General features: G+C 40.4%; 11 protein-coding genes and 2 long non-coding RNA genes across 16 annotated transcripts; 5 read left to right on the top strand and 8 right to left on the bottom strand.

The window, feature by feature from the left end:
• Positions 1-17,847: 17,847 nt before the first annotated feature.
• LOC119540810 (heparan sulfate 2-O-sulfotransferase 1-like) lies at positions 17,848-19,198 on the bottom strand. Its single transcript, XM_037844741.1, has 2 exons — positions 19,161-19,198; positions 17,848-18,473 (listed from the first exon to the last, which is right to left on the bottom strand). The coding sequence occupies exons 1-2, from the start codon at positions 19,196-19,198 to the stop codon at positions 17,852-17,854; spliced, it is 660 nt and encodes a 219-aa protein (XP_037700669.1). The 3' UTR covers positions 17,848-17,851.
• Positions 19,199-28,294: 9,096 nt separating this feature from the next.
• On the top strand, positions 28,295-28,921 carry LOC119540186. The gene is made up of 2 exons (XR_005218050.1): positions 28,295-28,594; positions 28,682-28,921. It is a non-coding gene; the product is annotated as an uncharacterized LOC119540186 (long non-coding RNA).
• An 8,489-nt stretch (positions 28,922-37,410) lies between these two features.
• Positions 37,411-38,425, bottom strand: H1-1 (H1.1 linker histone, cluster member). The gene has a single exon (XM_037843934.1). The coding sequence runs from the start codon at positions 38,384-38,386 to the stop codon at positions 37,751-37,753; it is 636 nt and encodes a 211-aa protein (XP_037699862.1). The 5' UTR covers positions 38,387-38,425; the 3' UTR covers positions 37,411-37,750.
• A 2,801-nt stretch (positions 38,426-41,226) lies between these two features.
• On the top strand, positions 41,227-42,099 carry LOC119540029 (histone H3.1). The gene has a single exon (XM_037843995.1). It carries the CDS (start codon positions 41,237-41,239, stop codon positions 41,645-41,647), a length of 411 nt encoding a protein of 136 aa, XP_037699923.1. The 5' UTR covers positions 41,227-41,236; the 3' UTR covers positions 41,648-42,099.
• Positions 42,100-42,981: 882 nt separating this feature from the next.
• Positions 42,982-126,166, top strand: LOC119539111. The gene is made up of 4 exons (XM_037842260.1): positions 42,982-43,294; positions 63,984-64,018; positions 65,027-65,358; positions 124,659-126,166. The coding sequence occupies exons 1-4, from the start codon at positions 43,012-43,014 to the stop codon at positions 124,981-124,983; spliced, it is 975 nt and encodes a 324-aa protein (XP_037698188.1). The 5' UTR covers positions 42,982-43,011; the 3' UTR covers positions 124,984-126,166.
• Positions 46,722-49,584, bottom strand: LOC119539105 (histone H4). Its single transcript, XM_037842254.1, has one exon. It carries the CDS (start codon positions 49,537-49,539, stop codon positions 49,228-49,230), a length of 312 nt encoding a protein of 103 aa, XP_037698182.1. The 5' UTR covers positions 49,540-49,584; the 3' UTR covers positions 46,722-49,227.
• LOC119539086 (histone H3.1) lies at positions 52,348-52,810 on the bottom strand. Its single transcript, XM_037842236.1, has one exon. The coding sequence runs from the start codon at positions 52,779-52,781 to the stop codon at positions 52,371-52,373; it is 411 nt and encodes a 136-aa protein (XP_037698164.1). The 5' UTR covers positions 52,782-52,810; the 3' UTR covers positions 52,348-52,370.
• LOC119539094 (histone H2A type 1-D) lies at positions 53,343-54,079 on the bottom strand. Its single transcript, XM_037842243.1, has one exon. The coding sequence runs from the start codon at positions 54,004-54,006 to the stop codon at positions 53,614-53,616; it is 393 nt and encodes a 130-aa protein (XP_037698171.1). The 5' UTR covers positions 54,007-54,079; the 3' UTR covers positions 53,343-53,613.
• LOC119539084 (histone H2B type 1-B) lies at positions 60,500-66,001 on the bottom strand. Of its 3 annotated transcripts, XR_005217785.1 has the most exons (3): positions 62,951-65,997; positions 61,796-61,938; positions 60,500-61,219 (listed from the first exon to the last, which is right to left on the bottom strand). XR_005217785.1 is itself a non-coding variant. In XM_037842233.1 (2 exons), the coding sequence occupies exons 1-2, from the start codon at positions 63,325-63,327 to the stop codon at positions 61,174-61,176; spliced, it is 423 nt and encodes a 140-aa protein (XP_037698161.1). In that variant the 5' UTR covers positions 63,328-66,001; the 3' UTR covers positions 60,500-61,173. The 3 variants fall into 3 exon arrangements, 2 of the variants coding, with proteins under 2 accessions (XP_037698161.1, XP_037698162.1); XM_037842233.1 differs by lacking the exon at positions 61,796-61,938 and having other exon boundaries at positions 62,951-66,001; XM_037842234.1 differs by lacking the exon at positions 60,500-61,219 and having other exon boundaries at positions 61,445-61,938.
• H1-2 (H1.2 linker histone, cluster member) lies at positions 70,697-71,423 on the bottom strand. The gene has a single exon (XM_037842229.1). The coding sequence runs from the start codon at positions 71,387-71,389 to the stop codon at positions 70,748-70,750; it is 642 nt and encodes a 213-aa protein (XP_037698157.1). The 5' UTR covers positions 71,390-71,423; the 3' UTR covers positions 70,697-70,747.
• Positions 93,586-96,872, top strand: LOC119539116. The gene is made up of 3 exons (XR_005217792.1): positions 93,586-93,656; positions 94,480-94,555; positions 96,748-96,872. It is a non-coding gene; the product is annotated as an uncharacterized LOC119539116 (long non-coding RNA).
• On the top strand, positions 105,363-121,846 carry HFE (homeostatic iron regulator). Of its 2 annotated transcripts, none has more exons than XM_037842212.1 (7): positions 105,363-105,490; positions 108,579-108,842; positions 109,050-109,325; positions 116,923-117,198; positions 117,346-117,459; positions 118,453-118,507; positions 119,736-121,846. In XM_037842212.1, exons 1-7 carry the CDS (start codon positions 105,415-105,417, stop codon positions 119,767-119,769), a joined length of 1,095 nt encoding a protein of 364 aa, XP_037698140.1. In that variant the 5' UTR covers positions 105,363-105,414; the 3' UTR covers positions 119,770-121,846. The 2 variants fall into 2 exon arrangements, with proteins under 2 accessions (XP_037698140.1, XP_037698139.1); XM_037842211.1 differs by having other exon boundaries at positions 119,008-121,846.
• A 3,657-nt stretch (positions 126,167-129,823) lies between the features above and the next one.
• H1-6 (H1.6 linker histone, cluster member) lies at positions 129,824-130,462 on the bottom strand. Its single transcript, XM_037842230.1, has one exon. It carries the CDS (start codon positions 130,460-130,462, stop codon positions 129,824-129,826), a length of 639 nt encoding a protein of 212 aa, XP_037698158.1.
• Positions 130,463-143,043: the final 12,581 nt, after the last annotated feature.

The raw sequence follows: 143,043 nt of genomic DNA, 5'->3' as shown, positions 1-143,043 counted from the left end.
TTTCAACACTCCCCATGTGCACATTTCTTTCCTTGATGTCCCATCTGATACTCTCAGAGGTCCCTGTTTGTCCTCACAGCTTCTATAATCACTATGCCATCCAAAGAGCCTTGTCAACCCTATCTTGGATTGCTGGGGCTGGTTCCTTAAATGGTCCATATGACTTGGAGAACTGACATGGCTCATGTTAGATGGTGGAGGTACAACATTTTCCTGCTCCCTACCTCCCCGTATTTGCCTTCTTTCTCCCCATAGTGCAAGCATCTGTGCTCATGTTTCAGAAAAGGGGGCAAGGAAAGGGACGGATCACTGTTGACAGACCTCATAGCACAGTGACACGAAGGACTAGCTGGCCGATAAAAGGAGACAGAACTTTATAATTAAGCAATGGAACTGGGAGCGTAGAATTCTAACACCCAGTTTTTCCTTCTGATCCCTTCCCTTCTTCCCTGTCCAGATGACCTCTTAGCCTTGAGGCTCTTGGATGTCTCCATAAACTCTTGTTCCAAAGTCATTTTTATTTATTCCAACAATGTCCACATATCTTCTCTTTTTTCAGCTTAGAAACCTCCTAAGAATTTTCTAGGCTGAGTTCTGGTCACTTTATCTTTCACGATGTATTCCTTTTCTTTTCACTTATGCTCTCATTATCCCCCACCCCGTCCCCCCACCACAACCCCGTATAGTTTCTCGGTAAAGTGAGTGGTCCCAACAATGAGAAGCCCTGTTGTAGACAGGATCAGGGCCAAAGCCACCTCTGAGAGAGAGAATTCCAGAAGAACAGAGCTGAAATTGAATCAGTCCAAGTCACAATTGGTGAACTACTCACATGACTGAATGGGGACAGAACAGATTACCATTTCTTTTCCACAAAACAGACAAAATGTTCTTATATATAAATGTGATCCAGCTAGCTGCCTGCTCAAAACCTTTCAATAATTTTTCTTGCCAGTCTTTGTTTTCTCCTTGATTTTACTGAACAAATATTTATTGAACACCTAAGTGACAAGACTTCTTCTAGGCCCTGGAGCACACCCAAGAGAAACAAGGTCCCACTCATGAATTTTCTATGGTTAACAGGACTTATAAAGCCCTAGGTGGTCTGGATCTATATCCACCCATCCAGCCTCGTCCCATTCCTCTCTCCAGTCAGCTGTTTCCCTACAGTGTCATGGAACCTCTCTCAATTATGAATCTGCCCCTTTCCCTCCCTCTCAGGGCATTTGCACATGCTGCTTCCTCTATCTGCAATTGTCTTCCTCCCATTCTTCCTTTGGCTAATTCTGTCTGATCCTTTGGCCAGCCCTCAGCTTACACATTACTTCCTCAAAAAGGCACTTCTTTACTCCTTAAACTAAAATAGGATGTCTAGGATGATCCCTCACACATCCTTGCTTGTCCTTCTAAGGACCTAGTGCCAGATTTTTGTTGTCATTTTACTGTACATCCCCTCCCCTAGACCCTGAGCTCTATGAAAGGGGAGATTATGTTTATTTTGTTCATCACTTTACCCACGTGACCAGCCCAGTATCAGGCACACAGCAGTCACTCAAAGGCTACCGGATAAAGTTGACCGAATGAAGAACAGCAAAATAACAGGACAGATTCGTGTCCCAGGTATACACAGTGGGGAAAATAAAACAAAGGCAAACCACCAGGCCCCTGAGTCAGACTGGACTCACTCTGAATTCTAATGCTGCTACTTATGAGCCACATGACTGTAGATAAGAAACTTAATCTGTTTTAGACTGTTTCCCTTTCTGTAAATTGAGTGTATGCCTGGGAAATAGCATACACTCAAAAGTATGATTATTCTGATAGTGCTGATTAGAAGTAAGCCTCCCATTCTACTCCTCAAAGAGCAATTAGAGAGGAGGAAGAAAAGGAGACCCCGCTGTGGAGAGGTCATGATTTCCTGCTTCTAGAGAACCTCTCTTTTTGGATGGTGGTTCTATATGTAACCGTAGGTTACTTTGCTCTGTGTGTGAAACAGATATCCTTTCTCCTCCAATTAGCATAAAAGAGAAAGGGCATCGGGTTGAGTTAAAGGCCATTGTGTCAACCGAGTGGATTTACATTTCCTCCTTGGCATACATGCATACATTAAACAGATACTGATGTAATACCTACTATGTGCCAAGTTGAGGCACAAGGCTGGAAAAGACACGGGCTTTGTCCTCAAAGAGATTCCAACTATTGGGGAAAACAGCACATTTAAATATGTGACTATGACACAGGGAGAATAATACCATAGGGACAAAGGAGGACACTGATCCAGACTGCAGTGGTCAGGTAAGGGTGAGGAGATGATGCCTAGATCTAATAGGATGAACAGGAAGGAGGTCACCAGTTCAAGAGTCTGGTGAAGATGTTCCAGACCCAGAGAATAGCAAGCTCTAAGGCAAGAACTGAGGAGAGAGAGAACACAGTGCTTCTAAGGAACCTTCAGAAGTTAGGTTTCCTAGATCCTACAGTCAAAGGAAAGCACAGGGAGGATCCTGAAGGACTTTACTTTTCCCTAAATGCTAATGCAAGCTACTAACTAAGTTTAATTGGGAGAATCACATGATGCAATTTATATTTAACAAATTCCCCAAAGTAGTGTGAAGCGCGAATTGGAAAGGAAAAGATTAGAGTCCCGGATATCAGTCAGGAGGCTAATACAGCCTCCAGTATTCCAGAGAGGAAAAGATGAGTATTTGAACTAAGGCTGAGGCAAAGAAACTGGAATGAAAGGGATGTTCTAGAAGACATTAGCAAGATAGAATCCATAGTATGTTGTGGCTTATTGGGTAAGAAGGAAAAGTCAGAGAGGGTGTACAACTTAAGAATTTAGGAACACACAATCTGGAGCCAGACTCCATGGGTTCAAATCCTACCTCCACCATTTACAAGCTTTATGTTCTTGAGGAAGTTACTGAATCCCTCAGTTTCCACCCTAGTAACACACTTAGAAGAGTGCCCAGATCTTAGTGAGCATTCCATATACATCTGCTTATATAAGTTGGATTAGTGGGTAGTATCATATTACTTGCCAGACACTGTACTAAGTATTTTCCATATATTAACTCCTATAATCCTCACAATCCCATGAATTAAAACAAATGGCCTACTGACTCGCCCAAGTTTATAAAGCTGGGAAACTACATCTCATAGAGGTTTGAGGCCAGGCAATCTTTCTCCAGAGTCTGTGCCATTATGTTCTGTGGTCCACACAGAACCCAGAAAGTAGACCTGTAGGGCTCTGGATGACTGACAGCTGAGGAAATTAAGAGTGAAGTGACTGAAAGAGAGCACTGAAGTTGAGATGAAAGAGACAAGTGTGTGGTAACATACTCGACTTTGGGAGAATTATAAAAATAAGCAGTATGCACTGAGGTTGGAGCTCCTTTTAACCAAAGAAGATAAAGAAAGAGAAGAGAGGAGAGCTGAAGGCAGAACCTCAGATGTCAAAAATAGACTGGGAGAAGAGGAAAGTGAAAGCAGATGAAGGGAATTGAGTAGATGTCAGAAAGGTGGGAGGAGCACCCAAGGAGAAGTTTGTCAGGGATGTCAAACGAAGGAGGGGTTGCCTGAAGGGACAGTCAACAATGTTGACTGCTATTCAGGTGCAAAGTAAGACTTTGTGTAAAAAACCTTTCATTCAACTCATGTCCCCTCATCATTGGTCTGTGTATGGCCTCTTTTCATTCATACATTTATTCAAGATTGGCTCTGTATTGAGGCACTCCTTCAATGCTTAGCCAGGTCATTTACAACGTAGTCCTCACTTCCTGCTTGTACTGACCCTACAGGTGAAAATTCTGGGCCTTCTTTTTTCTGAGCATGTGTCTTGCCCTGGGCATGTGTGTGGCTTTCTAACTTCTTGGTATAGGCAGGAGCTTTTAATTCCCCGATTCCCCAAGGACTCTCTCTCCCAGCTTTTCCTCCCAGGTCTTTCGTATCGTAAACCTCAATGGTAATTTTTCGTCTCAAGTGGAAGCAGGTTGTTATTTGCTCTCATAGCTGCTTTCTTTCCGTGAAGAGAGTTTTTGGTTAGGCAAAAGAAAGGCAAGGACCTTGTGTCAATCCTTCAGGCAGCCTCCAGACAGGTCAAAACAGACAAATACAATTCTTTGAGAACAAGGTCTGCTCTGCTCCTTCCAGAACCAGCGGCTAGGGTCCCACACTGGGAATGTGAATTGCCTTCTCCACAAAGGCTGCTGAGCCAGGAAGGTGGGTAGGACAAGGGCAAATAAAAATGCCATAAAGCTCTCCTGTTTTTAAGTTTCCTCTTCCTTGCTTTGGTATTCACTTGTTTCCTCTAAAATTCTGACTAATTTTCAGAGTTCTGACAAAGTTGATTCTGACAGTTCCTGCTTATTTTTTTGGGTGTTTCTGTGGAGGGATGGGCCACTGAACTACCTACTTGGCTATTTTCACTGACATTCCCAGATGCTATGGTCACACATTTGAAAATAAATGTGCTACATTTATGAACTGAACTACCTACTTGGCTATTTTCACTGACATTTGTCTAAGTTCACAAACTTTTGGATCAATTCAGTATTATTAACAATGAATTCAAAAGGGTATTACATAAATTGAAAAGCAACTCTAAATTTATGAATGTCAAAAGCATGCTCCAAAATTCTCTTTTAGGGTTACAGCTAGTCTACATGATACTGCTGACTCAATTAAAATGTTCTGCATATTGATTCATGTTAGAAAAATATGTACAATTATTATTGATTCGTATTCTTAAAAAATTTCAGTTTCAACATAAACTCTCATGCTTCTATAGCTAGATAACAAATAAGCTTTTCCTTTCTTTGGAATTTCAAATTTAGCTTGTTCATATGCAGTGTGATATCGGTGAGAGAATGTAAATCACACTGCCATATTTTATCTTTGATTGTTGAATATTTAGCAAGCATTCCTTTTGTTTCAAGAAGATATTTGATTTAATAATAATAAATTTTAGTAAAATTCCACATTTTAACCAATGAAATTTGCAAAATATACAAATCATTAAATTCATTGTCACCAATGATACATAGCATTTGTACATAAATATGAATAATTTTAACAACTGTACAAATGATATATTTCATAGAGTCTCCTTAAGAAAATTTACTTTTTGTTGGACATTTAATTTTTATTTTAGGCAATGAATTCTTATCTTTTGGACTGCTGAGAGAAAACTTCCTATCAAATTCACTAAGTATTTACTGAAAATGTCTCTTAATATTGTCCATTTAATCTTATTAAAACTTTTTTTCCACACAACAAACAGCTTTGTAGTTTTGTTCTACAGCAGCATATTACAACTGCCATTCATGATGACATTTGTAACATACTTTCTTCCAGTGTCTTTTTTTAATTTACTGCTCTGGTTGTGGTACTGGCTTTGCATCCCCACTCAATTCTGCATTGTAGTATGCTTTCATTTAAAATTTTTAAAATTTGTCCAAATGTATTTTTTAATTGTAAAAATAATTTAATAATAAATTAACAATTAAATGTAATTATCAATTAAACATTAAAATTATAATATTTATTAAATAATAGTGATTAAACAGATAAGATAGAATTTAACAATGGATTATGAATACTGAATCTCTATATAATTTTCTTTTTCTTAGTTGCTAGGATATTAGAATAGCTAGAAGGAAAGAACTGAAATGGTGGAAAAATAACCCATAGCATTCTTTGAAATTTGCTCTATAGCTACTTGTTAAATTGTAATTTGAAAGGTATCACCTTTTGAGTATATGATATATTTCACAATAAGAAAATAACTGAAACTATGGTGTGGTAACATAACATTTTTGGAAATTTCTTATATAACTACTTGCTAATTTTTTTTTTTTTTTTGCATATATGTTATATTTCACAATAAGGAAATCACTGAAACTGTGGAACTGTAACCCATAACATTTTTGAAATTTGCTAACTATTTGTTAAATTGCACTTGGAAAGTCATCACTTCTATGTATATGTTATATTCCACAATAAAAATATGATTTTAAAAAATGTAATAATTAAATTTAATGATCAAATAAACATTAAATCATAATATTTATAAAATTATATTAAAGAATTAATCAGTGTTTCTTTTTAATTTCTAACTGCAATTCACACAGTTTTATCACTGTAACTCTTACTATCTGTATAAAATATTCAAAAATAACATTTTAATGTTATATCAATGTATGGGGAAATAATCATTTGAATTGAATCAATACACTGAAACTCACCAATAACTTCATTAGCATCTAGGAGTATAGTTCTCAGAACTTGTCCTCGAGTCATCCCATGACTTCAGGGTGTCTTGCCCCAGGTAGAAGCAGGGAAGTGGAGCCAGGTATCTTTCCCTTCCCACAAGCCTGATACGCCAACTCAAAGCAACACTGACCTCCAATAGTATAGGAAACTTGGTGCCAGGACATGCTATGTACCTGGAGCCCAGATCAGTGAGAGGCTCATTCCCATCAAATCACCTGCTGAATGTACTATGGTGCTGCTACCCCGAGGTGGGAAGACCAGCTGCCACGACTCACCCTGTGAAGGCACGGAGCCCACCCCTTGACCTTGCTTGCGCCCATGCTCCTCATTGTCACGGCACCATCAAAAACAAATGGCAGTAGCAGTCACTGGGGAGGCTGGGGAGGCCTGTGCCTGCCAGGAGTGGGGGACCCGTGGTGGCCGAGTATCCTTCAGAGGGGCGGTGGGAGGGGCAGCAGGAGGGGACTCCACAAGAGCCTAGGCTCCAAGAGTCTCGTGCAGCTCCACCATTCCATGAGTTTACTTACAAAACACAGGTTCAAAGATACAATTAAGAATCTCTAGATAGCGACCACAGTGCCTACACATTGCATTGTAAGTAGATTAACCCATCTACCAGAATCTGCTAGGGTCATGTATAAGCCTTACATGACTGTTGGAGACATCTGAATTTACAAAAGGACTCCTATACACTAAAGTCCTGTATATTTAGTATAGGTATAAAAAACGTGAAAAAGTGACTTGATCACCTTTTAATTTTAATAAAGTTTTGATTTGTTTTATAAACAACCTTGTGCAGCATTTATTCAATCTTTGTTTATCTCCAGCAATACCTGGAGCCATGGACGTGACCCTTGAACAGGCTCTGAGAAAGACACTCTTGGAATATCCACACAGTTACTGATTGTTATTCTGTACATCCACGGCATTGAAGCCTGCTGTACCAGACTTCAGCACTGCTTAATATAACAAGAACCAAGATTTATTATATATATCTGGTATCTGTTTGGGGGTCATAAATTTCAGTTACCATAGCTAGACAGGTAACAGAAATGCACCTAAATGACCAGATCCCTTTGAGAACTTGGGGCTCTGAGACATGAGTGGCCTTTCTGGGCAGAAACATGTCTCATGTGTTCCTGTGGTTCCCAAATGGAGGGAAAGCCTGACTTCTCTGGACTTCACTGGATAGGAATATCTTTTTCCCGTTGATTACATGTTGTATCCTTAGCTCTATTAAACTTTAGCTCTGACTATACCTTGTTATTGAGAACTGTGAGTTGTTCTAGAAAATCATCAAACTTAAAGGTAGTCATGGGATCCCTGAATAGCATAAATACTAATACATTAGTGAAATAAAGAGAGCCATGAGCTGCAAGCTATTTTTTCATAGTTTCTGGGGAAATGGTTGGGAGTGCAGAAGGTTGTTGCTTAGTGAGTTCTTAGTTAACTGAGTCCAGATCTAGAACCCAGATTTTCTGACTCCCAACCTCCTTGGTCAAGAAATCAAAGAAACAATTTTTAAAAAATAACATCAGATAATGAAACAGAAAGCCCTGCAAAAAAGAAGTTATGCATGTTCCTAAATATCTGCAAAGAATCTTAGTTAGAAAAGGCTTAGGGAAAATGTACTGAAAATATATATCCTATTTACCACAGCAATGAAGTGTAGAATTTTTATCAATGCACTAAAAATTCTAGGAAGCTGTTAGAATGGAAATAGATGGTCTCATAAGACATAAAGCACTGCCTGAAAAAACAGAAAATGAAGATCTGTGTAGATGTCGTTCCTCACCCTAGTATTTTATGAATTCAGAACAATTCTGATGAAATACTAAGGAAGTTTTTCTGAAACTTCAAAAGATTATAAATTTTGAATGAAAGACTTGATGCACATTATGTACAGCTTTTTAAAGGAAAAAGTAAGGAAATATACCTAAGTGGAATGCTAAACTTTTTAACTTTTTAAACTGCATGGTGATTAAAATAGGAATAAAAAAAATAGATAAAAAGAAACAAATAGTAAGTCTGGAGAAATATCCATACACATGAGACTTTAGTGTATTTATATTGGTATTTCAAATCTAGATAAAATATTTGACTCACTGACAAATGGTATGAAAATGAGCAATCTGTTTGCAGAATAATAGTTATATAGCTCTGTGCCACACACCTTATATGAAATTTATTTGGACTACCAAAAAGTAAACAAAAAGGATCAATTTTAAAACAACTAGAGAAAATTTTCAGAAATGGATTTGAAAGCTGAAGGAAGGTTAAGTCCCTCCTCAACAGAACACACACCCTGAGAGTCAATGATAACAAGAGTCAAGGTTGGAAACTCATCCTTGAGAAATAAAAAAAACCACGGTCTAGAGAGGGAAATGACTAAAATGACTAAACTCAAATGAGGAGGGCCAAGGTCCTACTACCACCTTTGCCACTTTGGTTTGTCCTCTAAACAAGGAGGATACTTCTGTCTCAGGGTGCGTAAGGGTCTGCTGCAGAAATTACCAAACGAGGGTGGCGTAGGAAGTCTCTTGCGTATGCCTACGAAAGTATTATTTATGAGGATAATATTTATGAGGACTCTATTACTTCAGAAAAGTATTCTCTCTATTTTAGAGACTTACTAAAGAATAGTATTCATTGCTGTGTGGGACTCGGCCCAGGTCAGCGGGTCTTCATCCTTGCGGCACATTGTGGTTAGCTGGGAATATACTGACGCCCTGCCGGCTCCAAATTAGAAAGACAGGTGGTCGCTGGGTTCCAAGTGGACGGCTGATACCCCGCTCTGGAGTGAGACTAAAGGAGCTTCTTCATCGGGGGTGTCACCAGTTCCACTCCACACCCCAGGAATGACTTCGGCACACAACCCCCACCCATCCCACCCCACCCCACCCCCCAACAGCGTATTCCCGCTCCTTCTCACCTGGGGTCCTAGAGGCATTAAAAGTCCCGCCGCTACTCCTGCCTTCGATTCCGTGCCGTGCCTCTCCCATCTCGGCAGAACCAGAGGTGAGAGAACCGAGTCCAGGCCTTGGTCACTCGGGTCCCCGCGCCCGGAATTGAGGGCGGGCTCCGAGGAAATCGAGACACTGCAGGGTCTGCGACCGGGCGGGAGCGCTGTTCCATGACGCTCCAAGGGAATTTAAGTTACACACCCTTTCCCTGCTATTGTCACTGCCACGATATTTCAGTCAACGGGTTAAAGTTACGAAAGGACACGGCCATGAGTTTATGTCTTACAAAGACATTTCTCATGTCTGTTTTGTTCGTTCATAAGACGAAGGCGGCTGCTCCAAGGGGCACAACAATCCGCAAGGTCGCGGAAGCCCACCGACATCGCAAGAATCTCGCGCAAAGGATTCCGGAGCCGGGGAAGGGGAGGAGACAGCCAAAGGCACGACTACTCCGCTCAGACACAACACACACGCCTCAGGACCCCCAGCTGGGCAGCTGCCGATTCCGGGGAGACGTAGCTCACGCCGCAGGAGCCCCTCCCACTCGCTGGCTCCGCCCACGGCCTCCGGGCACCAGCGACTTTCGCTGCTTCCAATTGAAGGGCGCGCACACCCGATTGTGGCTCGTGTGCTGGCGCGTCTGATTGGCCACCTCTCTTCCCGTAAACCCGCCTTCCAGCGTCCTTTCTTCTAATTGGTCACTCCTCAACAAACCTGAGGGTCCAAGGGTCTGAGGATTGAAGGCTACACCCTGAGGAATCTCCGGCTGACTTCTGCTGATCCTTCCTTCGTTTCCTTCCAAGGAATAGAAATCTGGGGCAGTAGGTGCTCCTGGCGAAATCGCCGAGTGATGGAGATGGAGACTTGGATTTGATTCCGCCAGAGAGAAAGGAATGAAGTGGGTTAAGAGACCGCGGCGGGGGTGGAGGGGAGGGCGGGGCCGTAAGCCCTGCAGAGCGGGGAGTGTGAGGCCGCTGCGCTCGGCCCCAATTCCTGGCCTTGTAGTTGTCGTCTCCGGAGTTACTGAGCTTCCCAGCCAAAGACGTCAAATGGAAAAGTGCAAAAAATAATGTAATGGAAACCTGCATGCTCAACCCCAGATCTTTAAAGGTTAACGTTTGACTTTGTTTGCTTAAGGTTTTATTTAAAGAGATGAAGGGTGACAAGGTTAAGCGAAGGAAGAACTTGTCCCTTAAATCTTGCAGAGGCAAGACAACCACGCTTCTAAAGATGGGTTGTATTTTCCCGGTGACTGTTTTTATTGAAATATTTGTAAAGTATTTTACAAAATGTGAGATGCAGCATGACATTACTTAAGTGAATTTTTAAGGGCAGGCCAAACGGTATCAAGTACTGTTTGCTACACTAACCCTTTGTACCTAGCCTTTTGTCGCGTGCTTTTCTTTATGTAGATGCTTGTAGTTGAGTCCATTCCATTGAGAGAATAAATCATAATGTATTCATATGTTCCATTATTGATGAACATTTAGGTTGTGTACTAACACAATATGGATTTTGAAGGAGAGCTGGCAGGTCCTCTACCACCAGTAGAGATCTCATGCTGTTTCTGATTTCTGTGCTTGTGTTTTTATGACCCTTCCCTGTGGCTGTGTGTCTAAATTACTAGTTTCTTCTAATTGCACAATTTTCCTCTGTGGTGTGTGTACCGCACCCCATCCCCGTTGTACCTTTTCATTCTCCCAGTGAAGGACTCCCAGATTCCAACAACCACTAAGTGCTGCCAGTTACTCTTCCGAGTGGCTTCTGCAGCAGCACATGAGAGTTTTTATGTCCCACAGCTTCGCTAATCCTTGCCTTTTTCTAGCTTTCTAATTTGTGATATCTTGTTGTTTTGTCTATTTTCTTTTAACTGAGTTATAAGTCTCTTTATGCAATTGCTAGCATTTTCAGTTTCCTCATTTGTATAGTGCCAGATCATATCCTTTGTCCGTTTTTCTATTGAGGCTATTTCCTTATTGATTTTTCAGATAATGTAGTCAAAATATTCATCATCTATTCGTTCTCCATATTTTAAATATCTTCTCACAAAGATATTAACTTTGTTGTAGCTTCCTTAATTGAGCAGAAAACCTTATTTTTAATGTAATCAAAATCATAATTTTTGCCCTAAGCTTGTGCTTATAAGGTTTAGTTCAAGAACTTCCCAACCCCTAGAATACAGGATGATCTCCTTTATTTTCTTTTACAAACTTTAGAGTTTTACCTTACGGTTTTAGATCTTTACTTCCATTTGGATTCCACCTTTCTATGTGATGGTAAGTCATGTTCCAGTTTAATTTTTTTCACTCAGTGACACCATCTGGCACCAGTTTTCTTGTCACCATTTACAAACTATCTGTTCTTCTCCCGTGACATGTCTTGCCTCCTTTTCATGTAGTATCCCCATATCTACTTGAATCTGTCTTGGAGCTCTCTGTTATTTTCCAGTGTTCTTTTTGTTCTTTTTCAGTGACACTCATTTTATTACTGTGACATTGTCATTTGGGAGGGGTATTTCCTGTCTTATCCTATATATTAAAAACAATTTTTTTTATTAGAGAAGTTGTAGGTTTCCAGAAAAATCATGCAGAAAATACAGATTTCCCATATACAGCTCCCCAGCCACAGTTTTCTCTGTTAACATTTTGCATTAGTTGCAATTGATGAAAGAATATTATTATATATTATTATATAATAATTACCTCTTATATAATATATATAATATTATATAATAATATGTTTATAATTATACTGTTCTAATAGTCCATAATTTATGTTAGAGTTCACTGTGTCATACAGTCTTGTGGGGTTTAAAAATTTTTTTTATTCTAAACATGTATGACCTAAACTTTCCCTTTAAAATAACATTCAAATATATAATTCAGTGGTGTTAATTACATTCACAGTGTTATGCTACCATCACCACCGTTGATTACCAAGACTTTTTCATCACTCCAAACAGAAATTCTGTATGAAGTAACCATTAATTGCCCATTCCCTTCCCCACTCCTACCCCTAGTAAAGTGTATTCTAGTTTGACTGTGAATTTGCTTATTCTAATTATTTCATACAAATTAGATAATACAATGTCTGTCCTTTTGTGTCTGGCCTGTTTCATGCAGCATCATGTCTTCAGGGTTCATCCATGTTGTCACTTGTATCAGAACTTTATTCCTTTTTATGGCTGAATAATATCGCATTGTATATATAGACCACGTTTTGTTTTATCTATTCATCTGTTGTTTATGGACATGGGTTGCTTCCATCTTTTGGAAATTATGCATAGTGCCACTAGGAACATTGGTGTGTTTATCTTATATTTTGAAGTTGATTTAATAGTCTGTGGGCTTTTCTGTGTATATTTTAGAATGTTTTTATTCTCAAAAACAATTTCACTGTGATTTTACTCAGGATTGCACCAAATACAGATTTTTCTCTCATTTTTATAATTTCAGCCCCCACCTTTTTTTTTCTTTTGGTCATTTTTGCCAGAGATCTATTTTACCAGTTTTGAAAGAACTGACTTTTGTGTTAATCTCTTCTATTTGTTATTGTTGTCATCACACTTATTTCTACTTTACTCATTATTTCTTTCCTCCTTCTTTTGCTCATTTTTCACATTTGAGAGTTGAATAATCAACTCATTTACTGTTCACTTTTCATGTTTCCTGATATTTAGAGCAAAAATTTCCTTCCAGATACCTTTTCAGCTGAATCACACAAATTTTGACTTTCTTCATTCCAAGATTTTTTTTTATTTTAATATGGTGAATTACATTGATAGTTATTCTATTAAGTCATCCTGACTCATTTTATATCTTGCATGATGGGATAATATGTTTGTATATAGGTGTGTTTTTATACATATATATAAGTTTTACATATACTTATTTTATAACCTTAATTGTTTGGTTTTTTAATTGGTTTTTTTTTTTTTTTTTTTTTTTCCCCTTCCCACTGGGTGTTTATTTTATAGCTTTTGCATCAGGTAATCAACTGAAACACTTCAACAGAAAGCTGGCAGAATGTTAAGGAAAAGAAGTGATTATCTCTCCAACAGATGTGACAAAATGGTTTCAAGTTGGAACAGTATTGCATAAATGAATCAACTGGGGGGAGGGAGGGGAGAAAGTAGAGAGAGAAACCAGAGACAGAGAAATGAGTGAGCATCTTCCAACGTAGACTGTGAAGACAAAAGGCACTATTTAGCTGTGTATTTATAAAATAAAAGTCAAAATACACAATTCACGTTTCTCAAAATTACATTTGACACTACTTTTAACATGTTCACATACCTGACTCTCAACAGAGAAGCCATGAAAGCTGCCTAAAAATCACATAGACATCACCAGTGTGTCTAAATCATAGGCTTGCCATTAATGTGTTTTAAAGGCATCTATACATTTTATAAATAGTACTACAAAGGTCACAAAGCTGTATGAATTTAAATTATAGAATAAAATCAGACTAACTGATCACCCATTTCAATCTCTAAAATTCCCACCCCAGGAAATCAGAAAGTGAGCTCCACTTTGGAGCTCAATTGGCAGTGCATCTGAAACACAGTTGCTTTTTCCCTCTGAAGGCTGGCTGAGCAGTGGTTTCGTTGGCATCATCTATCAATTTTGCGTAGAGCAAACAGATGTGAAAATTTAACAGCAATAGCCCTGCTTCCTCTCAAAGTAAATAGCACTAATTTATGAAGAGGCAAACTTTCAAATCATAAAGAAGCACCTGGGCCTCTTAAAGATGAACTTCATAAAAGGTCACACTGGGTGCTTCTCATAATAAAGGATTCTAGGACCATCTAAGTGTGTTTGAGAATGACCATGGGAAAACCCAGTTAAATGATTTACACAGATGTTCTCTTTGTAGAATTTGAATATAAATCAAAATACCAGCTATGCATTTGGGAACAAGTCTTTAGTAAAATTCTCTAGTGCTTTTAGAATTTTTATTTCATTTTATTAAAAAAAGAGAGAGCCTCATTTACAAACTATTTTCTTTCTTACTATACAATGAGCAAATCATCTGCAATATCAAAATACTGTTTGTAAATCACTGATGGCACTAACAATTTTGAGACTTTCCAGTAGGACATATGTTGAGAAAGATAACAGATTACAAATCATAGGCATTAACTGAATTTTCAGAATAGAAAATTCAAGTTTTATAATGTCAGTAAGTTTAAGTTTTCTGTTTTTTCAAGTTTAAATCCAATCACCAGGAATTCAGGAGCACCCAATATGATCAAAGTTGCACAAATGTTTATGGAAGATAGAAAGTAATCCCCGTGCAATATTTTAGGTGTTGCTATCAGATATATTTAAATGATATTTTACAGATTAAAGCTGGGTAAAATCAAAATATATCCTCCCCATTACATTTTAAAACAGTCACAATAATTTATCAACAGTTGCCATTTCATAGCAATTAGAAAACAGGAGATGATACAAGTTGAACGAAAAGGTACTTTTTCCTCTTTTAGGAAATAAATATATAGATAGATATAGTTATATGCACACATACACACATAACATTATCTTTTAAAATTCAAGGTGGTTAATTTACCTTTGTATTATAAAAAAAAAATCTCCCTATGATCAAAATACTGAAAAAAGCACAAGGCTGAAAAAAGAAAACCACATTTGCCACTTTAAAAAAATACATTATTGTCTTAGTGGTTCTATCTATTTAATTGATTATAAAGTTAGGCATTATAAGGACTCTGCACTTGACTCCCAGAACTGTATTAGACCAGATGGAATTAAATCCACCCCTTCCTCAGCCTCTAGGGACATTTCTAACCTACCCTAAAAGATGACAGAATAAATGCCCCTATTCTGAACTGGTAAACTGAGAAAGAAAACATGTCCAGCTGGAAGCAATCTAAGTCATAAAAGTTTATGAATTTTTGGAAGAGACTGCATGAATCAGAGGGCTATTCTTTGGATGTAAGTTAGGAGCTTCTAGAAGTGCATAAACTCTTTCAGGCCACAGAAGTAAGATCAAAAATGATTTCTCCACAAATAATGATTTCTCTAGTGCAGATGTTGGTAAACTACAGCCCATAGGCAAGAGCTGATATGTCACCTGTTTCTATAGATAAAGTTTTACTGGAACTCAGTCACATACAAACTGTTTATGGCTGCCTTTGCACTATAATGGCAGAGGTGAGTAGTTGTGACACAGACCATGTAAACCGCAAAGCCTAAGATATTTACTCTTTGGCTCTTGACACAAAAAGTTTACTGACCTCTATCTAGTGTGCTAAATGCTACCCTAGTTACTGAAAAGAGTTAACGCACCTCTAGAAGATTTTAGCTTGTATTCCAACAATAACCTGAACACTGGAAGTCATTAGCAGATAAATGTCACAAACCCCCAACTTGGTGTTTTCTCCTTTTGGGCAAGGAAATAATTTGTATATATGTTCAACAAATACCTGTAAAAGTTAACTAATATATTTAAAAAGAAGAAAAAAAAAAAAAAAAGAAAGAAAGAAGAAATCTAAGTAAGAAAAGTATTCCTGGATGTGTTCTCTTAATATTTTCATATTACTGGGAAGAAAGGGTGCTAAAATGATTCTTTTTATCATCTTCCTTTAATTTTTCTTCAAATCTGTTCGTTAAAGTTTTCTGATAAGTAGTGCTCCCCACCCAAACACCTCTCCAGTTAATAACCTTTAAAGATACCTGTCTAAAATGTATACATAGTTTGGTGAACCCCTGTTCTGGAATACTTATTTAAACTAAACATATTAAAAGCTATTCTTTTAGAAAATCTGTTTCTAAAATTCTTTACCTCTGTCACTCCGAGAAGGGGAAAAAGAATGCATAGGGAAATTAAACTCCACAAAATATACCTTAGAAACCATAAGTATAAAACAGTTACCATTTCTGACTGGTAATGTAAAATAAAAACAGAAAAATCTTTCAAATTTGGAGACAAAAGTTTCTCCTGCCCTTAGTCAGCTAAGGAAGTCTATTTCAAACAGGGAACCTTCTGAACTCAAACAGCAGCTCATGAATTTTAAGAGTTCACAGGTGTTTCATATTTCAAAAGCTGTTGAAACACAGAAGATAAAACGCTAAGATATTTATCAAATATGAATTGACTTTTTTTCAACCAGCTTGTAAGTGGATTTTACCTTTCTTGTGTTAAAAAATGAATGGTATGAAACTATGTTAAGGATGTTTCTACAATAATACCTTACATTTATATAGCGCTTTACTGTTTTCAAAGTGCTTTCACAGGCCATCTCATTTAATCCCCACAACATCCCTGTGAGGTAGGTACAGCAGGTATTATTATCCTCATTTGAAGATGAGGAAATGGAGGCAAGGAGAGGTTAAATGACTTGCCCAAGGTCACAAAGCTGATAAGTGGAAGAGCCAGGACCAGAAATCAAGTATTCTGACTCTGTCCATACTCTTTTCACCATAAATACTGCTCCAATTTTGAATAATGTACTGTGTATCAAAATTGAAAGATTACTGAAATTCATTTCAGTGACGTCTTGACAGTAAGGTTAAATGAAAAATACAAGAATAGTAGGTCTGATGGTTTTACTTGACATAATAAAATTGGTGCAAAACCATTTTTGTTTAATTACTTATAACGTTTTGGTCCAAATACATAAAATATGCAATATTTACAGCATTTTCCTTTTTTGTAAATGCAATGCTTTAAAACACATTATAAAGCACCTTAGTAAAAATAGTCTACAGGTAAAAGTACAGAAGAAGTAGGAAAACCCTACCCATACCACAGCTCACTAATGGAGTCAAATAGAGTCACCGATATTTCAGTTTACAGCTATTACAAATAATCCACAGAGAAACAAATCTAAACTTACTTTTTTTTTATATCAGTGTATGGAAGTCTTAAGTAAAATTTCAGATAATGTCAACATTCTTTGAAGTGTCTTCCCAATCTTGACACTGGGGAGGCAGGAATGAGAAATACTGCTCTGACTCTATTTTTTTTTCACAGTATTAGTAATGGTTAAAATTTTTTTTTAACACTAATCAGCATTTTAAAAGAATTAAAACAACCTACATAATATGGGCAAATTCAGCTACAGCAGAAACATTTCTTAGCAAACATGATAAACATTCCAACAAATTTCATTGGACCTGATTCACAGAAACAAGCACACACTGTCGACCAGCTATTAACACTATTCAGTAGAGGCGTGTAACCCAAACCTCCAGGTGAAGGTGGAAATAGCAAATGGATTCATCTTCATTCATGTTTAGTTGGAAAAAAGCTTTGTCAAAAACAGGGTATCAGAACCTTTTCTGAAATTGTATTTAGCCTTTTGATTAGACCTGCTATGTGTGTATTTTAGGTGAAGTGTAGGTTTTTTTCAGGCAGGAAGTTGTAACTCCCACCAAAATCTAACCAGAAAAATGAAAAACAAAACCCCGACTTAAACTTCTTAGAACACTGACATACCAGCCAGTAACTACTTCCTTGATGTTATTTTCCTGTTTTCTAAATCAGTATAATACAAATTGTCTTATACACCTATCAGCAATCCAACTTGTGGAGTTGAGAACTAAGGTGAAGAGAGGGTCAAAACATTAGTTCAAGAATCTAACAGCTACATCTTGTACTTAGTTTGATTTAGGGTAAATCTTTTCGTAGAAAAAGTTTTGTGCTAGGATGTAGAGGTCTCCATCTTTTTCTCGAACAGCATGGGCTCTGATGAATTGGAACTGCTCTAGTGCAAATTCATAGAACTCATTCTCCATTTTCCAAATGTCAGACTGCTGCAGTTTTGCAATGGTCTGTTTAGTGGGGAGTTTCTTCTCTGTGGTTTTCCTAAGATGAGATTTCTTTCCTGTACGATAGAGTTCGGTAGCACCCCTGAAGAACCGGGGCAAAGCTGCCTCCAATAACATGATAAAATCTTCCAGCTCTTCAGTAACTCCCACCAGAAAGTATTCATTAATGAGGTTATACTTGGCTTGATCCATAGCCCACCTGCTTCCCACATTCCAGCATTCCGAGCTGTGGCCACAGAAGAACGGGATTTGAAGCCAGAGCTTCTCTGGAGCACAGTCCGAGCCGCCCTCAGCTACACATTCATCAAATGTCTTTTTATCTCCTTGTTTTCGCCTCCTCAACCCTGGTCTATAATCATCTCCAAATCTCAGAAAGTAATAGTAAGAAACTAGCCTCTCAATAGGATCCCTGATGACATTAATGTAAATTGGCTTCTTCTTCACACCAAATCTTCACTGGAGGATGGCAAATGGTGTCCGGAAAACCTCTGTTAGCTGGGAAGGCACGTGGCTGGAGTCTGCTCCAAAGTTCTGGTTTCAAAATGGCTTTCTCCCAGGACATTCCTCTCTAGCAAGCTTGCTCTTCTTCAAAACGTCACTCACAGCTGCACTGCCTTAATTGGTTTTTCTAGGTGGCGAATTACCTCTTACACTTCATTCAGAAATTGTTCCCCACCACCTTAGTTCTAAGAGGGAGATATTCTCCTTTCCTCCCAAATCACTACTTCAGGGTATAGCTATAGTAAGTTTCAGTCTACCTAGATAAACACAAAGAACAAATACAAATGATTTTAAGAACATAGTAAGTATTGTACACATACAAAACAGTCAGTAAATACTATTATTTATTTTATCTTTAAAAGTGGTTAGTTGTAAATTATATCACTGTGCCTTAAGAATCTGGGAGCAAGTTATGGAGATGAGGAAAACCCCTAAAGGAGGCACTTCATGAATTAGTGGGAATGGATCTCTCGTTCTTGGGGAAAAAAACAAGAACTTATCAATCAAGTCTTGGCTGTTTTGGATCAACTATTTCAGGGATTGTAGTTTGACTTCCTGGGATGTTTTCTTTAGATAATGGCCAGCTTGTTGGACTGATGATTGCTGGTGGTGGGCTAGACTTTGCTGGTCTGGTTACTGCTGATAGTACGTAAGAATTTCCTGATCATCGTCCATTTGTATATTCAGCCCCTCACAACACCATTTTATCATTTGATGTGCATTATGAGTTTGATAGAATTTTCAGCTAGGTATATTAATTAAAATGAGTTGGTATTCTTTAACTGCTACTTAGTTATCTTTCATCCATTATATGATGTGGCAACCCATGGCCGGAGCAAAACAGTCCTGCAGATCTTTGATGCACAGCAGTCTGTGTGACCTAGGCAGCTGAATGTTTAACCTATTGTCTTTCTAAGCCAGTAAAGAGAAAAAGGGTAAATTGACCTTAAAATGTAACTTTATGCAAGCAGGCAGGAAGTGAGAGACTCTTAGTCTTACAAAAAGAGCAAAATGTAATTGTTTAAGTGCTATTCTAGTCCTTCCTGCACCACTCCCCAGGTCAAAGTAACCTGTTCCTGCATCTATGCTCCCCCCACTCATAGGAGGGCCTTTGTTTTAAACCTTTATAAAAGGCTTTCTGCTGCTTTTGCATTGTTGGTCGGCTTTCTTGTGAGTGTGATTCTTACCTGGCCTGAGAGAGCTGTCATAATCTCTCCAGGACTTTTCACCCTGTAAGTAAGCCCTGAATAAAAGTTTATGTATCAGAAAATGCTTGTTGTCTTCTTTGTCCTCTGGACTGGCATGGGCCTCTTAGGCTGAGACATGTGAATAAAACTAATATTTTGTGGATTTATTTCCCTGCTGATGAACATTTAGTTGTATATTTTTTGCTCTTGCAAACAATGCTGCAGGGAAAGTTCTAGTAAATATCTCTGTGCAAATGTACAAGAGTTTTTCTGGGGGTGTACACCTAGAAGGGGTACACACTGCCAGTTGGAATCCAGACTTCTAAATTGCTGTCCAGAGTGCCTTTCCAGCTCATTAGTGTGGACAAGTCCTATACTAATTAGTATAGGCAAGTTCTCTTTTTCCACGTTACTGCCAGTTTGAAGGGTGTGAATTGGTATCTTTCTGTTGCTTTAATTTGTGTTTCCTTGATCTTTTGCAAGTTATTGGCCATTTGTAATTTCCTCTACTGTCAATTGCCTGTTGGTGTATCATTTACCTAATATTCTCAAGGGTTGTTTTTCTTTTACTGATTAGTTTATGAGGACTTTATATATTTCAGATTCTAATTCTCAGTCAGTGATCTGTGAACAAATAGTTTCTATAAGTGTATTGAATAGTCTCTCAACTGTGATTAGAATAATTTTTGTTAAACAAGAAATTTTAATTTTGGTGTGTTTAAATTCAACCATACATTACTTAATGTTTTTTGTTTTGGTATCTTATTTAAGAAATTCTGCTCTTTCCTGAAATCATAAATACTTTTTTTTTTCTAAAATTTATTAATTTTTTCTTTTTTCATCTGTCTTTATTAAACTTGGAATTTATTTTCTGTGTCTCATGTGGGGTAGAGCTATAATTTTCTTTTTATTCCATATAAAACCCAGATTCTCAGCATCAGTTATTGAAGAGCCCATCCTTTCTCTGTCAATATTTAATGCTATTTCTATTCTGTTGTATAGTACTGTTTCTGGGCTTTCTCTTTTATTGGACTGATTTTCTCATCTATTTTTAAATCAAGGCTATCTCTGCAGAGGGCATAAAACAATCCTGCCAATCAAAGCCTGTCCTTACCAAAATAGAAGAGAACATAATTTATGACTTAATAAGCATTAACAGATTTACATGTGTGTAAGATAGCATGAAAGTGACTACAAAGTCTGCAACAGAATTTACACAAATTTATTCATTAAAGTAGAAGAAAGAACAATTAAAACTTTTTTCTCCTTGAGAGAGAAATATGTGTACCTTATAAGTGTCTCGTATATACTTCCTGATAGAGTTAATTTCAGAGATATATGTATACAGTTCTAAGGGTCAGCATGCTTGTGACCTTGCATTGTGAAGTCAAAAGATAAGGACTCTTAATGGGCCTTTTATGTTTTCAAGAAGGTACCCTAAGAAGCAAAGGGTGGGGAGGCAGCTGCCTCTTGCCTCAAAGAAAATGTTATCGCTTTATTCTTCAACTTCTGATTACTCTTGCTTAGTAATATGTCTTGAAATCTGGTAGAGAACATATCCTCCTTTTTCATGCCACCTCCCAGATATTGGAATCCTCCTCCCCTCTCCTCATGTCTGTTTTGCTACCATGTCAGCCATTACCCTCACCAAAGAACCTTTTCGTGGAGAAAGTCCAGGCCATTGGTAGAAATTCCACAAGCCTGGAATCAGATTCATTTATTGTTAGGCTCTGCTGAAATACAGGAGACAAGGCAACTTAACAACTGGGAGGGTTTTGTTTGTTTTAATAACCAGAAGACAGAGGAAGACAGAGAAACGTAAAAAGTAAGCTTACTGCTTTTCAACTGATAATGAATCAGAGCTGTCAGTATTTCAGATTAGTCATTGTATTGTGACTTATGTGATAACCCAAACACTGTTTCACAAATCTGAAAATCAGTTTAAGTCTAAGGGATCATTAATGTGTTGTAGTTGGTAATGAGAGCAAAAAAAAAAAAAAAAAAAATACATTATAGCGTAACATATGAAGGGTACTTATTTTCTTTGAATGTCAGGAATTTAGAGAACATTCAATAAAGTATAATAGAGAAATGCATTTGCGTGCTTTTAAATATTTAACCTAACAAATCTAGCCAATGCAGAAATCTGATTAAGTGCTAGTTCTACTAAAATATAAACTTGCATTTCTGGGGGGAAAAAAAAGGGAGGTTGTCTCAGATGTTTTGTTTTTACACTTGCTTACAATCAGTAAAAATTTAAACAAGCTCGAGAGTAGTATTTTATTTCTACTCAGTTAGCCTTTAAAGTTATAAAGTGATGGTAAGTGTATTAATCTTCTAAATCAAATAGAGTTTATTGCTTTATAAATTAAGAAATTCTGATAAAATCAGTACAATAACATGATGAAAACATCATAAATGCCTATTACCTTGGAACACATTTTAAGGAATCAATTCTAAAGCCGCAAATACCTGCTTTCAAAAATATATTTTATCTCATGGAGTAATATTTGGGCAAGGAATTATCTTTTTCTTCACTTATCTTCCTATTGTTTGATTTGTTTACAAGAAACATGTATTGCTTTTGTTAAAGATATCTAATAAATAAAAATATAAAATATTAGTTGTAACATTAATTATAGCTGTCAAAGTAATCTGCAGTTCTTTCTAACAAAACAGATGAGTGGCTTTGTAAATTTAATCATGCCAACGAGTTTGAATAATTATTTAGTATTTAAATGATTGTTATGAATATACAGAAACCTGTGAAATGTTTAGTTAAGTAAAAAAAGCAAAATATGATACTGGTTACATACTATGACAAAGTATGAAAAGTAAATAATCATTTTGTTCTTAATAATTTAAGAAATATTTTGGAAGGATAACCTTTTCCCTGAACACGTAGGAAGAGCAGACATGATGATATTTAAAGGCCACCAACTTGAGCCTTTCCTGAATCTGTGCTCAGCCTGTTATCAACCAGAGGCCTCCCTCTGCTGGGCAGATCTGGGAACACACTGAAAAATCCCCACTCCAGGTGAACACTTTCCCTCTTGGAAGATACGCACCCTGATTTTGCCTATCAAAAAATCGCCTGTAATCTAGAAGTACTACTTATGGTTTCTAGAAAGACTCCTTTTAGCTGAAAATCTCATCCTGAATATTAGCTTTTAGAAGTGTCTGCATCAAAAGGTCCTACTTAAGGTCCATTCCCAAAGGAATGGGTTAAGAACATGTTTTTCTGTGGTACATACAGCTCCAAACCACCACACTGAGACAGTCAGCAGATTGTCACAGACTAATGGCCAGGAAGTGCCGAGCAGATACTGGAACCTAGATCTTTCTACCCTCAAGGCCTGGACAATTTCTGTCCCCCTGCAGCCTTTCAGCTGGCCAGTGGAATATACTTCAGGCCTCTGAAACCCTATTATCAGTAGCTGACCTCTGGGGGTTTGATTTCCTAAGTTGGCCTCCCACCTGGAGGATACCCAGACCAGCCAGGGTGAAGAGCAGTGTGAAGCCAGTTATTTTTCCAGGGCCCAAAACTAAATAGACTTTCTAGGTCAAATCCCTTTGGGGGAAGATGAAACATTGTTTCTTTAACCATGAATAAGCAGAATAATGATGTGTAAGGCAGAGGATCAAATCTAGGAGTGTAGAGGTTTGGGTCTGTTTGAACATCAGTGGGTTGCCACCAGCCACCCCACCCCCCCTTATGTAGCCCTTCTTCAGACTCATCTTCAACTCCTGAGCTACTTCACTCGGCTCCTACTTGGGCCCTTCATCCCTAGGTGTCTCTGTGATATTTACTAAAGAGCCTTGGCATTGCCTTACTATGCAGAAATGTAGAGGAGAGCCTCGGAGCTCTAAAATTTTGGACTTCCTTGTGATGTTGAATGTTTGAATTCTGGTCAGTGTGTCTGTAGCTGTGCAATGTAAAGGCGGTGACATTTCACTTTACTCTCACTTAAGGAACTCTTCAGGTCCCATCTCTGCCCTTAAGAGTGTCCTCTTCTCACAGTGCACTGACACCACCTTCTCTCCTTGAGAGGAATATAGAGGGACCTTGGGTGAGGCAACAACAAGGACACAAGAAAAAGTAATTAATTCATTATTTGACTTATCGTTATTGAGCACCTACTATAGGTACTGTGCTAGGTGCCGGGGGTACAGAAATCAACCAGACAAGACACAAATCCCTGCCCGCATATAGTAAACGTTCTAGTGGAGGCTGAGAGATTCTTAAGTAAATACACATACTTATATCGTATGTCAGATGGTTATAAGTGCTAGAGAGAAAAATTGAGCAGGGGAAAGTCAGGGAGTGCCTGAGGTGGGGCCTTGACACTTTTAAATAGGGTGATTAGAGATAGTCTGGCTGATAAGATGACATTTGAGTTATACCTGCCTGATCTCTGGGAAAGACCATTCAGGTAGAGAGAATAAAAAGTACAGAGGAGTGTGCTTACAGGGAGCTCAGGGAACTGCCAAGAAGCCAGTTATTGCTGGGTGAAGTGAGCAAGGGAGAGTGTCTTAGGCATAGTCAGAAGAGTAATGGGACCTGGGGGATGGTGAAGACACAAGGATCAGTATGTTTTAAACCGCTGGTTGTGACATATAGTGGTCATGAAATCAATTTAATGGGATGCTTCCAGCATTTTCTTTATGCTAGAATAGGAAGAATAGAAAATACCAGCACGTAAATTACAGTAAAGGAAAGCACTGTTTAATGAAGTATTTGTTTTGTTTTTTTTGTGTGTTTTGCTGTGATAACTATTTCTCACTCTGGGTTTTATCGTGAGTGAGAAGGGACGTGGTTGGCAGGATCTGAGAAGTGACCTGAAGGATACCCTGGCTGTTGCATTGGGAACAGACTGAAGGGGACTGAACAGACTGAAGAAGTAGTAGCAGTAAGAAGACCAGTTTGAAGGCTAGTGCCAAGGGTCCAGGTGAGAATTAAGGAGATAGAGTGGCCATCTGATACAATGGGAAAGGCTGTGAGAGAGCAGACTGGAGGGAGATCAAGCATTTGATATAGGACATGCTGGGTTTGGGATGCCGCCTCAACATCCAAATGATGCTGTTGGAGTTGGCAGTTGAGTGTAGGAGTCCAGACTGAAGACGTATATATATGGGAGTCATCAAAGCACATGGCATTTAAAGCCATGTGACAGGAGGAGCTAAGCATCCAGAGTGCTTAGATGAAGAGATTAAGGACCAGGCCTAAGGTGCTCTAAACTTTGGAAGTCAGGGAGAAGAGAAGGTACCTGTTTTAGTTTCCTTGTCTGCTCAAGCAAAAACTGTGTATGGGTCAGCTTAAACAGTGGAAATTTAATGGCTCATGGTTTTGAGGTTAGGGAAAAAGCCCAAAGCAAGGCATCATCAAGGCTATGCTTTCTTCCATGGTGGTCTGGGGCTGGCTTCCAGCGATCTGTGGTTCTGGTCCTCTGTCACATAACACTGAACATGGTAACCTCTCCTGGCCTCTCCCTTCTCTTCCAGATTCCATCGATGTTCAGCTTCTGGCTGCCCCTTCTGTGGCTTTCTTTCCGTTTGTATTTCATTCCATTATAAAGGACTCTGGTAATAGGATTGAGACTTACCCTGATTTAGGTGGGTCACACCTTAACTGACATAACCTGATCAAAAAGTCATCCTTACAATGGGTTCACACCCACAGGAATGGATTAAGTTTAAGCATATGCTTTTCTGAGGTACAGACAGCTCCAACTCACCAGCAGTACCTGGGAAGCAGCTGTGAGGGGGATGGAGCCAGGAGAGTGTAGTCTTGGAAGCCAAGTGAGGAAACTGGAGAAAGAAGTGTTCAGTTGTATCAAATCCTGCAGAAAGGGCCAGGAAGATGATGACTGTGAACTGATCCTGTATGTATTATCGTGGAGATCATTGGTGACCTTGCTATGAGAAGTTTCTGTGGCATAGTGGAGGTGACTGCCTGGTTGGAGAATGAAGGCTTAAAGTTTGGAGGCTTGAGTGTGGAAATGTGAGAGGCACAAAAGCAGGGAACAGTTTTGCATCTCAAAAAGAGAGCAATGGAGAGGCCAAGAATAACCCAGGAACATCTTCAACAAAACTACAAGACAAGTATTCCCATAAATCCCAGAATTCAAGCAGGTGGGACCAAATCACCAACAAGCAGTGACAGCAAGGTGGGAACAGCTGCCCTTTGGGAGCCGAAGGGAAGACTAAGGCAACCTCGAATGATATGGCTGTATTGTTAAATTAAAGAAAAAAGAAAGACAAAGTGCAGAAGAGTGGTTGAGTATGCTACAATTTTTTTGTTTAAGAAAGGAGGAGGAGATAGAACATAAACATTTAAAAGTATTTTCAAAAAAAAATAATAGAGTAACAAAAAAAAAGCCTAACTAAAATGGTTATCTACAGAGCAGCTTTTCTCAACCTTGGCACGATTGACATTTGGGACCTGATAATTCTTTGTTCTGAGGGCTGTCCTATACATTGTAGGATGTAAATAACAGCATCCCTGGCTTCTACCCACTAGATGACAGCAACATACCCCCTTGCATGCTCCACCCCCAAATATAATGATAACCAAAAATGTTTCTAGACACCGCTAAATATCTCCTGGTTGAGAGTCACTAATATAGAGGGGGAACGCAGGGAGGAGGGGATGGGACTGTAAGCTCAACCTATGAACGTGACTTGCTTTATAGTTTATACTTTAGATCTATGTAAATTTTTACATAAAACACTCCCAAACATTATATAGTATTTTCCTTATAGTCTTTTTTTACCTGCAGAGTGCTCCATTATAGAGCTGAACCCTAGTTCACTCATTCAGGCTTCTACTGATTATATTTTGGTTGTTTTCCTATATTTTACTTTTATAAATAGAGCTGCAGTGAAACAGCCTGATGTACACTTCAGTTAGCATTTCTGCCAGTGTATCTTTAGAATCAATTCCTAGCTAGATGTGGGAATTCTGGTTTCAAGGCTAACTGGATATGCCATTTGATTAGATGTTACCAAATTCCCCTCCATGGCAACAGTACCAGCAATGTTGAGAGAGTGCCTGTTTCCCCACAGCCTCGCTCACACGGCAAATTGTCAGACCTTGTGATTTTTGCCAGTTTGAGGCTCCAGAAATGGTATCTCAGCACAGTTTTAGTCTGCATTTCTCTTATTATGAGTAAGACTGAGATCATGTTTATATTTTCTGTGAACTGTGTTTTCATTTCTTTTACCCATTTTTTTTCTGTAGGTTTTTTTTTTGTCTTTTCTGAGTATTTAGAAACTCTTCATGTATTTGTGAGATTAGCCCTTTATCTGTGATATGAGTTGCATTTTTTCCCTCAGTTTGTCTTTTCCTTTCATGCTCCTAGATTTTGAGTCAGTTAGGAAAATTTTCCCCACTCTCCATATATAAAGTAATTTACCCATATTTTCTTCTAGTAGTTACATAGTTTCATTTGTAACCCTTAGGCCTGAGTCATTTTAGACTTTATCCTGGTATATATTTTAAGGAATTGATACAGTTTTAGTTTTTCTTATAGCTATTATAAGGTTTCTCTTAACTGGTTTGATTTGCTGCCTTAATCTTATACTAAATTTTACATACCCTTGGTGCCATTTCTGGATTTTCTGTGCTGATTTGTCAGTCTGTCTTTTCATTTACCAGTACCATACAGTTTTAATTATTTTATTTTCATTCAGTTTTCATTCCACTGCATGGAATATATGATGTAAATTGGTACAACCATATTATGATCTAGCAATTTCACTCCTAAGTATAGAAACAACAGATGTGTGAGAACCCATGTACCAAAATACACACTCAAGAAGGTTCACAGCATTGTTTGCCATAGTCCCAAAAGGGAAACAACTGAAATTCCATCAACAGTGGAACAGATAGCTAAATTGTGGTGTATTCATACACACAATACTATACAGCAACAAAAACGAGTGAATCACAGTTGTACATGGCAACACAGATCAATCTGTCAAAACTAATGTTGAGTGAAAGTTACCAGGCACAAAAGACTACATACTATTTGATTTTGATTTTATATAAGTTTTGAAGATGGGAAAGCTACATTACTGTGTTAGAAATCAGGATGGTAGTTACATTTAGGGAAGATGGAGGGGTTAGTGATTGGAAGCAAGCATGAGGAAGCTCTGGGAGGTCTGGCTTATGTTCTATTTCTTGATTATTGTTGTATTTCTTGACTTGAATGTTCACTTTGTGATCATTCATTGAACTTTACATTTCTGTTTTGTGAATTTATGTTATGTTATTCGTCCCAATTAAAGAATATATTGGAATCTTGTACTAAGGAAAAGTTTTCAACAAAAAGGGTTTTAAGCATCCAGAATATTTTAAAATCTCCAATTTGCTACAGGTGGGTTTATGGGTTGCTTAACTACTACTCCATTTTTAAAAATTTGTCAGTATTGAAATAATGAATATATATTAGCTGCACAACTAAGGATCATGTAGCATAACACAGATTTATAAATAAAAGTTTTACAGATAAAAGGTCAGTCCACCAAAATTTTATGGGAGCTGCTGCTGCCACTGACTTAATCCTGTCTAATGGTGCCCTTTCTCCCCATTGTGGGACATGTGATAGTGATACGATAGGATATGATATGAAGTGATATGGGTCACTTCCAACATGTCTATGGGCCTCGCTTTAGGGAAGCGGCACATCACTGGGCTCTAAATGAGCAGGGTCTAGGCTTGCACACTTGGACCTTGCACTTTCTCTGAAGAGCCAATAAGTAAGTACGTGATACTTTGAAAATCATAGAATTATGGTAGAGAGTGGCTGTTTACCAGACTCATTTCCTTTTCTTCCTAGGCATGGAGTGAGACTACCTTACCCACCTGTCTTGCAGTGAATAGGTAAGAAATCGGCAGTGCTTCCAGATCTGGCCCATAAAAACTTTTTCTAGTCAGTCCTTCATTCTCTTTCCCCTTCTGCCGGTGCAGTGCAGACTAGCATGGTGGCCTTGGAAGCCACATGCTGAAAATGTGAAGCCGCAAGATGGAAGGAGCCTGGATCTGGAAAACCCAATCAACTAAAAACACTGTCTTGGACATTGTGTAAATCCAAATACAAAAACTTCTATTTTGTTCTATTCATTATATATATTCTGTTACAGCAACTATTATTACCTTCAATTTCTAGGGAATTAATAAATCAGAACCAATTCTTTGCTTAAAAAAGGAGAACATCTAATTACTTTGTTATCTTCTGGTTCCTTTCAGAACTCTGATATTGGAGCTTTACTGAAATTATTTACAGTTTTTGGTGTCTTGTTTTTACTCGTGATCCTAAGAATCGTATCTTCTGTGTGCCTCTTGAATTTGACGTAATTCATTAATCCAAAAAATATTTAATTGAGCATTTGTCATGATGCCACTTTCTGGATAGCAGGAATTCAGCTGCAAACAAGATCAAGTCCTTGTTCTTAGGGAACTGACTTTCTGTAGGGGAGGAGAGTCAAATCAAGTGAACGGACAGCTATTTAATATATCAGGTGTTAAGTATGTCAAGCAGTCAAGAAGGCCCTAAGCAGCAGGGACTACTGCAGCTGCCAGGCTGGCTTGCCACACTTCCACAGATTTGGCTCACAAGGAGACAATGAGTTCAGATGGATTTAGACAGTTTATTACTTACACGTTCAGCACAGGTGTGGCATCAACTCTCTGCATCCATAGTCCCACAGGATGATACTGAACTACAGGGGCCAGAGGATAGATATGATAGTTAAGTTGCTCTATCATGGATGAACCAACTCCAGACTACAGCCAAGCACACTTATAGCCTGCGTCCCAACCTTCAAGGGGATGAGACAGAAATTCCCATGCCTCACTGGAACCAGGGAGGTGGGTGAGAAACTGCCTTATGGCAGCCTCCCACATGATTAGGTGGATAAGAAATGGCCTCGTGAAAACTCCCCACAAGACTGTTTAGCTTGCCATGTTCTTGGGAGGATCTTAGGGTGTTCTGCCAAGACTTGGATCAGACTGTGGTTGAGCCCTGCCTACGTGGCACTGCTGTGGAGACATGCACAATTGCCAGGGTGCTATGGCAGAGCTGTTTCCCCACAAATGTTTTGAAAAAATATATAAAGTAGAATAAGAGGAGAGTGGTGAGCAGGTGCTTCTTAGAGGAATTCAGGGAAGGCCTCTCGAGGTGACAGTTGAGCAGAGGCCTGAAGGGAGAGGAGAAGCCTTGTCAAGATATGGAGAAAGAGCATCCCAGGCAGAGAATAAACACAAAGACCCTAAGGCCTAAAGTATTTTGCCTGCTCTAGGAAGGTCAAGGGGCAAGGCTGGTACTTTTCTCTTTGCATTCTCAAGCAGTGACTGCAAGAGATTGCAGATCAGCCCCTCAACTTTCTTTGGGGGAGTATGTAATTGGGAATTTGGATGGAAAGGGAAGCAGAGCAGCCCTCTCCAGAGCTTAGAGGAGAAAATGACAAATAGGTTCAAAGACAGCATCCACTGATTTCTTAGACCATAAACACTTCCAATTCCAAGTTCTTCTCACTCTTTTGCATTGATCATGGCTCAGCATAGACTTGAGGCAACAAACACACTGCCCTTCAGATGTTGCTACCCTTTAAATAGCTGATGGGGTGGGGTTGGGTATGAGTTCAGATAGAGCAGGACTGAGTCTCTACAGAATTTTCTCTGTCAGGAAAAAAAAGTTGCAAACTAAACAAGGCTAAGGCCATAAGAGTTTCCCTCCTTGAGAGCATTCCCTGCACTAGAGCTGCCATAGCATCCAACTGAAATTATTTAAGTGGATTCCTTTTATCTTTTTGACCTTTCATGTCAGTGTAAGGGTGAGAACCGAGACATGGGCAAGGGAAACAGAGGGAAGGAGCTGTCCAGAATCTTATTACTCCTGCCTTTAGAGGCTCTCCCTGTCTACCGCATCTCCCATCATCAATGGTAAAACCAAGAGGAAATTTCAGATAACTGCAAAATGGCAGTCTGAAGAATTGTCATATGATCTGGTCTGCAGTACCACAAGTGATCCAGTCAGGCTGAGGAATCCATGCAGACATCTGTGGTGAGCCATAGGAGCATCTGAGATCTGGACTCTGGTCCCTGCTCCATCACTGTCCAGCAGGGAGGTTTTGGCCAAGTTACTACATTTCTTTGGGACTTCCCTTTCCTCATTTACAGGACAGTTGCAAAAATGATATAAAATCCATACAGTGAACTCCAACATACCCCACACCCAGATACCCAGATCCACCAAATTTTAACATTTTGCCATCTTTGTCATATCATTCTATTTTTTAAAAAGTTTTATTCACACACTATACAGTCCATCCTAAGTGTACAATCAATGGCTGGTGGTATAATCACATAGTTATGCATTCACCATTACAGTCAATATGAGAACATTTTCATTTCTTCTGAAGAAATAAATCCCATATCTATTATATTGCCCTATTATTGACATTTAGCTTAGCTATAGTGCCTTTGTTACAATTAATGAAGGAATATTACAATGTTACTGTTAACTATAGACCATAGTTTATATTTATTGTATTTTTTCCCATATAATACCCTATTATTAACATGGAAGCAGGTTTTTATAATTGTACTATTAATTATAGGCATAGTTTAAGTTAGGGTTTACTGTGTTGTGCAGTTCTATGGATTTTTAAAATTTGTATTCTAGTAATATATATTCAACCCAAAATTTCCCCCTTTTAACCACATCAAATATATAATTCAGTGCTATTAATTACTGTGAATGTGAAGGCGAAGGAGCTGCCATCACCATCTGTTACCAAAACTTTTTTATTGTCCCAAATAGAAACTTTGTACATTTTAAGCCTTAACTCCTTATTCCCTACCCCTACCTGTCCCCTGGTAACCTATATTCTAAATTCTGACTGTTTGCTTTTTCTGATTATTTCATATCAGTGAGATCATACAGTATGTGTCCTTTTGTACTCAACATGATGTCTTCATGGTTCATCCTTGTTGTCAAATGTATCAGAATTTGATTTTTTACAGCTGAATAATATTCCATTGTGTGTACATGCCACATTTTGTTTATCCACTCATCAGTTGACGAACACTTGGTTTGCTTCCATCTTTTGGCAATTGTGAATAATGCCACTATGAGTGTGCAAATATTTAAGATTGCATTATTGTAAGTTTACCAAATTCTGTAATTTGCTGTGTTACTTTTTACCCTTTTATACAGAAATCCCCCATTTGAAAATCTTTTCTGAAAATGACATATATATATATATACACACACACACACACACACACACACACACACACACATATATATCCAAATAAAACAGCAATAGGTCACTAGTTAAGTAAACTATGGTGCATACACAGTGGAATACTATGGGTAATTGATAGGCCACTGTTTTACTAAGCAGCTATTTATAGTCGATACTTCTATTTTAATCCAGTTTAATCCATTCTGTTTTTATATGCAGAATAATTATTTTTTTCTCATTTAGTTACATGTGTACATTTTCAAAGATTTGAAAAATATAGTATGGTATGAAGAAAAGAAAAAAAAATGACATGTAATCTGTCCTCCATTCTCTGAATAGTTCCCTTTTTTATTTTGGCCACAGAAGAGTCAATAAAACTTGAAGCACTGAGGATGAAAAATTTTATTGAATGATTTGCTCAGCAAAATCTATTATTTGTAGGCTACAGCTTTTAAGGAGGCCCTACAGCTCTTCAGTCGCTCCTAGAAGTCAGAGAACCTCCAGTGCTTTTCTGTGCCTCTCCCTCTTTCCTTTCAAAAAGCCTCCACAGGAACAATCAAAACAAATAGTAAAGAACAGAATTTCTGTGTCACCACTGTCACCTACGTGTCTTAAGGAAATCTCTGAGACAATCAGGGAGATTGATTTCAAGTCTCTCTGTTTTTCTGTATAGATGTTAGATCTGATATAATTCTGTGGTCAGAACCTCTAGGGGTTGAAGAAACCAGAGCATCTGATTTGGTTTTCTGACTTTTTTACTGTAATCCCCATTAAGAAATGCATTCTTCCTCATGACCCAGCACAGTTCATACACATGCCTGTTAAAAGAAAAAATTTTCATGCAATTTAGGATCTTGCAGTTTTACTGAGCGATTCATAAATCAGGCAGCATCCCATTCAGAAGTAGAAGGGAGCTCCACCAACGGTGTGGAGGAGAGGAGCTTATACAGGGCAAATGCAGAAATAAGTGAGGAAATGTTCTGATTGGCTGGCATTAAGTTTCCATTTTACATAGGAGGGGGTCTTGGAAAGTGGAGAACAGATATACATTGATTAGTATGGTATGCTTGTCTGTTCTGATAAGCTATCTCTACCAAACTGAACTTGGTTTATCACCAGGTGTTACTTATCTGTTACCCTGTAGAGTGCATTCCATTTCCTCAAAAAAGCCCCTGATGTTACCGGGCCAAGGCAGTGGATTCTTTGCCTGATGCGCTGAAATGACCATTTCCTGTGACACTGATGTTTCAGAGAGAAAGGGTTTTATTGCTAGGTGCAAAGCAGGAGAACAGATGGCCTATTGGTTCAAAATCTGTCTCTCTAAATTGCAGTAATTTTGATAGTTTTATAGTATGAAAATATGGGCAGGTTTTAGGATAATGAGCACAATGGCCCCAGATGATGTAATTAGAGGTGATTTAATTATTGAGCACGCGCAGATTGATTACATGCTTAGTCACAGAAAGTATGCAAGATAATGGCAGCCTTAATATAATGATGGGTATGATTTTCAGTATTATAATGAGGTATAGGTGACTTGTAGGTTAAAGTCTAAACTGCGCCTGTCAGGTGGGCCCATTTTACTTAGATCCAGCTTGGTTATCAAGAGAACTTTGGACTTGGGGTGGGTTAGTTCTGGGCTGACCTATGACCCTTCATCAATAAACATTAGGGGCTGTCTTTAGTAATCCTAAGACTTACAGTTGAAAAACTGGATAAATGGGTACAAAAGAAGGTTAGTCACAAGGTTTTTACAATTACAAGGGCACAAGATAAAGGCTATACAATCATTATCAGAGATCTAGACAGCTGGATTACAGTTCAGATTTCAGGTATTTCCCGCTCTTATTCTAATATACCAGAAAGTAAAAAGGAATATCTGTATAACAATTCAGTAATCATAATCGGCCCTTAAATCCTAACTTCTTAGTACATTGATGGTCAGTTTTTTTGGTCTTCTGGAAAAATCCTGGAAAGGGACCGTCCCAGTAATGCCCAATGCAGGTGGCCATTTTATTTTACTTAACAGGCTCAGGCTTAAAAACATAAGTGGCTGAAACATGAGTTCCAGGAAGCCATATTTATTTTTACAATATGGCACACACTAATATGTTCTATTCCTAACAGACCATCACCTACAGTTTAAAAAACACTGCTCTAATCCAGCCTTTTTACTTTAAAGTAAGCAAATGTTAGCAGAGATTTGTCCATGGGAAATGGTCAGAGCCAGGTCTCCTGACCCTTGAATTAATGCCTTAGAACTCAATTCTTTCTCATCTCTCTAACATCTTCTCTACCTCAATGACCCCTTGGTGACCTCAACAAACCTCATGGCATGGCTTTAAATACCATTTATATACCAATGACTCCCAGGTTTATAAATTCACCTCAGTTCAACTCTGTCTCATCAAAGCTACTCTGCTGACACCCCAAAGATGCTAAACTGTATGTCCCATTCTCAGGCTTCTACTCTGATCTACCAGCAGAATTCTACTCAGTCGATCACGCCCTCCTCCACTTGGTCATCTCAGACTCTGCAAACTTAACATTTTGTAAACCTTCCCACACTTGGTTTCCAAACACCTGTTCCTCTCTTATAGTTGGCATCTTAGGAAAACTCTCATCCTTCTGCTTCTGTCAGCTACACTGAGTTTGAGGGCTTTACATCTAAAACAGCACTGAAATGAAAGTAGAAAAACTATATGATCATATCATGCATGAGGAAAGTCTAGCAGCCATTCAATTAAAAAAAAAAGTAAAATAGGAATAGAAGGAAACCATTTAAATATAATAGAGATACCAAAAATTAATAATAAATATTGTCCTGAAGGACAAAACACTTAATACCAGGAACTAAAGAGGTCGTTATTATTCAACTCTGTAGGTCGTTATTACTCAACTCTGTAGGTTGTTATTATTCAACTCTTGGAGGTTTTGTAAGTGCAATGCAAAATGAAAATGAGATGTTTGGTATTCACACTGAGGAAAACAAACAAAAAAAGGGATAGAATTATTTATTTTGCTAATGACTAGGAAAACCCAAGGAGTTCTTTAAAGAGTAAAGGAAACTAGAATTAATTACAGAAATTGTTTCTTCCCTCTTAGCAATAAGATCTAAAAAGAAATGAGAAAAATATTCCATTCATAGTAGAAAAAAGTATATAAATTAATTAGGAGTAGAATACAAAGGACATATGAAGAAATCATAAAAACATAAAACAGGATCTGAACAAAAGGAAAATATACATTTTATTTGGATAGAAAGAAAATATCTCATAGCTCATGAAAATAAACAAAATAAATAAATGAAATACAATTACAAATTCGAACCAAATAGGGGCCTTTAGAATATTGGCTACAGTGATTCAAAAGTTTGTGTGGAAGTATAGATGTCTAAGAATAGCCAAGAAATTTTATAAAACTGTAAGTAGGAACTTGCTTATGCTGACATCAGAGCCATAGTGATCAAATGAATATGGTATTGACAAAGAACAAAGAGATCAGTAGAAAAAAATAAGAATACTGAAATGGATCCCACTGTAAGAGACTTTAATAAATAATAAAAATAGTACATTTCAGTTCAGTGGGGAAATGGATAGTTTTTTTTTTTTAATAAATGATATTACAACAACAGGTCCTCCATCTGGGAGAATGTAAATTTAGAATTTTTGATTTCATTAAAAAAAAATCTAGATGAGTTAAAGACAAAAACTTTTTTAAAAATTAGAAAAAATCTAGGAGACTGTGTAAATAATGTAGGGGTGCAGGGACAGCTTCTTAACCAAGAATGAAAATCAAGAAACTATAAAAGAAAAGATACATTTGTGATTAAGACATTTTAGTATTAAAAATATATTGTATATATGTGATTGAAATCTAATATACTAAAAATACACAAGAACAGACAATACACCAAGAAATTCCAAAACAGAAACTATCTGCAACATACGTGGCAAATATAAAGTTAATACTAACATAAAAAGTATACAAAGTGATTAAAAAAAAGAAACTGCATAATAAAAATGAGATATAGACAAGCAATTCCCTAAAGGGCATATTCAGATGGCCTATAAAAAAGGATGCTCTAGTGGCCATAGTAATGCAAGTCAGTGAAAATGAGATTATTTTGCTCCCTTAAGTCTGGCATAAATTAAGGAGATCACACCTAGCTGGTTGGAGTGTAGTAGGAGGAGGTATCTTACCCATGGCTGGTGGAAGTGTGAGTTGTTTTCAAGATACGACAACATCTAAAATTTAAAATATATTCTCACCTAACAGTCCTAGTCCTGGGACCATGGTCAGCAACGGTACCTGGAAATAATGTGAATGTCTATCAATAAGGAAAGGAAGAATACTCCTTTTGAAAGACATTGGAAGACAAAAAGATACCCGTTAACTTGGAAGGATTTCAGAAAGTTTCTGTTGAAAGAGAAAAGCAAAATGCAGAAGTGTGTATATCACCACTTGTCTTTGTGGGTGAGGGGGGAATGCTAATCGAGAAACAAAAATTGTATCTGTGTGTAGGTAAGTGTACTTAAAAGACCAAGTTCAAAGAAAAACATGGACGGCTACGCACCGGGTTGTTTACGTGGGTTGGGGGTGTAGTGCTGTGAAAATAGGAGGGCCTAGAGGCAGCCAAACCCAAGGGGAAAAAACAAAAAGCGCTTGAGAAATAAAGCAACTAGGAAATATGTATGTGTATTTGTAAAAATTTAGTTCCACAACTAATTGAGCTGTCTTAAGCAAAAGTAACCTGGGTTATAATATATTTTCTGATGGGGGTGGGGGGAGAGGTCATTAAGATGTTAACACCAGAATTAAAATTGCAAAAGCTTTAAAGAGGCAGTTCTGCCAAAGGGTTTCCAATACTTCTCAATGTGGGGTGATACCACCAAGGGTTGAAAACCCTGCAGATGAAATACGATCCGGTTGGACAGAGTGGGATTTTCAAATATCCAATCAAGACAGTTCTGTTTCTAAAAGCATTCAAGAGAACCCGGCTTTTCGCCTTCAGCTCTAAAACTCCATTGCAGCCAAGCTCCTCTGTCCCGATTCTGGCCTACACCAAGCACTCCAAACTGAAATCCAACCACCACAAGGCGCTGCACAAGTAAGTCCAACCTGCACTTCCAGAGCACCAACCATGCCGGCACTGCAGGAGGCGTGTGCAAGGCCTATCTGCTGGGCTCTTCAAGGACACCAACCTGTGCGCCATTCACTCCAGGTCAGTCATTCCCACAGACAGCTCATCCACATTAGTTAAGCCATGTGTTTTGCTGATTAGCCCAAAAGCCTTTTTTCCAGGATCATTGGTTTTGAAAGTTCCCACCTTGACCAAGAGCCAGGAAAGGGAAGGTTTGGATTAGCTAGACCTGCAATAAGTGTGCAACCCACGCTTCTGGTCCAGGGGGCTCTATCATAAGGTACTGATTAGGCTTGGGCTTGGAGTTTTTGTATTTCTAAATTACGTCAGGTGATTCTTATGTACAAACAGCACTACAACCTCTAGAGCTACTAGGTTAACAGTTCCCCGATTTTGCTGCACACCTGGAACCACCTTAGAAATGCCAATTTGGTCTAAATTGGTAGGACTGAATGAATTGACACAGAAACAGGCACGAGTGGAACTGGGAAGTAGAGCTTGGCTTGAGACCTCACTGTGCTTGCCTAGCAGCTAAGCCTCCAGTCTAACACCAACTGGAAACCTATGTAAAGCCCCTTTTTTGAAGTGTGTAGGTGGCTCTTAGAAGAGCCGTTGGTTTAGTTGAAGAATCTTCCAACCAGAACACTACTTTTTCTTGGGTGCAGTCTTCTTAGGTTTGGCAGTCTTGGGCTTTGTCACCTTGGTCTTGGCGGCCTTGGGTTTCACAGCCTTAGGTTTAGCAGGGCTCTTTGTTACTTTCCTGGCTTTCACTTTAGGTTTCTTGGGACTCTTAGAGGGTTTTCTTGTCGCCGCAGGCTTCTTAGCCTTTTTTGGAGTCTTGACTTTTTTGGCAACAGCCCCCGTGGCCTTTCTGGGTTTTTTAGAACCTGCTGCCTTCGGCTTTGCCACTACCTTCGTGGTGCTGGGCTTAGCTTCCGCAGAGGCCTCCTTCTTACTGAGTTTGAAAGAGCCAGAAGCACCGGTACCTTTAGTCTGCACCAGAGTGCCCTTGCTCACCAGGCTCTTAATGCCCAACTTGACGCGGCTATTGTTCTTCTCCACATCGTAGCCGGCGGCCGCCAGGGCCTTCTTGAGCGCGGCCAAAGACACACCACTGCGTTCCTTGGAAGAAGAAACTGCCTGCACGATCAGTTCCGAAACTGAGGGACCCGCGGGCTTCTTGGCAGCGGCGGCCTTCACAGGCTTTTTCGCTTTCTTACCAGCTGGCGCCTTTTCCAGGGCCGTGGATGTAGCTGGAGCAGATAGCACAGTCTCGGACATTCTTGCAACAAAATCGAGGAAAGGAAAATTTTGAATCTGACTCAGCAGAAGGACGCTAAAAGCCCGGACGCTGAGTATTTATAGGTCGAGGTAGCGCGGTGATTGGTGCAAGCAGGTGCCCGCCCCCTGCAACTCTAGCGCCCTCTGCGCCATCTCCCGCCACGCGGGGTCTCAGCAGCAGGCAACCCCCGGCAGTTCCGGCTGTGTCCTCGGCGCGCGCAGGCGCATCCAGACACAGTCCCAGTCACTGCCACGTTGAGACAGGGTAGGTGGGGCAGGGTTGGTTGTCTGCTGCCCACTAACATCAGATGTTTCCTCCTTCTCAAGCAAATATTTATATTTTCGGCTTGGTTGGACTTGGAAATAGAGGCAGGCAATCGGAATTGCAGCCCCATAAGAATACAAGGAGTTTCACCTCGAACTCCTAGAGGAAGTGGTGGGGAACTCGTTTCTAACTTGTAAGAAATGTAAAAGATAGTGTCTTCAGGATCTGTTCGAGTTGGTGGGGGAGGGAGAGAGGAAGGCAAGGGGCGTAGGCCTTGTCTGCATGTTTCAGAAACAGTTCTCATCATCGACCTTACCTATTTCAGCAATGTTGAGTGAGGTCTGGCGAAGACCTTTCATGTATTTTGGCCAAAGAAATCAATCCTAGAAAGCACCAGAATTTATTAACATCACAATGAACACAAACTGCACGTGTGGAAAACTTAGAGAGAAAGCAGTTCCTGTAATTGCAAGTTCTTTCCGCAGTCTAATGTACCTAATTTTCGATGCTCTTGTCAGTGACTTCCATCCTTACAACACACTCCAAAGAGACCCTAACGTTTACATCCGTGTGTTCAGTGTCAACACTATGCTATCACCAAACAATCGGTTGTAGGATCGTTTCATTATCGAACAGTTATTGAGCGCTCAATGTCAGGCATACGAGGCGTTAAGTAAGCGTTAGGTGGACAAAATTTCCCTAACAGGCATTGTGCCCTAGGTTTATCCCGCCGTAGTGAAACAGTGAGAAGCAGAGCCTTGGGGTAACATTTTAGGGCAAATGCTTTTTAACTTGTGATTTTAAAGAATAATTACAAGGATCAAGGTGCTAAAACCATTTCACTTTGGGTACCACAAACTATACTGCGGAATAAAATGCCATTAAACTAGCCTCGGCTTCCACAATCCAGTTCCGGATAAACGCCCAGAGCCTTCAAGAACGACGCTGTGACATCATTCCTGCGCGCAGTAGCTGCTCTCAAACAAGTCCGCAGGTTGGCCTGCGTAAATGGGAATTTTTCCCACTTTCCTCAAATTTAAAGGCAATTTGTCGCCGACGTCAAGAGCTCTGGAAGAGGTAGTGCCAAGTGCTCTCACGTAGTGGTCCTAGAAAAGTCTCCTCCAGGTTCTTCTTCCTCTTTCCTACCCCCAATTTTCTTAGGAACATATATTCCTTAAATGCACTACTAAGAATGCGTTAAAGTACAAGTGGAAACGAAGGTACACTTAGTTTGAATGTTAATTCATTGTGAAGTACCCGCATACAACCCTCCTCCACGATTAAAAAATTTCGTAGAACACTTAAAAAAAAAAAACCTTTCACAGTATAATAAACGAGGCATTTAATCAAACGTACCTTTTAAAAACAGATACTCCTAATTAAGCTGAGGAGTGGATAAGTATTTCTGTTGTCTGTGTTTCCGTTGGATTAAAATGTGGCCTCAAATGCTTCACGCAAATAAAGGATGCTATATCTGCATTTTTATTGGGTACTGTGTAAAATGGTCTCTAGACCAATGAAAAAGCAGAATACCTGTTGCCTCCTCTTATCTTAAAGGTTCCAGTCGGCGGTGTTTTTCTTAAACCATTACCGTATTTAAAAGGTTCGATAAATTCTGTGCTATACCGACGTTCCCTCTATTAGCTGAGTTCATTTTCGTGAGTTCTTTTCACTGATTACTATGCAAAGGCAATTACTTTTGAAGCATTGAGGACGGCAAAGCAGTTTGGCCCCGGACTGTGGAGATCCTGCGTCTGATGTACGACGGCGTTGTGTGCTGTTGCCCGGTACTGAGAAGTAAAAAACAAAGGGAAAATACGGCCGATAATTTCTCGCACTCCCTTTCACTTTCTGATAGTAATGAAAAGGCTAACACACTTTCAAGCCGTCCATTCTTGCCCGAAAATTTTGTCCTTCAACTGATTTTTCTAGTTCTGTTAGATGACGTTACGGCCATTTTGCAACTGGCTAGATGCTCTTCAGGTTTATGAGAATAATAGTTGAACTCTTTAAGTGTAAAATTAGAAAAGGATAAACTTGTCAGGTGACAGGAAATGTGAGCGCTGCTGTAGTTTGCTATATTTGTGCTTGTAGCTTTTAAGAGAAGCTGAGCTCAGCCAATATAAGCATCACAAATTCAATTTTTATAAAATGTTGAGACACTTCAACGTCGGGTAGAAGATGAGCAGGGAAATGTTGAGTACCTTTCAGGGGTGGGGTGGGGGCAATATTTCCTCAAAGTTTTTTTTTCCAAGAACTAAAAGATTATAGAATTGGAGTAGTACTAAATAATTGGAACTAACATCTTCAGTTTTATGAAAAGATAACTATCAAACGTTCAATTGATTGGTGAAAATCAGATGAGGGAGAACAACGGAACAAAAGGAAAACAATCTGACAATGCTCTGGTAGAATATAGTAGCCAATGAAACTGCACCATTTCTGGAGAGGACGTGTTAAAGATAGACCAATCAGAGAATTGCCCATGATATTCAAAATTTATCTCATCCAATGACTGCAATTCAGGTTCTATAAATAGTAGACGATCCGGCATCTTAGCATTTCTTTGTAAGTAGTTTTGTGACATGGCTCGTACTAAGCAGACAGCTCGCAAGTCGACTGGCGGCAAGGCGCCGCGCAAACAGCTGGCCACTAAGGCGGCCCGCAAGAGCGCGCCGGCTACGGGTGGCGTGAAGAAACCGCATCGTTACCGGCCAGGCACTGTGGCGCTGCGTGAGATCCGCCGTTACCAAAAATCAACGGAGCTGCTCATCCGCAAGCTCCCGTTCCAGCGGCTGGTGCGCGAAATCGCGCAGGACTTCAAGACCGACCTGCGCTTCCAGAGTTCTGCGGTGATGGCGCTGCAAGAGGCGTGCGAGGCCTACCTGGTGGGGCTTTTCGAGGACACCAACTTGTGCGCCATCCACGCCAAGCGCGTCACCATCATGCCCAAGGACATCCAGTTGGCGCGCCGCATCCGCGGAGAGCGGGCTTAATTACACTACCAGTTTTACACTACTACCCAAAGGCTCTTTTCAGAGCCACCCACGTTTTCAAACAAAATAGCTGTAGAAAGCACTTAAAGTGCCCTTGAAACTGGAGAGAAAATGTTGGGTATAGACGTGTGTCTACGAATGTTGTTCAAATCAGTCCTTAACAAGTGTTACATGGTTTTTTTCTTTACGCTAGCGATTTAGCCATTAGAGGATTAAGGGAGATGAAAACCATTTGAAGGGCATTAAGTATGGTCTCGAACAACATTTGTGAAAAACGAACAGGAATAACAGGCTTTATAAGGACTTCGGAGTAAAACTGCAGTAGAATATTTGAAGACCTCCAAGTAGTTCTTTATCTTTGTATTTTTATGATTAACATTTTCTTTGGTGCGGGACACTGATTACGTGCCTTAACTCGGCGGGCCTGGGCTGGGGGACCGGATCCACCCCTGGGGAGGGTAGTGGGTACGGGTGAGTGCGCCCTCTACAGCCCCCCGGGCCTGGGAAAGTGAGGCCGGAGGCAGGCCCCATTTCCTCACCCAAAATATACCAAATGTTAGGAGAGGCTTGCCGGAGGGAACCGCCTTTTCCCCACCCCCTTATCTTGCCCGGACACTCCCCGTTGCCAGCGCAACTCCCATCACCACCGGTGCGCATACATTGTTGCCGGACACCGTTACGGGAGCAACTCTCGCCCCTTTTCAATCAACCTCCGCGCCCTCTCAGAACCAATCCAAGCCTTTAACCCCTACAGCTACCCCGCCCTCTAAACCGCCCGATATAAACTTGTACTCTCCCCTAATAAAGCTCTCTCTCTCTTGGTTTTCATCATCCCTAAAAGAAATCGTGTCCCGCCTGTTCCTTTCTCGCCGCCCTCCATACTTGCACGCCTCCCGCCGGGGACCTGGCCAAGTCCCCCGCCTCGCCCTCGCCTCCGGGAAAGAGCCCCCGCCGCCGGTACCCTCGGAGCAATCCTGGGAGCCTAGGATTTAGCAACCGGCCGCCACCCTCCCCCAGACGAATCAACTGCGACCGCACTTTGGAGTATTTTTTTTTCTAGTGAAACGGTACCTTGGGAATTGGAACGTGTTTTACTTGGATTTCTAAACCCCACTTAGAAAAATATAGCCCTGTTAAGAGCAAAAACCAGTGGACGAGCTGGGTCTGCTCCGCTTCTGCGAGGTCCCAGGGGACTGGAGGCGGGTTTAAGGGAGGGGACTGTTAGCGTCATATGTCCCGCCTGCGCGCTTTCCATTCTCTATGTCATTGGGGAGGAGAGGGGGCGGAGAAGGAGGAGAGTTGTTATATAAGGAGCGCCTAATTTTTCTTTTCTCATTCACTGTTGCTTTTTTTCTGGGCAAGTCATGTCTGGACGCGGCAAGGGCGGGAAAGGTTTGGGCAAAGGAGGTGCCAAGCGCCACCGCAAGGTTCTGCGCGACAATATCCAAGGCATCACCAAGCCCGCCATCCGGCGTCTGGCCCGGCGCGGCGGCGTGAAGCGCATCTCGGGCCTCATTTACGAGGAGACCCGCGGGGTGCTGAAGGTTTTCCTGGAGAATGTGATTCGCGACGCTGTCACCTACACCGAGCACGCCAAGCGCAAGACGGTCACCGCCATGGACGTGGTTTACGCGCTTAAGCGCCAGGGCCGCACCCTCTACGGCTTCGGTGGTTAAGTATACCCATTTTGTCTCCAATACCGTGCATTTCCCAACCAAAGGCCCTTTTAAGGGCCGTCCAACCGCTCAAAGAAGAGCTGTCATAAGATCTCTTTAGACGCTTAATTTTGCAGGTTAATGGTGTAAAGACGATTAACAGTACTGTAGTATTCCTTATAAATCGCGAGTGTGTCAAATGAGTGGTAAAATCGGGCATATTTACACATCCAGACCTTCAGGCTGAGTCCCTTCCCCTAGCAATTTCTCTTGACCTCAACTCACTGGTTAAGAAAATATGAAAATAAAGATGAGTGGAAAAGAACCAAGTATTGGTTTCCAGGGGACAAAAGGAACACTTTGTCCAATCAGTGAGCGCCTTCCTGACCTATCGTCCAATCAGAACTGATGAGCTAATGTTGCGATTCCCTGGCTGGCACCGGGGGTGGGGAGATGGGGGAGTGGGGGGATGTGAAATCCGGATGAGAAAATGCCAAGAACCGATTTAGAAAAATTTTAAAGCTTGTCTTTTCATGGTTTATGAAATAGATTCAGAGATCTAAATGGTCCCGAATCATGTCCCGAGAAAAGCACTGAAATTCTCATCATTAATAACATAATTCGTCTCTAGATTAAAAAAAAATCTCCAAAATGGTGGGCAGAGGAGAAAAATGTATGCAGACTGCTAAAATACCGAGGGTATTGGGTTCAGGGCAAACTAAAACCTGGTTTAGGAAGAAAAGAGGCGTCCTTTTCAGTGCCAACACAGCCTTCCTTCACAACCACTAGAGAATGCCATGTCCCTTCTTTTCCTTTCCAGTTCACTCTTCCTAGGCCGCTGCAGCTGAACTGCCCTGCTGCTCTACTCCAGCTGAGGCCCAATAATACACTTGCCAAATGCAGTGAACACTGCCCTTTTCTTGACAAATGCAGTGGACACTGACCTTTTCTTAAAGGTGTTTTAGGCACCTTTAAGCATTCTTCCCTTTGACTCTCCCTTAATTTATCATGACACCACCACTGATTTTCTTTTCCTTACTACTCTCTCTTGCTATCACTGTTTTTGTTATCCCACAGGTTTCTGGCCTTGCCCCTCACTCCATACATTACCTCTGTAGAGATCTCACCCTCATCCATGGCTTCCATTTTTTTCCCACTTCCCAATGGTGTCATTATCTGTTTGTCAGAGCACCCGAATCAAACTCATCTCTCTCAACCACCCACCACTTGACTTAATCTCAGCCTAAAACTGGTTCTCAAATACAGCTTCACCCCACAAGTCCAATCAGTCTTCATGTCCCACACATTCTGCTTTCTAAATCCCTCTTGCATCTGCTATCTCTTTCTCCATTTCCATTGCTACTACCAGGTTTCACTTGCACAGTGAATCCTCAAAAAACAAAACAAAGCAAAACATAACAAAAACAGTGAGGTGCAGGTATTATCCTTGACTAACAAATGGAAAGGCAAGTTCAAAGACTTGCCCAAGACCACACAGTTGATAATTATGGTGAGCATTGTCTTTGTTAACATATTGCCTTGGTTTAAGTATTAAATGTGTCCCTTTCATTATAAATAAAGTTTTCTTTTATCAGTAATAGACCTCCCCCCCTTTCACTTTCAAAACAGGGTTCTCATTTGGAGGATAAATAATATGGTCCCCCTATGGATGAGTGGCAGGGTCAGTACAGAATCAGCTGTCCCTGATCCCAAACCACTACCAATACTGCCTATCATTTCTCCCATTAGCTACTGGAAGATTCATAACTCGTTGCTTCATCGCCAGACTGGTGTCTTCCAATTCATTGTCTGCATTATTGACAGAATGATCCTCCTAACAAGAAATCTATTGCCAAGTTCAAAATCCTTCAGTAATTTCCCATTCCTCTCCTCCCAAATCCACTTCATCTCCTGCTCCCAGTAACACAGGTATAGTTAAGAAAATTAATTCAGACTCTCAAATAGTTCGTTCTTTCTCAGATCTCTATGCTTCCTCAGAGGCAGTCCTTTCTGCTGTTAATCACCCTCCTGAACTTGTCTTCAACTTTCAATTGTAATTATGGATAGCTGTTCCAGGATACTTGTTCCTAACCTGCTAAGGTTACTGTTATTCTTTGCATCTTGATTAAACCTCTATATGTGCTTTTATCAACTTCATAACTGTTGGTTTTTTGGGGTCTGTATTCTTTACTAGGTATAGTTACTTGAGAGATAGAATAAGTATGGTTTATTTCTGGCTACCTAAACTTGCCCTAGCATAAAGTAGGTGCTCTTGAAGCTTTTGTATTCAATTAATGAAGGCATCATCTCATGAAATTCTCATATCAACCTTGTGAAGAGGACTATTTCATCCCCAAAGATCACTCAGTATAATTTGAATCTACATACATCTGGACCTCATGCCTGTGTTGGGCTTTTCATCAGGTGCAGAAGGCAAGGAGGTGAACAGTTGATTGAGAGGAGAAGAAATTAGGGTGATAGAAATGTTCTAAAATTAGATGGTCCTGATGATTGTACAATTAGATGAATGTACTAAAATTCACTGAATTGTACAGTTAAAATGAGTGAATTTTATCATGTGTAAATTATTTCTCAATAATAATAATTTTTATATATATATATATATATATATATATATATATATATATACACACACACACAGAGAGAGAGAGAGAGAGAGAGAGAGACCTCCAGGGTAGGAGAAGAGGTCGTCAGGGTGAGCCCCATTGTCTGGGAACTGCCTGCTGTGCTAAACTCAGCGCTTTGGGCTTCATCCAGTCAGATGTTGTAGCCACAGAGGATTTTTAAACAAGGATATCCCCTGGGTCAATTATGTGTTCCAGTAGTACTGAGTTTCAGAACTCAGAGCAAGAAGAATGTGGACTGATTTGAGGCTGGCTAATAGGGAGACATTTTACTCTTATTTGAAGAGATAGTCACAAATGCCTCCTTCGTGGGGTTCTTTCCTTTCTGGTGTCCATTTTATAGAGGGAGGGCTGATTTCTGCCTCAGGATGTGAGCTTCAGCCAGTGTCTCTTCTAGCTTTTTGGGTCCTGTTTTCCACCTGATAACTGTCTTCCAAGATATTTCAGGAAAATGACAAAATTGCCTAGCTTGGCTTAGTTTAAACTGACAATGGGAAGTATTCAGAGCTGAATCATGGATGGTTTCAGGAAGAAAGAGTAAGAGTAGTGAAAACATCTTCCTTGGTTGGCAGGGTAATTTTATGTCCTCCTTAGTGGTGTTCCTTAAACAGATATTTGTTGCTGTCATGCCAAGTACTGTTGAGGTATATCAGTGAACAAAACAGAACTCCCTGCCCTCATGACCAGCTTCAAGGTAGAATGGTGTATGGATACAGATTACATGGTAGGTGTAGCATCTGTTAACAATAGCCATGGTTATGGTTCTGTCCTGTCTTGTTAGCTCATAGCCTTGTTGATGGCATCATAATCATCTTAGTGACCAGCCACTACCCCAGGTAGAAATCTCTAAGCCCTCCTCAGTCCTTAAATCCACCCAGTTCCTTGTCAGAACAAGGATAATATTGCCTAACTGGTACAAAACACTTCAAAGAAGAAGAGTAAGTATAAAGCCTCTAGGCTGCAACATGCTTGGCCCATTCCGGAAACGGCAAGGAGATGGTAAAGAGGAAGAATGTGGCAGAGAATGAGGTCAGAAGGTGGCAAGTGGTCTAATCCAGCAGAGCTCATAGGTAGGGAAACCAATTCATCCTGATTTACCTGGGACCTCCCAAGATTTAGCACTGAAAGTCCCACATCCTGGGAAACTCCTCAAATCCAAGCAAACTAGAACAGTTAATCACCCGACTTGTAGGCTGTGATAAGATGTTGATTTTTATAATGAAGGAGATAGAAAGCCACTGGAGTGTTTTGAGCAGAGGGTGCACATGACACCTTTTAAAAATGTCACTCTTGTTGCTAGGTGGAGAACCACAATGGGGGTCAAGAATGGCAAAAGGGAGACTAGTTAGGTCATTATGGTTATTCCGGCAAAAGGTGATGGTGGCTTGCACTAAAATAACAGCAAAGGAGGTAGTGAAAGATGGTCTAATTGATGTGAAGATAAAGATGACTGGATTGGATGAAAGCTGTGAGAGAGAGGTCAAAGAGATTCCAAGTTTCCTGAAAGGAGGCACAGGGAGAATGGTCTTCCATTTACTGAAATGGGAAACACTGGGGAAAGAGCAGGTTTGGTGTGTAAGTGTCAAGTTATCTATTTGGGATGAATTAAGTTTGAGATTCCCATTAGATATTCATGCAGAGATGTCAAATATGAAGTTGGACATACAAGTTTGGAGATTGGGAGAGAGGTCAGGGAAATGATTTATATAGCAAGCAATTTATTTTTTCTTAGACGACATGTTTACTTGTAAATCTTGAAGTGGATGGAGGAAAACTGATGGAATTTAGAGAGATAGTTAGGGTCATCCTCCAAAAAACAGCCAGTGGGTAGGAAAAACAGCTGGAGGCCTATGCTATCATAGGCCTTGGTATTGATATGAGCTAGCCTGCAATTTATAGCTAAGCCATGGTGTTCTTTGGTAGATTTTAAACTATTTCACAGAACACCAATATGAGACAAGGCTATTCTGTGACTGCAATGGATCAAGATAAATATAAGACTACTCCATAATCATGTTTCATCACAGTCAAAAACTTGAACATCATTCACACCAAAAACATGAGCAAACATCCTTCTATATACACTTGTGCCGTTTTGCCAATCACATCTTTAGTCTCACTTCATTTTTCTAGGAAGATAAAAAAAATATGAAGATAATTGCAAGGGCCCCAAGTAGCCAAAACAACATTGAAAAAGAACAAAGTTGGAGGACTCACAAGTCCCGATTTCAAATTATACTACAAAGCTACAATAATAAAAATGGTGTGGTACTGGCATAAATACAGACAGACCAATGGAACAGAACTGAAAGTCCAGAAATAGAGTCACACATTTATGGCAAATTAATTTTCAACAAGGATGCTATGTATATGCAATACTCTCTTCAACAAATGGTACCAGGAAAAGTGGATATCCATACGCAAAAGAATGAAGTTAGACTCCTACCTCACAGCATACACAAAAATTGACTTAAAGTGGATCAAGTTACTAAATATAAAAGCTAAAATTATAAAACTCTTAGAAGATAAAATAAAGGGACAACTCTTCATGACTGACCTGGGATTTGGCAATGGATTCTTACATATGACACCAAAAACACAGGCAACGAAAGAAACAATAGATAAATGACTCAAAATTAAAAACGTTTGTGCAGTAGAGATTACAAAGAAATTGAAAAACAAACAGAATGGGAGAAAATAGTTGCAAATATTGGATAAGAGCTTAAAATTCAGAATGCATAAAGACCTTTTATGACGCAATAAGAAAAAGAAAAAGCCCAATTAAAAAATGGGTAAAGAACTTTACACTAGACTTTTCTTTAGCCATTAAGGAAATACAAAATCAAGACTATAATGAGATAACCGTTTCGCACCCACAAGGATGGCTATTATTTAAAAAAAGTGTTGGAGAGGATGTGGGGAATGTGGAACCCTCACGCATTGTTGATAGGGATGGAATATGATCCAGCCACTGTAGAAAGCAATATGGCTATTCCTCAGAAAGTTAACCTCCGTAAACTCGGGAACTTAGTTGGTAGGAGACCGAAAGCAGGCTGCAATTGATAAGCGAGGTGCCGCGCAGCTCACTGGCCTCGCGCGACAAAGACCCACAGCTTTCGGTTTGGAGTGACAAAAAGCCTTTGGTCCTTTTTGTACGTTGACCTGATAGAAATTGGTCAAAATGCACCTAAGACAAACAAATGAGCTCAGCTCTTCCTGTGAAGGAATGGGCGGCCCTGAAAAGGGCCTTTGGGAAAAATCTTACGATTTGGAAGTCATTTTAGCCGCCGAAACCATAGAGAGTGCGGCCTTGCCGCTTCAGCGCATATACCACGTCCATGGCGGTGACGGTCTTGCGCTTGGCGTGCTCGGTATAGGTAACCGCGTCGCGAATAACGTTTTCGAGAAAAACCTTCAGCACCCCACGGGTCTCTTCGTAGATAAGACCGGAGATCCGCTTTACGCCGCCGCGCCGAGCCAGACGTCGAATAGCTGGCTTGGTAATTCCTTGGATGTTGTCACGTAGCACCTTGCGATGCCGCTTGGCACCACCTTTACCAAGGCCCTTCCCGCCTTTGCCGCGTCCAGACATGGTGACACTATGAAGTCAACCAAGTCACTGACGAAAATGCATCTAACGCCGAAACAGGAGTAATTATAAGCCGGAGTCGGACCTCATTGAAAACTGAAAGCGCAGGCGGGAAGCGAGGCGCAGCGGCCACTGTCCTCTCTTCAGCGCCCTCTCTGGACAGTGAGTGACGCAAGGATTATAGGAGATAACATAGTTAATAATTTCTCAATTTTTTGCTACCCTTCACTGCACTGGTATTTGATTCTCAGCCATATCTTAGGCTGAGCATTTTAATAGGGGTTTATGTTTTAATGACAAAGCACTATTCTTTCTTTGAATGAGAGAAATGACTATTAGCTGTGTGATTTTGGATAAACCATTGTAATTTGCCTTCGTTTTCTTTATCTGTAACGCCTGGACAACGACTTTTTGAGGATTTACATTAGCTGAGGTAAGCAAAGCTTTAAAAAAGACTGGCGCGAAAAAGTCCTACATAAATTGTTTTTGGCTGTTTTTATTGCTTAAAGAATGTTCGGGATTGAAAGAATATTGCTCTAGGCTCTTATTTTCGGGCTTTTACAACAAATACGTATATATTAGCGAGGACTTTTTTTTAATCACAGCATTTAGTAAAGTACAATATTCTGCGTTTTGTTTTTCATAGTGATTTGTTACCCCCTCCCCACAAGGTCCTTTGACTATCGTAGCCTTGGGACTTTCCTGTGGCTAAGCCTGTAGAGTGCAATTCAAACCCTCATACTGATCTCTCACTGTTGCGTTAATCTCCTCAAACCCCGCCTTAATCAGTAAATCACTGTGGGAAAACTGAAAGGGATCCTACTAAAGATTTAGGGTCATCTAAAAAAATGTACCCAAAACTTGACTTTCACCACCTCTCCTCCTAAAGTCTTGGTCTTTTGCCCGCAAGTGTCTAAAAACAAAACTGGTTCTTTTCTCTAGAGGCATTAGCCATTAACACCGGTGTGTGGAATATCATCATTCTCATTGCTTGGGGAAGGAAAAACCATCTTATTTAACCTTAGGTCCTTGAGACAGCAACATTTAATAGGTGTAATGTGTTCATTAAACACCTCCCCCCCTTTTTTTTGTCTCCAGCCCCAACTTAATCACTCCCCTAATTTTAAGTAATAGATGCTTATCGAAAAGATATTAAAATGCTAGCACTCCTCTCCGATCCAAAATACTCAGTACATTTTTTCATCAAGAAATTCCCCATTGTGAATTTGTTCCATTTTTAAAAATTTTTAAATATTTGCAAGTTTCATTTCTAAATTGAGCAGAATTTATGCAACTAATTCCAAGAGAGGAAATTCAGAGACTAAAGTTGGATTTGTATTGAAAAAGTTTTTTAAAATCCAAGAATAAAAGGAAAAATGGTACACAGCACAGGAAAATTAATAGCATTTATGTAATCCTATGTGTCCAAAAACCTACTTACATTATCTCAACAATTTGAGATTGTGTTACTCACATTTTTGTGTTGATGGAGAGAATTTGTCTAAGAGCAAACAGTACATAGTAGAGCTGGGATTTGAACTCAGACACCCTAGTATCCAAATGCTATTCTATGCTGTCAACTTCCAGAGTCCTCCCAAGAGAGATTAAAAGGGTCATGAATTCAAAGATGGTGCTAAACTTTTTTTTTTTTTTTTTTTTTTTGGATACTGGGAGGATAGTCTATTAGAAGGACGCAAGTTAGTAATTGATGCAGAAATTCATATTCTGTGACTGCCCTAGGGACTTGCCAGGCTGGACCATTCCCCTCTGTCCATGTATCTTACCTTCAGACAGTAATGGCCATTTTTCCTGGTAGCTTGATGCTGTCCTGTCATTCCCTTTACCTAAAACACTTTTCCTACAGAGATAGAAAATATTGAGGGTGTGGTGGTGGGTGTGGGACGAAGTCAAGCAACATACACCAGAGCCCTGACAACTATAATGAGAAATACAAAAAATACTTGCACTTCAGATAGGGTCAGTGGTTGAGAGACAAAATAACTATAAACCAAGAAGACTGGTGCCTTGCCAGAGCCTTTCCATAGAAGTCTCTGCCAGGCAGAACTGTTTTCTCCAGACAGTATGTAAAAATTAAATATCCAAAAAAAAAAAAATGTCCATTTTTATGATTCCCAAAACAAGCATTTTGTAAAGTTGTTTTTATTAAAACCCTGGGATGCAAAGAAAACGAAGTAAACTTACTCCCTTTGTATGTGTATTTAAGTTGACAATACAGATAATTCTTAGCATGGTGCACCCATCTCGCATAAGGAGAAAAAAGAATATCCAGTGCAGGTAATAACGTGGAAGAGTGAAGCAAGACCTTGGAAATTAGTGAGTCATGCTCTCACTCTGAAATTGTTCTAAAGTTGAGTAGTTGCAAACTATGGTGTAAAAGCTATACAATAAAGGCCGATGCTTAGGTAAAATGTGAAAATATAAGTTAAATGTAAATGCTTTTTCCCCTTTGTTACCAAAATCCGGTACAAAAATAAGATCCAGACGCTTGGAAGGCCTTCCTTCCAAATGTGTACACAGCCAAGAAAACTGTAAACCTAACGTATTGAAACGCTACAGTAAAAGCACCTGTGCATGTATGCGCTGTAGTATTACGTGTAATTGCTGATCGTGCTTCTTTTCGCTAATCAGAAAGCGAGTGCAAAATTAAAGGTAGAGAACCTTTAGAGGTTTCAAACCATCCCAAAGAATTGCTCTTGGATTGCAACCGTGCCTTGTTACAGCTGCTTCTCCTGAAATAATTGGGTGGCTCTGAAAAGAGCCTTTGGGTTTAGATATAAGCAAAAAAAAAAAAAAAGCCAACAGCCGATACAAACTTAAGCTCTTTCCCCGCGGATACGGCGAGCGAGCTGGATGTCCTTGGGCATGATGGTGACGCGCTTGGCATGGATAGCACACAAGTTGGTGTCCTCAAAGAGCCCCACCAAGTAGGCCTCGCACGCCTCCTGTAGGGCCATCACCGCGGAACTCTGGAAGCGCAGGTCAGTTTTGAAGTCCTGCGCGATCTCGCGCACTAGCCGCTGGAACGGCAGCTTGCGGATCAGCAGCTCGGTGGACTTCTGGTAACGACGAATCTCGCGCAGCGCCACGGTGCCGGGCCGGTAGCGATGGGGCTTCTTCACTCCACCAGTGGCCGGCGCGCTCTTGCGGGCCGCTTTAGTGGCGAGCTGCTTGCGTGGCGCCTTGCCACCGGTAGACTTGCGAGCTGTCTGCTTGGTCCGAGCCATGGTAAAAGAACCGGCGAGGATCTTCAGATACAACTGATGCTAGACAGAGCCACCCTTCTTTTATAGAGCCAGGCGACCAACCATTGGACCCCAGAAGATTCAAAAGTACCCGCGCCCTCCCAGGATTGGTCCATTTAGGTGCCCGACTGCCCGGATTAAGAGCTGCTCTCAGATTGGTGAAGGAATGCGTCGCTCGGCCTTTCCCGGTGGCTACTCTGACGTCATCTTATTTACCCTTTAGCTTCTATACTATAGGCACAAATCTTTTCTCGAAAGCTTTCGCCATCTTAAAATGAAAAGCAACGCAACCTACAAAGCAACACAGAAACCCCAAATCCTGGTTAAGAAGAAAAACTTTTAAAACAATCTTTCCATTGGAGGCGTTTGAAGTTTGCCGCATTGAATTTTAAATGACTATTATTTTCTCGGCTGTGGTGCTACTAGTATTGACTTTGGAAAATACAGACTAAATGAGTTAAGGGAGGGGTGTCCAAGTATCTCCCAGTTTACTATTCATTGCTCCAGCAAATGCAGGATATTAATTCCCTACCGCGCCCCCCCCCCCCCCGTTAATGCTTAATCTTTTTTACAGCATCTCTTGTGACTCTTCCTCAGATTTTTAGGGACTCCAGATTTAAGGGAAATGGTTGGTTAGAGGTGAAACCCGTTTTACTTTATTACCATATGGCTTGTACATGGGAAGTTCACTTCCAAGCATGACAGCTCTATTAACGGAAAACTGTGGGTGGCTCTGAAAAGAGCCTTTTTAAAATCCTTAGAATTCCCTTGGTCATTAAGCGAGAACGAGTCGGCGTAAAACCGAATAAACGCCTCATTTTCCCTTGGCCTTGTGGTGGCTCTCGGTCTTCTTGGGCAGCAGCACGGCCTGGATGTTGGGCAGAACGCCACCCTGCGCGATAGTGACCTTGCCTAGCAGCTTGTTGAGCTCCTCATCATTGCGGATGGCCAGCTGGAGGTGGCGGGGAATGATGCGGGTCTTCTTGTTGTCGCGGGCAGCGTTACCTGCCAGCTCCAGGATCTCGGCGGTCAGGTACTCCAGCACCGCCGCCAGGTACACCGGGGCACCGGCCCCCACACGCTCCGAATAGTTGCCCTTGCGAAGAAGGCGGTGCACGCGACCTACCGGGAACTGAAGACCCGCCCTGGAAGACCGGGTCTTGGCCTTGGCACGAGCTTTGCCTCCCTGTTTCCCGCGCCCTGACATACTTTACCAAAAACCAGTTATGTGTACAGACAAAAGAAGAAAAAAGACAGATTAAGACCTGAGGCTAGAGAAATATTTATACTATTTGAAGGTAGGCTGTGTGTAGTTTTGCTATTGGCTACCATGAACTATCCAATGGGAAATCAGAACCTGCATTCTTTATTTACATATATCTTCATTCAGATTTGATCCAATCACCAACGCGAGCTGATGAGCTTGCCCTTGGATGCTACTGATATTTGAATGAATTAGGTTGTTTCAAAATACCCTTCTCCAACGCAGTCAGGATGCGCGCGCGCACGTGTGTGTTTTTTGGGGGAGGAGGGATTGAACACATTTTTCTGACTTTTTATTATTAATCCCTTTCACGGTTCCGGACTCTAGATTTTGTAAAGGTATCGACTCAGAGCAACTCCTAAAATAACGTTAGAGGCACTTCTGTGCCAGACATTGTTTTAACTCTTTTAAACTTCACAGTAATGGGGAAGAGGGAGACAGAACAAATGGTTCTTAACTCTCAAACGCTGAACAATGAAAACTGAGGGCAAGAACTGGATGATCTAGCCTCTGACCTACTACAGCAGCTCTTCCATGCCACTTTCAAGTCTTACATATAAAATCTTAGGGAATCATCTTGGTAGGTAGAGTAGTAGCACCGTTTTAGAGATTGCAAAACGGAGAGACCCAGAGAGAAATTTATCTTTCCCAAAGTAACACTAAGTGGAAAAGTCTCATCATTCTACTGTGGCATTCCTAACCTTCTTACCCTTTCTTTTGTCACTTGGCTAGTAGCACACAGATTCTTGACATTCTTTGAGAAAACTCCCCATGAACCTCCAAATCCTACCATACCTCTTCTGGTTAAAGAACCCATGACATTAAAGTAGACAATTACAAGGAGTAAAAGAGTCTTGGTACTCTTACAAAAGGGGAGATCAAACCTTCCATTAGCACAGTAATACTGGAAAATAAGATTGCTGATATATGCTAAACCATTATGTTAATGTTACATGTACAGAATAGTTACCTGGTCTGAAGCTCTTGAGAAGAATCATAAAATCAAGAGAACTTTCTAAAAGACACCTTGCTGGGTTTTGTTGTCTGTTGTTGTTGTTGTTTTTATGATCATGAGAGAAGCAAAGGGGGCCCAAGGGGAGGTAAATAATTATTTCAGGAATTTCTGAGGGCTCAGCCCAAGTGTCTACTTATTCCCAAACAGGGTGGTAGAAGGAACAAGAGCTGGAGCATTCAGAAAATCTACTCATAAGCCAACTCTGTTAGGAAACCATGATTTGATCCAGAGAACCTTGAAGGAGAGTAAAGATGCTCATTCTCTATTGCTCATTTTGCCTTCTTACAAATCTTATGACTCCTTTGAGTTTTTCTCTTAACAATATTGAACCAACTTAAAAAAATCATCTTCACCATCAACAGCAACAACAAAAAAATATCAAATGCCACTGGTTCAGTGTCTGCAATGTTGCAAGATCCATGATGGAAATGTAAAAAGGTATCTCAGACCCTGCCCTAAAGAGTTTGTACCTTTTTTTGATAAGGGAGGACTTATATACAAGGAGATATTAAAAGCAGTGCATATTCTGTATCCGTAATGAAGGTTTTCAATAATAAATATTGTAGGAGCATATGGAACACAAGAGCAATCTCTGTGAATTTGAAGGGTCAAAAAAGTTTATGAGGGAGCTGTACATCCAGCATTTATTCAGCATGTATTAACTGAGCACCTGCTAATTGCCAGATAGTATTCTAGGTGCACAGAACATAGCAGTGAAAAAAGCAGATGACCCTCACAGTGCTGTTTTCCGGTGTGGCAATGTACACAATAAGCATAATAAATGTGTAGAGTTTATTTTTTGGTGACGAGCACCATGAAAGAAAATAAAACAAGGAATGGGGATGCGGAGACAAAGATATACAGAGACAGTGTCACCAGGAGAGTGTCATTTGAGTTCAGATGTGCAAGAAGTGAAGAAGCTGACCAAGTAGGAAGAACAATTCTAATAAAAGGCCAGATGTATTCAAAGCAAGGGGACTGTCAGGAGCCAACAGCCAGAAGGTAGAACTGCTCCAATTTCCTGAACAAATTGCAGGCAATTTTGAGTGAAGCAGTGAACATATACAAGGTTAGATAAAATGGGAGCCAAGATTAAGGACTGCTTCAATAACCTGGGCTAGAAGGAGGATGACAGACAGTCACAATAGAAGAATCTATATTTCAATGACTTATAGGTAAGAATAAAATCTAGCCACCCCAAATCACCCTGAGTCGAGCAAATCAGCAAGCACTTAGCATCTGTAATAAGTAGAAGAACTTGACCAAATCCTGTCAGCAAATGCCTCAAAATCAATGGAAACTAACCAAGTGCCTATGAAAAAGACATTGTGGAAGGCAGCTGTTAGGGAGGGAGATGATGAGTAATTCATTCCATGTAAATATGAGAGAAAATTTAGTTGCTTCCCAATAAGAACTCCAACTCCAGGAGTAGAGAAAACAAGACAATTTGGTGTCAGTAAGCTAAGAAAGGAAGTATCTGCTGTTTTGTTAACATATGTGACAAAAGAAAAGTGTGGCTTCAATACAGTTGAGGAAAAACTAGTTGGCATTGAGGATACTGAGAGCTCGATAAATAGAAAATATTCAACATAATTCTTTAGCTGGAGAATGTTTATTAAGATCACTTCACACAAGCAGCCTTGAGTTATTCTAAGCATAAAAAGCCCTTGTTAAAATAACTTGCTGTTGCTCTAATCTCAACAGCAAAAAATGTACTCTTTGTTCCCAGGAACTTTCCTAGCATTGCCTGTACAAAAATGCAAGGGGTATCACCAGATGGCCTCAAGGCCACTGCCTTTTTCTTAAAAAAACAAGACTAAATGAGGGGGGACTTCAAAATAAGAGAAGATGCTAACCAAAATCTTTCTCTTTTCTATTTTTTTTTTTCCTCCCTTCTGCTTTCTTCTGGGTTCTGGCCATTTTTTTGTCTGTTTAGGGTTATACAAGCCCAAAGAAATCATCTCATTCTGAACACTTGGAAAACTTTTTTTCCCTCTAGTTCCTTGTTAACTCATCTTCAATAAACTCACCTCACCAATGATGCGGAATCAGGTGGGCCGGAGTATTTAGAACCGTGTTTTCTAACGGTATCAATACTATCTTGGTCTATTAAGGAAACAAGCCAGCTGGGGCAAGACACCCAGTTACTCCCTAGAGGTCAGTGATGTAGAAGTATAAGGAAGGAGATGAACAAGCCTATCCTCAACAAGGAAATAGGGAGGAACACAGGACTCCAGAGATGTAAAGACCTCTGATAGGTAGTTAAGGAGTGGAAATCAGGATTATCAAAGGAAGGAGGAGGTTCTCCGTTTGTATAAATGTGTAATTCTAAGCATATGAGTTTCAGATCTGGGCACAAAGCTCTCCTAAACGGAAGTCACTAGCCTCATGTGGCTACTGATAAGTTGAAATATAGTGAGACTCACTTGAGGTGTTTTGTAAGAATAGAATGGACTCAGTATGAAAAAATAACGCTAAATATCTAAAAAATTTTTCATTTTGATAACATATTGCAATAATGTTTTGGCTAAATGGGTTAAGTAAAATCTACTGTTGAGGTTACTAGATCACTTAAGACTATATATGTGGCTCGCATTATATTCGTATTGAACAATGCTATCTTAAAATATTTTATCTTTACTTCTCTTACAATGTTTGAGCAATTTGCAATACAATTTCCTTCCCATTATTGCCCAAATACAGTTTTCTTACTAATCTGTTAAATAATTTATAAGCAACTATTAAGCACTTCTGGCTTTCCACGTCTTGGGGGAGGATTCATGTCACAGAATCTTAGGCATGAGCCAGAACAGCCTTGGGTCCAAGTAGTAGAATGTGAATTCCTTGGGGACAGGGAATTTTGTTTTATGTATTGCTATAGCACCAGCACCTTCAAGACAAAGGCTCTTAATACATATTTATTGAGTAAACAAATGCTTCATAAAAAAACAAAACAAAACACCAAACTAAAGGTCAATACAATACAGATATGTATTTCCTCACATAAAACAAAGTCCAGAAACTGGGAGGTTCTGAATAGATTTGACTCTAAAACAATCTCACCCAGACCAGGTTTGGCGTTTTGGTGAGGGTTTAGGCTTGTCCCCTAGTGGCTGAAATATGGTTTCCATGGTGCCAGGAGTCAAAGCACACAAAACAGCATCCAGCCAAAAAAAGAGGATATTTCCTCCCAGAAACAGACCAGTTAAAAAGTGATATATAAGGCAAATAAACTAATCCAGCAGTCAAATTTAATTAGAAAGGAGAGAACAGAAAAAGAGTTGATGTTCACAGTGGAGCAGGAAATGCATGAATTAAGAAGATGGCAATGGAATGGAGAAAGAGGAAGAAGGAAAGCCGAAGAAAAGCAAAAAAGAAGGAGATATTTCAAAGTAAGAACCTGCGAGATTTGATGACAAACTACATAGAATAAAGGATAAGACTTGGTCAATGATAGCCATAAAGATTGAAGACTATTTAAAAATATTAATCTCAACAGAAATGAGAATAAGTGAAGAAGAAATGTTTTTGAAGGGTAATGTGATAGTTTGGTGTGCTATATGCTGAATTTGACATGACAGCACAATCTCCAATCTGGATGTTCCTGGCTCTCAACCGGAGATGCAGACTCCAACCAGGGAAAGGCTCAGATTTGGCAGCATCATCCAAGCACCAAGAAAAGAAAGGAAAGAAATATTTAGAATGAAGAGGTATGAGAAAGAGAGAAGAACCTCCAAAATAGTGATGTGAACACTGCCAAAGACAGAAACACTAGCTACTATAAAATGCCAGTGCTGTGAGATTAAATAAATTTATACTTGTAAAGAGCTTAGAAAAGTAATGGATATATAATAAGCCCTCAAGCATAATGTCCTATTAATACATAAAAACCACCTATTTAGAAGATAGTAAATAGACCAACACACCCAAAAGAAAATGGGGTGAGGGAAATTGTAAGCAATGTGATCATCAAAATGTACAGGCTCATTATGAATAGGCAATGTGATCATCAAAATGTACAGCCTCATTATGAATAGTAGTTTTAAAAGTAAATAAAAGCAACAGTGAGATTTAATTATTCACATCTCAGCTTTGCAAAGATTTAAAAGACTGACAACACTCACTCTTATGGAAGATAGCATCTATTGATTTGGTTAAAAAGATTACAGAAAAGAAAAAAGTTTGATCTTGTTGGGGAAATATAATGAAAAGCAAAATTTTCTCCCAACCCACAAAACCTCTCTACAAAGGTGGAAGAGAAATGTAAACAATTTTACTACTGAAAAAGCATTAAACCAAAATGTCATGCATCACAGACAATCCGCTAAAGAGACTGGAAAGAAAGAAAAACATTTCAGTCTTTTATATAGCCAAGCAGATACAATCCATTACATACAAATTCTCAAGTTAATGATAACTAGTCCTTAAGTAAAAGAACTTCACAGCACCACAGTTCATGTTTTCACCTGCTAATTCACCTGCTAATTGTGGTGGTATTTGTGTTACTAACTGCATCTATCCAAAGGGATAATAAAATCTCTCATCTATGACAGTTAGATGGTTGCAATTTGGAGCCAGATGCCTAAATTAATCTCCCATGCAAATGGAAGATAGGGGTGCTATCTTTCTTCATGTTTAAATTTCAGAGATGGACCCCAGACCTTGAGAAAGATATTCCTTGCTTGTAAAGATAGCAAAAGGTTACTTAGCTTATAAACGATTTACATCCACCTTGAAGGGACAGAGAACAGACAATTATGAGTTTTCTAAAGAATGCTTTAACAGAAGGGAATAGGGGAGTCTCTTTCCTTTTTTGTGCCAAAGAAAGTTTATATAGAAATATTTCTTTTTTTTTGTCTTTTATCTTTACAATCACACTTACATAACATTTATATATCTGTGTGTATACACTTGCATGAGATAAATTTTGGGAAGGCTGTTCACCAAAATGTCCTGGATGATAGAATTTCTATTGATTTTTATATATTTACAATTATTTGTGCTGTGTGTTTTTAAAGGGCAGGTATTATTTTTCCAGGAAGTCTCTAAAAACCTCACTCAGACATTTATTATGTATATTATTTAATGGAAATGAAAAGTTATGAAGAACACATCTAATATTTGCTGGGATACTATTCTGCTGAAAACAGAATTGAGAAAATTCTATGCCCTCTCACCTGCCATGAAACGGGGTGGGGCATTCCTCTCCTCCTGTTCCTGTTTGTTAATACTGCTGTTATGCAAAATAGCAGAAATGAATTGGCTTTTATAAAGCGGTTTATTTGATTACAAGTTTAGTCTTAAGGCCATAAAAGTGTCCAAACTAAGGCATCAACAAGAGGATACCTTCACTGAAGAATGGCTGATGGAGTCTGGAACACCTGTCAGCTAGGAAGGTACGTCGCTGGCATCTGCTGGTCCTTTGATCTCAGGTTGTATTTCAAAATGGCATTCTCCAAAATGTCTCTGGGCTCATCTCTCTTAGCCTCTTCAGCTCCTGTACATCGAACCATCTGGGGGTCCTCTCTTAGTTTCTCTGGAGCAAGCCCTGGGCTAGCATTTTCACACATCTCCAAGCATCTCCAAATGTCAGCTCCCAAGTGTCTCTCCAAAAGTCTCTCTCAGCTGCTCTTGGGGCATTTTATCCTCTCTTAGCTTCTTAGGAACAAACTCTGGGCCAACATCTCAAAGTGTCAGCAAGCATCTGTGTCTCTCTGTTTTCTTAAATACTCCAGTGAACTAATCAAGCCCAACCCTGAATGGGTGGGGTCAAATCTCCATGGAAACATTCAGGCAAGAGGTAGTACTCTACTCAAAAAGATTGCATTAAAGAACATGGCTTTTGGGAGGACATACTATATCCAAACTGGCACACCTCCCAACATTTACCCCTTTTTTCCCTAATCATTAACAATCTCTAGACCTCCTGCCATCTGTCTCTTTGTAAGCCTTTCTTCTCTTTTTCTAATTCTTAGTCAACCTCCCTCAAACTAAAAATTTTCTCCCGAACCCCCTCCACCAGTTTGCAGGCACTTACAGCTCAGCCAAGGGCAACTCCTCTTCTCCCTCCCTTGAGGAGTCAGCTCTTCTTGTCATCAGGTCTTTTTTCCTGGATAGGGAACAGAGCCAAGCTTTCCATTTCTAAAAAGGAGAATTGACAGTGCAATACAAGTTATTTTTCTATCATTTGTTTTTTTGCCTTAAGCCAGTAGCTCTGGAGAAATTGTGGTAGTTCACTTATTTTGGAGGGGGATGTATATAGTTCTAGTTGGTGAGCTTGTCAAGGCCCCACTGTATCCAAAGTGGAAGTTATATCAGAATCAAGTAGTGAGATTTTTAAACATGAAATTTCTGGCGTCTCACCACTCCCCACCACAGAACTCAGAGAACAGGCATCTGTTTTTTTTTTTGTTTTTTTTTTTAATTCCCCTTTTACTTGTAAAGATCAGTCAGATAGAATAGAATAGAGATGGCAGAAAAGTTGTTTCAAGTTTAGGAGACCTGGGTTTTGACTTGGGCTTGTCAACTAAGGGTATACTACTTTTAAGTGAAACATCAAATATTCTGTTATTTGGAGAAAAAAGACTGAAAAGTAGGAAGGAAGGATGAAGGAAGGGAGGGAGGAAGGATGAAGGAAAGGAGGGAGGAAGGATGAAGGAAGGGAGGGAGGAAGGAGGCAAATTATGAAGGACAAGATGGGGAGAACATAATCCCTACCTCAAGATATTTTGAAGTTGTTAAATATCACTACCCAAGTATCGCCTCTTCAGAGTAAGAACCTAAAGTACAGTGATTCTTATATTCAGCCTGAGTCCGCTTGTAATTGAGGAGGGGAGAGGGGCTGGCGACATTGTTATAATCTAAAAAGACAAAAATTATTATTAAGACAAAGGTTCCCAGGGACATTTGCATATATTGAGATGGAAAGTGCTTCTCATACTGCGATCTGCTGACATCTTGTCAGGCATCCAAGAGAAGATAATTTTTATTTGCCTCTTAAAAGGGTCCTGTTGGACAAATTTTACTTTAAAATTTATTTCTTCTTCCAAAATCACTGCTATATGTTACCTACGTGAAGTAATGATATACCAAAATAAAGGAAACACTCTTCCTTTTCAATAGGCATTCACAGATGTCTTTTCTTCCCCTCCAGGCCAGCTGAGAGGTGGCGCCAGATGGGAAAGCGCGGGAAATTCAAAACTTCTCCCCGCCCCCGTGACTCAAGCCATCACCCCTACCCCCGCCCCATCTCGGTGGCAAGACAAGAATAGTACATGACCCAGGAAACGAGGGCCCACGTTTCTGGAATACCAGAAAACTCTAAATGATTTTAAATTGGCTGTTGTCATCGGTAACAAATTACAACCGATTAGAGTAATCCCATCTGCACGCAAACAGCTCGAAGTATGCCGCAACGGTGCCCAGAAACTCTACTACACATGCACTGCCTAGCCCCTCGGGCAGCAGTAGCCGGCTAACTACCCTCTCAAAGGGTCCTAACGCCCGAAAATACCTAACTGCCCCATTACTCAAACAGGAAACTTCAGATTTCCTCCAGAACACGCATGAGCAGAGTATAGAGCACTTCCAAGCACCCCGGATTTAGACAGGAACGTGAGTGTGGGTTAAATACAAAGGTGTTGGGTGTTTCAAGATTGCAATGTGAAAAAGCAAAGGGCAGTTACAAATCTCAGCCCTCACCCAGCTTCAACTATCACGGGAGTTCGTTTCCCTGGCAAACTCGAAACAGCAACCCCGAAGCTTGCTAGTGTCGCAATTATTGCTCCTGAGATTAAGTTACAACTCTCTCCGAGAAAGTAGGTGGCTCTGAAAAGAGCCTTTGGGTTAGAAAGCGAGTATGCAGACACTCACTTGGAGCTGGTATACTTCGTGACGGCCTTGGTGCCCTCGGACACGGCGTGCTTGGCCAGCTCCCCGGGCAGCAGCAGGCGAACAGCCGTCTGAATCTCCCTGGATGTGATGGTGGAGCGCTTGTTGTAATGCGCCAGGCGCGACGCCTCGCCCGCGATGCGCTCGAAGATGTCATTGACGAAAGAATTCATGATGCCCATAGCCTTGGATGAGATACCAGTATCGGGGTGGACCTGCTTCAGTACCTTGTACACGTAGATAGAATAGCTCTCCTTGCGGCTGCGTTTACGTTTCTTCCCATCTTTTTTCTGCGCTTTAGTTATGGCTTTTTTGGAGCCCTTTTTAGGAGCTGGAGCAGACTTAGACGGCTCGGGCATATTTATTTTTCAAAAGCTAGATAAGAAAGTTGAATTCTTCAAAACCAGAAACAGTGAACCTCCAGGAGGCCAATTATTTATAGTGAGTTTATTCAAATGAGGCCTCAAGATCTCTTACTTCTGATTGGATTAAAAGCAGCATTTCTTCCTAAGGAGAAGAATTTATGCAAATGAAGGATTCACCGTTTCTTTTCCTATTGGACAAATAATACAAAACTATTTGGGCCAATAGAATAGCTTAAAATCACAAGCCCATCATTGTATATAAAAAGCTTTTTTCAGTAACAAGTTCAACTATTGTTTAGCACATAGCTTTTTTTTGGTTATATTTTGTAAGCACAGAATGTCGGGGCGTGGTAAACAGGGAGGTAAAGTGCGAGCTAAGGCTAAGACTCGTTCATCTAGAGCTGGTCTTCAGTTTCCGGTGGGCCGAGTACATCGTTTGCTTCGTAAAGGTAACTGTGCGGAGCGAGTAGGGGTTGGCGCCCCGGTGTATGGCGGCGGTCCTAGAGTACCTTACAGCCGAGATACTGGAGCTGGCAGGTAATGCGGCCCGCGACAACAAGAAGACACGCATCATTCCGCTTCATCAGCAGCTGGCCATCCGCAACGATGAGGAGCTCAACAAGCTGCTGGGCAAGGTCACCATTGCACAGGGCGGCGTGCTGCCCAACATTCAGGCCGTGCTGCTGCCTAAGAAGACCGAGAGCCATCATAAGGCTAAGGGCAAGTAAAAGCCTGAGAAGAAACTTCATTTTCACAAGATCTTATCTTTCCAAAGGCTCTTTACAAAGCCAACCACATATTCACAGGAAAGACTGGTAACTAGTTACCAATGTTTCTTTCTTAGAATTCTTAAATCGTTTGTAAAACTATCCTAGACTGCCCATAAGTATACATTTCAGTTCATTACGCCCCCGGTGAGAATTTTTTTCTGAACTCGCAGAATAACATTTTGTCCGGTCAAGGAGAATACTCCTTGTTCGGTGATGTCACTCACACGAGAAAAACTAAAGAATACAGCCGTTAGCCAACAGTAAAGTGCTGCTGGCTTTTCAATTTCCGAGCTAAAGTAAAACCCATTTTGTCTAACGTAAGAAGCACACGAACAGTAGTCCGGTCCGGTGTAAAACCCCTGTCCAGGCCTTTGACCTGTCACCAACTCGGGACTTTTCCATGTAGGTATAAGATTTCACAGGAAAAAGCACCCAGGGGACAAGTGCAACCGCAATTACTAAAGGGGGAGAGAGTGACAGTTCAGGCAATTTGAGATTTCCTTCAGAAAATCTAACCGACTGAGGAAAAAGAAAGCAAGACAATGAAACTGTACTCTGGAAAGTAAGGACCCGGAGAGTGTTAACAATGCAGAATATTAGGTCCCACTGCGACTTACTGAATAAACATTTTAAAGCAGATCTCTCGATGATTCCTTATGTGCATTGTACTTGGAGACAGGCTGAACTAGAACTTTATAAAATTAATTCTCTTAGATCTCTGAGAATGTAAACAAAAGGATAAAAGACGGGGAAGTACTTTATCTAGTAAATAGCCAATCATTCCAGTCGCTCAGCCACCAATGGGTTTATCGCGCGGGTCTTTTGAAATTTCCCAAAGCCAATCAGATTGGTTTTGACTATATTTAAACGCAACTTGATCACTGCCTCTTCACTGTATTCTACTGTCCATTTGTCCTTTGCAGATGGCTCGTACGAAGCAGACCGCTCGCAAGTCTACCGGCGGCAAGGCGCCGCGCAAACAGCTGGCTACGAAGGCGGCTCGCAAGAGCGCACCCGCGACGGGCGGTGTGAAGAAACCGCACCGCTACCGGCCCGGCACCGTGGCTCTGCGGGAGATTCGTCGTTACCAGAAGTCGACTGAGCTGCTTATTCGCAAGCTGCCATTCCAGCGGCTGGTGCGCGAGATCGCGCAGGACTTCAAGACAGACCTGCGCTTCCAGAGTTCGGCGGTAATGGCGTTGCAGGAGGCGTGTGAAGCCTATTTGGTGGGGCTCTTCGAGGACACCAATCTGTGCGCCATCCACGCCAAGCGCGTCACCATCATGCCCAAGGACATCCAACTCGCCCGCCGCATCCGCGGGGAGAGGGCCTAAAGCCATTCTGAGCTGAAAACGGCTCTTTTCAGAGCCACCTACAGTTTTCACTTAAAAGCAGTTGTACTCTTAGGAAGGTAATTCAGGTTATAAAATGCTTACTAGCATCCCGAGCACAAAAGGTTAATTGTAGTGAAGAGAAACTAAACGAGGTGTGATTAATAAGCGTAACATTGCGAATTTTAGCTTTTAGGGCCTCGTAAGTGCCATGAAAGTGGGACCTGACGCTCAGTACCTTCAGCATAGAGCTGCCTTTAGGGCCCTTTCTTCCTAACACCCTGTTCTAAACACCATACGAGTTGATCACAGGTTTTGCATGACTCCCAGGCCTCAAATTCAACACTCCTTATAGTGGAACCAGAGAGAACCAGGAAGGGAAAGTTTACTTGGGAGGGTAGAAAAGGAACAAATATTGCCAGTATTCTCACCTCAAGCCCATATTCTTCAAATCAAAAGATGTTGAGATTATGGGGAAAATGAATTATCAAGTATGGAGTTCCCACCTCAAGGGGATACTGCCTCAGACATTAGACTACACCCTATCAGGCTACCTGAGGGGTGGATGGGGACTGGGTGTGGCAACCTGGCAGGGGTGAGTCCTGTTGTCCAGAGGGTGAGTCCTCTAGTCAAGGCCGGGTGTGAAGTGAGTGGAGTGAGCTGATGATGAGTTACGAGGTCTTAGGGATGCCCTCTGGGCTTCAGGACCAGGTCACAATAATTGTTGCTCTGGAAACATCTGGATTCTACTTCAGAACAAGTATTCTCTTGTTTTCCCTACAGTGTTTAGTATAGACTTGCACTATCCAAGACAGGCTGCCATCAGATATATGTGGGGATTAAGCACTTAAAATGTAGGTAATCCATACTGAGACATCCCTTAAATTTTAAAATATATCTCAGATTTTGAAGACTGAAGAATTTTAAAATCTCATTTAAGTTTTTATATTGATTATATGTTTAATTACATTATGTTGGGTTAAAACTTGTTAAAATAAATTTCACTTCTTTTTACTTTTGGTTACTGTGACTTCTAGGAAGTTTAAAATTAAATACGGGGTTTGCATTGTATTTCTGAGGGGCAGTAATAATATATAGAAGATAATGTTGACTGACAGATCAGTAGCATAGTAGCTCTGGCCTTGAGCAATTTCCCTCATGTCACCAAGCCTCAGTGCTGTGACAAGAATGAGTGAAAATATTGTGTAGAGTGCTCAGCAATAGCCTATGATCCTTGTAAACAAGTGCTCAAGGGGTTGGTACTCAAGGCTGTCGTCTTTGCTGTTGCCATGGTGCCCTAAATCCCTGTTCCCTTCTAAATTCCTCTAATGAAGTAATCCTGTCTTGCACTGAACCTGTTCATCTCTGGCATGGATTTCAACTACAAAGTCACCTTCTACATTTCCTTTGGGTATAGCAGAAAGAACTGGAGCCTTGCCTAGGGAGATAAAAGGACATTTAATTTTTCAGCCATGAGAGCACTATGTATATACAAAGAGGAAATTTTGTAGTAGTGTGTTACAAATAGCCCTTAATTTGTGTATAGTTCATCCTTCTATCATTCATGGACAATTTCCAGCATTTTTATGATCAAATTGTCAGTCAACAGTTTAATTTATGCAGCATCCATTGCCATTTTTGGCTATTCAGCAGTGTTTGGGCATAATTATTGTAGTATATTATTGATGTTGTCAATATTATTTTATATAACTAAGTGAAAAATTGCAAGTGATCAATATGAATACTCTAAAAATAAAGTCTAGGTTTCATAAAGTAAATAAAATTGATGCAAGGATTTTTTTTTTTTTTTTTTTTTTTTGATTGGCCAATTTTTACGTTCACATTAGTGGCTAGTTTGACCAAAGTCAGTCAGTCAAATATGTGAATAATTATAAGGGAATGGAACAATATTAAGAACGTGATAAAAACTGAAGAGACATAATGTTGAAGATTGTATCTAAAGGCTAGATAAAATTAAAGATTTTCATAATAATTTCTAGGTTTCTGTGAATGAATTCTTCCTCCACTAGATAACAGTGACTATACATACATGCATACATAAATATATTGAAGAATACATTTCATTTGAAAAGAAGGGGCATTGTACATCTATATAAAAATATTTGCAAGAGACATTCAACTGTAATATCAATCGAAAGTATAGAACCCAATAAATTGAAACCCCAAAGGGCATTCTGAGGTAAAAATAGAGAATCAACTCTTTGTTTACATTGATTGCTCCCCTGCCTAACTTTTAGAGTTAATGTAAAAGATCAAGTAAATGGATGAACTTGAAAGGATTTGAAGGTAAAAAGGAACATAAAAATGTATGGTGTCATTACAATAAGTGCTACAAACACTAATTGTGCTCATATTTGGAGTGTCTTAATTAAACACTACTGGTTGCTGCAACTTGCTGCAACCTGAACTAAATGAAGTAGCCCAGGAACATTGGAGCATGAGTTCAAATGGCCCCAACAACCAAGCACTCAGATGTCAGGAATGTAGATACTCCAGATCTGTACATCTCTCCTCTCTGCTTTTCACTGCACTTCTGCTCTATTTACTTTTTTTGTCCACCAGATCTTTTGGTTTCTCCTATTTAGTGTGTAAGAAAGCAGCCTACAGCACTGAGATCAGATCATCTGAATTACTATAACTCAGTTCCAGGTTTTCAACAAAAAATTGGGACTAAATTGGCCAAATGACTTCTGGACAAATCAATCATTGTTTAAGGTCAGATATTCCTCTCCAAAATTTTCGTACACAGAGACACCATGTAATTAGGAAATGTGGGCATTCAAGCATTGAACAAAGATGAGGTCAGAGTAAACCAGATATTTGGGATCAGAGGACATTCTACAGTTGCACTGACCATATCATGGCCACTAGCCACACATGATTATAACTGAGCACCTGAAATGCGCTAGTGCAAATCGAGATGTGCTATAAGATATACACTGATGCTGAAGACTTAGTATGAGAAAAAAAAAGTTAAATATCTCATAAATAATTTTTATCTTGATTTTTTGGGGCAGTGAAAATATTTGGGTTAAAACAGGTTAAATTATTGTATTATTCAAATTATTTTCACATGTTTATATTATGTGCCTTCTAGAAGGTTTATAATTGCATCTGTGCCTCACGTTTGTGCTTACTCTATGGGATAGGGACAGCATTATTCTAGAGATTGCTAGTTCACTCATATATAAATTATCTCAATAACAGGTAACTTTGACATGCACTTTATGGGATGCTGGCATCTAAAATCTCATAGGTCCACATTTTGAACTGCGACAAAGGAGATAATATATCTGGGAATACAAGTAATAAGAAATGTAAAGATCTGTTTGGAGAAATTTAAAACTCTTCCAACAGATACAAAACACTTGAACAAATGGAAAGACACAAATTGTTCTTAAATAGGAAAACAGCATCAGAAATGCATTAGTTCCTCCTAAATTATTTTATAAGTTTAAAACAATCCCAATAAACCTACTAATAGGGTTTTGAGGGTTTGTGCAGGTGTTTTTGTTTTTTTTTTTTCCAATGTGTGATGGAGGTGGGAGGGGGAGGCAGTTAAAATATTTATAGAAAAATAAAAAAATTTAGAATAACCAAATTCTGAAAAAGAAAGGCAATGAGGTGATTAGCCCAAGCAACCAGTTTATTAATCAATTTTTATTTGATTACCCATTGCCAGGCATTCTTAGCATTGAAAAGTGCTGTGAAAATACTTAAATGTATTCCCACCTTAGGAATGGCCAGAAAAACCAAAGTAAGAGTATAGAAAGTTGAGAATTAGTCCACCTTTCCATAAAATGTGACCTTATAAAAGGGTGGCATCTCAAATTGAGGGGGGGGGGGGCAAAGGGGTTCATAAATGGTCTTGGGTAAAAAATGGTTCCATATATTAAAACTTACACCAAAATACAGGGGGCTCAGTTACTTAAATGTAAAATTAATGACTCAATTACGTATGTAAAATGTAAAATTAATAACTGAATTACATAAAATTAATTACTCTAAGAAACTTTTTTTTTTTAGTGTTGTGTCTAAGAATAGGTCTTTCTAGTTATGCTTTAAAAAAAGATTAAAATGTTTCATTTCAGTAGGGGTGGGGAAGAGGAGCAAGGGGGATGGAAAGACGGGAGGAATAGTCAAGACCATCATTAATGGGGGCAATTAACTCACACTAGTTTGTCCTTGAGGCAATGATGAAGAACTTAGAGGTCTGCAGAAGCCCCTATCCCTGGAACTTGTATCTCAAGAAAAATGTGTGTCCACAATTAAAATAATAAAACCAGGACGCTGAACTTTATTCAGAAGAAACGTCGTGAATACTAAGGAATCCACAGAAACTATTGCTAATGAAAACTAAATGCTTTATCAGAGACGTGCACATTTTTCAAGTTAGCCGGCTAATACTTAGTTCTGCTTTACTTCTACACAAAAAATGCGTTTGAAGCAAACTCGAATTTTAGATACTGAAGCCTTTCAAAGTGTGGATCAGTGACTTGACAGGACAAAACGGCTGCTTAAAAGTTGTTTTTGACGCACTCAAATCTACACCTCTGCTGAAAGCTGCACTATACGAGGGAACAGAAAGGTCCCAGATCCCTCGCCCCTCCAACTCGCTGCTCTTTCTTCCTATGGTAAAGAATTCGCAGCCGAGGAATGCAGGACAAAGGCACCCGCACCTAACTGTCCTCCGAGTTGGACATAAAGCATATCGTTGGAAGATCGGCTTCTTCTAAGAACACAAAATGTCGGAAATACCAGGCCCATTTTCAAATCAATTGTAAAGGGCAAACAACCCAAGTGAAACGAAACATCAAAACAGTACAAGCAGGGGGACGACCACCACCCAATTAAAACACACTATGCAGGTCACGGACTGAAGGAATGCGCCAACCCGAGCGCAGGGCGGGACTTTTGAGTGACTTCCGCGATATTCCATAAAAACTAAGAAACCAGCTTTAAATTGGGGGAGTTTTCCAGCTAGATGTTGGGGCTGAGGGATACCCCAAGTCCATCAGCAATCGAGAACGCTTTGGAGCAGCTAAGCAGAAGTTTAAGGGAGAGCGACAGTGCGAAGGCCCGCCTTAGGCCGAAACGCTTCAGAGCGGCCACCTCTGCCTAACTTCCGGGGGCAATGATAACGACCGCACCAACCTCAAGTGATACCTACGAAAGCTTACCTAGAATCAGAGAAGAGAACAGGGAAGGCATAAAGATGCTCAGCTCTTTTTTTGAGATCAGTGGTGGCTCTGAAAAGAGCCTTTTGGGTTTTAGAGGAAGGATGTTACCAACCTACTTCTTCTTGGGCGCCGCCTTCTTGGGCTTGGCAACTTTGGGCTTAGCGGCCTTGGGCTTCACCGCTTTAGTTGCGCTCTTGACTGCCTTCTTGGGCTTGGCAGCCTTCACTTTCTTTGGACTTTTGGACACTTTCTTCGCCACAGCGGCTGCCGCCGTTTTCTTCGCTTTCTTCGGCGTCTTTTTGGCGGTTTTCTTCGGAGTGGCCGCTCCCGTTGCCTTCTTGGGTTTCTTGGCGGCCCCGACGGACTTCTTGGGTTTAGCGGCACCGACTTTTTTGGCCTTGGGTTTGCTTTCTCCGGAGGCCGCTTTCTTGTTGAGCTTGAATGAGCCGGAGGCGCCGGTGCCCTTGGTTTGCACCAGGGTGCCTTTGCTCACCAGACTCTTGAGACCCAACTTGATGCGGCTGTTGTTCTTCTCCACGTCGTAGCCGGCGGCCGCCAATGCCTTCTTGAGCGCAGCCAAGGACACGCCACTGCGCTCCTTGGAGGCCGCTACGGCCTTGGTGATGAGCTCGGACACCGGGGGCCCAGAAGCCTTGCGGCGAGCCCCCGCAGGCTTTTTAGCAGCCTTTTTCTTGACCGGGGTCTTCTCCGCGGGGGGAGCGGCAGCAGGGGCAGCTGGAGCAGTCTCGGACATGCTGAGGACCTAGAACTCGGGTACTAGAGGCAAAACGCCTATGTAGCAGCGGTGGGGCGGGCCGCTGTATATATACAGCGCAGGCGCGCGCTGATTGGTGCTTCCGTGGCCCGTCTGGCTGGCAGCCTCTGAGCCGCTGCGCTGCTCCCAAGTTGTGTTTGTTACACCTTACAAAAAGGGGAAAATATCAAAGTATCCCACACCAAATTAATAGGGTTTGGTCGGGAAAGAATCTGAAGAGCCTCAGGCTTCATATTCTCCATTTATTTTCTCCATAATCCCAAACACAGCGCATCCAGGCGTCCCCAACTCCCCCAACTCTGAGCGAAGTCCAGGGCAGTCCGAGACCACTTTCTGTTTTTCTTCTAAATTACCTGTTCGCTCTTTTGCCCCTGGAAGTTCTTTTTCCCAGGGGTGATTGGGCACATGCTTCCCTTCTTTTGGGAACAAAAACGGAATTGTTTCCACCTAAATTTTCACAATAATTCTGTTTCTTCGCAAGGGAAGTAACACAGGTCCTCTGTGAATTCTGCGTACAGACCCGCAGGAACTGTGGACTGGGACAAAGATTCCCGGGCCAGTCCAAAGTAATTAGGGCAGGATGGAAGGGGGTGCATAAGCCCTGAGGGTTCATGGGCGGTGGGGGGTTAGAGAGTTAAATCTTTGCCTTGAATTCATTTAAACTCTTCATCAAATCCTTCTTTTCATAGATGGGGGCGGGGCAGCGTTTTCACTTCTCCAAAGGCGAGAAATTGGGCTGTTATTTAAAAAGCTCTCAGGTTCCCCTCTGGGCTATGCAAGGCAGGGGGTCTGACCCTCAAGAATAGGAATAAGAAAGGAAGAAAGGATACCCCCACCACCACCACATCCCCTCCAAGCCTGTAAAGAACCCCCAACAGATTTGGCAGCTAGGGACATTGAGATGATTTGTTTTCCAAGAAAAGTATTTATGTATTTGTTTTTGTATGCGCAATATAAAGATGAATTTCACCCCATTAAAATCCTATGTTACTTCCAGTAACAATTTTTTTAAACATGTCATGGTACAGAAAAAGTCTACTTGGGAACTCAAAGATAGCAATGGAAATAAAACTGCTGACTTTAATAAAACACATTTTTGATTTATAAGATGAACCATAGATTTGAAATAGGAAAAAATATAACAAAATTTTAGACAGAGATAGAGGAAAAGTACTAGAAGATATAAACTTATACCATCGGTTGTTGATGAACTTAATATCACTTCTCATTCTCTAAAGCTGGACATCTGTATTCTATTCTGAAGTTTTCTTTGCTACTTTAAGAATTGCTACTTTTTATTTCCTCTTTGGGTTCCAAGCAAATGCAATTTCTTCCTTGAGAGAAAAGTCTGAGTAAACTTTCTGCTTATATATTTAATATAATTAGACATTTGTATTTAGGGAGAAAGGAAGTGTTATAACTCACCAGAAATTCCTGTTCAAATTTATGTCTATAGAAGAAGATATGTATTAAAGACATCAGTATTAAAGGCATCAGGTGAAGTCAAAAGGGACTTTTACAAATTAAACTCAGTGATGAATGAAAAATAGGGCATCTTCTTTTAGTCTAAGGATGACCCCATTCATTGAAAACATTTGGAAACAGTAGCTACTACTGGCCATGCCCTGTGGGAATTAACAGCCTAATAAGATTAGTGACGGATGAATTAGCAGCTATAGAAAACCACTTAGACTGGAGTCTATACTTACATGCGTCAGTTTAACTTTGGGTATAGGAATTGTAAGAAATTATTGACAGTGTGCAAACAGTGGAAGCACCCGTATACTAATATATTTTGCTTAAAAAAATGTCATTTTGCTGTGATTCGATGTCAGTAATCCCCCTTCTCATCTGAAGTTCAGCAAAATACTTGTGAAGTACCAATTACCAAGTAACTGGATCTGCCTTGACTATATTTATAAATCAGCGGCACATAAATTTCATTACTGTGATTCAGTTCTCTAATATGATCACTCCAACTGAATCAATCAAATCACATCTCTCTATATGCAAATTTGAAATACAAACATCAATTCATCAGGACAGTCAGCCAACCCAGAATCTTGACCCCCAAACTCCTGGCTGCATGCTGAAGAAGGTTTACTTGTTTACTTGAAGGCCTTCTGGCCTTCACCATGCAGCCAGGAGTTTGGGGGTCAAGATTCTGGGTTGGCTGACTGTCCTGATGAATTGATGTTTGTATTTCAAATTTGCATATAGAGAGATGTGATTTGATTGATTCAGTTGGAGTGATCATATTAGAGAACTAGTTGTCTTTAACTTATATTAAGAAAAGGTATCCAAAACATAAAAACAAGACAAAAATATTACTGCATGTCCTTTTGGGTCATGTTAGAGAAGTGTCTAAAAAGCCCATTTACAGATCAGCAGATGCTCTAGGGCAGTGCTATACAATAAAATAGAATGTGAGTCATATGTTCTTTTAGATTTTCTAGTAGTTATATTGAAAAAAGTAAAAGGAAACAGGTGAAATTATCTTTAGTAATAAACTTTCTTTAACTCAACATATCCAAGATATTATCATCTCAATATGTAATCAACATTTTAAAAATGAGATATTTTACCTTCTTCTGTCTTCTTATTTTTAATGCTAGGCTTCAAAATCCGTGGTGCATTTAACATTTACTAGACACTGCAATTCAGACTAGCCATATTCCAAGTCCTCAGTGGCCATGTAGAGCTAATGGCTATATATTGAACCACATCACTTTAGGGGAAAGGAACTTTGACTTAACATTTACTTCTGATTGGGCCCAGATTATGTAAAAAAAGTGGTTCACTTGTAGAAGATTGATAAATTAATAAGTATATTTGTCCAGGAGAGATGCAAAATGAATTTTTTCCGGTAGAAAAGAAAACCCTAAAGGTTATGATTGTATTGCCTAGTACAATATTAACCAATTTTGCATCTAACATTCAATCTTCTTCTGGCATCCTTTCTTTAAATGATCAGATACCTATTTCAGTCTCCTGCATCTCCCTTTGGCCTATCTTTATTACCCTGCTTGTTCCCTCATTAATTAGTTAAATCATTTGCACACTCACTATATCCTTATATATATGAGAATCATGTTTTGAACCTTTTGAAATTCACACTTTGACACCTGGTTAGTCAGTTTGTCCTACAGGCTCATTTCTGAATCAGAGTCTTTAGATGCCATTCTGAAAATCAGAAGGTGCAAAAGCTTGTGACCTTCAAATTTAAGTGACCTTAGACCAGGTGGAAGCCATGGAGTCTCAGGCTTTGAAATAAGATTGAACAGGCATTTGAGCAACAAAAGGCCTATTAAATTTAGCCCCAAGAGAAAGTTCAGTTTAAGGGTGTGGTCATCCCACTCAGAAGTCAAGATCTTAAGATAGCCACAAATAAATCTATGACACGTTAAAGTGTTGCAATGCAATATATTATGTATTCTTGTATTTATACACATCGTGAGCATTATGGGTGAATTTTGTTTCACACCATACTCTTCAGGCTCCAGAAACCCTGGTAGACAAAGTTAAATATACAAAACAGAATGTCAAATCCAAAAGGCTATAATGGACCTGGAGAGTGACTCCAAGACCAAGACACACACAAAGGAGAATGAGAGCTGTTGCTAGGATGGGTGTAACCCACTGGGGCTGACAGCTCATTTTTCTTTCACTTCCTTCTATCATTCCAGAGTAGGGTTCTGTCTGCTTCTGGATGTAGCTGACCTAGTGTTAACAAGCCCCTGCTACAAGCCCCAATTGGCTGTGATTAAAACCTGCCTCTTTCTGGCTTACCAAGGGATGAGGCTAATAATGAGGCACTGTAGCAGTGTCTGCCTTAGAATATGAAGTGTTAGTAGAGCAGCCCATGGTGACAGCCTGAGAAAATAGCAGGAAAGGACTGCAGGAGATTTGCAGCCTAAAGAAGATTAGTATCTTGTAGGACCTCTAATCTGTTTTCTCCATTCAGCCCCACAACACATTTTCACAAATAACCCAGAGCAACTTTTCTGTTGTCTTATTAATCTTTGGAAGCAAATGACCCACAATTAAGTCATTAGACCTGAGTTGTCTCCACCCCTCCTGCCCCTGCAACCCCACCTGTGAGCCCCTCAAAGACTAAAACCAAGGTTTAGTCTCTTAGCACAGAGTACTAGAAAGCAAATGATACATTGAAAAACATTTATCTAACATTTTAAAATTGCCATCTGCACCAAATAAGTGACACAAGAAATTAGGTCACTAAGACCCATCTTATTGACAAAGTTTGGTTTCAAATGACGTTACAGTGTTTCAAAAAATCAAACCTACCCTCAAAAGATAAGGATTTATCAATAGTGAGAATATATAGATTTTTACATCTTCCCAATCTATGCCCCTAAGGAAGGCGGTTATAAAGCCCAAGATCTAAATATATATTAGCAACAGTCTTAATTAGAACAAGTATATAGTCTCCCAGGATGACTATTTGGGAGCAAATACCAACATACAACTTTTGATAGCTTTCTTAAAACATATTTGCATTTCTTTTTTATTCCTAGTGCATCGCTGTGCTGCACATTAGCTTTTCACATATTTACTGAGTACTTGTAAAGAACAGAACAACAGGAAAAGTAATAAGAACAAATAAGAACAAATAAGAAGAAAGTGTCTCCTTTCAAGGATTTACAGATGAGGGGGCAGACAGAGTCCAGCATAACTAAGATAGAGTGTGATAAATCTGACCAGAAAGACACAAACCAGTGAGCAGACAGAAGAATAAGAAAATTAAAATGTTGCTGTGCTGGCTAAACCTCTGCCTTTAAGACTGGTAAGTCTAGCTGGGAAAACAAGACATAGGGTACCTAGAATGGTGGTTCTCAGACTTTTAGGTTTCAGCACCCCTTTTCACTCCTAAAAATTGTTTGGGACCCCAAAAAGCTTTTCAAATGTAGCTTATACCTATTGATATTTACCTCTTTGGAAAATATTTTCATTCATTATTAATTCATTAAAAATAAAAATAACTTATTTGATATTAATATGTTTTTTATAAAAACAAATGTATTTCCCAAAACATTAAAGTGATTAAAGTGGCCTTGTTTTCCATTTCTGTAATTTAAAAAAAAAAAAAATCTGGCCTATGAAAAGACAGCTGAATTTGCAAATCTGCTTCTTTATTCAATCTGTCATGTCACATGCCACATAAGGCTCTGGAAAACTGCACTGTACGCTCATGAGAGGAAGCTGAAAAAGGCATCTAATGTCTTCCTATTATGATGAAAGGGGCCCTTGCAAGCTCCCCGGAAAGATTTCAGATACCCTGAGGGGTGCTTACAACTCACTTCGAGAACCACTGGCCTAGACCAGTGTCTGGCACTAAACTGGTGATTAAGAATCTTTTTTAAGGTATGGACTATAGTAAACAGCATTAAAAAAAAAAAAAAGAAGACATTTCTACATGATACGAATTCTCTTCTTGTCTAGAAATGCCACTTCTTCCTGTTTACCTGCCTGGGTTCAAACATTATAAATCCATTCTTATGACAAAGATACTCTGTTCCTGAAAATTGTAATTTTTTTAATAAAGGTTAGGTAGGCCACTATAAAATATTAACATGCTGTGCCGGTTTGGATGTATTATGTCCCCCAAAACCTCATGTTCTTTGATGTTCTTGTGGGGGCAGGTGTATTAGTGTTGATTAGATTGGAATCCTTTGAGTGTTTCCGCTGAGATATGACTCAAGCAACTGTGGGCAAGACCTTTGATTGGATAATTTCTATGGAGGTGTTACCCCGCCCATTCAGGGTGGGTATTAATTGGATCACTGGAGTGGTATAAAGGAATTCACAGACAGAAGGAGCTCAGAGTAGCTGTGAGTGATATTTTGAAGAGCAGCTGTGGCTAGGAGAGGACAGAAAGCCATTTTGAAATGCAACCTGGGAACAAGCAGATGCCAGCCATGTGCCTTCCCAGCTAACAGAGGTTTTCTGGATGCCAGTGGCTTTTCTCCAGTGAAGGTAGTCATTGTTGATGCCTTACCTTGAACAGTTTTATGGCCTTAAGACTGTAACTTTGTAACAAAAACCCCCTTTATAAAAGCCAATCCATTTCTGGTGTTCTGCAAAAGGGCAGCATTACTAAACCAGAACACATGCCAATGTGGATCCAATAATGACAAGCTGAGGGTAGAAAGCTGGAATGAAGCAGATGACTTGCAGCCAGGCACAGTGCTTGTGCACAATGGGAGACTTTAAATGTCCTTGGCTTGAATAGAAGTGAATCATATTGATTTCCTGACCAAGAATCCTCCATTCTATTGCCCTATTCTAGGCCTTCAGCTAGTGCCCAAAGTAAAATCAATTACTCTAGGAAACAGCAGGTTTCAAGAGACCATCATCATCATCATCATCATCACCTATATAAAGTCTTCTTAAGGAAAGGGAGGCTCAATTACATCAAAAGAAAATGTTTTGTATCTTCAAACAGGAAGAAAAGCAGATAATTATAATTTCAATCTTCTATTGAAATATAAATTTTTAAATTTAGTTGTTTACCACTACCCCCCTCCCTGCCAAATAATCTTTGCTGACTGAGTGGTGACAAAAATAATAAGGTAGACCGTGATGACCACACCATGACACAGCTTCACCCCTGACTTTACCACACCTTATCTCCAGGAAATATTAACTCATGAACCTATGTTCTTGGGAGGTCTCTGTGCATGGGAGCAGGGCACTCAGGCTTAGTGATATCAGAAAAAAAGTGGAAGGTCAACTCAGAAGTTCCCTATTCCCCAGCCCACTCAAAATCCTGGCAGCATACCATTTCACACCCACTGGATGGCTATTATTTAAAAATCAGAAAATATTACATATTGCAGAGGTTGTGGAGGAATAGGAACACTTATACATGACTGGTGGCATTGTGAAATGGTACAGCCACAGTGAAAATCAGTTTGGCAGCTTCTCAGAAGTTGAAAATAGGATTACCACATGACCCGGCAATCCCACTTGTTGGTATGTACCCAGAAGAGTTAAAAGCAGGGGCTCAAACAGATATTTGTGCACCAATGTTTATAGCAACTTTTTTCACAGTAGCCAAAAGGTGGAAGTAACCCATGTGTCCATCGACAGATGAATGGATAAACAAAATGTAGTATGTACACACAATGGAGTATTATTCAGCTGTAAAAAGGAATGAAATTCTGATGCATGCTACAACGTGGATGAGCCTTGAAAACATCATGTTGAGTAAAAGAAGCCAGACACAAAAAGACAAATAGTATGTGATCTCACTTATATGCAATACTTAGAAGAAGTAAATTTCATAGTGACACATGGTTACCAACAGCTGTGGGGAAAAAAGGGAGTTATTGCTTAGTGGGTGCAGTTTCAATTTGAGGTGATAAAAAAGATGGGGTAGTGGATATCAGTGATGGTAGTGCACCATTGTGAGTGTAATTAATACTATCAGATCGTACACTCAAAAGTGATTAAAATGGGAAATTTTGAGTTGTATATATGTTACTACTACAAAAAGTTTTTTAAAATCCCTATTGAGGGACAGTCTACAAAATATTTGGCCAGCACTCCTCAAGACTGCCAAAATCATGAAAACAAGAATGGTCTGAGAAACTGTCACAGCCCAGAAAGCCTACCAAGATATAATGACTAAATGTGACGTGAGATCCTAATAAAAAGGTTATTAAGATAAAAACTAAGAAAATATGACCAAACTGTGGACTCTAGTTAATAATAATGCATCAGTATTGGTCCATTCACTGTAACAAATGTACCATGCAAATTGAAGATGTTTAACAGGGATATGGTGCTGGGGATATGGAAATGCTCAGTATTATTCTTTCAATTTTTCTGTAACTCTTAATGTATTCTAAATAAAAACTATTTAAAATGTACTTCTGCAACTTGGAGAGAAGACTTCAAAATAAGTAAATAAACCCTGGGCAATTCCAGGCTAATCTGAAATTTGTGAGGAGACCTGCTGGTGGAGAGCACAGCTGAACTGGTCCAGCTGGGGAAAGACAGCAGCTTTGGAGAAAAGCTTGTTTGCAATTCCAATTTCTCCACTCAACACCAGGCAAGTTGTTCAGCCTCTCCCAACCTCCATTTCCTCCTCTGTAAAAAACAAGGATAACGCCTCCCTCTCAGTGCATAATGAGGATGAAATTAGGTAATGTGCATCCAAGTCCTGGCATGGGGCTGAGCACACAAAGGCCTCTCACTAGAGGTTTGTTCCCATTTGCCATTGTACTATGGACACTCTTGTTTTGTGGGTGACCCTGAGAAAGCTGGAGCTCTTCCTAAGTTAGAGGGGTATGTGTGGGAGTATACCAAGTCCAACAAGCTAGTGCACTCCATCCAATTATGTGTGCTTCCCCTGTCCCCTCTGCCAGGTCTCAGGGAGACATATGCCTAAAGAAAAAGAGACGGACCTTTGGAGAAGGCAGAGGTGTGTGTGTGTGTGCGCACGTGCACACCTGCATTTGTTAGTGTGCACTGGGAGATGTCAAGGGAGCAAGTGATACAGGACCATCACTGTCACTCAGAATCTACCCCCCACCTCACAGTTCTGAGAGCCCCCTCTGTGTCCACCACTCAAGCTTAGGAAACCACAAGGTCGGGACATGCAATCTCCAGCCTCCTGCACCCCACGTGTGTGCAGACTTGCGATGACAGGCAGGTGTGGCTGGCAGGGGAGAACTGACTGTGGCCAGTACCATGGTACTCCCCCAAATCTCCCCATAGTCGCCCGGGGAGTAAGTGGCAGAACCAGGATTACACGTTACCCTGAACTTTTTGCAACTGAACTCACCTCAACCTGCCTAAGTTAAACAAAACTTCGGATTGGGACCAAATTATCATTTTTTAGTTTACCTAAGGTTTGTAGCATGTTTCCATTATTTCAGTATAATTCTTTTACTTTTCATGGTTAACGGTAGCACTTAAGATTTTCCTCTTAATTTTATATAATCATACAGGAATATTACAGAGGCCATGCTCTGAAGCCATAACACCAGGTCTGAAATCAACTTTCCTGCAGAACAGCTCTGTAACCTTGGCCAAGTTAACTAACTTCTCTGCAGTTCAGTTTTCTAATTTGTAAAGTGGCGGTAATAATAGTACCTGTTTCATGGGTATGAGGATTAAAGAATTATTATTTATATAGTGCTTGGAACAGTGTGTGGTATACAGTAAGTGCAAAATTATATACATTATTTGTTTAATAAAAACTATTTTTAAAAAAGTGTACATAAATTCCTGTAACCACAAACAGTTCTGCAACTGTTGGTTTAAGAGTGTCAATGACAATAACAATAATAAAGACATTGTCTTCCTCTGCACCAGGTATCATAGACATTATTTTTATTCCATCTTCACCACTGTCCTACAACCATCATTATGGTCAATTTGCCAATAAGGAAACGGAGATTGAAAATTCAGATTTTGCCTATGTCAGCCTGGCTGCCCATAATTATAATTCATGTACCTAAATACACACACACACACACACACGCACACACAAGTGTATGTCATAAATAAATGTATTGAAATACCAATTGAACCAATTTGAAAAAGACAAGTGCCTTTTGCATCCATACAGTACAGAAAACTAAACTACATCCCCAACTATTAACTGCTTACTAATATATTTAATGAGTTTCGGATGGAAGGTGTTTCCTCCCCTAAAGTTTCCCAGGCTGCAGTGAGAGATGGAAAGCAATAGTTACCAAAAATACTAGCTGCGTGGACTTCACACTTTCCCCAGGAACCGAAGGCATTTACAAGACGTCCTGCTGTTTGTGCCGATGGACACTAGATGGCGATGGGAATCAACCAAAGCCTATTCTGGAAGACAGTATGTTCCAATTTCTCCTGGACTCTATGTAATTATTAAACTCTAGCTATACATTATATTCCTTAACAGTTTTTCATCTCCTTTGGTGGACATAAATTATTATCCCCATTCGATAGAAGGTCCCGAGACACCGGAATATCATGAGATTGCAGTAAATCCACCGGCAGGCAAGAATATGCGAGGGCACAAATATGTGGCTTTGACTCTTACATACAAGAGTGTACTGTAAGAAAGGTAATTCGAGTGGTCTCGAAAAATGATACTGGCTGACTCATTCATTCAGAAAAGAATTAATCAGCACCTTCCATAGGCGCAACACAGTGCTGTATTCCAGAGATAAGAAAGTTAATGAGACAGACTCTACCTTACGGTGGAGGTGTTCGGATGGGGATATGGAAAAGAGGAAGATGATAGTGGCTGTGATAAAAAGTCAGAGTGCACATGAGAAGGAGGAGAGAGCCAATTTTACCTCGGGATAGGGGTTAGAAATAGGGTCCTACAGAGGCAAATTTTAGAATATTAAACTAGTTCTTTCATTTTAAAATTAAAAAGAATCACAGGAAGGAGAAAAGTAGAAGAAAACACTCTTGTGCAAAAATGTTAACACTTTTCCTAAGCGGTACCTAAATAGGTTTTTCCCACTGTGGGTGAGAGCTGAGGAACATAGAAAGCATTGAAAGGAAAAACCCGAGTCTAGAAGGGTGTTGCATATTCATAACATTAGGAATGGCCTGCCAAAGTTCACACTATTCGAAATTATTCTGTAATTTGGGTCTATGAGAATTACTTTCGTTTTTCTAACGTAAGTGTTGTGCATGTCTCTATTGCTAAATATTTTTTTTATAAATTATAGGTTAGTTCCACTTTAAAAAAAAAAAAGTTGACTCTGAAATTGGCTCTTGCTTGAGAGACAGCAAAATGATGACATTCCTGGTTAAAGTTTATCAGTAATGACAATCGTGATGATGATGAGGATAACAATAATAGTAATAATAAATTTATTAAACCCTATATGCTAATAAGGATCAAGAGATTTAAGGGATTTGTGATTTACAATGTGCCTAAAACCAATCCAGCAACCTAATTGTAATCTACACATCCTTAAACACACCCCCCTCAATAAGAGCCCAAAAAGCAGATTGTATTAAAGGGCAGGTTGTACCAATTGTTAACTGATACTTTTAAAGAGCTTTAGGGAAACAAATGAACAAAGAGGTTACTTTTTACCTTTAAAGTTTCCAAGGCTGCCAAAGGATAAACAGACCTTGCCTTGTTCTCAACCCTTCCCTGCCCAGCCAAATACATTTACATTTCCGGGTGCTGTTTGTAACAAAAGACACTAGAGGGCACTCCAAGTTAAAACTGTCAGGAAAGAACTGCTGTCCAGGCGGCCTGAAGTAACTTTAGGTTGACCTTGTATAACAGCAGATTTCAAAACTCATTCATGTACACAGAAATGGTTATTACCCACAACTGATGATGGCACTATTGAGAAGGTGAGACTGATGTAAGAACCCAGGGCCATCAAGTAGGACAGCCAGCCACTACGTCTCCTAACCTGTACTTTACGGTCAGTACCATTTATAAAGAGAAAGAGTCAAATAGCCAAGAAACTCACCTTAGTGGATTCATTCACTCCCCCAAACAATTATTAAGCAGAGGAAATAAAGATAACTACCCTCATTGTGCCTACAGTTTACAGGAAAGGGGGAAAGATGTGGGAAAAAATGTACTGTAACAATTTGTCTCTCAGGATAGGGTAGAACAGAGACCAAAGGAGGAAATGGCCAATTTTACCAAAGAATGGAACTAGAAATAGTCTCTTGGAGGAAAAGCCACTTCACTTGTATCTTAAAAGTGTATAGCAAATTCAGATAACCCCCAGGGGCAGAGAGTTACTGAATACGTTTTATCTTTTTTTTTTTTTTTTTTTTTTAATTTTAATGTGATAACCACAGAATAGACAATCTGTAAGAGGATATGGACATGTCACCTGGTAGGGAGCAATGTTCTCAGGTATGAAATGTCTTTGATATAATTATTATCATATTAGGATACATAATAATAATAAACACTGGTTTAGCCTTGATTATATGCCAGGTACTGTTCTGAGGGGTTCAGTTATCAAATTTTTATTTTTCTCCATTTAATCTAAATATCATCCTATGAAATAGCAGTTAATTATCACCACTTTACAAATGAGAAAATTGAGACTTAGAGAGTTTAAACGGCTTTACAATGCCTTTGACTGCCTTGCAGACTGATTCTAACTCATGCCCCCTTAAAACACACAGGTATATACACACATCAGAAATGAGATACAAGAGGACTTATAAAAATTCAAGTTGTACAAAAGTGGACAAGAGCAGACTGTTGCTTTCCTCATAGATAGTGAAGAATACAGCAGACAGATTCCAGTGGAAGATACTAAATTTCTCCCCTGGTATTTCTAAGGCCACTATAAGAGCTTCAGGTTAACAATTTATAAAAGTAGCCATTACATTGGACTCAAACCCTTTCCAGCTGAACCATTTTGCCATTTGAACTGAAAAAAAGAAAAGAAAAAGAATTGTCAAGGAGACCAGAGACTTCTGAATATTTACACTTTCACATGTGATTCATATTGGTTGTAAATGCACTAGAACTCCAAGGCATGGCTTTTCGGCTAATTAATGTGAACTCCTTGATAGCAAGATGAATTTGAAAATGAAAAGAGATAACACATGCATAGGGTTTAGCATGGTTCCCAGCACAAAGAGTTTACTTCTCTACTATTACATCTATTATTGTTATTTTATTTAAAGAAATCAGTTTATGATAAAGCATGGTGACTGAAAGTGTATCAATCTCTGCTCCTTCTCCAAACCCCATGCAAATGACAGTAAGAGCATGGACAAAGATGGCGTAAACCCTCAAAGACAACAAGAATGGCAGAAGAGACAACGACCCATGAGAAAAGTGAACAGAATATTTGAAACTAGAGAGCAAGTGGATGAATGCTCATTGCCTTGTCATACCAGAGAAAGCTGAATCCTGCACCTACAGAGGGAAAAACCAATAAGAAACAAACGAATTCCCCATCACTGAAAAGTAGAAAGATTTAGGTACCTCTGAGATCAGGAATATGAATGGGACTAAAAACAAGAGGATTCATTAGAAACCTAAGTAAGGAGTTTGGTTGTTGTTTTAAATTAGAGCAGTTGTAGGTTTACAAAAAAATTATGCAGAAAATACAGAGTTCCCATAGACACCCCCCCCCCCCACACACACACAGTTTTCCCTATTATTAACAGTTTGCATTAGAGTGGTAATTTCGTTACAATAGATGAAAGAATATTATCAAAATTGTACTATGAACCGTACTTGATAGTTTACATTAGGGTTCACCGTGTTGTACTGTCTTTGGGTTGTTTTTTTTTTTTTTTTTAGTTTTATTTTGGAAATATGTATACAACCTGAAATTTCCCCTTTTAGCTACATTCTAGTAGGTGATTCAGTGGTGTTAATTGTGCTAACATCGCCACCATCCATTACCAAAACTCCTCCATCATCCCAAAGACCCTTGGTACCAGTTAAGCATTAACTCCCTATTCCTTACCCCCACCCCAGCCCCTGGTAAACCATAGTCTAGTTTATGGCTATGATTTGGCTTATTCTAATTTTTTCATATCAGTGCAATTGTACATCTGTCCCTTTGTGTCTGGCTTATTTCAATTAACATGATATCACCAAGATTTGTCCATGTGTCACATGTATCAGAATTTCATTCCTTTTATGGCTGAATAATATTCCATTGTTTGTTTATACCACATGTTGTTTATTCATTCATTGGTTGATAGACACTTGGGTTGCTTCCATTTTTTGGCATTGTGAATAATGCCACAATGAACATCAGTGTGAAAATACCTGCTCAAGTTCCTGCTTTCAATTATTTTGGGAATATACCTAAAATTGGGATTGCTTGGTCACCTGGTGTGATGGTTAGTTTCGTGTGTCAGCTTGGCCAGCTAACAGTGCGCAAGCACTGGCCTAACTGTTACAGCAAGGACACTGATTGCATCTGTGGCTGATTACATCAACAAAGGGCGTGTCTTTCACAATGAGATAATTCAATCAGATGGATTTAATCCAATCAGTTGAAGGCTTTTAAGGGAGAAAAGAGAGAACTTTCATTTCTTCTTCAGCCAGCAAGCCTCTCCTGGGAAGTTCATCAAAGACCTTCATTGGAGTTACCAGCTCACCACCTGCCCTATGGAATTTGGACTCATGCATCCACACACTTTTATAAAATCTCATATTTACAGATATATCCCTTTGGTTCTATTTCCCTAGAGAACCCTAACTGATACAGCTTAGTACAGTTTGCTAATGCTGCTGTTATATAAAATATCAGAATGGATTAGTTTTTATAAAGGGGGTTTATTTGCCTACAAATTTGCAGTTCTCCAGCCATAAAAGTGTCTAAACTAAGGCATCAACAAGAGGATACCTTCACTGAAGAATGGTGGATGGCATCTGGAACACCTCTGTCATAGGGAAGGCAAGTGGCTGGCATCTGCTCTTCCTCTGCTACTGGGTTGCATTTCAAAATGGCATTCTCCAAAATGTCTCTGGGTTTCTCTTAGCTTAGTATCTCCAAATGTTCTTTTGTCTGCATCTCCAAGCATGTCTAAGCATCAACAAGCATCTCAATGTTGGATCTTAGCTTCTCTCTTAAATACTGCAGGGCCACACCTCCATGGAAATAATCCAATCAAAGGTATCACCCACAGTTGGGTGAGTTACATCTCCATGGGAACACTCAGTGGAAAGATTCCACTCTAATCAAAAGACTAATAAATCTGCCCCCACAAGATTGCATTAAAGAACTTGGCTTTTTGTAGGACATAATATATCCAAACTGACATACATGGTAATTCTATACTTAACTTTCTGAGGACCTGGCAAACTGTTTTCCACAGCAGCTGCACCATTTTACATTCCCACCAGTGAATGAGTGTTCCTATTTCTCCACATCCTCTCCAGCAATATTTCCCCCCTTTTAAAAAAAATACTAGCCATTCTAGTGGGTGTAAAATGCTAGCTCATCATGGTTTGATCTGGATTTCCCTAAAGGCTAATGATGTTGAGCATCTTTTCATGTGCTTAGTGGCCATTTGCATATCTTTGGAGAAATTTGTATTCAAGTCTTTTGCCCATTTTTTAATTGGGTTGTTTGTTTTTTGTTGCTGAGTTGTGTAAGGAATATTTGACATCCAGATCTCCTCCCTATCTGAACTGCCAAGTGACTGTCTAAGTCCAAACTCAGCAGAACACCAAGGGGTGTTTTGTTGTTGTTGTTGTTGTGTTTTGTTTGGTGAGGGTTTTTTTGTTTTGTTTTGTTTTGTTTTTTGTTTTTTTTTGATGATATTGAACCAGTGGGACTCCTGACTCAGAGACCTCAGGCATCAGTTTTGCACTGCAAAACTGAAAACAGGGCTCTGAAATACTTAAAGTGAAAGTCTCGCAGCCTCCTCCTTCCCCTATTTGGCTCCCAGAACACTGGCACCCAGGCTCATATCTCCCATCATCTCTTATTTAGGCAAATTTTTATTGCATGCCTACTGTGTGTAATGCACTGAGCCAGGCTGTGGATGTATCTATGGGTCAAAGTTTGTATGGAATTTATATTTTATTGGAGGAGACAGAAAAGAAATTAATACTTATATAATATAATGCCAGGTAGTGATAATTTCTATAAAGAAGAATGAAACAAAGTAAAAGAATGCAGACTGAGGGAAGAGGTTGCTATTTTAAATAGGAAAGATCTCTCTGAGCAAGTGACAAGAGAACAACCTAAAGGAGAGGAGGGAGCAGCCATGCAAGTGCATTCTGAGAAGAGCTTCTCCAGCGGAAAGAACTAGAAGTGTGAAGGCCCTGAGGTGGGAACCTGCCTGTTTGAGAAACATCAGGGAAGCCAGTGTGGCTGGAGCAGAGAGAATGAGGTGAGACTAGCAGGACTCAGACCAGAGAACTAACAGGGGGAGTGAAAGCAGAATGTGTTAGGACACCCTAACTCATGTTGGGAATTTGGCTTTTACTCTGAGGCGGAAAGCCACAGGAAGATTTGGAACCCTGGAGTGACATGATCTGACTTACATTTTAATAGAATCATTTTGGCTGCTGCTGTGGAGAACGGTATCTGTGGGCTGCACCATCCAAGATGGGAGCTGCCAGCCGTAAGTGGTGATAGAGAACTTGAAATGTGAATAATCCAAATTGAGATGCATTCCAAGTGTAAATACACAACCACATTTTGAAGACTCAGTACATGCACAAAAGAGAATGTAAAATATCTCTATGGTAGTTTGGAGGCTGTATGTACCCCAGAAGGGATAACATTCTTTTAATCCATTCCTGTGGGTGCAGACCCATTGTAGGTGGGACATTTTGATTACGTTATTTCAGGAAAGGCCAGCCCCAGGGTGTATCTTAATCCCCTTACTGGAGTCCTTTAAAAGAGGTGAAATTAAGAGAAGCTCATAAGGGGATGAGTCTGGACCCAGCATCCTGGGATTGAGAAAGTCTTCTTGACCAAAAGGGGGAACAGAAATGAAACAAAATAAAGTTTCAGTGGCTGAGAGATTTTAAATGGAGTCAAGCAGTCATTCTGGAGTTTATTCTTATGTTATAAAGATATCCCTTGTTGGTTTTTAGTGTATTGGAATAGCTAGAAGGAAATAGCTAAAACTGTCGAACTGCAACCCAGTAGCCTTGATTTTTTGAAAATGACTGTATAACTATGTAGCTTGCATGGTGTGACTGTGAAAACCTTGTGGCTCACACTCCCTGTATCCAGTGTATGGACAGATAAGTAGGAAAATGGGAACAAAAATTAAATGAATAATAGGGGGATGGGGGAATGGGATGTTTCGGGTGTTCTTCTTTACTTTGTTTTTATTCTTATTTTTATTTTTTGGAGGAATGAAAATGTTCAAAAATTGATTTTGGTGATCAATGCACAACTATATGATGGTACTGTGAACAATTGATTGTACACTGTGGATGACTGTAGGGTATATGAATATATCTGAATAAAATGGAATTGAGAAAACACACACAAAATTAATACATGTTAAAATTAAATAAGTCTCTTTACAGAAATAAAATTAACATGTGTGTGTGTGTGTGTGTGTGTGTGTGTATGAGAAGCTTATAGAGAAAAGCCCCAAAGAAGCTAGAAGAGGACCCAGAGAAGCTCAGAGGGGAGGTCACTGGAACCAGAATCTGAAAGCAATGAAACCTGGGGGTGAAGGACCAGCAGACACCAGCCAGGTGCCTTCCCATGTGATAGAGTTCAGGTATTGTCTGGTTGATGCCTTGAGTTGAACATTTTCATGGTCTAACAACTATAAATTTTAAATTAATAAATTCCCATTGTAAAACCCAACCCATTTCTGGTATGTTGCATTCAAGCAGATTTACCAAACCAAAACAATCTCATTAATACTTTTCATATATTGATTATGTGTTGAAATGATCATTTGTGGACAAACTGGGTTAAATCAAAATATTGTTTAAATAAATTTCATCTTTCTTTTTACTTTTTTTTTTTAAGGTGGCCACTAGAAAACTTTAACTTTCATAGGTAGCTCACATCATGTTTCCATTGAACAGTGCTGTTATAGAAGGGCAAGAGTAGAAGCAGGGATACCAGGTAGGAGTTTATTACAATTATTACACCAAAGAAAGGAAAGTGACTGGGAATAATGGAGTAAAGGTGGGGGATAAGAGGAGGTCAGTTTCAGGGTATATTTTGAAGGCAGAATGGAAATAATTTGCTAATGGATTGGACTTGGATTGTACAAGAAAAAAAGAGACATGAGGGATGATTTCAAATATTTTGGCCTGAGCCATGGAGTGAATTGTAGAGAGATTTCCTGAGATGGGGAAATAAGAAGAGTATCTGGAGTCATCTTGTCACTGCTTTACCACCCAAGAGGCCACTATGTCAAGCATCTGGGAAATGGATGACTAGTTTTATCCTGAGAATAACAGTTTGATGCCAGTGACTAGCCCAGCACATTCTGTCTCTGAAAGACATGAAAGACATGAGGAAGCAGCAGCAATATCTGAAGGGCCCTGTAATGAAAGGTTAAGGAGTTTGTGTTGCTAGAGTTAGAACAAGGGAGTAAGGAAACATGAAGCTGACAAGGGAGACTGATACCAGATTATGAAGGGTTTAGGCTAGAATTGTGCCTGGCATGTAAAAGCACTCTGTAAATATGGGTAGGTTAAATCAAACTAATTATTGTAGGTGTATCAGTTAGATTAGGTTTGGCTGAATATATGAGAAGACCAAGGTAAGTATATTACACCACTGAAATTCAAACTGGGGTCTGTGGATAAGCGCTGAACCACAAACTATTATTTTTCTACCACAAAATAAGAACGACAATTGAGAAAATTCAATTAGAGTCTTTTAAGGCAATTTGACATTGCTGCAATATACAAGTGCATGATCACTGGATTCCTCTCATTGAATATGGATGTTGTAGAATCATATGATGAGTTGCATGTGGTTTCAGCCAGGTACTAGCCATGCCCGGTAAGACTGCAATATCCTATAGTACTTAATAAAAAATCTTGAGAGAAATACTGCATTTTCCTATGGTCAGAAACCCTCTAACAGCTTTCTATGGCCCTTGGATTTAAGTCCTGATCACATTCTATGAGGTTTCTCTCACCACCTCTCTAGTCTCGGCTTCTGCTTGAGCCTCATCATCTTCTTTTCTCATAACTTTCAGTCACTCTGGCCATCTTCTTTTAGTTTTTTGAATAAGTCAAGCTCTCTTCAATGCCTTGGGCCTTCCCATGTGATGTTACTTTGCATGGACTACTGCCAGTCTATGCCCATCCCATCCTCCCTGGCCAAATCTGCTCCCTGACTTCCCTTCTCCATTCTCCTATAATCCTTAACTTTTCCTTCATAGATCAACGTATATACACATATATAAATATATAAGTTAAAAATATGTAAATATGTAAATGTGGTAGATTGAATCATATACCCCAATGAAAGACATGCTCTTAATATTAATCCCTGTTCCTATTGTGGCTGTGAACCCATTAGTAAATGGACGTTTCAAAGATGTTACTAGTAGGTAAGGTGTGACCAAATTAAATGAGTGGATGCTACTGGAGGCTTTGTAAAGAGAGGAAATTCTGAAGCAGTCAGTCAGAAGAAACCAGAAGACAGAGAAGCCAGAAGGCAGAGAAAGTCACAGAAGACCAAGGACATCGCCATGTAACAGAGAAAGAGATGCAAGCCAAGGAATCTCCAGGACTGGGGCAAGCCATCACTAGAACACTACAGGCTCTGAGAGAAACCATGACTTTACCAACACCGTGATTTGGGACCATGAACAAATAAATTCTTGTTGTTTAAGCCAACCCATTGTGTGGTACTTGTCATAGCAGCTGCGGCAAGCCAAGACGTAAACATATAGAATTATACTACATGATCACACACACACGAATATATGATTGGCTGTTTAAGTCTATCTCTCCAGCTAGACAGTAAGCTTGAGGGTCAGCTGCCAGCTCTGGTTTCTTCATCAATATTCCTCCAGCACTTGGCATATTGGTATATTGGTGGCCTTTGATTTGCAAAGATAAGAGAGGGAATTCAAGATGGAGAGCACAGCTACAGTAAAGGCACAGTAGTGAGAAATCATAGGCTATTGTTTATTAGGTGTTAGACTGTATATAAGAAAGATAAGATTAGATACATAGTTTTGGGTTAATGGCAGTACTTAGCAGGAGACCAACATGCTAATAACTGTGTTTAACCTAGCAGGAATGTGTCAGATTGGAATGGGCTAGAGTCTAGAGCCAGTTATTTAGGACACTAGGATAGTGATAGTGACCAAGGAAGGTGAGTATTTCCATAAACAGGGAGTGGGTGGTGTCTGGGAAGATTGCAGCTGAAAGATCAAAAGGGACCAATAGATTTGTTACCCCAGACACTGTTGGTGGCGTTGACAAAAGCAGTCTCCCTGGAATGTCTGGGATGCAATCTTGCTTGGCTCAAGTTGGGTTGAATAGTAAATGGGAAGTGAGGAAGTGGAGACAATGAGTATAGACACTGAGTATAGACAACTTTTTTGAGAAATTGTTGATGTAAAGGGGAACAAAAGAATGAGGTAATAGAAAGTGAAAGGGGTCAGGGGAAGGTTGTTGTTTTAGAAACTCAGGATAGAGAGAATAGAACATCATGGGAATGTTGCAGGAGAGAGGTAGGTAGATACAGACAGAGAATGAGAATGTAAACATTGAAAGAAAAACTGGAGGAGCAATGTTCCTGAAAAGGCTAGAAGGACAGAATCCAGTGCCCAAAGGAGGGCTAGACTTGATAAGAACAGGAACACTCATTCAGTAAGTGTGGAGATGAAAATATTGGAAAAAAATTCAGTGTTCTTTCTTAGATTATATACCTAGATACATCCCAAAGGCATAATACATTTAAATATAAAAAATGAGACCATAGAAATACTAGATTAAAGAGAGGCCAATTTTACAACTTTTGGAATCAGGGAAGCCCTGGTAGGCATAAATAATCCTACTTTCATATGCAAAAAAAATCCATAAATAAGTAAATAAATAAAACACCATGTTCAAACAAAAAGAAAGGCATAAGAAAATGTGAAAAGACTGAAAAAACATATTCAAGTTCTTTGTGGCAGAGTTACTTATCCTTAAACTATAAAGAACATATTTAAAGACAACCTCCACTCCCAAGAAAAATGGGCTAAGGACATGAATAGACAATTTATTAAGAAAGGCAAACTGAAAAATCACTTTTGAAAAAATTAACTTCAAAAGTCATCAAAGAAATCCAAATTAAAACAATGAGATGATATTTGAAAGATATTTTTATTTGCTATTTTGCCAGTATTAGTAAGGATTTGGAGAATGAACACACTGTTTGTGTTAAAGAATAACAAGCTTTCAGGGGTCAATCTTTAGCTGTGGGTCTAGCAATTACAAGTCTAGAAGCGTCCACCAAGGAAATACTGCAATCATGCTTAGCTTAAACATTAATATAGACAGCATGGGCCATAATGACAAAAGCATTTATAACACTGGAAATTTAGAAATAACTCAAATGTTCACCATAAATAAATAATAATACATCCATACAGTGAGATACTATATAATAGCAGCAGAATTTTTAACCATACAAAAATTTTTCATGATATGAGAGAAAAAAAAAAAAGCCCACAGAATCGTATGTACAATATGATTCTGTTTTCTGTGTAAAAAAAAAAAAAAGTTTACAGACACATATACATACACCTATCTCTAACTTAACTATACCTGTGTGAAAAACTACAGGAAGAAAATACATGGATATGTTAACCGAGTTTATCTCTGGATGGCGAGATTGCAGGCACTTGTAATTTTTTTTCCTTTTACTTGTCTAGTTTCAACTTTCCTCTCATAAACAGATGAGTCTGTAAAACGATTGCTATAACAGCGATATGCACAGTTCTTTAACACACAGAAAAGTGACGTCGTTTTCAGAGGCTGCGGTTTTGCCGAGGTGTGGTTTGAGCTGTGCTTGCAAAGCTCAGTAACTTCTGAAATGACGTGGAAATGACACCCAGAAACAAGGGAATGGGGAGGGAGCGGAAATTGATTGGTGGGATTTTGGCCCTGCTCTGCCCAGCCCACAAAGCTCCCCAGGGACTAGAAATCTTCCATCGCATCAGCTGGAGGGCGTCTCAAAACAGATCGGCAGGCTCCACTGCCACAGTTTAACTAGGTTTGGGATCGGTCCTGGGAATTTGCATTTCTAACAGATTCTCAGGTGACGCTGAAACTGGTCCAGGGACACAATTTGAGCACCCCCACCTTCAAGAATTCAACTCCTGGCATCTTTCAGGTTTCTTGCGCCCCGTGGGTGTCGCACAGCTGGCTGCAAGGAGCTGGCTGCACCCCAGGCTTGCGCTGGGTCACGCGCCACCAGCAGCATTTTCTTTGGGAAAATTTTATCTGCACCAAACTGACTTCGCTCTGGCTGCTTCTCGTCCTCGCGACCCCTTCGTACGTCCCACGGACCGATGCGGCTGCAGGGGGCCGAGCCGGCTGTACCCGCGGACTCTCCTCCCGTTTCCGGTTTCCCCAGGGCCCTCCCGAAGCTGCGCGGGGATTTCCTGCGGACGCGGTCATTTTTGGGACGCTCTTGTTTGGTCCTTCCCTCCCTCTGTCCCCCCATTAAAACAAATCAAATGATCAAAGTTCCGTGCTCTTTTCGCTCCCCTTTTCGTGGTGTACCCAGGATTTCTCCAGCGACTAAACTGAATTTAGGATCTGGGAAGAGCCCGGCAGGGGCAGTTGCAGGAAGAGCAGGTGACCGGGTTGGATTCAGAAAGGCTCGGGAAAGGGGCAGGCGAAAGGGAGAGAGGGGAGGGAGTCGAAGGGAGTCATGGAGAGGTTCCGGTCGGAAGAAGATTGCTGATGGGCCCCAAAATTAGCCGGAGGAGGGGCCGGGTCTAGGCGGGAGGATTGGGGTCGCAGAAGGGGAAGGGGGAGGAGCGGGGTGAGGATGAACGGATGGAAAATGAGGGGAGAAGAGTTTTCCTGATAAATTCAGGTGTCCTTAGAAATTCATCCTGGGTTTCTAGCACTGCTGCAAGATTAAAAAAAAAAAAAAAACAGTAGAATAAAAAAGCAACTTCTGTTGAAACTGGCATAGTTCCTCTTTGAGAATACCTTTGAAGGCAAAAAAGTCCATCTCTTAGTTCACAGAGTTACTCATCTCTGTGAACTGGTAAACCCTCAACTTTTCCAAACTCCAATCATCTCATTTGCAAAATTAGGAAAATACGTTTTTCGAAAGATGTTGATAATCTTAAATAGGATTCTCATCTGTAAATTATCTAGATGATCTTTGGTACAGAGCTGGCATTCTGCAAGTTGTACTTAATCTTCCATTTCTCCCTTTGAGTGATGAGTAAGACTTGGACAATTTAAGGTTACAATTAAGAGGAAGGCAAAGATGCACAGAGGGGATCTTGGAGCTGGAAACCCTTCATTTAAATGAGGCCAGCACTGCCCTTGGGGGGCCGTAGACTTGGTGCCAAGCAATGTCAACACTTCTTAGTCAATGAGAGATTGCAGTTTTTTTCAGAAAGAGAGATACCTAAAGAGATGTCAACTCACTCCAATACAGGTGTCTAGGTCACCAGCAAAAGCACAACACACACAGACTCTGATGGGAAGATGATTGACTCACGTAGAGAATAACAGTGAGTAGTGGGCCTTGGTTTTCCTACCCAACAGGTCTCAATCGTGGCCTATGCAGAGATGTGTTCTATGCACAGTACCCCTCTTTTGTATTTGTGTGTCATAGTGAAGGAACCTTGCTCCCTCCCACCAGGAACAGATATACCACCAGAGTGTGAGCTGACTGTCATAAAATATGCCTACCAGAGTCAGACTGTCTCTAAGGAATGTTTACATAGGCTCAGGAAAACAGGGGAAAGAATGCACCAGCAGGCAGTCCCCTTATCTACTAGTGGACTGCATTTTAGCCCACCAGGCCACTACATCTGGTCCTGAACACAGAATATCTTTGTGTGTTCCAGAAAAAGGCAGCAGGCTGCCCTAAGGCTGCCCTCTACCACAAGTTTGATCAGAATTGTGTTTTAGAGAGTGTTAAATCAAATGCTTGCAGGCCACCTTAAGTGGAGGAGTGAGCTGTGGCAGCAAAACAAGAAGTACAGATTGTGGGAGACTGTAGTTCCTATTTCAGAGTGATAGAGGCCCTTCATCCTGTGCCCACTCCATGGAAATGAAAGCCCAGTGCTGCAAAGTTTTATTGAAAGGAAGGAAAAAAAAAAGGCAAAAAAGCAGGAATCTGGATTTCCACATGGAATCTTCCAATTTTTTAAATGTAAGCACCTACTTCTAATCTCCCTTACACACTGTTCAGGACAAATCAAGTACATTTTCCAGTTCCCTCTGGTTTGTGGATGCCCAGTTTCTAACCAGGCCACAGAGTGGCATTAATATCATGTGTTCAGCTTTGAACCTGTTGATTTAAAAATGTTGGAGGGACATTTATATGGTAACATGCAGACAACGCAAATTACTTGTCTAGAAAAATGAGTAAGGGTCAAGGCTGGAAATACTGGTTAGAACAATGGTTCTCAATCTGGAACATTTTGCCTGTGCCCACTACCCACCAGGGCATTTAGTGGGGCCCAGGCTGCTACTAAACAGGAGTAAGAAAATAGGTAAGAAGGAAAAAGGAGCTAGATGGTAGATGAAAGCACTTGTTTGGGAAGAAGTCTATGTAAGCATGAGGAGACGAGGAACCAGGGAAGAACAGGATCCTGAGGAAGAGAGGAGTGGAGTACCAACAGAAACAACCTGGCCTCAGAGTTCTGATCCTGTTGATTCAGGTAACTGTTTCTACTGATACTGAACAAAAGTGGTAGGTTCTCTGCCCGATGCACGTAACAGCCAATCCATGACTCCAGGGTTTCAAAGAGAGAAAGTTTATTGCTAGGCCTGAGGCAGGGGATCAGACAACCTACTGGCCTAAAAATATGTCTCCCCAAATCTAAGGAGTTCAAGGTTTTTATGGATTCAAACAAGGGGAGATGGAGTTGTTACCATCTCAGTAACAAGTATAAGCAGAAACAATTTACAGATGTAAAGGAGTGGAGCTATGCTAGAACCAAGCTAATCATTACAAGAACAAGTCAAAGGTTAGTTCTGAACTGATTCAAGTTCCTCCACTAGCATTAGGGGGTTGCCTTTGTGATTATAAGACACTAAAGTTAAAAAAAAAAAAAATGGATGAAGACGGTACAAGTAACAGAGTATTACAGTCACAAGGGTACAAGATAAAGGCTATACAATCATTATCAGAGATAAAGGCAGCTGGATTACAGTTCAGAGAGTTCTGTCTACTCTAATATACCAGAAAGTAAAAAAGAATATCTATATAATGATTCAGTTGCCATAACATTCCCTAAATCTTAGCTTCTCCAGTTACACTATGTTCCGGTTTGCTAATGCTGCTGTTATGCAAAACACCAGAAAGTTATTGGCTTTTATACAGGGATTTATTCAGGTACAAATTTACAATTCTAAGACCATAAAAGCGTCCAAACTAAGGCATCAAGAAGAGGATACCTTCACCGTAGAACAGCCAATGGCATCCAGAACACTTCTGTTAGCTGGGAAATAAGGTGGGAAATGACCCAGGTAGGGGTGGATCCCAGGAACCCCACTTCCCACCCCCACCCCCTAATTTTTCATTGAGTGAATGAAAGTCTCAGAACTTGATGAGGAGTCTGCCCTCCCTTTAGGGTTTCTGTGATGGAAAGGTAACAAGGTCCTCTCTGCCTAAATGCTATGAGGAGAAGAAAAAGGGAGCTTTTACTGTTCCAGCCTGAAATAACACTCCTCTGGGGTCTTTGGGATACAGGGCCTCATGTCCTGCAGATGACTCTGTGCTGTGATCTCCAGAAGGATGGCAATTCTCAGAGCTTCTGAAAACAAGGTTATAAGGGACAGGCTACCTCACATTCCATCTGGAGTCACTCAGCTGACACCCCTGAAGCCCAGAACATGGTGTAGAAGTTGAAGAGGGAGAACGGCTTGGCACACCACCACCATGCCTTTATCAACAGTGACTGTAAACACTTAAAAACATCTTAAGACATACTCAGGACATGGGCAGAAAACTTTGGTGCAGTTAGGTAACTGTCCCTTCTAATGGAATCTTTAATATTAGCTTCAGTCTTGAGACCCTACCTCCACCTCCCACTCCATCCATTGGGCAGGAAAGCCAGGACTCTTTGGGACTTTATAAGGGCTTGGTACCTAGGCATGAGGCTTTCTGGATAGGTCCTAGTTTTGTCAGAGCAGGGAGTGGCTGGGGACACAGAGGAGGCAGGTAGGAGCAGGTCCGGTTCCCTCTGACCAAGATCACAAGAGACTGCGATAGGAACCCTAATGCCAACTGTTCTAGTTTGCTAATGCTGCCGGAATGTAAAGCACCAGAAATGGACTGGCTTTTATAAAGGCGGTTTATTTGGTTACACAGTTACAGTCTTAGGGCCATAAAGTGTCCAAGGTAACACATCAACAATTGGGTACCTTCACTGGAGGATGGCCAATGGCGTCCGGAATACCTGTTAGCTGGGAAGGCACATGGCTGGCATCTGCTCTGGAGTTCTGGTTTCAAAATGGCTTTCTCCCAGGACGTTCCTCTCTAGGCTGCAGCTCCTCTTCAAAATGTCACTCTTGGTTGCTCTTGGGGCATTCTCTCTTAGCTTCTCTGGAGCAAGAGTCTGCTTTCAACGGCTGTCTTCAAACTGTCTATCATCTGCAGCTACTCTCTCAGCTTCCGTGCGTTCTTCAAAGTGTCCCTCTTGGCTGTGGCAAGCTCACTCATTCTGTCTGAGCTTATATAGTGCTCCAGTAAATTAATCAAGGCCCATGCTGAATGGGCAGGGCCACACCTCCATGGAAATTATCCAATGAAAGATCTTGCCCACAGTTGAGTGATCACATCTCCATGGAAACATTCAATCAAAAGTCTCCAACCCAATCAACACCAATACATTTCCTGCCCACACAAGACTGTGTCAAAGATAATGGTGTTTTGGGGGACATAATATATCCAAACCAGCATGCCAACTGGCCAGTGCACTGGAATCTATCTTTTAGCTTGGGCAAGGCACTTGCTCCCCACATAGAAATTCAACATGAGAAACCAAATTATTTTTGTTATCCATTGATGAGTTAGCAAGTCAGAACCAGATGCATTTGATAATTTTAACAAAGCATCCCGTCATCTAAGATAGCTTGTGGCTCTCACTCTTCCCCACACTTGGTGGCTGCAGAGCTGAATTTTCTGTTGGAAGCCAGGGCATTCACTGCCACTCACCATTGTTTGATGTTTCTCATGTCTCCTTCATGAGTCTTCACTGTTCACCCCTTCCTTGTCTTGTCACATTCTTACTTCAGACGTGTTTTAACACCTGTACCTTGGGCTGCAGCTTGTATTCCATCATCAGTAGATTGACTTCAGGGATTATCGCCAGGCCAGAGAAACGCATAGTCCAGTTGGAGGTCATTTGCACAACCAAGTCCTGCATCAAGTTAGCTATGAGAGACAATCAGGTAAAATGCAGCTAGCCTCCAGAGATCTGGCCTTAGATGGACACTTTAGTAAATGACCCAGAATTATAAGAGACTGGCTGTTGTGATCTAAGGCATAATCTTGAGTATCTGTAGATTCAGAACTCACTTCCTGATCAAAGTCTCCGGTTATTATGCAATCACAGCCAGCTGAGGAGATGTCCCCAAAGAGTCTCTGGGGAAGCTGCTGACCCCACAGCTATTTGGGGAGACACTTATTAGGAGACAAACGTCTCTTTACTCTAAATAGATGTAGATTTAAATTCAGAAATGATGAAGTAATCAAGTCCACCATGTGAATGTTTTTGTGTCAGGAAAGAATGGGTGCATATTTCACAATTAAAGTATTTAAAATGATTAAATGAATTTGACTAATATAAAATTACCCTTGAGAAAATAATGTATATTTGTAATTTTTAATTTGGAATCTAATAAATTGGTAAGCAGTATTAGATCTTTTAAGAGCACTTCAGATTTACCATATTAATTTTCAACTTACTAAATTTTTAAGACATATTTAAACATTTGGAGAAATTTTGTTAATCCAATGGTTAGCTGTTTTAAAAAATCAAATCTACTAACTTTTTAATCACAATTTAAAATTTTTTTAAAATTTGATTAGTTAAATTGTAAAAGCATCTTTAAAAATGATTGTTAAAATATGCTGGGTTCATAAATGCAGTGATGACATTTGTAAATTGAATTTAAAATGTAAAGAGCTGTTGATTTAATTTTGTCATAGTAATAAATTGAATGTTAAATTTTTAAAATGCAAGAGCAGTCCCTGAATAATCATTTGTATGTAAAAGTGCATAAAAACTCATATTAACAACATCAACTCTATTTTAGTGGAGAGACTAGGCACAAGGTGGCCTTGTCTCCAGGTTCTGGGAGGCCTCACTCTAGTTTCTGCCTCTTGTATGTCTGTCACCTGCCCCTGAGGCTTGGCCACCAGCATCCACTGTGATGTGTCCAGTCTCACTGTAAAAGACTTTTAGAGCTATGCTGTCAAATACAGTAACTAGGAGACACTTGTGGCTACTGAAATTTAAATTACAATTTTAAAAAATTAAACATTCTCTTCCTCAAACACACAAGCTGTCTTTCAAGGGCTCAGTAGCCACATGTGGCTAGTGGTTATTATATTGACAGTGCAGAGAGATTTCCATCATCTCAGAGAGTTCTACTGGGCAGAACAGTTTTAAAAACATTCTCCAACTCTGGCAAAACTTAACAAACTCCTTCAAAGTTCTCAGGATTAATTTAATTCATTTGCGATTTGCTGAGAAAGTTTTCAGTGAGGCCTTTTCCAGGCGGCATGGGTTTCATGAAACTTGGGACTCCATGATTCATCCTTTTTTTACCCATTCAAAAGGGCTTCCAGGGAAGTGAAGAGCTGTAGCTGAAGCAGTAGCTGAGGGGCTGAGGCTGGCTGAGGGATGGAGGAACATGAGCGATTTTTGTGTCTCTTGGAGTAAGCTAACATCTCACGAGCGAGGCAAGAAGGGCCTGGGAATGAGACGCCCAAGACCCGTTTCTCATCCCATACCTGCTCCTTAGAACCCCTGTCAGTATATGCAACCAGCCAATGGATCTCTTGGTGGGAGAGTTGCTGCAGTGCCAAGCCCTGTGTTTTTTTCTGTAGGCTACCTCGCTGAGCTCATCAGGGGCCAGAAAGCCCTAGACTCAGACCACAGAAGGTGCTGAGCCACTGGGAATGGAAGCTATCAGTGCTGGATGAGTGTGACCATGCCTCAGGGAGAAGCCAGATACTCCTGCCACGCTGAGCATAGTGGCCTGAAAGGGATGCTCAGCGTAGGGTAAGGGGCCAGGCTGCCGAGGGAGGTTGGTAGCACATGGAGAGTCTGGCTTCCCCACCTGGACAAGGGGTTAGGGTGAAAGGACCCAGAATCCTATAAGCTGGTGAGGTGAGGTGGGGTGTGTGTGTGTCAGAAATTCTGTCCTTTTGAACCCCTGTACATTGCACCTCATTTCAGAGTCTTCATCTGACTCCATGAACACCACTGCTTGGGTGCTCATTCTCACATTCATTTTGGCCATAGCCAGAGAAGTTGGAGTTCTTGAAAAAAGACATTCTCATCAGGTAGGGAAGATGCAGTAAAGGCAGTAGGGAAGATGCGGAAGAGGGTGCTGGAGTCTTTTCTCTCAGTTTCTTCTGCACAGTCAGCTGCTGAAGGTCCAGGTCAGACATTACCTCTTATCTCCAATCTCCCTTCATGAAGCAGGAGCTCAGCTTTGGCCTTTCACTGTGTCCAGCAGGTGGGGTGTAGAAGGCCTCTGAGGGCTGTCTCTGAGGGCTCTGGTTCCCTCCCCTTGCCACAGCGGGACCTCTGGACAAGGGAGATGGGAGGAGGGTCCCCTCTTTTATTATGACTCCTAGGTACCACAGGGTTCCCTGTGGTTGCTTCCCACTGGATCCTAACTGATACACCTTTTACAATCATTTTTTATTGTTTCCACCATAACTTTCTTAACACTTGTTAAATTTACTTGAGGTAGAGCTTTGTTTCAATAAGTGTTAAACATAGGCTTTTATTGCTGGTGGGGTAGAGGGCAGACCCAAAATGCTTTGCCAACTTAACAACAACAAAATGCACAGGTATTTATACCAATAAGACAAATGTCTATTGCAGTTTTAACAGGGGAAACAAATCATCAAGTGAAACCATCAGAATTCAGACCTTTTAGAAAATGATTTCTACAGGAAATAGCCACACTGCTGAGGTCTGGTCATCTTGTGAGATTCCTCTGTTAAAAATAACATCAGCAAAAATCATTTTATGATGCAGAAGGTGGTTCCATTTTTCTTAAGCTTGAGAGTAAGAGGGAACGTTTCATCCCTCTATCTTGCCGAAATTTCTTTTGCCAGCAGTTCAAAGAGCCTTCACTTTTCAAGGCACAGGACAGGAATTCCATGAGTTAGCATTGAGAGGGAGGAAAAAGCAAGCAAGTCTGCAAGGTTCAAAACTTGTATGAAAATAAAAGGGATGGAAAAGGATTATTAAAATGGTATGATGTGTGGATGCATCATTTTACATACTGCCCCATGCCCAACACCCCTTGGCCACCCTATTCTTTATTAGGTTTACTGTGAAATGTAGCTCTTTGAATGATTCTGGGGTGGGCACAGGGCGGGGGCAGGGACTGTCAAGTTTACTGGTTCTGTTTCACAGGTTGGGTGACCCTTCCCAGCTCTCTCCTGTGCCAGTCCATGTGTGGGGCCAATAGGCTAAACCCCTTCCCAAGTGTACAGGGACACCCAAGCTCCAGCCAGTAAGGCCTGATTCTGGTTCTGACATGCCCCAGGAGTCACTGGGCATCATCTCCAACTCACCGCTCTTTGTGGATGTTGAATTTCAGTATTTCTGTGTGCTTGGAGCAGAAGTGGGGCCAGTGTAGGGCAGCAGGAGATCAGGAATAGAAGTTTCTTCCTCATTAGCTCAGTATGTTCTTTAGACCTGGAGTTGCACCTTCTTACTTATTTGTCTTCAGGCTTCCACTGAACTGTGTATGGCTGGAATTTTCTAGAGTATCTTAATCTCCAGATACAATGGGCAGTTTTCAGAATGCACCTGACTTCATTTCTCTGTAGCATTTGACACCAATAGCCACTCTTCCTAGAAATTTCATGTCTTCTAGAGTATGGTTGGTCATTTCTTTCTTGTTTATATGTTGACTTTTTATCCTCCTCTTGCCAATCAAATGTTGGCATTTCCCAATGATCTGATTTTGGCTATTTTCCTTTATCACATTAAAGAAAGCAAAGCTAAAATTAATTAGTTTCTGATAAAAAATTTTCAAACATATAAAAAAATAGAAAGATATTGATAAGTTGATCCTAAAATTCATATGAAAATTCAAAGCACCTAGAATAGCCATAACCATCTTGAAGAAGAGGAACAAGTTTGGAGGACTCATACTTCTGGATTTCAAAACTTACTACAAAGCTACAGCGATCAGGAGAATATGGTCCTGGCATAAGAATAGGGATAGAGATCAATGGAATAAAATTGAGAGTCCAGAAATAAACCATCACAATTACAGTCAACTGAGTTTCGACAAGGGTGCCAAAATAATTCCATGGGGGAAAGAAAAGTCTTTTCAACAAGTGGTGCTGGGACAACTGGATAGCCACATACCAAAGAATGGGGTTGGATCTTTACCTTAAACCATATAAAAGATTAACTCAAAATGAATCAAAAACCTAAATGTAAGAGCTAAAACTATAAAAATAAAACTCTTAGAAGAAAACATAAGGGTAAATCTTTGTGACCTTGGATTTGACAATTGTCTCTTATATAATAAGAGCACAAGTAACAAAAGAAAAATTGTCAGCACCGTGCTCACTGTGTCAACTACTAGTCAGAAAGAGAGACACATACTATCACCTCCAGGAGAGAAGTTTCACTGCATGGAGGGTCACAAGAGCCTAACAGTGCCTGTCCCTAGGAATAGCAGCCCTAGGGTCTCAACCCTTTTCATGGTTTGCAAGTGTCAGGGTCACTCACACAGGCACTGAATGGACAACTACTCATGTAGAGAAGAGGCAAAGCAAGGTCAGCTTCAATAGTGAGTGTTGGTTCCCCATGGGCAGCAGACGTCAATCTGCAGCTGCAGGGAGAGGGTCTAAACGCACTTTTTGTGTCCTAATTGAAGGATTCCATTCCTTTTCTGCTAGGAATAGATAAAGTAGTGGGAGTAAATCAGGTGCCATAAAACTTACACTTAGTCTGGGAATGTTCACATGTGCTCATGGCAAAGAGGGAGGGAATGCATGGGCAGACCACTGTCTGCTATGAGATGACTAGGTGACCCAAGAAGGGAGTTAGCTCACATTCTCATCCTATGTTAGGAGCCAGGATAACATATTTAGTCCTGAGCACAGGGTCTATTTGCGGGTCACAGGGAAAGGTGTCAGGCCACATACTCAACTTCTACAAAAATAGATAAATTGGACTTCATCAAAATTAAAAATGTCTTGGCTTCAAAGGGCACCATGAAGAAAGTGAAAATGCAACAACAGAATGGGAGAAAATATTCGCAAATCATAGATCTGATAAAAGACTTGCATCTAGAATATATAAAGAGTTCTTACAACTCAATAATAAAAAGACAAAAAAAAAAAAAACATTTGAAATATGGGCAAAGGATGAATAGATATTTTTCCAAGGAAGATATACAAATGGCCAAAAGGTACATGAAAAGATCCTGAACATCATTAGCCATTATGGACATGCAAATAAAATGAAGAGACATCACTTCACACCCCCTAGGATGGCTAGAATCAGAACGATGGACAAGAACAAGTATTGGTGAAGATGCAGGGAAACTAGAACTCTCACATGTTGCTGATGGTAAACTAGTACAGGCACCTTGGAAAACAACCTGGAACATCCTCAGAAAGTTAAACATAGTTATTCTGTGACTCAGCAATTCCACTCCTAGGTATTTACACAAGAGAAATGAAAACATACGCCCACACAAAAACTGGTACACAAATATTCATAGGAGCATTATTCATAGAAGCCAAAGTATGGAAACAAACCAAATGGTGAACGGTAAATAACATGTGTCATGTCCTTGCAATTGAATATTATTCAGAGATAACAAGGAATAAAATACTCATACATGCCACAGCATGGATGACCCTAGGAAACATTATGCCAAGTGAAAAAAGCAAATCACAAAAGACCAAATATTGTATGATTCTGTTTATGTGAAATGGTCAGAATAGGCAAATTTATAGAGATAGAAAGGAGATAATTGTTTGCCTAGGATTGGTGGTGGAGCATAGGGTTTATGGGAAATAACTAAAGAGCATTGGGTTTCTTTTTGGGGTGAAGAAAATGTTCTAAAATTGTTTGTGGTTATGATTGTACACATCTGTGAATATACTGTAAGCCATTGAATTGTATACTTTAAATAGGTGAATTGTATGGCATGTGAATTATAGCTCAATAAAGCTGTTATCAAAAACGAAGAAGAAAAAAGAACAGTACAGTCAACCCCAATGTACCCATCACCAATATTTAACAATTCTAGTCTTGTTTCATCTATTCCCCCTAGAGTTAAGAGGTCCTAATTCCCAACTTTGATTTTTTTTCTTAGATTGCCAAAATTTGCACAAATGCTTAGAAAGTTTTTGCTTGTTAGATATGTTAGGCATTTAAAGGTTTTGGACAAATCAGATATATTCAATTTGTTATAATTGCTTGAAATGAGTAAAGCAGTGGTTCCCAACTTTACTGCACAGGGGAGCTTTTAAAAGCCCAGTGCTGGGGTGGTGCTGCCGTACCAGTTGAATTTGTGTCTGGAGCGGGAGCCAGAAATCGGTCATTTTAATGATCCTTCAGGTGATTCCACTGTGCTGCAAAATTCACGAAACAGTCCTCTGACGATTTACTTAAATTGTGAAAGATATTTCAGTGGGATTTAATTTTTTATCTTATGGTTTATTTATTATCAAAGAACAAATGAAGGTCTAATGTAGAAGTCATTAGATTTCTAAATCGAATAAGATTGGCAAGCTGAACTAAGCTTGAGAAAAGTTTTTAAATACAGTATTGACTATTCAAATTATTTAATATGTAATATTTAAATATTGACTATTTAAATCAGGAAGTCCTTAAGTATACTTTCCAAATCAGCAAAATCCCTCAGGATTTAAAGACAAGGGGGACATCTGGGTCACTGTTCCTCAAGCAGGTACCCTCAGCAGCAGGAGGGATAAAGTTCAAGATCAGGAAAATGGCCCGGAAAAGGATCCCACTGGCCAGGAAGTTTTATCCGGGATCCCCGGAGGCTGGACAATGGCTTCGGGGTGACTGCTTTGGGCCTTCTCGGTTTCCACGCCTATTGCGGGGCGGGGCAGGAGGGAGCAGCGACTCGGTGGAGACGCGCGGGGTCGCGCGGTGCGAGCCGCGAAATGGGCCCGCGAGCCCGGCCCGCGCTTCTCCTCCTGATGCTCCTGCGGACTGTCACCCTTGCGGGGCGACCGCCGCGTGAGTCTGGGGGCTGCGGGGGACCCGGGGTACGGCGAGGAAGGAAATATCGAAACTAGCTTAGGTTAGCTCTTGGGCGTTCGCGAAGTTCGGAGGAACTGCTCAGCCTCATCCGCAATCCCTTCCGCCAACTTTCTGTGTCCGAACCCCGGGAAGGGAGTCTTCTCACCGAGCTGCAGACGGGGTGCCTTTGCCCCATCCCTGATATCCCTGCTCTTCCTGAGTGGCACTCGGAGCCACCCACTCCCTCTCTCGCCGTAACGCTTTTCAAATAAATTTGAGTTTCGCCTTTAGGCCTAGCGGGATTTGGGGTCGAGCTGGGTTTGGGGTCCTTGGGTTCGGATCTCCGTTGTCCCCTTTCTAATATTGTCTGTGCCATTTTTCCCCCGTCATCACCTAACAGGAAGTTCTAACCAAGTGAGACCTTGACTGGGGCGCCGCCTCAGTTTCCAAGCCGGGACCCGCGAAGGGTTGGGAGACTTTTGGCTGAGCGAGCCCACTGCGGGAGCGGTCCCGGGGGTTGGGGGTGTGGCGGAGGGGGATTGGGGATCTGAATTCCGCCCACCTCCACTCCCCTAGGGTGAGACCCAACGTGGAGGCGCAGGAGACAGAGCTGCCCCGCCTTTTCCGACTTGGCGATTGCTCTGCAGCCTGGAAAATAACTTACTGTTAACTGTAGATAGCGGGTATCTTTTTCCTCTGGGGCTTGCTGGTTTGCAGTGTTAATGGTGCTGTATAATTAACTGAAGGATGCCAAAGAGATGATAATTAACATTTAAGTGATGAATTCAGTTTTAATACACATTCCTTTGTGTGCTCTAATTTCACTCTCGCCCTGCATTGAGGAGGTAGGAGCTATTAATAGCTTCATTTTACCAGCGGTCATTTTAACTGACCTTTAGGTTGACTAACTTTCCCCAGGTTTCTGAGACCTTGGTTTTTTGGTGCTCCATTGGGTGCTACCCTGCTCTTCATCATAGAAGAGGGCATCAGGCCCTCACTGTTGTCGGCTTGGTGCAGAGCTTTGTGCACATTATAGTAGATGAGGCACAGAACAACTCTTTTGAGTGCAGGTACCGTGTGTATCCACAGTTTACAGATGACAGAAGTGAAACACTGCCTGCTCACCCGTATTCAACATTCCACAGTGCGGCAGAACCCATGTGTCCCCTCTATGGCTGTGCTTCTTCAACACCACACTGCCTTACAGGTTGAATCATAAAATTTGCTGTTGAACAGAAGTAATCATTTGTTCACAAGGAGTAAGTCACAATGAACGAGTCCCAACTGGGTGTTGCACCCTTCAGGGCCGAGGGGAGATGGCAGGGAACCAAAGTCCTTGCCCTCTAAAATTTTGCAGTCTAGTAGGGGAGATGACAATAAAGGAGAAGGACATATAACATCAGGTTGCACTGAGTGTTGGGAAGACAGGAGGCAGGGAGGTCAGGGAAATCCTCTGAGGCCGAGTATGAACAGAGACCTGAAGGAAATGATGTTACTCTGAATGGGAGACAAACTGAGGTGGAGTGGGCCTGGCAAGCTGGGTCCAAGCAGGGTTTTTCATTCTCAGCACTACTGCCATTTGGGGCTGGGTAAATCTTTGTTGCGGGGAGCTGTCCTGAGCATTGCAGGATGTTTAGCAGCATCCCTAGCCTCTACTCACTATATGCTGGTCACACTGCCCCAGATGTGAAAACTAAAAATGTCTCCATACATTGCCAGATGTCCCCTGGGGACTAAAATCTCTCAGTTGAGAACTACTGGGAGGCCGGCACAGCTGGAGTGCAGGGGTTAGAGGCAGAGAAGTGGGTGTCAGGGTCAAGAAAAGCACCACAGGCAAGTTCACTTAAGTCTTGTAGGCTGTGGTGTGGATTCTCGGCTTCTGTGAAACCAAGGAGTGATATGATCTGCCATTGGTGTTTTAAATGAGTGCTCTGGCTGCTGGGTGGAAAGCAGAAGTAAGAGGACAACAGTAGAAGCAGGGAGACCAGCTAGGAAGCTGCTAGAGTAGACAAGACAAGGGCTGATGGGCGAGGCTGGGTGGAAGTGGAGGAGATGGTGACAATTGGTTGTACTCTGGATATATTTTGAAGGAAGTTGCTGAGGAATCTATGTATTGTATGAGAGAAAGAGAAGAGTCAGAAATGACTCCGCTATTTAATTATTTAATTTAATTTTAATTATCTTTTATTGGCCTGAGCACCAGGGCAATAGGTGGTACCATTTCTGAGATGGGGAAGGCAGAGGAAAGAGCAGCTTGGGAAGCCTGGTTTTGGACATGTTAAGGTTGGGATGTCAGTCAGTCATCCAAGAGGTGGGATCATGTAGGCAGTTGGGCGTTTAGAGTCTAGGCTCAGGACCAGAGATAAAAATCTAGGAGAGTCATCATCATTCATTTTTAAATTCATAAATAAATGAATTCATTCAGCAAATATTTCAATCAAAAAATATTATGAAGCAACAACCACATGCCAAGCTCTGTTCTAGGCACTAGGGATACATCACTGAACTCCCTCACTCTACAGTTGAGGGAAGTGGTGGAAAACTCTCACTTGCGTAGAAGTCTTGTCCTTGTCCTCTTGCTTCTGTATGTGCTTTGGAACTTGTTGTGGTACTAAAGAGCTGCCCCAAGTTATTTAACAGCAGATCTTCCTGCAGTTTACAGTAAACATTTACACATGGAAGGGTTTAGAGATGGGAAGGGTGAAAAACACCACAGCAAATTCCTCTGGACTTGGATCTAATTAGCTCTGAGCGCCAGCTCCTGAGTTCAACAGCCATCATTAGAGACACTTCGGGATCTTCCAGAGTCTGTCAGTTCAGGAGGTATTGCCATGATGTGGGTGTGTGTCAGCGGGGGCGGGGGACTACAAGGGGATGGCATCCACATGTGGCAGAGGGAGGCAGGTGTGGAGAGAGCAGACAAGACTGTCACGTGGAGGGAGGGCAGGCACTGTGGGTCTCACTTTTCACGTGAGGACCACACACAGTTGGCCGTATGCATTGATTCAGAAGGTGCCTAGTGTCTCCACCTCCAAGCCACACCCACTGCTGCCTGTGTTGAAGGCTGTCTGTCCTCTCTCTCCAGGATCGCACTCTCTGCACTACCTCTTCATGGGTGCCTCAGAGCTGGACATTGGGCTGCCTCTTTTTGAGGCCTTGGGCTATGTGGACGACCGGCTATTTGTGTCTTATGACCATGAAAGCCGCCGTGCTGAGCCCCGCACCCTGTGGGTCCAGGGTGGGGCTGCCAGCCAGCTGTGGCTGCAGCTGAGTCAGAGCCTGAAAGGCTGGGACCACATGTTCATCGTAGACTTCTGGACCATCATGGACAACAACAATCAGAGCAAGGGTATGTGGCCAGGGGTGGGGGTGGCCCTCTCCTTCCTCGGCAAAGTGGAGTGTTTCCTCACCTCAGGGATGCATCTTGAGGGAGAGGGCTGGGGGTCAGAGATCAGGGAAGGGGGCTGGTTTCTGAGGTCCTTCAGTGGTCCCTGGGGATGGTGGAGGCAGGGAACTGCTCCTTTTGTTTCAGTAATGAGGCTGGGGGTATTGTCAGAGTCCCACACCCTGCAGGTGATTCTGGGCTGCGAGGTGCAGGAAGACAACAGCACCAGAGGGTTCTGGAAGTATGGGTACGACGGACAGGATCATCTCGAATTCTGCCCTGAGACGCTGAATTGGAGAGCAGCAGGGCCTGGGGCCCGGGCCACAAAGCTGGAGTGGGAAGTGAACCAGATTCGGGCCAAGCAGAACAGGGCCTACCTCAAGAGGGACTGCCCGGAACAGCTGCAGCGGCTGCTGGAGCTGGGGAGAGGGGCTCTGGACCGGCAAGGTAGGATGGGAGCATCTTCTTAACCCCACACGGTAGTGACGGAGGCGGAGGGGGAGGCGGGGCAGCGGGTTTCCCGGCTAGGGTTTGTCAGAGGTGGCTGAGCTTGTGTGGTTGTGGCTCTCCTAAGTTCTGGAAAGGGACTTTCTCAGCCCTGAGGTCTCCACCTCATATTGAGATGTAAGACACCACCATGTGTCATAGTTTATTTTCCCCTTATGCATGTAGGACACGAAATAAAACCTGTGATCCTCTTTTGATTTAAAAAAGAATCCTGTGTACATTTATACCTTTTAGGAATTCAGAGAAGCCAGTTATCACATAATTACCAGGCAAGACATTACCAAGGGAGATAAACAATCAGAGCTGCAGTTTTTTGGGAACTGAAAGGATACTTTCATTGATAGAGCAATAATCTGAAGCCTATTTTACAAGTCCCTTTTTACAAGACCACTAATTAGGTTGAACCAGATGAAATTGCCGATAGTCCATATTCTGTCGTTTATTGTAGTACTATATACCTACATAAAATATAAAATTTGCCAATTAACCATTTCTAAGTGTAAAATCCAGAGGCATTAACTGCACATGCAATGTTGTACAACCATTACCATCTATTTCCAAAATTTTCTATCACCCCAAATCAAATCAAAACTCTCTACTCATTAAGTAATAAATACCCATTTCTTTTCTCCCTAGTCCCTGGTAACCTAATCTACTTTTTGTCTCTATACATTTGCCTAGTCTATATATTTTACATAAATTGAATCATGCAATATTTGTACTTTTGTGTGTGGCTTATTTCACTTAGCCTGATGTTTACAAAGTTCGTGCATGTTGTAGCATGTATGAGAAATTAATTCCTTTCTTATGGCTAAGTAATAACCCTTTGTATGTATATACTACATTCTGTTTGTTCTTCCATTGATGGCCATTTGGTTGTTTCCGATTTATGGCTATTGTAATAATGCTGCTATGAACATTGGAGTATAAGTATCTTTTTGAGTCCCTGTTTTTAATGGTTTTGGTTATAGATCTAGAAGTAGAGTTGCAGGGTCATATGACAGTTCTGTTTAACTTTTCAAGGAACTGCCAAACTGTTTTCTTCAGTGCCTCCACCATTTTACACTTTTATCAGCAATGTCAATTTCCCTGTATCCTTACCAACACTTGTTTTCTTTCTTTCTTTCTTTCTTTCTTTTTTTCTTTCTTTCTTTCTTTCTTTCTTTCTTTCTTTCTTTCTTTCTTTCTTTCTTTCTTTCTTTTCTTTCTTTCTTTTCTTTCTTTCTTTCTCATTCTATTCATCTGACAGGCGTGAAATGGTATCTCATTGTGGATTTGAGTTGCATTTGCCTAATGACCAGTGATGTTGTACAATATTTCTTGTGTTTATTGTCCATTTGTTTCTCTTCATTGGAGAAATGTCTATTTGGATTCTTTGCATATTTTAAAATTGGGTTGTCTTTTTATTTTTGAGTTGAAACAGTTCTTATATGTTCTAAATACAAGTTCCTTCTCAGATAAATGATTTGCAGATATTTTCTCCTATTTTGTGGGTTGTCTTTTTACTTTCTTGATAGTGTCCTTTGATACACAAAAGCTTTTAATTTTAATAAAGTCCAATTTATCTAGTTTTTCTTTTGTTGGCTGTGCTTTTGGTATAACATTTAAGAAACCATTGCCAAATCCAAGGTCATGAAGATTTGCTCCTATGTTTACATCTCAGAGTTTTATAGCTTTAGTTCTTATATTTATGTCATTGATCCAATTTGAGTTACTTTTCGTTTATGGTCAGATGTAAATGTCCAACTTCATTCTTCTGCATGTGTCTATCTAGCTATACAGTTTTCCCAACACCATTTGTTGAGGAGATTATTGTTTTCTCATTGAGAAGACTTAGCACCACTGTAGAAAATCAATTGACCATAGATATAACCCTCAATTCCATTGGTATATATGTCTATTTTTTAAATTCAGTTTTATTGAGGTATATTCACATACCATACAGTCATCCATGGTGTGCAATCAACTGTTCACAGTACCATCATTTAGATGTGCCTTCTTTACCCTGATCCATTTTTGAACATTTTCTTTACACCAGAAAGAATAAAAATAAGAATAAAATACAAAAGTAAAAAAGAACACCCAAATTACCCCCCCATCCCATCCCATTCTTCATTTAGTCCCTATCCCCATTTTTCTACTCATCCATCCTTACACTGGATATAGGGAGTGTGATTCACAAGGTTTTCACCATCACACTGTCACCCCTTGTAAGCTACATAGTTACACAGTCGTCTTCAAGAGTCAAGGCCACTGGGTTGGGGTTTGATAGTTTCAGGTATTTACTTCTAGCTATTCTAATTCACTAAAACCTAGAAAGGGATATCTATATAGTGCATAAGAATGCCCACCAGAGTGATCTCTCAACTCCTTTACCCTTTGAAATCTCTCAGCCATTGAAACTTTATTTTGTTTCATTTCGCGCCCCTCTTTTGATCAAGAAGATGTTCTCAATGCCATGATGCTGGGCTCAGGTTCATCCCTGGGAATCATATCCTGTGTTGTCAGGGAGATTTACACCCGTGGGAGTCAGGTCTCATGTATGGGAGAGGGCCGTGAGTTCACCTGCCAAGTTGGCCTAGCTAGAGAGAGAGGACCACATCTGAGCACCAAAGGGGAAGACTGGTTAGGCACAGTTATAAGCAAGTTTAACCTCTTCTTTGCGGCAACAAGCCTCAAAATGGCAAGCCCCAAGATAGAGGGCTCGGTATACCAAACCGTCAGTCATCACTGTTTATGAGAACATCAGCAACAACCCCAAGTGAGGCAGTTCAGCACTTCCGCATTTTCCTCCAGCTCCTCAGGAGGGGTGGGGTGGGGGAGGGGGCTGCATATATATTTTTATTCTCTGCCCAAATTACTCTGGGATGTGACACTATTTCACACTAACCTGTGCAAACCTACAAGATCTCACTTCCTGTTCAAAGTTCCATGTAATCGTGGTGTTTGAACAAGCTGACTGTACAAGTTAAATTGCTTAGTGTACTACAAAAAATATAGATCCTGCTCCAGGTAACCATCTCTTCCCTTGGTCTCACATGGAAGTTGAAGTTTTAAAACATAGTCAGTATCGTCCTTTACCCTTTGGCCTGATTTGCCCTAGTCCTAACCAGATCTCCTTCATTCATATCTCTAATTGAAGTCTAGACTCTTTTTCAGCTTTTTAAACAGTTGCTGTATGTGCTAATACTGACATTCATATCTGCCAAGCTCTAGCTCTGAGTCTCAGTATCACACAGATACTCAAAGTTCCAGAGACCAATCAGGTCATACACAAAGGGATCAGCATCTCAGAATCTGGAGATAGCCATTACAATTCAAGAATAGATGTGACTGCTCTAAGAGCTTACAGTCTAGGGACCATTACAATAAGCATTCCCCTGATAAGCTGTGCTCTAAGATTCAATTCTGAGTTTACACATTGTAGTTAGTCCATATTGGTGAGGCATTACAGTGTTTGCCTTTGTTTCTGGCATAGTTCACTTGAAATGTTGTCTGCAGGATCCACTCACCTCCTTGTGTGTCTCACAGCTTCATTCCTTTTTGCAGTTGCTTGATATTCCATTGTATGCACACACAACAGTTCACTATTCTGTTCCTCAGTTGATGTACCCTTAGGCCACCTCCACCCTTTGAAAATCATGAATACTGTCGCCATAAACACCAGTGTGCAAATGTCCACTCTTGTCTCTGCTCTCAGATCCTCCAAGCATATATGCCATAATGAGGTTGCAGGACCTTACGGCACCCACATACTTAACTTCTTGTGGAACCATCACACTGTCTTCCAGAAAGGCTACAACAATAAATAAGTACATCCCTCTCAACATGTTTTCTCCAGCACTTTTATCCCTATTTATATTTTTCCCTAGAATTTTATAGAGATATATTCACATACCATTCAATTATCCACAGTGTACAATCAGTTGTTCATGTTAATCATCATATAGTTGTGCATTTATCACCAGAGTCAGCACTTGAGCATATTGTTTACTACAAAAGAAGTGTTTTTATACGTCTATTTTTATGTCAGTACCGCACTATTTTTTCTTTTTCTTTTCCACACTATTTTAATCATTGTAACTTTGCAATAAGTTTTGAAATGGCAAAATGCAAGTCTTCTAACTTTCTTCCTTTTAAACATTGCTTTGGCTATTCTTGGTCCCTTGAAGTTCTATATTAATTTTAGGATGGGTTTTTGCATTTCTACAAAAAGTACCATTGGGATTTTGATAGGGATTGCATTGAATCTTTATATTGCTTTGAGTAGTGTTGTCATCTTAACAATATTAAGTCTTCCAAACCAGGAACACAGGATGTCTTTCTGTTTTCTTAGGTCTTTTTAAATTTCTTTCAGCAATGTTTTCTAGTTTTCAGTGTATAATTACTGAGCCTCCTTGGTTGGATTTATTCCTAAGTATTTTATTCTTTTAATGGTATTGTACATGGCATTGTTTTCTCAATTTCCTTCCAGATTGTTCATTCCTAATATCGAAAAATACAATTGATTTTTGTGCATTGATTTTGTATCCTGCAACTCTGCTGAATTCATTTATTAGCTCCAGGAGTTTTTTGTGGGTTCTTCACGGATTTCTAGATTCTAGATCAGGCCATCTATGAACAGATAGTTTTACTTCTTTCCAATTTGGATGCCTTTTACTTTTTCTTGCCTAATTGTTCTGGCTAGGCTTCCATTACTATGTCATATAGAAGTGGGGAAAACAGGCATTCTTGAATAGTTCCTGATCTTAGGAGAAAAGCTTTCAGTCTTTCACAGTTAAGTATGATGTTAACTGTGCATTTTTCAAATATGGCCTTTATCATGTTGAGGAAGTTCCCTTTTTTCCTAATTTATTCAGTGATCTTTTCATGAAAGTATGTTAGGATTTGTCAAATACTTTTTCTGCATCAACTCAATTGTTGTTCTTTTCCTTTGTTCTGTTAATGTGTTGCATTACATTGATTTATTTTCATATGTTGAACTACTCTTAGTTTCTTGGGATAAATTCTACTTGGTCGTGGTGTATAATCCTTTCTTTCTGCTGAATGACAGGAACTTATTGTCTTATGGTTTCAGAGGCTAGAAGTCCAAGGTGTCGGCAAGGCCATGCTTTCTCCTCAAAGTCTGTAGTAGCATTCTGGTGCTGCCTTGCCACAATCTTTGGGGTTACTTGGCTTGCATCTCTGCCTCCTGTCACATGGCAATCTCTTTCTCCTTGTGTCAGCTCTTCTGGTTTCTCTGACTTCTGGCTTCTCTTTGTGGACTCGAGTAATATAGATTAAAGCCCACCCTGATTTAGTTTGTTCACAAATGATTCCACACCTTAACTGATAATACATCTTCAATTGTACAATCCTTTTAATATGCTGCTGAACTCTGCTGGTGTTTTGTTGAGGATTATTACCTCTATTTTCATAAGGGATATTGGTCTGTAGTTTTCTTTTCTTGTAGTGTCTTTGTTTCGCTTCCAAATCAGGGTAATGTTGGCCTCATACAATAACTTAGGAAGTGATCTCTCCTCTTCAATTCTTTGGAAGAGTTTGAGAAGGACTGGTGTTAATTCTTCTTTAAAAGTTTGGTAGAATTCACCATTGAAGCCATCTGGTCTTAGGCTTCTCTTTGTTGGGAAGATTTTAATAACTGTTTCAATTTCCTTACTTTTTGTAGGTCTGTTAACATCTTCTGTTCCTTCTTGAGTCAGTTTTGATAGTTGGTGTGTTTCTAGGGATTTGCCATTTCATTTAGGTTATTTGATTTATTGATCATAATATTCTCTTATAATCCTTTTTATTTCTGTAAAGTCAGTAGTAGTAATGTCCTCTCAATTCTGATTGTAATAATTTGGGACTTCTCTCCTGTGGTGGTTTGAAGCTGTATGTATCCCAGAAAACCATATTCTTAAACGTAATCCATTCCTGTGGGTGTGAACACATTGTAAGTAGGACCTTTTGATGAGGTTGCTTCAGTTAAGGCGTGATCCACCTCAATCAGGATGGGTCCCAATCCTCTTTCTGGAGTCCTTTATAAGAGAATGAAATTCATATGCGAGAGAAAGCCATGGAAACAAGAAGCTGAAATCAGCAAAACCCAGAAGAGAAGGGAGAGACCAGCAAATGCAACCATGTGCCTTGCCATGTGACAGAGGAGCCAAGGATCACTGGCAGCCAGTCTTTGTAAAGAAGCTTCACCTTGATTTGGCATTTCCCTGGCCCCCAAAGCATGACCGAGTAAATTACCACTGTTTAACCTGACCCATTTCACTGTATTTGCTTTAAGCAGTCTAGGAAACCGAAACTTCTCCTTTTCATTTAGCCAGTTTGGCTAAAGATTTGCCAATTTTGTTGATCTTTGCAAAAAAACAACTTTTTTTCCCCCCTCTATTGCTTTGTATTCTCTATTTCACTATTTCTGCCTTAATCTTTCCTTCCTTCTACTATCTTTGGGTTTAGTTTGCTTTTCTTTTGCTAGTTCCTTAAGGTGTAAGTTAGGTTATTGATTTGAGATCTTCCTCTTTTTTTTTTCGTGTAGGTGTTTATAGCTATAAATCTTCCAAGCATCATTTTCACTCCATCCCATAAGTTTGTGTATGCTGTATTTTCATTTTTATTCAAGTTATCTTCTAATTTCCCTTGTGATTTCTTCTCTGACCCATTGGTTGTTTGAATGTATTGTGAAATTTCTGAATATGTGTAAGTTTTCCAGTTTTCCTTGTATTACTGACTTCTAGTTTCATCGCATTATGATTGGAGAAGATGCTTTGTATAATTTCCATTTTTTTTAAATTTATTAAGACTTATTTTGTGGCCTAATATATGCTCTATCCCAAAGAATGTTGCAGGTGCACTTGAAAAGAATGAGTATTCTGCTGTTGTTGGTGGGATGTTCTGTGTATGTCTAGTAGGCTTAGTTGGTTTATGATGTTGTTCAAGTCCTCTATTTCCTTATTGATCTTGTCTCTGGTTGTTCTATCTGTTATTGAAAGTGGGGTACTGAAGTCTCCAGCTATTATTTTAGAAATGCCTATTTCTCCCTTGATTCTGTTAATTTTTTGCTTTATATATTTTGAGATTCTGTTGTTAGGTACATATATCTTTGCAATTGTTATATATTATTGATGGCATGAACCTTTTTTCAATATATGATGCTCTTTGTCTCTTGTAACTTTTTCTGACTTAAAATTTATTTTGTCTTACAATAATATACAATATGCAATATTATAGCCACCTCTCAGTCATTTTTGATTCACATAAATGACCGTTTCATCTGGTTCAGCTTAATATAGTAAAGGCATATGCACTTTGCATATTGGAACAGGAGAACACAGCAACAACTGTGACTGTTCTCTGTGTGACACCACACTGGAGCTGAGTCTGGGAACAAACTTTTAGGAGACAAAATGCTGTCTTTCCTGCAGCTTGCTTTGTCTGAAATGGATACTTCCTTCCTCCAACCCACAGAGAAGGAAAGTGAAAGTTTCAGTCTTCTTGACAAGGGTAGAACGATCCCCTCCCCTCAGCCTTCCTCTTTCCTATCTAGTTCCTTCTTTGGTGAAGGTGACTCATCGTGTGGCTCCTGGAGTGACCACTCTTCGGTGTCAGGCTATGAACTTCTTCCCCCAGAACATCACCATGAGATGGTTGAAGGACAAGCAGCTGCTGGATGGCACGGAGGTTGAGCCTATGGACATGCTGCCCAATGGGGATGGGAACTACCAAAGCTGGATGGCTGTAGGTGTGACCCCTGGGGAAGAGCAGAGATACACCTGCCAGGTGGAGCACCCAGGCCTGGACCAGCCCCTCACTGCCACCTGGGGTATGGATGAGGGCCAGGGGCTGAGAAAATCTGTGGTGGGTGGAACAGGGCTGGTCAACAAGGCAGTCCAAAGAGGGTCTGCTCTGTGTTGGGGGGTGGGCAGCAAGCAGTGGTCATAGGCTTTTTCATTTGCCTTTGCTGTTTTAGAACCCTCATCTTCTGGCACCCTAGTCATTGGAATCATCAGTGGGATTGCTGTTTGTGTCATCATCTTCTTCATTGGAATTTTGATCAGAATCTTAAGGAAGAGGCGGGTTTCAAGTGAGTAGAAAGAAGGAAAAAATCTCGTAGTATCTCTGCCCCTGGGATACAGTAGTCCTGCTGCCAGGAAGTGAGGCAGAGGAGATTTGGTATCCATTAGAAGCCTTCCCCTGTCTTTTTCTCTTTAGGAACACCAGTTCCTCCCTGGAAGTAGGAAAGAAATTATTAGTTTTCCCCAGAATGAAAGTTCTTAATTCAAGGAACATCTTCTAAGCACCAACTATTTGCAAGGCACTCTTCAAGATAGGACACAGGCTTTTAGATTAAGTCACTGTAGCTATTCTCAGAACTCAAATCTAATAGAGGATGAAATCAGCACAAGTACAGTTAAAGAAGATGCTTTAAGGTCCTCAGGGATGTACAAAGCAAATGCTTTGGGGTATCAAAGGAAGGAAAGACCATATTCAGCTAGGATCAGGAAAGGCTTCCAGTATGCTGGCATCCAAGGTGGATCTTGAAGGAGAAATAGGATTTCTTTAGGTGAGGTTGAGGACAAGGGGAGGTCTACATGGATAGAGCATCCCTGCAGGTGGGAGAATATGAGGTATGCTGGGAAATGGGAAATAATTACTACACCCAGTCCCTGACTTTGAAACCCATCAGTCCCCAAGTTCTGCATTTCTACATCCAAATCAACTCTGATGTGGAGAGGAGGGAGTCAGAGAGAAGCCAGCACATGCAGGCACCAGAGGGCTTGTTGAGACTGTGTCTCGTGGACTCTGGGGGACCAATGAAGGGATACAAGGAAGGAGGGACACAATCTTTGTGGAATGGACAGTGGGTTGTTAGGTGAGACGAGAGGCAAGGAAACCCGTTGGAAGGCTATTAAAAGTAATTGCAGATGAGAGATAATGGTGGCTGAAATCCAGTAGATATCTGGTTTAAGAATGATCATTGTTGAGATGGGTGGATGAGGGAGGTGAGGGATAGGGAGGAGGTGAGGATGATGTCTATGTCTGTGATGGCTCTTTCCTGGGTCTCTTGTCTCCATAGGAGGAGCCATGGGGGACTACGTCTTAGCTGAAGTGCAGTTTGCAGAACTCTTGAGGTGAGGAGACACAATTGGCAACCCAAAGAGGGCATGCACTTGTGGAGTTCTTCATATTTCAGGACAAGTGTGGACCTAACAAACAGAAACTGCCCAAGGAACTCTCTCCTCTTAGCCTTTCCTGTTCTCTCTCAAGAAAGATCCCCCCCCCCCCATTTAGTGTTTTGGGTTCATGCATGTTAACAGCCCCCACGTTGGACTTCTCCCTTGAATTGAGTCTCATGAATTTCAAACTGTATCTAGAGCCTGTCTTGGTTTCCTCCATTACTTGAGACTGTATATACCTGTGTCACCTCATCTTCTACCTCTGGAAGAGGGTTCCTTAAAGTTGGGGGAGTTATGTTTCCTTTTAACATCCTAGAAAAGCAAGAGCTTTCTCCTCAGAGACATACACAACTCATACCCTACCAAGATTTTTCATGCACATCCAGGCATTTCCTGGATCTCCCCCTCTTCCTCCTCACCCCAAGTTTTCTCTGTGTCCTCTCTCTGTTTTCCAGTTACTCATCTGTCACCAAGACCTGTGGTCTTTTCCTTCAGAGGCCAATCTGGGCCTCTGTGTAACTATGAAGGCTGTGCATTGCCCAGCTGGAGGAGGTGCCTTTTCCCACAGACGCATCATGGACATTTATATGCATTCTGATAGTTTTCCAGCAGGTGGAAGGGAAGTGTCTGGAGGAGGGGTGTCACTTTTTCATGTATATGAAGGTGATGTATGGATTTTCTCAGAGTAGTGGTGTCTGCATTTGCAGTGCCACTCCTATATGCCACACCTGAAGTATCACAGTAACCTTTCTATCTGGTCTCTGCTGACACTGTCCTTGTCCTGATGGTGATGGTAATGATGATACTTAGAAAATGCACATACTTCGTGCTAGGTTCTGTTCTGAGCACTCACATGCATTATCTCAAGTAATTCTCATAGTAATTCTCTGAGGTAGGTACTATTCTTGTCTGCCATCCCCCCACTTTCTTTTGGTTGAAGATACTGAGGTGCAGAGTATCTCACAGCCTGCCAGGGATAGAGACAGGTTTTGAACATAGTCACTCTGGCTCTTTGATTCATTTCGTACACCACCACTTTCAGATTTTTTAGATGTGTGGAGTAAATGTAGAAGGAAGCAGGTGGCTGGGTGATATGGGCAAAATATGAGGGATCTCTTCCCCATTCACCTCTTCTTCTCTTCTCTCATTGTGTTTCTTCTCGGTGAACATGATCCAAATGAAGGGAAAACAGCAGAAAACAATCTACTGATCCATAGCTGCCATGTTCCCTTCCGATATCCCTGTGGGAAGGATCCCAGGAAGTGACACCCTCACTCATCTGTGGCCACCACCAGTCTGCTCTCTGGTATCTATGTCTTCAGCTCCCAGACCAGGACTGTGATTGGGGGTGGGGGGTGGGGGGTGTCAGAATGCTGGTGGCATTTTCCTCAAGCAGCTGGAACATCCTCCTCATATTAAAAACAGTGAAGTGGAAACGGCTGAGTGGCCTGTGGGATGCCCCACACATCTTCCTGGGGGTTGCTGGAGCTCCAGTTCTCATCCCTGGCTGTGCCCATTCAAAAAAATTAACCAGGTCACTCAGGGATGACTTGATTTTTGGAAAGTAATTCAGCTGACCATGTTCAGAAGAGACTTAAGGTATACATGCAGATGTCATGTGTTTCTCATACACTGCTGGATACATCTGGCTGAAGAGTAGTGGAACCAGCCATTCTGCGTAGAAGGCAGGTACCTCAGGAGACCAAATAAAGCTCAGAAGGTTGTTGGGTAGGCATTGAAATTCAGCAAAGAGATCGCAACTATTTTTTTAAACTTTTAATTTTTTTTTTCATCTGGTTATGAAAGTTATGTGGAAAGAAAGTAAAAGTAATTTGTGCTCATTGTAGAAAATTTGAAAAAACAAATAAAATTTAAATCGTTTATAATTTTATCAGCCAGAGATAAACTCTAGTAACATTTTGCGTACTTGCTCTCAATATTATTGCTACCCTAAAAAATACAGAAAGTTTAAAAAATGTATATTTTAATAAATATACAGTTTTGTATTGCATGATTTTACTGATGTTTTACTTGTCCATTATATGTATGTACTTAATCATTTCCTTATTTTTTGCACATTTACACTGCTTCTACTTTTTTTTATGTTTTATGGAATATTTTCATTAAACTCTACTGAATTAACTGCTCTTCTTTGCTTTAGGCATTATCACCTAAGTTGTAACTCACTGGTTATTTTTACCTCCAAACCATTTTGGAAGCACACTAACAAATTATTTCTCTCTAAATATACTGTACTCAATGCAGACTATCAAAAACCTTATCTTACTCTTCTACCTCATGAAGGATATGTGACATATAATTAGGTGACTCTTTATACACACACACACATACACACACACATATAGTTTTTATTTCACAAAGACAGCTTTTCAAGAAGCACCCTATCCTTCACAGTAACACATTTACTAACCATTGACAACTATGGCCTAAGACTTTTTTTTTTAACATTAGAAGTTATAAATCTCCATTTTTTTTTAGTTTTTATATGGTTTGATTTTTCTGGCTTTGCTCATCATTTTTGAGGTCTACCATGTTTGAAAAATAGAAGAACACCTACATTTAAGATACTTAATCTTATTTTTCCTCTGGCAAAACCACCCATAAACAAAAAGTATTAGTAAGGGGAAGGGTGACATCTGGTGGTCATTGTCAAGTGTATCACTGCAGTCTTGTGACAGGAGTGTCCAAGCTCTACCTTGCTGGGGGTAGAGACCATGCTGGGGGTTTGTCTGAAGGGAAGGGGATGGAAAACGGTAGGGAACCGGAGATGATTTAAATGGTGGCACAAATGGCCTGAAAATTCGAGGAAGCCAAAAGGAAACTTTCTCCAGCTATTTGAATTGCTGGAATCAGAGGGCACTGTTGAGCTGCCTAAACTATGAGTAGAATAGAAGGAAAACAGACAATTAACACTCCTAATCTTTGAAATGGTGGAGAGTAGGTGGTTGAGGCCTGCTGGCACAGGCCCAAATTCATTTTACTTCTAAACCTGTTATTCTGAACCATTATGTTATAATAATATAATCTTAACAGTGGAGTGTGTACTTTATTATATATTACAAAACATTCTTCATGTACATACACACATTTAACAACAAAATGCTTTCTCTGAAATGCTGGAAGTTTCTTACAAGCTGCCTTTCGTTACTTTTTTTATGGTAAGGTATACATAACATAAAATTTGCTATTTTAACCATTTTTAAGTATACAATTCAGTGGCATTAATTACATTTACAATTTTGTAACCATTGCCACTTTCCACTACCAAAACTTTTCCATTACTCAAAACAGAAACTCTGTACCTAATAATTCCCCATTCCTCTCTCCTGAGCCCCTGGTAATCTCTAGTCTACTTTCTGTCTCTGAATTTGCTTATTCTAGCTAATCATTTAAGTGGAATCATGCAATATTTCTTTTTGTGTGTCTGGTTTATTTCACTTAGCAATGATGTTTTCAAGGTCTAGCCATGTGGTAGCGTGTAACAGAACTTCATACCTTTTATATGGCTATTGTAGCTATATACCACATTCTCTTTATCCATTCATCGTTGATGGGCACTTGGGTTGTTTCTACCTTTTGGCTATTGTGAATAATGTTGCTATGCACATTGTGTACAAGTATTAAACCACCATTTCTAACCACACTGACTTAATAATGACTAACACTCAAATATGCATGACTTTAAACATTAAAAAGTTTCAACATATGTGAGCTGGTGTTTGTAATTTGGTTTACTTTGGGTCATAATCCCTTTTCTTCTCCCCTTTTGAGTCAGTGTTTAATTCCTATATAAAACAATCTGGACCATTAATACAATGTTAAACTATTTTGTGTGACAATTTTATTAGAAAGCCTGGGTTGCCCTGGTGTCCTGCATACATTTAGTACTTGGCATTGCATGCATTTTGGTTTCTCACGTGGACTATTTGTGAATAATTCTTTGAATTGTTTTCTCATGTGTGTGAGTGATATATATGGTGTGTTTTGAGTTGATGTTTCTATATCTTCTGTTTTTTGACTGGCTGATTATGCATTCTCATGGCATGAATATTTTCTTAACCCAGTATTTTTCCAGCTAATTATTATTGAGTACTTACTAGACGCCAGGCCCTGTTCTGAATGTTAATTTAATTCCTCAGAAGACTTCTATGAGGTAGGAACTATTGTTATTCTGTTACCCCTAGTTTACTGTCATGGAAACTGAGGCACAGAGAGTTTAGTTAACTTGCTAAAGGTTATACAGTTGGAAGATATTTGTGCTGGATTTTGATTCCAGTCAGTCTAGCTCCAGAGCCCAAGAAGCCCTTAACCACTACATAATACTGAGCTCTAAGTCAAGAAAACACGTTCCTTGGCAGTGTTGCCTTTTTGTTGGGTACTATTTTAAATGGCCTGGTAGTTGCACACCTGATATTTTCTGCAATGAGGAAGGAAAGTGTTTTAACATCTCAGAATTTTCCCTACCCCTGTAGTTTTTTCATAAACATTTGGAAACATTTGCTTTGTATATTTTTTTAATTTAAAGGTTATTTTCCTGCCATATTTAAATTTCTGTTTTTTTGTAAATTCACATTATTTATTATTTAGTTATTTCTCTTTTTTTATTAGATAAGTTGTAGGGTTACAGAAAAATCATGCATAAAATACATTCACCTATACCACCCGATTGTTAACACTGCATTAGTGTAGTATATTTGTTACAAGTAATGAAAGAACATCTCAAATTTCTAACTCCTGAAATCACGTTTATAATTATTCTCTTTATCCAGGAAGGAATTTTGGGATTGGGTGAACTTGAAGCACTGAGAATCATTTTATACTCCAGATTTGGGTAGAAAGTTGTTCTTAATATTTTAAAAAATCAAATTTAGCCTATTGGTCCAGTGATTCTTAAAAAGAATTTTGTAGTCTTCAATGCACTCTTCAAGGGGTAAGTACCCATATTTGTATAAACTTCAATGCAAGTCTTATCAGTAAACCTTATTCTGAGTTGATTAAATATTTTACCATAATGGCATCTTCGTAAGTCAGTCAATCATCAATGTCAGCACTGCTCTCAGGCCATAGTCTCATCCTGAATATCCCCGGTAGGACATTGTTAAACAGGATGGAGAGGGTGTCCTTTTTTAACCAGAGGAATTCTTACCCCGTTTTAAAGCAATCTTATCAAAGTCAACCCTCGGAAAATAATCTTTAGGCTTTGTAATGACCTTAATCGAGTATTAGCTCTACCCTACGATTAATCCTCAACTCTATAAAGCTGTATGTTCCTGTCTCTAAAAATGGAACAAGTTGAAAAGGGATTAATATAGGCAAGGGAAGCTTGTTCCGAATTGCAGGCAGATCAGACCGGCCCAGCAGACTAGTTAGGGAGTCCAGGGGCAACTGATTACCTAAGCTTACCTTTACGTTCCCTGCCTATCTCATAGATTTTTTGCAAAAAAAGGAATCACTCGAATTGAATTGAAATAAGAAGAGGAAGACATTTGCACTTAATGAGGTTGAAATGTGCAATTTTTTGTCTACACTTTTGTCTTCCCGTAGGACCGTGAGAACTAAAGAGGCTTTATGGCTTTTTCCACCCTACCGAAAGCAGTTAAAAGGCGTCGATGTGACTAGAAATACTGAAAGGACAAACAGGGAAAGTCCCTTGATCTGTAAGTCCACCCTTCGCTGGACATTATTTCTACTTTCCTCAAAAATAATTACCTCATTTAATAGTTACTAAGTAGGGGAAAAAAAAAAAACCGTGAAATGGGGCTCTTTGCTCAGCATTTTTGACCCAACGAGAATACCTTCAACTTGCAAATGGGAAGGGACAAATTAATGTACAACAAAAAGGATCGAAAGCTTTCTGGCAGGATGAAATTTGCAGCTTCCGCTTACACCCAGCGCTGCAAAGCGCGACGTTTCACTGGCGAATCACAACATTGAATTCTTAATAAAATATGAGCCTCTCCTTACTCCTCCCCCTTGGTGACCTAATTTGAGGGAAAAAAAAAAAAAATCTCCGCCTACGCGCCTGGTTTTCAATTAGGTCCGCAACAGTGCTATTTAAAGGACTGCGACTTTGCTGCATCGTCTTTGTTGTCGTAACCATGTCTGGTCGTGGTAAAGGCGGCAAAGGTCTTGGGAAAGGAGGCGCTAAGCGCCACCGTAAGGTGCTGCGCGACAACATCCAGGGCATCACCAAACCTGCTATCCGGCGTTTAGCTCGGCGTGGTGGTGTGAAGCGCATTTCTGGGCTCATCTACGAGGAGACTCGAGGGGTGCTGAAGGTGTTTTTGGAGAATGTGATTCGGGACGCCGTTACCTACACCGAACACGCCAAACGCAAGACTGTCACCGCCATGGATGTCGTCTATGCGCTGAAGCGACAAGGCCGCACCCTTTATGGTTTCGGCGGCTAAACGTGAGGCAACAATAGTTGCTAAAAATAAAAAGGCCCTTTTCAGGGCCACCCACAAATCACATAAGGGGCTGGCGTCTGCTGGAGGAAAGCTAAAATTAACGTTACCTGTCTGGGTTAAGTGAAAGCTGAGTGAGAAACTGCTTTCATCAGATACTCTCATTCTATACTTTAAATCAATTATAGAAAATGTTTTTCCGGCTTAGCCAGCTGTCCAGAGCCATTCATGATCCAAGCAGCAATGTTTGGCTCGGGATGCAGAACTAAGTTCAAAAATTGGGGATAGGTCGTAATTGGAGAGCAAGCATTGGGGTCTGGAGAAGGATGTTTGTACTGCGGGGTGGGAGTCTTAGGGCTGCTTTGGTATCGGCCAAAACAACCAGGGGCTCTGCTCCTCGGAACTGGACGTACAACAAAACTCGGCAAAAATTTTGGTTTTAACTTGTGTGCCGGGTGTGAGCACAAACACGAATGCGTCCGACTAGGCCGTGTTTGGGTGGATTTTGCTCGTGCTGCGCGCGAGATGTGGCCCACTGTTGGGGCAGCGTTCCGGCTAGGGGCTCACCTCCAGGTCGGGTGACCAAGCATTTTTGTACAACTCCACAATTACAACATTTTTGAGAAATAATGGCAGTCACATCCAAGCAAAGCATGGGATGTGGATGATCTATAGAAATTGAAATCATTATGAAGTGTTTTGTCGACCAGTTTTGGATTTTAGGGCATGGTTTCATTTTTTTTTTTTTTTTTTTTCCGGCCCAATTACACAAATAAGTCCAGAAAAGCGAGGTCCCGGTGTCACTTGAAGAACATGCTGGAATATAAAAATTGTAGTTTTGCATTGGGCTTTGATCAAAGTTGATGGGGATACTGAGGGCCAAATTATGATCAATATTAGAATTTAACATACCGAATGATCTGTAAATAAGAAAATTGTCACAAATTAAGTGAAAACTGAAATTAGTATTGTTCCAGCATTGTTTAGAAGAGAAAGTACTTGATAAAAGAAAAACTTACCATGCAATCTCACGGCTTTATTGAGCAATTCACAAATCGGGCAGCATACCATTCCAAAAGTAGAAAAGTGCTTCACTTAGAAGAGAGCTTCACGGAGCCAGTGGAAAGAGGAAGCTCCTCTAGGGAAATGAAGAAGCAAGGGAGGAAATGTGCTGATTGGCTGATATTAAATTTCCAGTTTATAAAGGGGGTGGGGAGATCTTGCAGGGGATTTTACCAAGTGGGGAACAGATATACGTCGATTCTCCTTGTCTATTCTGGAAAGCTGCATCTACTAGATCTTATCACCGGTTGTTGCCTATCAGCAACTCTGTAGGGTGTGTTCCATTTTCTGGGAAAACCCCTGCACGTGAATTGTTTTTCTCTTCTGGAAAAGCCTTCTCAGGAAGGGTTAATGCCCAATGCAAGCAGCCGTTTAATTTTTTTTTTTTTTTAATAATTGGAATCCATTGTTTTATTTCATATTGACTTCAAGTTATCTTTGGAGGGTTTTTTTTTTATTCAGTTTTATTGAGATATATTCACATACCATACAATCATCCATAGTGTACAATCAGGTGTTCACAGTACCATCTTATAGTTGTGCATTCATCACCCCCAATCTATTTTTTAACATTTTCCTTACACAAGAAAGAATCAGAATAAGAATAAAAAATAAAAATAAAAAAGAACACCCAAATCACCCCCCCCATCCCACCCATCCCACCTTATTTTTCATTTAGGTTTTGTCCCTATTTTTCTACTCATCCATCGATACACTAGATAAAGGGAGTGTGATCCACAGGGTTTTCACAATCACACTGTTACCCCTTGTAAGCTACATTGTTATACAATTGTCTTCAAGAGTCAAGGCTACTGGGTTGGAATTTGGTAGTTTCAAGTATTTACTTCTAGCTATTCCAATATATTAAGACCTAAAAATTGTTATCCATATAGTGCGTAAGAATGTCCACCAGAGTGACCTCTCGACTCCATTTGAAATCTCTCAGCCACTGAAGCTTTATTTCGTTTCATTTTGCATTCCCCTTTTGATCAAGAAGATGTTCTCAATCCCATGATGCTGGGTCCAGATTCATCCCCAGGAGTCATATTCTGCATTGCCAGGGAGATTTAAACCCCTGGGAGTCAGGTCCCATGTAGGGGGGAGGGCAGCGAGATCACCCACCAAGTTGGCAGCCATTTAATTTTACTTAACATACTTTAACTTAGACCCTGAGAATTTCCTGATCCAAGCAGTTTTCATGATCTAGTAATGTTTAATTCAAACTCTAACAATTACTGTGCAGCATAATCTTCCATAGATTATGGGTTTTAAATAGTTCAGTACCTGGCAGTCTGGCAAAGCCTATACATTTTTCATAAAGATATGTAAAATACATAGAATTACAATTTTATTGGGCCAATTTAAAAATAACTAACAAACTTTTAGAATTGTAACAGTAATGCATGTGCTTCTTTGTTAACAAATAGCAGCACTAGTTGCCACAGCACTTTGGAAATAACCATGAGGACAAACAATACTTCATGACTCTTACAACTGTGACATAGAAAAAAAAATGATTTTCTGTCAGATACAGAACCACATATAATGGGAGGAAATGCTAAATTTGTGAGAGACTAAAAGCAAAGGTACAATGTTTAGCTCTAATCTGAATTCGGAATACTTCTATTTCTGACTTTCTTGAAAATCTGTAGACACCTAGTTAAGGAAAGCTGGTTGACATTAAGGTGTGATTTAGAACATAATGCTAGCTTTAAACAAAACAAAACAAAAGATAAAACAAACTAGGTATATTTTTGACACAATTACTGGCCTCTCTAAGAAAGTACGCCAGAAGTTTGTTGATCAAGAGAACACGTGCCTGGAGAAAAAAAGCCATGGAAGAAAGAAACTGAAAGCCAGGAAACCTGGAAGAGAAGGGAGAGACAAGCAGATGCTTCCCTGTGTGTTGCCATGTGACAGAAGAGTCCAGGATTGCCAGCAACTAGTCTTCAGGAAGAAGTAAACAGGAACTTGGGAAGAAGAATGAGAGACAGATGTTCTAGGATAAACATAAGTAAAATGAATTATGGCCTGGCATTTATGATTCCCATGAGTTTAAATTTTTGTTAGGACCTGTTCCCCCATTGTTAATGCATGAAAAAGGAAAATTAAGACTGAAAATTTGAGATATTAATATGGTAACTCGATCAATAGGTATTATGCCCAAACAGCATTTTTGGATAAAAAAAAAAAAAAGAAGAAGAAGAACCAATAAACCCAAACAATTGGGAAGGCTTCTGAACACAAAAGGTGACCATAGACTTTGAAGAAGCAGTATTTAAGAATGTGAATAATCCATAATACAAAAATAAAAGTGCCCTATGAGAATGATCACTGAAAGTACCAAATTGCTAAAAAGATTCTTAGAAATAACCCAGACAAAATTGTGAATTCAGTCCCCTTTCCCATCTACACTCATTCTTTTCAGTAGGTTCATTCATTAATTTAATCAACATTAAGAAAAGTTTTAGTATGTCAGGTCATAAGAAAGGGTTAAGTGTAGCTTTCACATAAAGGCAACATGGAATAGGGAAAATGGAGACTCTCTGGCAGAACTGGGTTAAACTGGCTCCATGGTAAAAAGAAGGAAAGAGGGAGAACCATGGCATAAGCCTAGAATCAGGGAAAAGCCCTGGGAACAATAACCAGGGCTACTGGAATGTAGAGGAATATGGGGTGTCATCAAAGGCGGGAACTCTCAGCGGGAAATTTAAACTAGTTAATTCTGATAGGCTGTACAATTCAAAATCTCAAAGGTAGGCTAGTTAGCTCTCTCAGATAGGCTGTAACCTCTGGAGTACCCAGCCAATGGGGAAACAGAGGAGGGACCCGAGTATTAAGGGTAGGGTATAACTACTGCCATGTTCTTTTGTGTGGTGCCTGCCACGTTTCTGGCTGTGCGTTCATTCTTGCAAGATGATGAATAAGTTCTTTCCTTCTCCACAACGGGATGAGCATTTATTCCTTTTTGTTCGTTTCTCACACAGTCCTATTTTAGATGTGGGGGTACAGAAGCAAACAAATCAGGCAAAATCCTTGACTTACACAATCAAGGAAATGAAATAGACAATACAAAAAACAAATATGTGAGATAGTGCTATGCACTACATCAGAGAAAGGGGATAAATGTTTGGGCCTGGTAATGCTTTAGCTATGGACAGGCAGTTAGGAAAATATTTTAAGCAGAGTTCCGAGACATTTAAGGGCTTCCTTGATGAATAGAAGTTACACAAGGCCTCCACATGTTCCTCATTTCATACAGAATAATCCATTTTTTCACAGTAAAATTCAGTACCAACTCCAGTATTTCACTTTAACCCATGGAGGAGCAATAGTATTTTCCGGTGAAACGCTTAGGTCAGATTTGTATTTTCTTTCCATGCCTGCTTCTTCATGTGGTATTCATTGAAGGCCACTGTAAACTTACTGAAATGGTATCAATGGTATCCCCACCCCCATTTGCTTCACTTCACCCACTTTAAAGCAAACAAAGGAATTGCCCACAAGATTTCTTGGTGTAACCAAATATCCTAATACTCAAATGTACCTGACCTTAGAAGAAGAAGAATGGCAAGTTTGGTGTTATTTCTATCAGATGCAAATATGTTTTGTAGAGTACGTGCCTTACTTACACCACTGAATAGATAGTCCAAGATTAGGTTGCCCTATAGGTCACACTACTTTGCTACCGAAACTTAATCAGTGTTACACCGTTTTAAAATTGTGAGTGGCTCTTAAAAGAGCCTTTGGGTTCTTCGCGATCTGGTCTCTTTGGAAAACTTCACTTCTTCGATGCAGCCTTTCTAGGCTTTGGTTTCTGCTGGGTCAGTTTAGGTTTCCCAGCCTTCGGTTTCACTGTTCTTGCCTTTGCTGGGCTCTTCCGCTGTTGCTTGGTCTTGGCTCCTTTCGCCTTTCCCCCACTCCTGGCAGCTTTCTTAGCTCCTGCTGCTCTAGGTTTCTTGGCCCTCTTGTTGGTCTTGGCACTCTTTCCAGATTTTGAATCCCTGGGTAAGACCAGCTTTTTGGTCTTAGAAGAAGCAGGCCTTGTGAGCCTGCCCTTCGGGGGCTCTGGAACGGCCTTCTTATTGAGCTTGAAGGACCCGGAGGCACCAGTACCCTTGGTCTGCACTAGGACTCCTTTGCTCACCAGGCTCTTAAGACCCAGCTTGATGCGGCTGTTGTTCTTCTCCACATCATAGCCGGCGGCTGCTAGTGCTTTCTTGAGGGCAATCAGGGACATGCCTGCCCGCTCCTGAGACACCGACAGAGCTTCCGTAATCAACTTAGATACGGAATGACTTGGAGTCTTCCGGTTAACACCACTCAAGCCAACCGGTTTCTTCCCTCTCTTCTTGGGCAGAGGCTTCTCCACAGGGGCTGGAACAGGTTCTGGTGGTATAGCAGGTACTGTCTCAGACATGGTCACAAACAAGATAGCCGAGATGAGACAATCAACGAGAAGAGTGAAGTGCCCCCGGGCTTCGGGGCCTTATATAGGGCAGGGCGCGCTGTGATTGGTGCATCGCCCAGGTACCGCCCCCACCCTTCCGAGGAGGAGCATTTGTGTTTGTTCTCCACCCAAAAATTGAATCCCGCAAAACAGCTGTGCACTGCTTTGCCCAAGTTCTACTGCTGAATGGTTCCTGGAGACTCGGGTTTCACCTACCCTATCACCTTTTAATGAAAGACAATCCTGTGTGCTAAAACTATTCCACAAAGCCCGCGATTTTCAGCAAAATCCGAGGGGAAGAATAAAACTTCCTCTTTTCCTACTAAATTGAAAAGTAATTTTTAACGCGAGACATTTCTTACCTCTTCTGAGTGATCACCCAAAGGGTTGGCTCCAGATCGGTGGAGAAAATAAATTATTCACATCTTGATTTTTATTGAAATTAATGTATGTATGTGAGGGAAGTAACACAGTTCTCCAAGATGGCTCACCGCGGAATTAGAAGATATTTGTAGAACTGCTTAAAAACTTCCAGGTATGAACATATTTGCGCAAACATAATCTACTAAACCGTAATCCACAAGGCACATGGGTTGCCTGTAACTCAAGTCCCTCCTCAGAGCCTGCGGCTTGACAGCAGACCCTCAAGGATGGAGTTAAGTCATGTGGGTCGCACATGTTACTTGCTTGGTCAAAATCAGGTCACCCTCGTGGCTGGTGTCTTTTCAGTTTTGCTTCTGGTTTCGTTACTTCAATTCCCACTCCCCCCCCCCCCAAATAAATAAATAAATAAACAGACCCAATCTCAATTAACCATAAAACATCGGGCACGACTGGAAGCGTGCGGAGGGAACCACAGACCTCAAGTTGTAAGGTCTTGTTGGAACGGAGTCTGGTATGCTCCTCTGGGTTTCTCCGTGGACCGGCCTTTGTGAGAGGTCTGGAGATGAGTGCACACGAGGGCCCCGCGTTTCAGGACAACGCTGAGGGAGCAGTGTGGTGCGGCTAGAGCCCACAGTATCAGCAGTGAAATCCCCATAAGGACCATTTTGTGAAGAGCCCCCAAATGCCTGAGTGAGAAGCTGGGTCATGCTTCTGCCGGCCGGGAAGCCACCAGGAATTTTTTGAGGAGAGAAACACAGTTTGTTTTGTTGTTGTCGTTGTTGTTTTGGCTTTACATTTTTCACATAAACGATCATTTTTGGGAAGGGCCTGGTGTCAGAGGTTGGGAGTCTGTTGCAACAGTCTCAAGAGAATGACAAAGATTTCTTCTAAGAGGGCCATGTGGGAAAGGAGAGAGTTTGCCTTTAAAATACTTTTGAAGCAGAAGCCAAAGGATGAGACTGCTGACGTTTAAAGTTCTTTTGACTGCAATGTGGTATAGAAAAAGTCTCTCTCTATGTCACACACACGTGCTCACACATACACATACACCTGAAACAAAATTCAGGAAACAATATAACCCTAAGTGCCTGCACTGGTATATATTCTATTCTGTTTCTTTCTTTTTTTTCTTTTTTTTAATGTTGGTTGCAATCCATGGGATTCATTTCACAACCTGCTAATGTATGGTTTCACTCAGTTTGGGAAGTCTTTTTCCATTGGGAGATTTCAGGTGCATCTCTTCGAGGACCCTGTGTTTTGACATCTTAGTTTCTCTGATCCTTGGGGGTCCCTGAGCCCCTTTGCCATTAAACATCAGTGGCTTAGAGGTCCCTCCTGTGGAGCAAGTTTATCCTTGTACCTACTGGTTGACAGACTATCATTCCATGGCTTTTTTTTTTTTTTTTCCAGTAATAATAGGTAACATTTATTGAACACTTATACTGTGCCAGGCATTATTTACTGTGTTGTTCCTTAATTTTCTCACTTTTACTCACACAAATCCATGAGTGATATTATAAATACTTTACAAATGATAAATGAGACCCTGAGATGTAAAATAACTTACCTAAAATAACAAGAAAAAGAAGTGAGAGAGCTGTGTTAATTTCTTCTACAGAGTTAATTTTTTTCCACAGAATGGTGCATGATATTTTTTCACTGTTGATTCTGTGATCAAAGGATCTCAACATGCACTCCATGTGTTACAAAGGCTTATTATGTTTATATTTTCATTGTTTACTTGCTTTTTAAATTCAGTTTTATTGAGATGTATTCACATAACCATACAATCATCCATGGTGTACAGTCAGCTGTTCACAGTACCATCATTTGGTTGTGCATTCATCACCCCAATCTATTTTTTGAACATTTTCCTTGTTCCAGAAAAAGAAAAAATAAGAAAAAATAAAAGTAAAATAGAACACCCAAATAATTCCTTGGCTTTTAAAAGAGAAAGAATGATCCACATTTTGCATTAGGGTAGCTAAAAAGATATCATGGAAACAAATAACATGTATATATAGTGGTTACTCTATACTAGTCACTACCTCAAAACTAGGAGCTCATTTTACAGATGAAGAAATTGAGGCACAGAAAAGTGACATGGCTTAGACCAAGGTCTTAGACCTGGGGAGCAGGAGAGCTGGGATTTGAGTCCAGGAAATCTTGCTTCTAAAGGGCTCTGTTCTGTCTCATCTACTCTATGGTCTCTTAGGCAGTTACAGATAGCAGTGGGTCACCTTCCATTTACTTTTTTTCTTCACTTAATGTGTCAGGACTGATGCTCACATGATTTTTTTTTTTTTTTTTTTTACAACATACTTTGAGCAACACTATAATTTTTATTTTAAAAAATTCTCTAGTGTGGGAAATCCAGTCTTCTGAACTTTCATTATTGCTATAATACTGTCATAAGCATTTCATTTGATAAACTTCTGCCGACATCTCTCACTTCAATACAGTAAAGCAATGGAAGTGATTACAAAGAAAATAACTGTTTTGTTTTTAAAAAATAATCCCTCTGTGACATAAAAGGTATACAGCCCATTTTAAATATTGATTCTGCATTCTAATTTATCATGTTTTTAAAAATATTGACACTATATTTCTCTCCCTATGTGTGTGTGAATAAAATAACATCTATAGATTTTTTGTTTGTGTACAGTGAGGACATTCTGGGAAGAAGCTTCTTAGATTTTACTGATATCTAAGATTTAGACTTCTTTTTTAACTCTTATTCCCCTTTTCCAATGTTTCTTCCTTTTTGAGGAACTATTGATTATTTTTGGACTCTATATTTGGTTTGCAATCATCTTTACAGATATTATTTCAGCAATTACCCTTATCCATATATTTCTTTGGTTTTGAATTATTTTGTTTTCATCACTTTCTCATTTAATTATTAACTGTTTCGATTGCTTTTTAGAAAAGGAATGTAGATAATTTCACATTTTGTAAAAGTCATCTCTAATTTTTCCATCAAATATTTACTGAGAATCAAGTTAAAGTATTATGCTTCTCCAGGGCTGAGGGACATAAAAAAAAGAAACATATTTCCTTCAAATTAGAGAGTATTACTTGATCTCTAAACTAGAGAAATGATGATCTATTTTGGGAAATCAGATCTAAACAGAGGCAATGACAACAATCACTAGGTGCTCATATTAATGTCCAAGACAGTCATTTCAGGATCAGGGAGATCTCTTTCAGGGTGGGTGGCAAGGAAAGCAGACTATTGTCATTTGAGCCTGAATGATTTGTTTCTGCAACTCCTTTGCAAACTGCATATCTTCAGATGGAGTCCTGGGAAAACTTTTCATCACAGGCCCTGGTCCTTGGCCTACCTGTCCTAGGAAAAATGAAATCAAGCAAGCCTTTGGCATCTAACAGACATGTCCTTGTCCTTCAGACAAAGACCACCAGGATCTAAGTCTGTGGTTGAGAAAGCTGGGTGTAGAGCTCATTGCAATGAGGAAGAATGCACACTGTAGGGAACCATGGGGCACCTCAGTAACAGGGTGATAAAGAACCTATTATAGGATCTGGGTTTTCGTTAGCTGATTTGCAGGATGGTCTAAGGAAATGGAGGATCTCACTCAAGTGTCTGCTGTCAGAAAGCTGGGCAATTCTAGAACAGAGCATGGCAATTAGTCTTAATTATAGGGCGGGCAAGACTAGAAAGAAGGTATAGCTGTAATTGGGAAAAAAGCAGAAGTCAAAAAAAAAAAAAAAAAGCAGCCATTCCATTTAGTCAAGAGAGGGAAATGCTTGGTGTTCTGTGGGGGCAGAATACCTTATTTTTCTCTGTGTTTAGACAAAATTATGAAATGTCCTGGTTTTGCCACATATACAGTAATCATGGTCTCAGAGTAACCTCCTGTGATACTGATGTTCTATGAAATTGTTTATCTTCAATAGGAGAGTAATGTGGCCTAGATGTGCAGGGACTCCCCCCTTCCTCAGGCTATTACTCATATTTCCTCATTTAACCTTCCAAAAAGTCTGCAAGGCAGATATCAATTCCAGTTTGCAGATGAGGAACTTGACATGTCCAAAGATGAAATAATATCCTCTAAGGAGAGGAGCATTCAAAGTTCTGGACACAGTTCTCCCCAAGACACCTCAAGGATGGTTCCGTGGCAAAGCTGGCCACTGTAGGGGTGGGAGAGGTGTACTGCGGGGGGAGGCTGGGTGTAGTGGTTGGTTGTTTAGAGCCACTAGCCGTTTGGGGGTGCACCTCTCCCCCACTGTGGCCAATGTTGATCAGAACTGATGGCAGGAGCAGGCAACTCCCATTGCCCTAGGAGATGAATGGGGTGGAGGGTGGGGGTTCTTTTAGCTTTCATGTCCTAAAAGGCAACTGAGAGACTCTAGCTGCCTGAACCTTCTTGTCATATCTACTTGTTTTCACTTTTTGTATTTTCACAAATCGGTTCAAGTTTTGTCAGTTAGATCCATCCATTAGAAAGTTCCCCTTACTCCTTTCACCTAAAGGTTTTAACAGCTGTTGGTGATCACTGTCTGGGTCCATAATTTCATTAGCGGGGAGGTGACATTATTAATTCCCTCTTTACAGATGAGGGAATTGAAGCAAAGGGTGTGTGGGTAACTTCTGCAATATAATCAACTAATACCTGGCAGCTCCATGATTGGGACCAGGCAGGCTCATTCCTGAACCCATGCCATTGATCATCATTCCAAAAGAACATGGAAAGAAGTCCATTCACATCAAGTCCAACAACAGGTGAAAACAAACAATATATTCTTTAGGGATAAATATGCAGTTTGCAAATGGGGGGAAAAAGATTAATGCAAAATTCTGGATAGTTCTCACCTCTGTGGGAAAGGATGGGAGAAGGATGGGTCAGGAAGGGGCTCATGGAAGTGGGGGCTTGGAAGGTCTTAGTCTTATTCTATTTCTTATCTTGGTGTAAAAGTATAAAAGAAATTATATTTGGTGCTTCTTCATCCTGCCTGGCATAATCATGAGTTTCTCTCTTGAGCAGCCCATAACCACAACTAGATGGCCTGTATCTCCATATGGCTTGGATGGTAAGAAGCTGCCCTCAGCTCCTCCAAAGAGCTGTCACCACTTCTGCTTTACACACCATATAGTTTGAAACTTCTAAACCCCAGTAACTTCTAAAGCCCTCCCCTCCCCTCTGGGTCACAATAAAAGCAGGAGCCCGGAATCCACAATTGCCTCTTCCCTCCCTCCTCCATGGACTCTTGGAGGAGCCTAGGTTAGGAACCACCCGCTCCACCCTTCTGCCATCCTCATTCTCCTCAAACTACCCCCTTGCAACCACCCCTACTCCTAACTCCCTACCCAGACATTTCATGCATTCTCAGCTGGGATGGCTCTCTGTGTTTGCGCCTCGTCACCAGAAGAATTTCCACATAACATCAAAAACAATCCAAGGTGGTGGGGACAAGAGTGTTTATTATTATTCTTTGAGCTATGTCTATACTTCAGACATACTTCAGAGAGATTGCAGGTTCAATTCCAGACCACTGCAATAAAGTGAATTTTGCAATAAAGCAAGCCACACGAAATTTTTGGTTTCCCAGTGCGTATAAAAAGTTATGCTCACACTATACTGTTATCTATTAAGTGTGTAATAACAGTATGACCAAAAAAAGCAATTAAAATATACTTTATTACTTAAAAGCACTAACCATCATCTGAGCCTTCAGCAGGTCATAATTTTTTTGTTGGTGGAGGGTCTTGCCTCAATGTTGATGGCTGTCTGACTGATCAGGGTGATGGTTATTGAAGGTTGGGGTTCCTGTGGCAATTTCTTTAAAAAGGAAGTCAAACAATGAAATCTGCTGCATTGATTGACTCTTCCTTTCACTAAAGATTTCTCTGTAGCACATGGGATGCTGTTTGATAGCATATTACCCACAGTAGAACTTCTTTCAAAACCTCTCTCAAACCCTGCCACTGCTTTATCAATTAAGTTGATATAAAATTCTAAATCCTCTGTTGTCATTTCAACAGTATTCACAGCATCTTCACCAGGAGTAGACTCCATCTCAAGAAACCACTTTCTTTGCTCATCCATAAGAAGCAACTCTTTATCTATTAGAAGTTTTATCATGAGACTGCAGCAATTCAGTCACATCTTCAGGCTCCACTTCTAATTTTCCTTCTCTTTCTATTTCCATCACATCTGCAGTTATTTCCTCCATTTAAGTCTAGAACCACCCAAAGTCATGAATGCGGGCTGGAACCAACTTCTCCCAAATTCCTGTTAATGTAATATTTTGACCTCTTCTCATGAATCATGAATGTTCTTATGGCATCTAGAATGATCAATCTTTTCCAGAAGGATTCCAATTGACTTTGCCCAGATCCGTCAGAGGAATCTCTATATATGGCAGGTACAGACTTCTGAAATGTATTTCTTAATAAGATTTGAAAGTTGAAATGTCTGTTTAATCCATGGGATGCAGAATAGATGTTGTATTAGCAGGCAAGAAAACATTAATCTTGTTGTACATATCCATTGGAGCTATTGCCAATGAGTAGTATTTTGGAAAGAATCTTTTTTTCTGAGCATTAGTTTTCAACAGTGGGCCTAAAATATTCAGTAAACCATGTTGTAAACAGATGTGCTGTAATTCAGGCTTTGTTGTTCAATTTATAGTGCACAGTCAAACTAGATTTAGCATAATTCTTAAGGGAGCTTGGATTTTCAGAATGAATGAACATTGGCTTCTACTTGAAGTCACCAGTTGCATTAGTCTCTGTGCTGGTTTGTATATTTATGTTCCCCAGAAAAAGCCATATTCTTTAATGCATTCTTGTGGGGGCAGACTTATTAGTGTGGATTGGGTTGGAACCTATTGGTTCAGTGTCCATGGAGATGTGACCCACTCAACTCTAGGTGATAACTCGGATTGGATAATTCCCATGGAGGCATGGCCCCACCCATCAGCATGGGCCTTATTTAGTTTACTGGAGCACTATATAAGTTCAGACAGCAGGAAATCATAATGAGCTGGAGCTGAGACAAACATTTTGAAGATGGCTGTTGGAAGCTGATGCATTTTGGAGAATGCCATTTTGAAACACAACCTAGGAGCAAGCAGACACCAGCCATGTGCCTTTCCAGCTTACAGAGGTTTTCTGGATATCAATGGCCTTTCTCCAGTGAAGGTACCCTTTGTTGATGGATACTTTATGGCCTTAAGACTGTAACTTTGGAACCAAATAAACCCCATTTACAAAAGCTGATCCATTTTTGGTGTTTTGCAATCTGGCAGAATTAGCAAACTAGAACAGTCCCTAACAAGAGCACCAACCTGTCCTTTGAAGGTATGAAGCCAGGCATTGTCTTTTCCTCTCAGGATAGTAGAGTCCTACATGGCATTTTCTTCCAATAGAAGGCTGTTTCATCTACATTAAAAATCTGTTGCTAAGTGTAGCCACCTTCATCAATAATTTCAGCCACATGTTCTGGATAACTTGCTGCAGCTTCTTCATCAGCACTTGTTGCTTCACTTTGCACTTTCATGTTATGGAGATGGCTTCTTTCCTTAAACTTCATGAACCAAGCTCTGTTAGTTTCAAACTTTTCTTCTGCAGCTTTCTCACCTCTCTCAGCCTTCACAGGATTGAAGAGAGTTAGGGCCTTGCTTTGGATTAGGGTTTGACTTCAGAGAATGTTGTGGCTGGTTTGATCTTCTATCCTGACCACTAAAACTTCCTCCATAGCAGCAGTAAGATTGTTTTGCTTTCTTATCATTTGTGTGTTCACTGGAGTAGCACATTTAATTTCAAGAACTTTTGCTTTCAGAACTTGGCTAACTGTTTGGTACAAGCAGCCAAGCTTTTGGCCTGTCTGGGCTTTTGACATACCTTCCTCACTAATCTTAACCATTTTTAGCTTTTGATTTAAAGTGAGATACACGTGACTCTTCCTTTCACTTGAACACTTAGAAGAGGCCCATTATAGGGTTATCAATTGGACTAATTTCAATATTGTTGTGTCCCAGAAAATAGGAAGGCCCGAGGAGAGGGAGAGAGATGGGGGAATAGCCAGTCAGTGGGGCAGTCAGAACACACACAAGACTTTTCTATTTAGTTGGCTATCTTATATGTGTGCATGTTATAATTGTTTCATGGTGCCCTGTACTGGTTTGTATATATTATGTCCCCCAGAAAAAGACATATTCTTTAATGCAACCTTGTGGGAGCAGACGTATTAGTGTTGATTAGGTTGGAACCTATTGGTTCAGTGTTGACATATTAGTGTTGATTAGGTTGGAACCTACTGGTTCAGTGTTTCTGTGGAGATGTGACTCAATCAACTGTGAGTGAGACTTTTCATTGGATTATTTCTATGGAGGTGTTGCTCCACCCATTCAGGGTGGCTCTTTATTGGATCAATGGAGTACTTTAAAAAGAGCCACACAGGCCCAGATGCAGAGCAACTGAGAGTGACATTTTGGAAGAGCTGCAGCTAAGAGAGGACAAAATGTCCTGAGAGCAGCATTTGGAGAATGCCATTTTGAAGCATAACCTGGGAGCAAGCAGATGCCAGCCACGTGCCTTCTGAGCTAACAGAGGTTTTCTGGATGCCAGTGGCCTTTCTCCAGTGAAGGTAGCTGTTGTTGATGCCTTACCTTGGACACTTAATGGCCTTAGGACTACAATTTTGGAACCAAATAAACCCGCTTTATAAAAGCCAATCCATTTCTGGTATTTTGCTTAATGCCAGCATTAAACTGGAATATGCCCCAAAACAATTATAATAGTAAAATCAAAGATCACGAATGACAGATCACCATAAGAATTACAATAATATTGAAAATATTTGAAATATCATGAGAATTACCAAAATGTGACACAGAGATACAAAGTGAGTATATTCTGTTGGGAAAATGACACAGACAGACTTCATTGACACAGGGTTGCCACAGACCCTCAATTTGTAAAAAAAAAAAAAACATGTCTGTGAATTGCAATAAAGCAAAGTACAATAAAACAAGATATGCCTGTATATTTATACTTTCTTTTGTGTGTATGATATTTTTCACAATTATTTGTAAAAGAGAGAAATAATAAGGCTGAGGCCATCATCTAGTTAGGAAGCACTGCTAAGTTTCTGACTTACTTGGAAGAAAAGCAATGTGTGTAACTGGAATACCCTAGAGGGGTGTTTTGGTTTGCTAAAGTTGCCAAAATGCAGTATACCAGAAATGGGCTGGTTTTTACAATGGGGATTAATTTACAAGCTTACAGTTCTCAGGTCATGTAAATGTCCAGATCAAGGTATCAACAGGTGATGCTTTCTCCCCGAAGACCAGCTACCAGGGATCCTCAGTTCCTCATGGCGACATCTACAGGTCTCTCCCATCTCAAGTTTTGTTGCTTCTAGCTTCTGGCTTCACTGGCTTCCTCCTCGTTTTGGTGGTTTCTCTCTATTTTCTGTATGTCCTTCTCTCTCAGCTTCCCTGAATTTCATCTCTTACAAAGGGCTTTCGTAGGAGGATTCAGACCCACCTGGGGCACACCTCAACTGAAATAACTGAATCAGAAGTCCCACCCACAACAGGTGTACACCCACAGGAGTGGATTAGCTTTAAGAGCATGATCTTTTCTGGGGTACATACAGCTTCAAAATATCATAATAAGCCATCCAGGTAATCTTATTTCTGTTCTTCCTGACATTCTAACCTCCCTTTTTAGCTATGTATATATACCCACATCATGCTTATTTCTTAATTTGTGATTAATGTATTATGCTGATGACAGACTTATGTCTAGAATCTTTCTATGAATAACTCATTCCCAAAAGACTGAAATAATTTTCCCAGACTACATAAATGTTAACAAGACAGTCTTCAAAAGCAGGGAAACACAATCATTAGAATTTGGGTGAATTTTCTGTTACACTTTAATCCAGAATACGTTGTAGTCAGAAAACAACATAAAGTCGTTTTTCTTAAACTTCCCAATAACAACAGGGAGGGTGGACTCAGATGGCACATACCCCTTTTCTCTGGCCCTTACTGCAGACATCTGATGACCATAGGGTAAAAGCTTCACAGAGGCTTAGCACTGGATTATAGAAGGAACCCACATCCTTGGGCAGCCATAGCAGCCCCCAACAGTCCTTGTCAACCAAGTCTAGCCTTCTTGCTAACTGAGAAAACCAAATTCCTTTCTGGCTAAGCCACCTTAGCTGAGTTTCTGTGAAAGGAGGGCCAGATTATACACAAGTATCAGTTCAGTGGGTGGTACCTCTCCATGAGCATGCTGACGTCATGGGGCTGGGAGTTTTGTCCATCATGCACATTGCTGAATTGCCATAAAACAATGCCTGGTGTACTGGAGGCACTCAACAGAGCATAATGATTAAATGAATGGATGCAGGCATAGCCAGTCTTATTTCCAGCTCTAGCTCATGTATTTCTTTTCAAAAAAAAAAAAAAGCAGTTTCATAGCATATGTGGTTCCAGTTTATTTACCTATTTCAGGCATCATGCCAGGGCCAATTAAGAGTTCACCGGCCCATGTGAGTGCCTATTTCCCCACACATTATTAAGTTTGTTATCATTATCAATTAAATAGGTGAAGTATTTTGTACCTAATTTGCATATCTTTAGTTTTTCATAAGTGCAATGTTTTTCATGGGTGAGTTGACATCGCATATTTATTTAGGCTTGGGTATTTGTCTCTTGATGAGAAGTCCTAGCCTAAAGCCAGCTCTGGAGGCACTGGCTCTTGACTCTTGGGCTGCTGTCTCCATGTGGAATGGCCTTGGAATGAGAACTTGGTGAGCTTCCCACTGCCTCTCTTTCTGGCTTTGATGGCTTTGGGCAAGTTTATATTTACTGCTAGTTATCATTCAGTTTCTTTGTCTGTACCTTAGATCAATAATGCCTTCCTGGCAGGGTAGTTAAGAAGTTTTGTATGACACAATGTAGGTCAAAGTAGTTGAGCTTCAGTTATATGCAGTTTATAATTCTAGCAGAACCCTGGAGAGAGGAGGCATCTGAAAAAATTAGTTTTCTGGCTTTAATTGAACATCCTACTTATTACCCTTTTAAACAGTGCCTTCCCATGGAAGGACTACAATCGTGTGCATTGTTCTGCAGCACAGGTTCTTTCTTATTGGGCCATGGCTAATAAAAGCATGGGGAAAAACTTAATGCACTAATAATGAAGGAAACAGAATTTTAAATGATTTTTTAACCTCAGTTTGGCAATGCTTTTAAAAAAACTCTCAGTCTTTCAGTATGAGTGCGGTGATACAGGGATTCCTATATTATGTTGGGAATATAAATTGTCATGGTACTTCTGGATGTCAGTTGGGCAATGCGCATGTTAAGATCCTTAGCAAAAAAGGAGAGGCTAGGCCTGCTTATAATTGTGCCTAAAGTGTCTCTCCTGAATGCCTCTTTGTTGCTCAGATGTGGCCCTCCCTCTCTAGCTATGCCAACTTGGCAGGTGAAATCACTGCCCTCCCCCCTATGTGGGATCTGACACCCAGGGGAGTAAATACCCCTGCAACATGGAATATAACTCCCGGGGAGGAATCTGGACACGGCATCATGGGACGGAGAACATCTTCTTGACCAAAAGGGGGATGTGAAAGGAAATGAAATAAGCTTCAGTGGCAGAGAGATTCCAAAAGAAGCCGAGAGGTCACTCTGGTGGGCACTATTATGCACAATATAGATAACCCTTTTTAGGTTCTAATGACTTGGAATAGCTAGCAGTAAATACCTGACACTATCAAACTACAACCCAGAACCCTTGAATCTTGAAGACAAATGTATAAAAATGTAGATTATGAGGGGTGCAATATGATTGGGAAAGCCATGTGGATCACACTCCCCTTTGTCCAGTGTATGGATGGATGAGTAGAAAAACGTGGACCAAAAAAAAAAAAAAAAAAAGCACCCAGTGTTCTTTTTTATTTTAATTGTTCTTTTTCACTCTAAATTTTATTCTTATTACTTTTGTGTGTGTGGTAATGAAAATGTTCAAAAATTAATTTTGGTGATGGACACACAACTATATGGTGGTACTGTGAACAATTGTACACTTTGTATGACTGCTTGGTATGTGAATATATCTGAATAAAATTGAATTATTAAAAAAAAAAATCCTTAGCAGATGTTTTTACTTTTTCATCTAGTATTTCTAC

Source organism: Choloepus didactylus, chromosome 7 (assembly GCF_015220235.1).
Source record: "Choloepus didactylus isolate mChoDid1 chromosome 7, mChoDid1.pri, whole genome shotgun sequence".
NCBI lineage: Eukaryota > Metazoa > Chordata > Mammalia > Pilosa > Megalonychidae > Choloepus > Choloepus didactylus.
The sequence above is the reverse complement of the archived record's forward strand: the minus strand, read 5'-3'. Positions and strand labels throughout refer to the sequence as shown.

Coding starts and splice junctions, on each gene's coding strand:
- LOC119540810 (XM_037844741.1), bottom strand. CDS start 19,198: ATGGACGATGATCAGGAAATTCTTACGTACTATCAGCA. Junction 18,474..19,160: donor ATTCTTACGTACTATCAGCA/GTAACCAGACCA, acceptor CCTCCAGTGAAG/ATTTGGTGTGAAGAAGAAGC.
- H1-1 (XM_037843934.1), bottom strand. CDS start 38,386: ATGTCCGAGACTGTGCTATCTGCTCCAGCTACATCCACGGCCCTGGAA.
- LOC119540029 (XM_037843995.1), top strand. CDS start 41,237: ATGGCTCGTACTAAGCAGACAGCTCGCAAGTCGACTGGCGGCAAGGCG.
- LOC119539111 (XM_037842260.1), top strand. CDS start 43,012: ATGTCTGGACGCGGCAAGGGCGGGAAAGGTTTGGGCAAAGGAGGTGCC. Junction 43,295..63,983: donor TTACGCGCTTAAGCGCCAGG/GCCGCACCCTCT, acceptor ACCATTGCACAG/GGCGGCGTGCTGCCCAACAT. Junction 64,019..65,026: donor AACATTCAGGCCGTGCTGCT/GCCTAAGAAGAC, acceptor TGTCCTTTGCAG/ATGGCTCGTACGAAGCAGAC.
- LOC119539105 (XM_037842254.1), bottom strand. CDS start 49,539: ATGTCTGGACGCGGCAAAGGCGGGAAGGGCCTTGGTAAAGGTGGTGCC.
- LOC119539086 (XM_037842236.1), bottom strand. CDS start 52,781: ATGGCTCGGACCAAGCAGACAGCTCGCAAGTCTACCGGTGGCAAGGCG.
- LOC119539094 (XM_037842243.1), bottom strand. CDS start 54,006: ATGTCAGGGCGCGGGAAACAGGGAGGCAAAGCTCGTGCCAAGGCCAAG.
- LOC119539084 (XM_037842233.1), bottom strand. CDS start 63,327: ATGCCCGAGCCGTCTAAGTCTGCTCCAGCTCCTAAAAAGGGCTCCAAA. Junction 61,220..62,950: donor ACGAAGTATACCAGCTCCAA/GTGAGTGTCTGC, acceptor TCTCCTTTTTAG/AAATGGAAAGCTTGGCTCTG.
- H1-2 (XM_037842229.1), bottom strand. CDS start 71,389: ATGTCCGAGACTGCTCCAGCTGCCCCTGCTGCCGCTCCCCCCGCGGAG.
- HFE (XM_037842211.1), top strand. CDS start 105,415: ATGGGCCCGCGAGCCCGGCCCGCGCTTCTCCTCCTGATGCTCCTGCGG. Junction 105,491..108,578: donor CCTTGCGGGGCGACCGCCGC/GTGAGTCTGGGG, acceptor CTCTCTCTCCAG/GATCGCACTCTCTGCACTAC. Junction 108,843..109,049: donor CAACAACAATCAGAGCAAGG/GTATGTGGCCAG, acceptor GGGTATTGTCAG/AGTCCCACACCCTGCAGGTG.
- H1-6 (XM_037842230.1), bottom strand. CDS start 130,462: ATGTCTGAGACAGTACCTGCTATACCACCAGAACCTGTTCCAGCCCCT.